Genomic DNA, 144,179 nt, shown 5'->3' on the forward strand with positions numbered 1-144,179 from the left:
TTTTACTAAAGTATATTTTAACAATTACTTTTACTCTCGATACTGAAATATATTTCAAACCAAATACTTTTAGACTTCTACTCAAGTAGTATTTTACTGGGTGACTTTCACTTTTGCTTGAGTCAATTTATGTTAAACTATCTTTACTTTTACTTTAGTCTCGTATGACAATTGGGTAACTTTTCCCACCGTTGATATTTTATGGGCGTAGCCCAGTCGCATGTTTTCGCAGCAAATTGATATGACGTTGCCGTTTCCATGTTTTTGTCAAGCTTGGACAGCGCATTCCTTGAAACTGTGGACCATAAACGGTATGTAAGGGCCCAAAATATCGAGATACCAACGATGCAGCTTGAATTTTAAAACAAGCTATAGAAATATTTGACACATTCTAAACAATCAATAAAATGTATAATACTGGTCATCTTTGTTATCGCGAACTGTCATTTGGAGTGGAAAACAGCGAGCCGATTAGCGCGCTAGCTAGCTAGCGTTACTGCTGCTTGAGGTCGCGACATTTAGTTAAGCTAAATTGTGTTTTGGTTAGCAACTGCAATTATGGATAAGAATTTTGCTAGATAGCTTAGCTTTATTGTTTATATATCGGTAACTTAGCTAATGCAAGTAAGTTAGCTAACTAGTAGTTGGCCATTAAGTAGCCAGCATTAGCTGCTAGTTGACGTGTTGCAACAGCTGGTTAAAAGGCTAGCTAGCTAACGTTACCCTTTAACCTAACAAGCTAAATTGCAAAGTTTATATTTTTTGCCAAATGATGCACAGGTAAAACTAAAAACACTTTTTCTAGGTTGGGAAATGATAACTGTCGTGTACAGAGTAGTAGCCATTCAGTTTGTGTGGGCGGGTGTCAAAAGAGAGTTGTTATTATTTGATGCACATAATGTCAGTCAACGTTACATTTACAAATTCACCAGAGGGGGATTGCCATGCACGTAATTGATCTCCTAGAATATATATAGTAGACCTAGCTAAAAACAAGCATGTCTCTCCAAAGTGAACACCTGTAATTCTTTACCATAATAATACCAACACTGTGTTTTCTTTCAGATCTTTAACTCCAACTTGGCCAGCCAGGTGTTGTAGACAGTGTGGTGTGGCGTCAGTGCACCCCAGCCTGGGTGCAATGTTCCTCAGCTCCACATGAGCTCTACTATGTGGTACATCATGCAATCTATTCAAAGTAAATATTCCCTGTCCGAGCGGCTCATCCGCACCATTGCTGCCATACGCTCTTTCCCACACGACAATGTGGAGGATCTTATTCGAAGGGTAGGTTGGCTGGTTGGCTTATCTTTGAACTGTAGAGATGAAATGTTAACACGAACACCACTGTACTTATCTAATTTGTTGTGTCCCAGAGTTGACTTCTTTGTAGTAAAATAACTCCCTCAACCTCACATTCTCTCTGCACGTTTTTAATTGTGTCAATGTTTTGTAGTTTCATAGCTATCTTTTAACTATGCCACAATTTTGAGTGCCTGATGTTATTCAGTTGAATATGACTTGTGTCTGGTATCGGTATCTATTCATCTTTTGCATACGGTTGAAAATGACATAATTGCATGTCTACCTTCAGGGAGCTGACGTGAACCGTATGCACGGCACTCTAAAGCCCTTGCACTGTGCCTGTATGGTGGCGGATTCCGACTGTGTCGAGTTGTTGTTGGAGAAAGGAGCAGAGGTATGTATGGTAGCATGGTTTTAACCCTCACTCATCCAACTTTAACTTTGTTTGAAAAGATTTAGCTACTTGCTTAGCCTGTGTTGTTATGTTGTAATGTAAAAAAAAAACATCCTGAGGAAATATATATTTTTTGTTTTTATACTGTACGTGCTGCAGGCATCGATACATCTAACCTGCTCTTGATTACTCCCACTTGAATCCCCTTCACCTGAATCTCAGAAAATAACAGTGGATCTCTTATCTTTGAACTTAGGTCTATAATAGCCGCTATTTGTTACTATGTAATGCCTCCAATTGTAAAATATACCATGCTCTCTCTCCCTTTCTCAAATGGACTAACAAAGTTTTATTGTATTCTGTGAATCCCCTGCCTGTCTTCTCAGGTGAATGCCCTGGACGGCTACAACCGCACAGCGCTGCACTACGCAGCAGAGAAGGACGAGGGCTGTGTGGAACTCCTCCTAGAGTACGGGGCCCAGCCCAATGCATTGGACGGCAACAAGGACACCCCGCTACACTGGGCGGCCTTCAAGGACAACCCTGAGTGCGTCAGGGCTCTGCTGGAGAGCAGTGCCTGCCCCAACGCACGGGACTACAACAATGACACTCCGTTAAGCTGGGCCGCCATGAAAGGCAACCTAGAGAGTGTGAGGGTTCTGTTAGAATACGGAGGCCAAGTCCATGTTACTAACCTAAAAGGCCAGACACCCATCTCTCGCCTGGTGGCCCTACTTGCCAGGGGCCTGGGGGCAGAGCAGGAGGAGGAGTGTCTGGAGCTGCTGTATAAGGCAGCGGGGAGGTTTGAGATCCGCCGGGCAGATGGTACCTTACCCAGGGAGCTCAGTAAGGATCCCCAGCTCCTGGCCAAGCTGACCAGTATGGTGGCTGAAGTACCGACGCTACGCGCGCTGTCACGGTGTGCTGTCAGACAGAGCCTGGGGGTGAGATTCCTCCCCACTGCAGTCAAAGAGCTGCCTTTACCAGAGTCGGTCAAAGAGTACTTACTGCTGAGAGACTGAACTTACAGGGGGTGGGACTAGAGGTGACAGGATGTTTAATCACTATCAATCGTATTCAGACTGGAAATCTGTGCTTAGCTCAGAGTTGCACGCACCTATCTCACCTATTTAACAGTTTATGATGCATATATTCTGACAACATTTCTCCATAATGAGGAATGATGTTGATTCTAGATAGTATGAGGTGTTGTAGGCAGTCCAAAGGGTCACAGTGAGAAGAGGAAGTACTTAGTTCTTATGTGGTTGTGTGTGTAAAATTTGAGTGATTTGCTTTTTCTCAGTGCTTCCCTCTCCGTCAGTGGGTCTGCAGAATCAGCCTTGCAATCCCAAAAAACATAGTGTAAAATATGGAATTGCATTTCATTCAATGTTGCATTTCATAATAACTGAGTATAATCACTTCATGTTACAAAATAATAAAAAATTGTAGATTACAATTAAAATCACTAATATATTATAGAGATCAGTGTGCCGGGTAATGTTGTTACATAATGTTGATTAACAGATATGTGACTGTTATACAAAATCATCTGTATCATATAGCACTTCCTGGCAGGATTGGGGTCAATTCTGAATAAAGTTGCGAATTGGTGTTTAATTCCATTCTTGAATTTGAATTGGCCACACCCCACAGGAAGCAGCATTTGAATTACATTAAGTATAATTAAATTAAATTAATTGAAATTCAAATGGATAATTTATTGCATACATCATTCTGCACATGTTTATTTTTGACATGTATGGTTACCAATACTATATTTAAAACTCATTATCCTTCAAAAGAGTTTACTATAATTACAGTGGTTTGGAATATTGTAAGATCATTTTGAAGGTTGTCTATAATAATTCAAATTCACTTACATGTTATTAGATAAAATAAAAATGTTTTCCAGAATGCATTAGCTCAACCACTCAGAACATCTCATGACAAAAATACAAACATCTGTGAGTTATAATAAAGCAAATATTTGAAATGGTATCTGTATTCTTCAGTAAGAGGTGGCAGATGCTTCTGGCAAAATATTTGTCAAAGGAATGAAACTTGATGTTTCATATCTAAGTTTGAATTGGTTTTTAATTTTAATTTTTTAATTTTTTAATTTTACCTTTATTTAACCAGGCAAGTCAGTTAAGAACAAATTCTTATTTTCAATGACGGCCTGGGAACAGTGGGTTAACTGCCTGTTCAGGGGCAGAACGACAGATTTGTACCTTGTCAGCTCGGGGGTTTGAACTCACAACCTTCCGGTTACTAGTCCGACGCTCTAACCACTAGGCTACCCTGCCGCCCCAATTGAATTCTACTTTTAATTCAAATTCAATTCAAATTCTGCTTCCTGTCGAGTGTGGCGAATTCGAATTTCAATTCGTGTGGCAAATTCGAATTTCAATTCAGAAATTCTGTATTGACCCCAACCCTGCATCCTGGACTAAATATATGGGTATGCCAGCCGGTCAAATATCTGTGTCAAAATGTGATTTGCTATTTGTGTTAGCTATACACTGTACCTTTCCCATTCAAAAACGTGTATGTTGGCTTATTTTAGTTGAAGTATGCTGATGTACAGCCAACTATAGATATTTTTTCTATAGAATCTAGGTAAACTTTTATTTTATAATTTTTACATCAGGATTTTCCATGTTGCTTTTTTTGGTCCAAAACTTTGTGCACCACAGATTTAAATGTGACCATAAACAATGTAACCAGCAAACCATATAAAGGTATTTTTCAAAATTGTTAATTTTAGGCAAAAGCTTTCAGTAATTGTAGAAATTGTCATAGTGGCATGAATTTGGATGTTTTTTAAAATTGTATTTAAAATATATAAACTATAGAAGCTTTGACCAATGTACTTTAGTTTGTAGTGAAACTCAAGTGACACATTTTTGACAGTTGTTTAATGTGTTTGTTTCTGTTTGCTTGTTTGCCAGGTGTGTACATGCATAACATTGATAGTTCATTTGGTTCTCTTAGACACCAATGTAAACCTACAAAGTGCATTTTTCTGTTAAATAATGAAAAAAATAAGTAAACGCCTTCCCTTATACTATGTACCGCCTTGCTGTTGTTTTTATGTTATTTTAGTTTAGACACCAAAAACTCCTGTAGGGATATTGGCAACAACTTATCATGTGTATGTGGTTTCATCACATGCAATTTTGAATTTGTCCAGCAGGAGTCTTTAGTCTGCAACAGTGCCTTCAGAAAGTATTCATACCCTTTGACTTATTCCACATTTTGTTGTGCCTGAAATCCAAATTTGTAAAAAAAATAAAATAAATGATTCTCACCCATCTACGCAATAACCCATAATCACAAAGTGAAAACATGTTTTTAGAAATGTTTGCTAATTTATTGCTAATAAAAATACATGTCTCATATACATAAGTATTCACACCCCTGAGTCAATACATGTTAGAATCAAATTTGGCAGTGATTACAGCTGTGAGTCTTTCTGGGTAACGCTCTAAGAACTTTGCATACCTGGATTGTACAATATTTGCACATTATTCTTTTAATATATTTTTAAGCTCTGTCAAGTTGCTAAACTACCATTTTCAAGTCTTCCCATAGATTTTCAAGCCAATTTAAGTACACATGGTAACTAGGCCACTCAGGAACATTCAATGTTATCTTGTTAAGCAACTCCAGTGTATATTTGGCCTTGTGTTTTAGGTTATTGTCCTGCTGAAAGGTTAATTTGTCTCCCAGTGTCTGTTGGAAAGCAGAATGAACTAGGTTTTCCTCTGTGCTTAACTCTATTTAGTTTATTTTTATCATAAAAAAACGTCCTAGTCTTTGCCAATGACAAGCATACACAACATGATGCAGTCACCACTATGCTTGAAAATATAGAGAGTGGTACTCAGTGATGTGTTGTGTTGGATTTGCCCCAAACATAACGATTTATATTCAGGACATTTTTTTGTCAATTTTTTTGCAGTCTTACTTTAGTTCCTTATTGCAAACAGGATACATGTTTTGAAGTATTTGGATATTGTACAAGCTTCCCTTTCTCTCTGTCATTTATGTTAGTATTTTGTTAATCCATCCTCAATTTTCTCGCCTGTATATTTGTGACTGCGTGGATTGATACACCATCCAAAGTGTAATTAATTACTTCACCGTGCTCAATGTCAGCTTTTTGTAAAATGTAATTTTGTATCTTTCAATAGGTGCCCTTCTTTGCGAGGCATTGGAAAACCTCCCTGGTCTTTGTGATTGAATCTGTGTTTGAAATGCACTGCTTGACAGAGGGACCTTACAGATAATTGTATGTGTGGGGTACAGAGATGAGGTAGTCATTCTAAAATCATGTTGAACACTATTATTGCACACAGAATGAGTCTATTTTAATTTTTACTCCTGAACTTATTTAGGCTTGTCATAACAAAGGGGTTGAATACTTATTGACTCAAGACATTTCAGCTTTATATTTTTAATTAATTTGTAAACATGTCTAAAAACAATTCAATTTTGACATTATGGGTTATTGTGTGTTGGCCAGTGACACAAGATCTCAATTTAATCTATTTAAAATTTAGGCTGTAACACAACAGAATGTGGAAAATGTCAAGGGGTGTGAATACTTTCTAAAGGCATTGAATCAATCTGTATTTGGTTCAATAGCAGGAGATCTAAGTATAGCATTGAAAAACGTGTTAATAATCTTCAGTGATGTTGTGTTATTGGGAAAATATGACAAGAAAGAAAGATTGGTTTAACAACATCTTGAGAAGTATATACTCTACTCAAAATTATTGTATACATCTTGTGCCAAAATAACATCCTATTTACAGGATAATACAGTGTACTCTTGTATGCCATTGTTGGTGTGGCACCACTGAAGACGTGACAGTTGAATTGTTGTAAACAACATATATTTCACTGTTTATCTGTATTTACAGTGGCTGCCACTCTAATTTGGAACTTTATCGTCACTGTGTAAAAACACAAAGCAATTGGACAAATTTCAAATCCCGCCTTTGTTTTAATTGGCTGCTTCCCCTTTGATGACATATGAGCAGGTTCAAAAGTACAGCTCAATAATAATCCTTTGTTGAGTTACTTCGGTATTGTCTCTCGATATTTCCAATGCTATATTTTGGCCCCATATCCCAACACAGACAGGACGTTTGTTTCCCAGCGAGAGAAAAAAGGTTTGTCACTAGCTTCTATAGCCACAAATTCATAAACCCTGCCCATTTCTACAATTGATCATCTTACATTATTATTTTTACTTTTACCTTAATCCTAACCTTAACCACACCGCTAACCTTATGCCTAACCATAAATTAAGACCAAAAATATCATGCATCTTTCTAATTTTGACTTGGTGGCTTTGGAATCTGACGTGGTGGCTATAGAAGCTAGTGGAAACCAGAAAAGAAGGGGGAGAATTTCTGGAAGGAAACTAAAGCAACACAGAGAGGAAGAAGGCCCCCTCTCAGCACTCTCTCACACTACCTTCCTTAAAAACAGGACAATACAGTAGATATCATTCACTCACATCTGTTCAATGTCTGGATTTTCTTCACATTAGTGCTACTGTAAATGTTCAATACTAATGCACATTTCTACTACAGTAAGAATCAAAAGTTTGGACACCTACTCATTTCAGGGTTTTTCTTATTTTTAAATCTATTTTCTACATTGTAGAATAATAGTGAAGACATCAGAACTATGAAAAAACACATGGAATCATGTAATAACCAAAAATGTGTTAAACAAATCAAATTATATGCTGTATTTGAGTTTCTTCAAAGTAGCCACCCTTTGTCTTGATGACAGCTTTGCACACTCTTGGCTTTCTCTTCATGAGTTAATCACCTGGTGTGCCTCGTTAAAAGTTAATTTGTGGAATTTCTTTCCTTAATGCAGTTGTGTTGTGACAAAGTAGGGGTGGTATACAGAAGATAGCCCTATTTGATAAAAGACCAAGTCCATATTATGGCAAGAACAGATCAAACGACAGTCCATCATTACTTTAAGACATGAAGGTCAGTCAATCTTGAACATTTCTTCAAATGCAGTCACAAAAACCATCAAGCGCTATGATGAAACTGGCTCTCATGAGGACCGCCACAGGAAAGGAAGACCCAGTGTTACCTCTGCTGCAGAGGATAAGTTCATGAGAGTTACCAGCCTCAGAAATTTAAGCCCAAATAAATGCTTCACAGAGTTCAAGTAACAGACACATTTCTACATCAACTGTTCAGAGGAGACTGCGTGAATCAGGTCTTCATGGTCGAATTGCTGTAAAGAAACCACTACTAAAGACACCAATAATAAGAAGATACTTGCTGTGGCCAAGAAACATGAGCAATGGACATTAGACCGGTTGAAATCTGTCCTTTGGTCTGATGAGTCCAAATTTGAGATTTTTGGTTCCAACCGCCATGTCTTTGTGAGACGCAGAGTAGGTGAACGGATGATCTCTGCATGTGCAGTTCCCACCATAAAGCATGGAGCAGGAGATGTGATGGTGTAGGGGTGCTTTGCTGGTGACACTGTCAGTGATTTATTTAGAATTCAAGGCACACTTAACCAGCATGGCTACCACAGCATTCTGCAGCGATACACCATCCCATCTGGTTTGTGCTTAGTGGGACTATAATTTGTTTTTCAACAGGACAATGACCTAACACACCTTCAGTCTGTGTAAGGGCTATTTGACCAAGGAGAGTGATGGAGTGCTGCATCAGATGATCTGGCTTCCAATAAAATGCAAATTAAAAATCATACAATGTGACTTTCATACAATGTGACTTTCTGGAATGTGACTTTCTGGAATTTTGTTTTAGATTCTCTCACAGTTGAAGTGTACCTATGATAGAAAATTACAGACCTCTACATGCTTTGTAAGTAGGAAAACCTGCAAAATCGGCAGTGTATCAAATACTTGTTCTCCCCACTGTATATCAATCAGGCTTGGAAATGTAAAACAGAAAGAAAAAAATGTTAAGAGAAAATGAAATTAAAAACGATATGAGAAAATGTGACATTTTAAATGTGACAGAGCATTGTTGTAACTGCCCTCACCAGAGATGGTATATATTGTTGTAACAATCCCTTACAGCAGTGCTCCTTCTACACATAGCAATATAATAAACTGGGGTCATTCTAGTTCTGGAATCATTCTAGTTATGTGGCTCCACATGCCAGGCCAGTGGTTGTTATGCAAACTGTGATCTTAGGGACTGGATACATAATTCATTACATAGTCTGAGTTCGAAAGGCACCCTTTTCCCTTTTTTTTCAACTTTTGACCAGGGCCAATAGTGCTCTAGTTAAAAGTAGTGCCCTATATAGGAGATAGGGTGCCATTCGGGATGAAGACATGGTTTTCTTGTCCACAGACTCCTGGCTCAGTCAGGATACAGAATATTGGAACAACACAGTTGGCAAACAAAGCAAATGAGCTGAAAATGTTATGTTAGCAATAATTATGAGCAACACTCATTGCTGGGTGGTGTCCTTGGGGAGAGAGTACAGTGTACTGGTAGTGTACAGTGTACTGTTTAACCAGTTTCCTATGTTGCATCTTGAATTGAATACCTGCTTCATGTGAACGGTTCTAAGCTATGAATTTAGAACCGGGCAGCTTATAAAGCGACCAGCTTCTATTATAGCTTTAACAACTTTAGATTGATTGCAAACAAAGCTTTACACTGTGCACATTCCCTTTCTCAGAAACAGACAGTATCTATTATTCTATATAGAAGGAGATAGATAGACAAACTTCATGCATTTCATCGCCACATTCCAGAAACAGGTTATTGAGGTAACCAAAACAGCTGCAAAAACAAAGGTGCCTGTTTTTTTGTTGTAAGTATGAGCTTTGTGAGTATGAAATTCAGTGTTGTGTTCAGTCATAAATATGGTAGGCTTATGACACCCCACTACAAACATCCGCTACACAGGGTGAATAGAATAGAATATGTTGCCCCTGGGAAAAAATATTATACCATTTTGTATGCACCCCCTACTACATCTTAAAATAATTCATGTAGGCGTATGTAAAATAAAAAATACATAAAAAGCTTTGAAATAGGCCTAGTGTACTGTATTTAAAAAAAAAAAGTAAATTCCGTACACTGTTTTTTATTTGAGTAAAATTGACTACGAAGACCTCGACGTAGAACCTCGCGATGATTCAAGGAGGAGGGGAGTGTCAAATTCCAAGACTAGAGAAGAGGAGAGAGGGAGAGAGAGAGGGGCGCAACGGTGAGTTTGTAAACAGTATATCATTGTCAAAATGTACAATCCACGCGTAATTCCGATGGAAATGTGACATAGAAGTATTGAAAGTCGTTACAGTTAGTGTGTACGTTTCTATCGTTGCCCTGTCGGCCATGAAATATGAGTGGGCAATTAACGTTAGTTGACAGAACTGTTGTGGTCTGTCTTCTCGCTCGCACTCGAGTGCATATTTTAGCTAACAAGTTGGTTAGTATTTAGCTAACTAAAGTGTCAACTAATTATTTATCAGCAAAACTACACGACTATATGACATGCTCATGTTGTCATGCATGAAGTTCGTTGTTGTTGATGAGGTTTTAGTCCTGCACTGCTTTTCCCTGGCTGTGGTATCGGCCTGTTCGAAGTTAGCACTGGGGAAAGTTATAGCTAGCGAAAACTCCCATCTTTTGAGTGGAATCTTCATGAACCAATCACATTCTTCTGTCTGAATTGATTGACAGCCCAATGAGCGATAAGGGTACGAGATCACGGTGATTGACATGTCGGTAGCCAATCCTTGAAAAGAAAGGGCGGTCTCATGCGGGAAAAGGCAGGTCTTGTGTGTGTTAAGGGTATTCGGGTCTCAGCTAGCATGCTAACTTGGCTAGACATCTAATTTAGCCAGAAGTCTGATGGTTTCAACTTTTAGCAGAAGTTAAGTCATTGCGATTCTGCTTCTTGAGAAGATGATTTCGATTCTGCTTATTGAGAAGAGAATTTCATAACTTTAGCTAACAATAAGTTTTCTCCATCATCGTAAGCGATCCACACACCATGTGTAGCTGAAAGAATAACCTGCAATAAATTACAGTATAGTTTGATTCTTTAAAAACTGGGAGATTCAAATTCCTCAACATATACAATCCTCCATTCTATTGCCAGTTGTGACTTTAACTTCAGCCATATATTTATACACTGTTATAATAACTCTACCTCATCCTAGTCTAAGATTATGATACTATTGTTATCTGTATTGATATCTATACTGAACAAAAATATAAACGCAACATGTTAAGTGTTGGTCACATGTTTCATAAACTGAAATAAAAAATCCCAGAAATGTTCCTTAAGCACTAAATGCTTATTTATCTCAGATTTTGACCACACATTTGTTTACATCCCTGTTAGTGAGCATTTCTCCTTTGCCAAGATAGACCACACCTGTCAGGGGGATGGATTATCAAGAAGTTGATTAAACAGCATGGTCATTACACAGGTGCACTTTGTGCTGGGCACAATTAAAGGACACTCTAAAATGTGCAGTTTTGTCACAACACAATGCCACAGATGTCTCAGGTTTTGAGAGAGCGTACAGTTGGCATGCTGACTGCAGGAAAGTCCACCAGAGCTGCTGCCAGATAATTTAATGTTAATTTCTCTACCATAAGCCTCGTCAATGTCGTTTTAGAGAATTTGGCAGTAGGTCCAACCGGCCTCACAACCGCACACCACGTGTAACCACGCCTGCCCATGACCTCCACATCCAACTTCTTCACTTGTGGCATCGTCTGAGATCAGCCACCCGGACAGCTGATAAAATTTTCTGAAACTGTCTCAGGAAAGCTCATCTGCATGCTCGTTGTCCTCACCAAGGTCTTGACTTGACTGAAGTTCGGTAGCGTAACCTACTTCAGTGGGCAAATGCTTACCTTTGATGGCCACTGGCATGCTGGAAAAGTATGATCTTCAAGGAAGAATCCCGGTTTCAGCTGTATTGGGCAGATGGCAGACAGCATTATGGCGTTGTGGGCGAGCGGGTTGCTGACGTCAACATTGTGAACAGAGTGCCCCAGGTGGCGGTGGGGTTATTGTATGGGCAGGTATACGGACAACGAACACAATTGCATTTTATCGATGGCAATATGAGTATGAGATACTGTGACAAGATCCTGAGGACCATTGTCATGCTATTTATCAGCCACCATCACCTCATGTTTCATCATGATAATGCACTGCCCCATGTCACAAGGATCTGTACACAATTCCTGCAAGCTGAAAATGTCCCAGTTCTTCCATTGCCTGCATATTCAACAGACGTCACCCGTTGGGCATGTTTGGGATGCTCTGGATCGACGTGTACGACAGTGTGTTCCAGTTCCTTCCAATATCCAGCAACTTCGCATAGCCATTCAAGAGGAGTGGGACAATATTCCACAGGCCACAATCAACAGCCTGATCAACTTTATGTGAAGGATATGTGTTGCTCTGTGTAAATTCATTAGGCCCTAATCTAAGGATTTCACGACTGGGGATACAGAAATGCATCTGTTGGTCACAGATTACTTTAAAAATAAAAAAAGTAGGGGGTGGATCAGAAAACCGGTAAGTGTCTGGTAGATTAGGGCCTAATGAATTTATTTGACAAGGCTCCCGAGTGGCTTGGTGGTCTAAGATTATTATTATTATTATTATTATTATTATTAGTAGAGTGCAGTGAGTGTGCATTGGAGCCAGTACAAGAATGTCAGTACAACAAAAAAGGGGGTCAATGCAAATATTCCAGGTAGCCATTTAATTAACTGTTCAGCAATCTTATGGCATGGGGGAAGAAGCTGTTCAGGAGCCTTTTGGTCTCAGACTTGCTGTGCAGAACAGCCTATGACTTGAGTGGGTGGAGTCTTTGACCATTTTTGGCTTTCCTCTGGCACCGCTTGGTAGAGAGGACCTGGATGGCACAGAGTTCGGCCCCAGTGATGTCGGTCGACCGATTAATCAGAATGGCCGATTAATTAGGGCCGATTTCAAGTTTTCAGAACAATCGGAAATCGTTTTTTTTTATTTTTTATACCTTTTTATTTAACTAGGCAAGTCAGTTAAGAACACATTCTTATTTTCAATGACGGCCTAGGAATGGTGCGTTAACTGCCTCGTTCAGGGACAGAACGACAGATTTTCACCTTGTCAGCTCGGGGGATCCAATCTTGCAACCTTATAGTTAACGAGTCCAACACAATAACGACCTGCCTCTCTCTCGTTGCACTCCACAAGGAGACTGACTGCCTGTTACGCAAATGCAGTAAACCAAGGTAAGTTGCTAGCTAGCATTAAACTTATCTTATAAAAAACAATCAATCATAATCACTAGTTAACTACACATGGTTGATATTACCTAGCGTGTCCTGTGTTGCATATAATCTGACTGAGCACACAAGTATCTGACTGAGCGGTGGTAGGCAGAAGCAGGCGCGTAAACATTCATTCAAACAGCACTTTCGTGCGTTTTGCCAGCAGCTCATCGTTGTGCGTCAAGCATTGCGATGTTTATGACTTCAAGCCTATCAACTCCCGAGATGAGGCTGGTGTGACCGAAGTGAAATGGCTAGCTGGTTAGCGCGCACTAACTAGAGGGACAGAAGCTATACTGTTACACTGGCAATACTAAAGTGCCTGTAAGAACATCCAATAGTCAAAGGTTAATGAAATACAAATGGTATAGAGGGAAATAGTCCTATAATTCCTATAATAACTACAACCTAAAACTTCTTACCTGGGAATATTGAAGAATCATGTTAAAAGGAACCACCAGCTTTCATATGTTCTCATGTTCTGAGCAAGGAACTGAAACGTTAGCTTTCTTACATAGCACATATTGCACTTTTACTTTCTTCTCCAACACTTTTGTTTTTGCATAATTTAAACCAAATTTAACATGTTTCATTATTTACTTGAGGCTAAATTGATTTTATTGATGTATTTTATTAAGTTAAATAAGTGTTCATTCAGTATTGTTGTAATTGTCATTATTTTTAAAAAAAAATTAAAAAAAATCGGCCGATTTAATCGGTATCGGCTTTTTTTTGGTTCTCCAATAATCGGTATCGGCGTTGAAAAATCATAATTGGTCGACCTCTAGTGCAGTGTCTAACTATTTGAGGGTCCATGTCTGGGACTTTGTCTGGTTCTGTGATGTGTCCATATTCACAAGTATTTGTTTAGTTGTCTGCTAAGTCAATAAAGATATCAAATCGAAGTGTGGTGTTATATCTGTGGTGCTGCATAAGGCAATGCATCTCAGTGCTTGAGGCGTCACTACAGACACCCTGGTTTGAATTCAGGCTGTTTCACAACTGGTCGTGATTGGGAGTCCCATAGGACGGCGCACAATTGGCCCAGCGTCTCCCTGGTTTGGCCGGTGTAGGCCGTAATTGTAAATAAGAATTTGTTCTTAACTGACTTGCATATATTTTTAATTTAACTAGACATCTCCAAGACTAGCTCATCACCAAGATTATGTTCAGGGGGAATCATCTGGGAGATGTATGAAGTTAGCACTGGGAGTTTTCGCTAGCTTTCCCCATGACTTTTTCTAATATTTTTTAGTTTACAGCCTTATTCTAAAATGTATTTAAATTCCCCCCCCCCCCCCCCCCCCCCCCCCTCCACACAATACCCCATAATGACAAAGCAAAAACAGGTTTTTATACATTTTTGCAAATGTATTAAATAAAAAGAACACATTTACGTAAGTATTCATACCCTTTACTCAGTACTTTGTTGAAGCACCTTCGGCAGCGATTACAGCCTCGAGTCTTCTTTGGTATGACGCTACAAGCTTGGCACACCTGTATTTGAGGAGTTTCTCCCATTTCTTCTCTTCAGATCCTCTCAAGCTCTGTCAGGTTGGATGGGGAGCGTCGCTGCACAGCCATTTTCAGGTCTCTCCAGGGATGTTAGATGGGTTCAAGTCTGGGCTCTGGCTGGGCCATTCAACGGAATTCAGAGACTTGTCCCGAAGCCACTCCTGCATTGTATTGGCTATGTGCTTAGGGTCGTTGTTCTGTTAGAAGGTAAACCTTCTGGCGCAGTGGTTAAGGGCGCTGTACTGCAGCGCCAGTTGTGCCATCAGAAACTCTGGGTTCGCACCCAGGCTCTGTCGTAACCGGCCGCGACCGGGAGGTCCGTGGGGCGACGCACAATTGGCCTAGCGTCGCCCGGGTTAGGGAGGGGTTGGCCGGTAGGGATGTCCTTGTCTCATCGCGCACCAGCGACTCCTGTGGCGGGCCGCGCTAACCAAGGTTGCCAGGTGCACGGTGTTTCCTCCGACACATTGGTGCGACTGGCTTCCGGGTTGGATCCGCGCTGTGTTAAAGAAGCAGTGCGGCTTGGTTGGGTTGTATATCGGAGGACGCGTGACTTTCAACCTTCGTCTCTCCCGAGCCCATACGGGAGTTGTAGCGATGAGAGAAGCTAGTAGCTACTAAAAACAATTGGATACCACGAAATTGGGGAGAAAACGGGGTAAAAAAATAAAAAATAATAAAGAAGGTGAACTTTTGACCCAGTCTGAGGTCCTGAGCGCTCTAGGGCAGGTTTTCATCAAGGATCTCTCTGTACTTTGCTCCGTTCATATTTCCCTCGATCCTGACTTTTCTCCCAGTCCCTGACGCTGAAAAACATCCTTCACCGTAGGGATGGTATTGGCCAGATGATAAGCAGTGCCTGGTTTCCTCCAGATGTGACACTTTGCATTCAGGCCAAAGAGCCTATTCTTGGTTTCACCAGACCAGAGAATCTTGTTTCTCATGGTCTGAGAGTCCTTTCGGTGCCTTTTGGCAAACTCCAAGCGGGCTGTCATGTGGCTTTAACTGAGGAGTGGCTTACGTCTAACAACTCTACCATAAAGGCCTGATTGTTGGAGTGTTGCAGAAATGGGAGAACATTCCAGAAGGACAACCATCTCCACAGAGGAACTCTGGAGCTCTGTCAGAGTAACCAGCTCTGGTCACCTCCCTGACCAAGGCCCTTCTACCCCAATTGCTCAGTTTGGCCGGGATGCCAGCTCTAGAATGTTTCTTGGTGGTTCCAAACTTCCTCCGTTAAAGAATGATGGAGGCCACAGCCACCATGCCTCCATCTTGGCAGTCCCCCACGATTGTAAAAAAATATATATTTGGAAGCTATAGAAATTAATTTATGAATGTCTACATTTTTGTTTTTGCCATATTTATTATATTACAGACACCGTAAAGCTGCAATATGCAACTTTTTTAACAACCCCTGACCAAATTCACATAGAAATCTCAGTTATGCATCTGTCATTCTTATTGAAAGCAAGTCTAGGTTCAAGGTGTGATAGGTTCGTCCGTCAGACTGTCAGATGTTGAAGCGTGATTCATAACTCCAGAGAACAAGTTTCCACTGCTCCAGAGTCCAATGGCGGCGAGCTTTACATCACTCAAGACGTCGCTTGATATTGTGCATGGTGATCTTAGGCTTGTGTGCGGCTGCTCCGCCATGGAAACCCATTTCATCAAGCTCCCGATGAATAGTTATTGTGCTGACGTTGCTTCCAGAGGCAGTTTGGAATAATTGCACTTAAGACCAGGGCACCTCTAACAAGGGCAGACCTTTTACGTACTAACTTATTGGAAAGGTGGCACCGCCCTAATACCGTGCCACGTTGAAAGTCACTGAGCTTTTCAGTAAGGCCATTCCACTGCCAATGTTTTTCTATGGAGATTGCATGGGTGTGTGCTCGATTTTATACACCTGTCAGCAATGGGTGTGGCTGAAATGGCCGACTTCGCTAATTTGAATCTGTGTACACACACTATATATAATGTACTTTAAAAAAAAGTAGGGGCGTGGTTTAGAAAACCAGTTAGTATCTGGTGTGACCACCATTTCCTCATTCAGCGCGACACATTTCCTTTGCATAGAATTCATCAGGCTGTTGATTGGGGTCTGCGGTTGTGGTGCCGGTTGGACGTACTGACAAATTCTCTAAAACAACGTTGGTGGCGGCTTATGGTAGAGTAATGAACATTAAATTCTCTGGCAACAGCTCTGGTGGACATTCCTGCAATCAGCATGCCAATTGTACTCTCCCTCTAAATTTGAGACATCAGTGGCATTGTGTTGTGACAACACGGCACATTTTAGAGTGGCCTTTTACTGTCCCCAGCACAAGGACCACCTGTTTTAATCAGCTTCTTGATATGCCACACTTGTCAGGTGGATGGATTGTCTTGGCAAAGGAGAAATGTGCGCACAATTTTTGAGAAATAAGCTTTTTGTGAGGATGGAAAATTTCAGGGATCTTTCATTTCATCTTATAAAACATGGGGACACTTTGCATGTTTTTTTTGTTCAGTATATATTAAAACGTTTTCCTTTTTAAAGTATACTTTTTTAGATTACTAATGATACTGACACCGCTACAACAAATACTTTTTGTGCACGAAACATCTCATTTAAATACCGTGGAATTCCATTCATTCCTTTGGAAGACTGGTCCTACTGGGGAGTGCCAATATGGCTGACCTGTGGCTTCAAAGCCTCTCAATGGCCAATACAAAGGATCAGCAATCCAGGGTTTATATACATCACTGGTCATGTCCTGTTTAAGCTACCAAATACCCTTTAATCTCACAGTAAAGTCCGAGTCAACTAATTTTTTTCTTTCTCTCTTTCTTTCTCTCTTTCTCTCTCTCTCTATGTGTGTATGTTTGTTTTTTTTTGTTTTTTTTTGGTCTCCCATACCCTCTAACCCTGGCAACTCTAGCCCTGTAGATTCCTGAGTCATTTGGCTCCCTGGCTGCAGGCAGAGAGAACTATTAATACAGTTTGTTTAGCTAGTTACCTAGCAGGCTGCATCAAACACTGCAGGCCTGTAGCTGATTATAGACAGAGAACCGCTCGACCTGCTCGCTCCCCTGGCCATTTGGGATTTGGGACGCAGACCAAGTTAACAGCGACGGGGACATTGCCGGCAGGCTCCGAGAGAGCAATTGGAATAGGGCCCACTGGCTGCGCTGACTTCTTTTGATGTTTCCATGTCACCTTGGATGAATGGAAGCTTAAATAGATGGGTGGACTGACTCTGAGTCTGACTCATATGTAGGCTATCGCATGTCTGAAATGGATATAATGAAAAGGATTTATGTGGAGGCGTTTTTACCTCAAAAAGCACAAGAAGGAAGATTTAGACACCCTCAATCTTTGCTTCTTCTGAAATTGTTTCTGTTGTAGAAACACAGATACAATTAGTCTTTCTGCAACATTTATTTTGTTGAAATATAATTTCTTATTTATCGCAAACAAATTGGTTATTATAATTTATAGAAATAATGTAATATTCAAGAAATATAGTACCCAACATCTGTTTGGACCAAACCTTTTTTTTACATCTATGAGTTAGACACGAGGAATCCAAAGAAATCGTCAAAAGCTACCCACGGCCTTCCTGCCACACCCCACGTCAATCACATCCTACATCCTGATATTACCAGGTTATGACCACTAGATGGTGCTGTTCCAGGGGATTTTTATAAAAAAAATGATCTCCAAGAAATTGTAAAAAGGGAGAATTCACCCAAATTACATATTGGTTTCTTTACCCTGTAAGCAGTCTATGGAAAAGGCATGACAGTAATCCATGCTTTGGTTTTGTTGTCCACTGTTTCAAAGGCAAACCTTTTAGCATTTGTGGCACAAATACAACGCAAGTCAATGGTACCTATATTAGCATTTTCATGCTTCATGTCTAAATCACATGAACTATCTAATCTATTAATGTAACTCAATTAAGTGGGAAAATGCTCATATAGGTACCATTCACAGGAGGCTACTGAGGGGAGGATGGCTCATAATAATGGCCGGAACGGAGAGAATGGAATGGCATCACGAGCTCGTCCTCACCAATTGAGGTGCAAACCAACCTCCTGTGGTACCATTTGCCACAAATGCAAAAAAGTAAGCATTTGAAACCCTGGCCAGGTATACATAACCAAAGCATGGGTTGCTGTCATATTTTGTCCATAGACAGCTTACACGGTAAGGAGACGAATATGTAATTTTGTGAACTATTCCGTTTCCATTAAGGGGGAAGGGGTTCTTAACAACAATCTCTTGGAATAACACCTAGTGATAACATCTAGTGGTCAAAACCTGGTAATATCAGGATGTACGACTGGACTAGGGCTGTGATGATAATTGAATAACTGTGTAACTAACGGTTATGGATGAAGACTGTCATGAAAATAAAATAACTGTCAAAACCGTTTAAATTAGGGCTGCACCGATATGACATTTTTGGCTGATACCGATATCCCAATTTTTTTTTCTCTTTCCCTTGCCAAAAAAACAAACTTATGCCGATAACCGATATTTAACATTTTAGCTGCATTTTAGGCATCCTAGTACAGCTAAATATTTAACACACACACATGGACGCAGTGGTCTAAGGCACTGCATCTCGGTGCAAGTCCCTGGTTCGAATCCAGGCTGAATCACATCCTGCCGTGATTGGGAGTCCCATTTGTCCCAGCGTCGTTCGGGTGTGTCCGGCATTGTAACTAAGAACTTGTTATTTACTGACTTGCCTAGTTAAATGAAGGTTACACAAACCACACTTACCAAAACATTATTTTGTTGGCATTTACACATGTCCCCATTACCAATAAAACCAAATCAAAACCTATTTCTTTCACTTACTTGCTGTGCTGTTTCGTTGTTCATTTGTTCAGTCATTTCAGTCTCAACCAGGATTCATCACACATGTCAAGCAGTGAAGTGTCAGCTCTGTCTGTCTGTCGCCGCTCTTCCTCAGTGTACACTGTCACTGTGTCCGTTTCCATCTTGTCCAGCTGTGTCTGTAACATTTCATGTAAACCCAGTTTCTTGTCTGCATCGAAGTAGAGGCCCTTGTACCTAGCATCGACAATGGTGGCAACACAGTAAAGAGGCTCAGAGAATTCCACCGCATCACTTGTTCACAGCCTCTTGTAGAGTACTTTTGCAAGTGTTAACCCCACTGTCTGTCGGCAGATTTGTTGAGTAGGTATTTCGGAATGGCTGATTTAATTAGGGCCAATTTCAAGTTGTCATAACAATCTGTAATCGGCTTTTTTGGACACCAATCATGGGCGATTATACATTGCACTCCACGAGGAGACTGCGTGGCAGGCTTGACTACCTGTTATGCGAGTGCAGCAAGGAGCCAAGGTAAGGTGCTAGCTAGCATAAACTTATCTTTATAAAAAACAATCAATCTTAACATAATCACTAGTTAACTACACATGGTTGGTGATATTACTAGTTTATCTAACTTGTCCTGCGTTCCATATAATCGATACGGTGCCTGTTAATTTGTCATTGAATCACAGCCTACTTCGCCAAACGGGTGATTTTACAAGCGCATTTGTGAAAAAAGCACTGTCGTTGCACCAATGTGTACCTAACCATAAACATCAATGCCTTTCTTAAAATCAATACACAAGTATATATATTTAAACCTGCATATTTAGTTTAATATTGCCTGCTAACATGAATTTCTTTTAACTAGGGAAATTGTGTTACTTTTCTTACTTCCTGACTTGCAGAGTCAGGGTACGTGCAGCAGTTTGGGCCGCCTGGCTCATTGCGAACTGTGTTAGGAAGACCATTTCTTCCTAACAAAGACCGAAATTAATTTGCCATAATTTTACATAATTATAACATAACATTGAAGGTTGTGCAATGTAACAGCAATATTTACACTTATGGATGCCACCCGTTAGATAAAATACGGAACGGTTCCGTATTTCAGTGAAAGAATAAACGTTTAGTTTTTTCGAAATTATAGTTTCCGGATTTGACCGTATTAATGACCTAAGGCTCGTATTTCTGTGTTTTATTAAGTCTATGAATTGATAGAGCAGTCTGACTGAGCAGTGGTAGGCAGCAGCAGGCTCGTAAGCATTCATTCAAACAGCACGTTCGTGCACTTGCCAGCAGCTCTTCGCTGTGCTTCAAGCATTGTGCTATTTATGACTTCAAGCCTATCAACTCCCGAGATTAGGCTGGCAATACTGAAGTGCCTATAAGAACGTCCAATAGTCAAAGGTATATGAAATACAAATGGTATAGAGAGAAATAGTCCTATAATTCATATAATAACTACAAACTAATTCTCTTACCTGGGAATATTGAAGACTCATGTTAAAAGAAACCACCAGCTTTCATATTTTCCCATGTTCTGAGCAAGGAACTTAAGCCTTAGCTTTTTTACATGGCACATATTGCACTTTTACTTTTTTCTCCAACACTTTGTTTTTGCATTATTTAAAACAAATTGAACATGTTTCATTATTTACTTGAGACTAAATTGATTTTATTGATGTATTCTATTAAGTTAAAATAAGTGTTCATTCAGTATTGTTGTAATTGTCATTATTACAAATATATATATATATATATATACACAAATCTGTATCGGCTTTTATTGGTCCTCCAATAATCGGTATTGACGTTGAAAAATCATAATTGGTCGACCTCTAGTTTCGATGTCATGACAGAGGGTATCACGTCTGCTGCAGACAGTTGATTAGCTTATTTATCGAGTCAGTTGTTCGAATGGCGCTAGGAGTGTGTTCATGTTTCAAACATGTTCTCAAATGCCATTGAAATGGCAGCAGCGGTATGAGAACCCGCACATTCTTGAGAATGCAATACGGCTTTCCTCTGTGCGAAATCGTCGTCGACCCCCTGTGCTGTCAGACTCCGCATGCTCATGGGGCTGACATCGCTGGTCCAAATGTCACTCAATCGTGAAGCTAATAGCAGTGACGCCCATAGCAAGTAGCTCATAGATGTGCATTTCAACGATACTGTTTAACTCCGGTAGGGCAACACCTGAAAAATAAAATAATGTGTGCCGGGGCTCGAGGTGCTAGACCAGTCGGCGAAAGCCACCATCATCCACGACAGGTTGATTGTCAAGGGCTATTCAAAGATTTTACCGAAATGTCTTTTGTAGACCCTAGTCTGAGAATGTATCTGTTGGTCACAGATACCTTAAAAAAAGGTTGGGCGTGGATCAGAAAACCAGTTGGTACTTGGTGTGGCCACCTTTTGCCTCATGCAGCGCGACACATTTCCATTGCGTAGAGTTGATCAGGCTGTTCGTTGTGGAATGTTGTCCCACCCTCCTTCAATGGCTGTGCAAAGTTGCTGGATATTGGCGGGAACTGGAACACACTGCCGTACACGTTGATCCACAGGATCCCAAACATGCCCAATGGGTGACATGTCTGAGTATACAGGCCATGGAAGAACTGGGACATTTTCAGCTTCCAGGAATTGTGTACAGATCCTTGCGACATGGGTCCGTGCATTTAAAGGTTAAAAACATATTTTTTTATTTAACTAGGCATGCTGAAACGTGGTAATGGCGGCAGATGAATAGCATGACAACGGGCCTCAGGATCTCGTCACGGTATCTATGTGCATTCAAATTGCCATTGATAAAATGCAATTGTGTTGGTTGTCTCGAGCTTATGCCTGCCCATACCATAACCCCACCACCACCATGGGGCACTCTGTTCACAAAGTTGACATCAGCAAACCACTCACCCACACGACAACATCTGCTGTTGTGAGGCTGGTTGGATGTACTGCCAAATTCCCTAAAATGACGTTGGAGGCGGCTTATGGTAGATTAATGAAAATTCAATTCTCTGGGAATTGTTCTGGTGGACATTCCTGCAGTCAGCATGCCAATTTGCACTCTCCCTCAACTTGAGACATCTGTGGCATTGTGTTGTGACAAAATTGCACATTTTTAGTGGCCTTTTATTGCCCCCAGAACAAGGTACATCTGTGTAATGATCATGCTGTTTAATCAGCTTCTTGATATGCCACAAATGTCATGTGGATGGATTATCTTGGCAAATGAGAAATGCTCACTAACAGGGATGTGAACAAATTTGTGCACAATTCTTGAGAAATTAGCTTTTTGTGTGTGTTGCACATTTCTGGGATCTTTTATTTCAGCTCACGAAACATGGGATCAACACTTTACATGTTGGGTTTATATTTTTGTTCAGTGTAGATAAAGTTGACACAATAGCGGGAGTGTTTACTAATGATTATAAGCAATTGTTTTGCTGACTTAGTCTGTCAAACTTTATACATCTCCTTCTCTTTCCAACTGTGCTTTGATGCTCGAGCAGCAGCTAAAACGCTAGATACACAGGGGTGTAGAGTGCTATAGGATGTGTGAACTTTCATGCAATGCACATTTTCATTGCTTGCTAGTAAATAAATACATCGGTCTTCCTTTAAAAAAGGTTGGACATGTCTGACTATTCATGACTCATTAAACAGCAGTAGACAAGGTTGTCCTATAATGCGCTAATGTTGTGTCAAATGGACAGTGCGCCAATCCTATCCAACCTGTTATGGTATAATTTGATGCGGAATATTTTCTTGCTTTAAATGTATAGACTAATCAACGCTGATCAGGCCGGGTCCGATATTCCACCATAGGCGAATAATGCCGGACCCACCAATCCCCGCAAAGTAGAATAGTAGGCTAGGCTATACAGTGTCGGCTCGCAATGCACTTTAATGAATGCTCATGTGGTAGCCTACCGTTTCTGAAACAGGCAATTTACTGTTAATCCCTGTCATTTGGTTATATTCATTTCTGTTAATGCATGTATTAATTACAGTAATTTACTGTTCTCCTTCTCTGAGTGGAAACGTTGTTTGCAGAGTTCACATCCTGCTACACTTGTGAGAAACACGTTTTGGTTTATTTCATACCATCATTTACACGCTCCATGTGAGCAATGAGCAAGTGACTGGTCTCTCTGTCCTGTTAATGTTGACGGAGCGCGCATAGAAGTATCTGGCCTGCTTCTAACAAATGTCAAATGTAGGAAAGAGCCCAGCTGGGCTTCTCAGTAATGTTTTCTTCACCTCACACAGTAAGTCAACAAAGTCCTTTTAAATATACAGTACCAGTCAAAAGTTTGGACACCTCAAGGGTTTTTATTTTTTACTATTTTCTACATTGTAGAATAATAGTGAAGACATCAAAACTATGAAATAACACATGGAATCGTGTAGTAACCAAAAAAGTGTTAAACAAATCAAAATATATTTTTGATTTTAGATTCTTCAAAGTAGCCATCCTTTGCCTTGATGACAGCTTTGCACACTCTTGGCATTCTCTCAACCAGCTTCATGAGGAATGCTTTTCCAACAGTCTTGAAGGAGTTTCCACATATGCTGAGCACTTGTTGGCTGCTTTTCTTTCACTCTGCGGTCCAACTCATCCCAAACCATCTCAATTGGGTTGGGACCAGGTGATTGTGGAGGCCAGGTCATCTGATGCAGCACTCCATCACTCTCCTTCTTGGTCAAATAGCCCTTACACAGCCTGGAGGTGTGTTTTGGGTCATTGTCCTGTTGTAAAAACAAATTATAATCCTACTAAGTGCAAACCAGATGGGATGGTGTATCGCTGCAGAATGCTGTGGTAATCATGCTTGTTAAGTGTGCCTTGAATTCTAAATAAATCAATAACCGTGTCACCAGCAAAACACCACCACCTCCATGCTTCACGGTGGAAACCACACAGAAATATTAGGTTGTGCCTGACATGCTGGTGACTTTTATGGGGGTGTGTGAGTTCTGATTCTCTCTAGGCCAAGGCCTATACAGTGCATTCAGAAAGTATTCAGACCCTTTCCCCTTTTCCAAATTGTGTTACGTTACAGCCTTATTCTAAAATTGATTAAATTAAATTGTTTCTTCATCAATCATCAAATTCTTATCGGCAGACTCAATAGCCTTGGCTTCTCAAATGACTGCCTCGCCTGGTTCACCGACTACTTCTCAGAGTTCAGTTGTCCGGACCTCTGGGCCTGTCAGGGCCTGTTGTCTGGACCTCTGGCAGTCTATGGGGGTGCCACAGGGTTCAATTCTCAGGCCGACTCTTTTCTCTGTATATATCAATGATGTCGCTCTTGCTGCTGGTGATTCTCTGATCCACCTCTACGCAGACGACACCATTCTGTATACATCTGGCCCTTCTTTGGACACTGTGCTAACAAACCCCCAAACGAGCTTCAATGCCATACAACACTCCTTCCGTGGCCTCCAACTGCTTTTAAATGCTAGTAAAACTAAGTGCATGCTCTAAAACCGATTGCTGCCCACACCCTCCTTCCCGACTAGCATCACTACTGGACGGTTCTGACCTAGAATATGTGGACAACTACAAAAACCTAGGTGTCTGGTTAGACTGTAAACTCTCCATCCAGACTCACATTAAGCATCTCCAATCCAAAATGAAATCTAGAATTGGCTTCCTATTTTGCAACAAAGCCTCCTTCACTCATTCTGCCAAACATACCATTGTAAAAATGACTATTCTACCGATCCTTGGCTTCGGTGATGTCATTTACAAAATAACCTCCAACACTCTACTCAGCAAACTGGTTAAGGGCGCTGTACTGCAGCGCCAGCTGTGCCATCAGAGACTCTGGGTTTGCGCCCAGGCTCTGTCGTAACCGGCCGCAACCGGGAGGTCCGTGGGGCGACGCACAATTGGCCTAGTGTCGTCCGGGTTAGGGAGGGCTTGGCCGGTAAGGATGTCCTTGTCTCATCGCGCACCAGTGACTCCTGTGGCGGGCTGGGCGCAGTGCGCGCTAACCAAGGTTGCCACGTGCACGGTGTTTCCTCCGACACATTGGTGCGGCTGGCTTCCGGGTTGGATGCGCGCTGTGTTAAGAAGCAGTGCGGCTTGGTTGGGTTGTGTATCGGAGGACGCATGGCTTTCAACCTTCGTCTCTCCCGAGCCCGTACGGGAGTTGTAGCGATGAGACAAGATAGTAGCTACTAAACAATTGGATACCACGAAATTGGGGAGAAAAGTAATACAAAAATAAATAAAAAGTAATTAAAAATACTAAAAATAAAAAACCAAACTGGATGTAGTCTATCATGGTGCCTTCCGTTTTGTCACCAAAGCAACACTGCGACCTGTATGCTCTCGTTGGCTGGCCCTCGCTTCATATTTGTCACCAAACCCGTTTGTTTATGTGTAACTCTGTGTTGTTTGTGTCGCACTGCTTTGCTTTATCTTGGCCAGGTCACAGTTGTAAATGATAACTTATTCTCAACTGGCCAACCTGATTAATTAAATAAAGGTGAAATAATTAAAATTAAAAAAAAATCTACACATCCCCATAATGACAATGTGAAAACAGGTTTTTAGATTTTTTTGCAAATCATCCTTCAGATGTTTCTTCAACTTGATTGGAGTCCACCTGTGGTAAATTCAATTGTTTTGTCATGATTTGGAAAGGCATACACCTGTTTATATAAGGCCCCACAGTTGACAGTGCATGTCAGAGCAAAAACCAAGCCATGAGGTCGAAGGAATTGTGTGTAAAAAGGGAAAGCAAAGGGGGATACCTAGTCAGTTGTACAACTGAATGCCTTCAACTGAAATGTGTCTTCCGCATTTCAGAGTCAGAGAGGTGCGGGGGTCGGGCTGCAACATTGAAGGTCCCCAAGAACTGTGGCCTCCATCATTCTTAAATTGAAGGAGTTTGGAACCACCTAGATTCTTCTTAGAGCTGGCCGCTCAGCTAAATTGAGCAATCACGGGAGAAGGGCCTTGGTCAGGGAAGTGACCAAGAACCCGATGGTCATTCTGACAGAGCTCCTCTGTGGAGATCATCGTTCAAACAAATGTATTTATAAAGCCCTTCTTACATCAGCCGATGTCACAAAGTGCTGTACAGAAACCCAGCCTAAAACCCCAAACAGCAAGCAATGCAGGTGTAGAAGCACGGTGACTCGGAAGAACTCCCTAGAAAGGTCAGAACCTAGGAAGTAGCCTAGAAAGGAACCAGGCTATGAGGGGTGGCCAGTCCTCTTCTGGCTGTGCCAGGTGGAGATTATAACAGAACATGGCCAAGATGTTAAAATGTTCATAGATGACTAGCAGGGTCTAATAATAATAATAATAATAATAATAATAATAATAATTATTATTATTATTATTATTATTATAATCACAGTGGTTGTCGAGGGTGCAACAGGTCAGCACCTCATGAGTAAATGTCAGTTGGCTTTTCATAGCTGATCATTCAGAGTATCTCTACCGCTCCTGCTGTCTCTAGAGCGTTGAACAGGTAGCACCCACAGGTAGTCCAGTGAACAGGTCAGGGTTCCATAGCCGCAGGCAGAACAGTTGAAACTGGAGCAGCAGCACGGCCAGGTGGACTGGGGACAGCAAGGAGTCATCAGGCCAGGTAGTCCTGAGGCATGGTCCTAGGGCTCAGGTCCTACGAGAGAAAGAAAGAGAGAATTAGAGAGAGCATACTTAAATTCACACAGGACACCAGATGAGACAAGAGAAGTACTCCAGATATAACAGACAGCCCCCCCCCCCCCCCCCCGACACACAAATGACTTCAGCATAAATACTGGAGGCTGAGACAGGAGGGGTCGGGAGACACTGTGGCCCCATCCGACGATACCCCCCCAGACAGGGCCAAACAGGCAGGATATAACCCCATCCACTTTGCCAAAGTACAAACCCCAGACCACTAGAACCTTCCAGATGGACAACCATCTCAGCAGCACTCCAATCAGTCCAGCACCCTGGAGTCGGCTCTTTACTGTTGACGTTGAGACTAGAGGTCGACCGATTAATCAGAATGGCCGATTAATTAGGGCCAATTTCAAGTTTTCATAACAATCGGAAATCTGTATTTTTGGGCGCCGATTTGCCCATTTAAAAAAAATGATTCTTCTTATTATTTATTTTTTTATACCTTTTTATTTAACTAGGCAAGTCAGTTAAGAACACATTCTTATTTTCAGTGACGGCCTATGAACGGTGGGTTAACTGCCTCGTTCAGGGACAGAACGACAGATTTTCACCTTGTCAGCTCGGGGGATCCAATCTTGCAACCTTACAGTTAACTAGTCCAACGCAATAACGACCTGCCTCTCTCTCGTTGCACTCCACAAGGAGACTGCCTGTTACGCGAATGCAGTAAGCCAAGGTAAGTTGCTAGCTAGCATTAAACTTATCTTATAAAAAACAATCAATCATAATCACTAGTTAACTACACATGGTTGATGATATTACTAGATATTATCTAGCGTGTCCTGTGTTGCATATAATATAATATAAAGACTGAGCATACAAGCATACAAGTATCTGACTGAGCGGTGGTAGGCAGAAGCAGGCGCGTAAACATTCATTCAAACAGCACTTTCGTGCGTTTTGCCAGCAGCTCTTCATTGTGTGTCAAGCATTGCGCTGTTTATGACTTCAATCCTATCAACTCCTGAGATGAGGCTGGTGTAACCGAAGTGAAATGGCTAGCTAGTTAGCGCGCTAACTAGCGTTTCAAACGTCACTCGCTCTGAGCCTTCTAGTAGTTGTTCCCCTTGCTCTGCATGGGTAACGCTGCTTCGATGGTGGCTGTTGTCGTTGTGTTGCTGGTTCGAGCCCAGGGAGGAGCGAGGAGAGGGACGGAAGCTATATTGTTACACTGGCAATACTAAAGTGCCTGTAAGAACATCCAATAGTCAAAGGTTAATGAAATACAAATGGTATAGAGGGAAATAGTCCTATAATTCCTATAATAACTACAACCTAAAACTTCTTACCTGGGAATATTGAAGATTCATGTTAAAAGGAACCACCAGCTTTCATATGTTCTCATGTTCTGAGCAAGGAACTGAAACGTTAGCGTTCTTACATAGCACATATTGCACTTTTACTTTCTTCTCCAACACTTTGTTTTTGCATTATTTAAACCAAATTGAACATGTTTCATTATTTACTTGAGGCTAAATTGATTTTATTGATGTATTTTATTAAGTTAAATAAGTGTTCATTCAGTATTGTTGTAATTGTCATTATTACAAAAAACAATTGGCTGAGTTATCGGTATCGGCGTTGAAAAATCATAATCGGTCGACCTCTAGTTGAGACTGCTGTTTTGCGGGTACTATTTAATGAAACTGCCAGTTGAGGACTTGTGAGACGTCTGTTTCTCAAACTAGACACTCTAATGTACTTGTCCTCTTGTTCAGTTGTGGACCGGGGCCTCCCAGTCCTCTTTCTATTCTGGTTAGAGACAGTTTGCGCTGTTCTGTGAAGGGAGTACTACACAGCGGTGTACAAGATCTTTAGTTTAATAGCAATTCTCGCATGGAAGAGCCTTCATTTCTCAAACAAGAAAAGACTGACGAGTTTCAGAAAAAAGGTCTTTGTTTCTGACCATTTTGAGCCTGTAATCGATCCCACAAATGCTGATGCTCCAGATACTCAACTAGTCTAAAGAAAGACAGTTTTATTGCTTCATTAATCAGGACCACAGTTTCAGCTGTGCTAACATAATTGCAAAAATGTTTTCTAATGGTCAATTAGCCTTTTAAAATTATAAACTTGGATTAGCTAACAATGTGCCATTGGAACACAGGAGTGATGGTTGCTGATAATGGACCTCTTTACGCCTATTTAGATATTCCATAAAAAATCTACCGTTTCCAGCTTAAATATTCATTTACATCATTAACGATGTCTACACTGTATTTCTGATCAATTTGATGTTATTTTAATGGACATTAAATGTGCTTTTCTTTCAATAACGAGGTCATTTCTAACTGACCCCAAACTTTTGAACGGTAGTGTATATCCTACCAACGGGACATTAATAACTGTAATATATTATGTTTCACCGAGTCGTGGCTGAACAACGACATGATTAACATACATCTGGCAAGTTTTAAGCTTTTTCGCCAGTGTAGAACAGCGGCCTCTGGTAAGACAAGGGGAGGCGGCCCTTGTCAGGACTAAGATCGAATCGTACTACACCAACTCCGATGTTCGTTGGCTGTGGCAGGGCTTGCAAACTATTACAGACTACAAAGGGAAGCACAGCCACGAGCTCCCCAGTGACACGAACCTACCAGACGAGCTAAATTACTTCTATGCAAGTAACACTGAAACATGCATGACAGCACCAGCCGTTCCGGACGACTGTGTGATCACGCTCTCTATTGCCGATGTGATTAAGACCTTTATACAGGTCAACATTCACAAGGCCGCAGGGCCAGATGGATTACCAGGACGTGTACTCCGAGCATGGACTGACCAACTGGCAAGTGTCTTCACTGACATTTTCAACTTGTCTCTGACTGAGTCTGTAATACCAACATGTTTCAAGCAGACCACCATAGTCCCCGTGCACAAGAACACTAAGGTAACCTGCCTAAATGACTGCCGACTTGTAGCACTCACGTGGCTCACATCAACACCATTATCCCAGAAACCCTAGACCAACTCCAATTTGCATACCGCCTCAACAGATCCACAGATGATGCAATCTCTATTGCAGACAACACTGCCCTTTCCCACCTGGACAAAAGGAACACCTATGTGAGAATGCAATTAATTGACTACATCTCAGCTTTCAACACCATCGTGACACCCTGGGATTAAACACCTCCCTCTGCAACTGGATCTTGGACTTCCTGATGGGCCACCCCCAGGTGGTAAGGGTAGGTAAGTAAGGTAGGTAACAACACATCCGCCACGCTGATCCTCAAGACGAAGGCAGTCCCTCCTGTACTCCCTGTTCACTCATGACTGCACGGCCAGGCACGACTCCAACACCATCAAGTTTGCTGATGACACGAGTGGTAGGTCTGATCACTGACAACGATGTCAGAGACCTGGTTGTGTGTGTGCCAGGACAACAACCTCTCCCTCAACATGATCAAGACAAAGGAGATGATTGTGGACTACAGGAAAAGGAGGACCGAGCACGCCCCCATTCTCATTGACAGGGCTGTAGTGGAACAGGTTGAGCGCTTCAAGTTCCTTGGTGTCCACATCACCAACAAACTGTCATGGTCCAAACACACTAAGAGGGCACTGCAAAGCCTATTCCACATCAGGAGACTGAAAATATTTGGCATGGGTCCTCAGATCCTCAAAAGGTTCTACAGCTGCACAACCAAGAGCATCCTAATGGGTTGCGTCACAGCCTGGGATGGCAACTGCTCGGCCTCCCACCGTAAGGCGCTACAGAGGGTAGTGCGTACGGCCCAGTACGTCACTGGGGCCAAACTTCCTGCCATTCAGGACCTCTATACCAGGTGGTGACAGAGGAAGGCCCTAAAAATTATCAAAAACTCCAGCCACCCTGGTCGTAGACTGTTCTCTCTGCTACCACACGGCAAACGGTACCGGAGCACCAAGTCGAGGTCCAAAAGGCTTCTTAACAGCTTCTACCCCCAAGCCATAAGACACCTGAACATCTAATCAAAGGGCTACCAAGACCCCTGCTGCTACTCTCTGTTTATAATCTATGTGTTGTCACTTTAACTCTACCTACTAGTACATATTACCCCCGCACATTGACTCTGTACCGGTACCCCTTGTATATAGCCTCGCTTGTTATTTCACTGCTGCTGTTTAGTTATTTGTACTATTTTCTATTTAACACTTTTTTTCTTAACTTAACTTCTTAAAGCATTGTTGGTTAAGGTCTTGTAAGTAAGCATTTCACTGTAAGGTCCTACACCTGTTGTATTCGGCCCAATTTCATTTCATTTGAAGTCTCTGAATGTCCTTGAGTGGCCCAGCCAGAATCCGGACTTGAACTCAATCTAACATATTTCGAGAGACCTGAAAATAGCTGTGCAGTGACGCTCCCCATCCAACCCGAGAGCACTTGAGAGGATCTGCAGAGAACAATGGGAGAAACTCCCCAAATACAGGTGTGCCAAGCTTATGGTGTCATGGCTGTTATCGCTGCCAAAGGCGCTTCAACAAAGTACTGAGTAAAGGGTCTGAGTACTTATGTAAATGTGATATTTCAGTTAAAAAAACGTTTTTATACATTTTGCAAACATTTAAAAACCTGTTTTTGCTTTGCCATTATGGGCTTTAGATTGAGGGGGGGGAGTATTTAATCCATTTTAGAATAAGGCTGTAACGTAACGAAGTGGGAAAAGTCAAGGGGTCTGAACACTTTCCCAATGCACTGGACTTCCATTAAGAAAGTTTCCTAAAATATCTATCTCTTTAAGAAGACTCAAACGCTCCTTTTTATGATTTAATCTAGTAAAAGGCCTATTTTCAGTAGCTTAAGCTACATCATTTCTCTCACGACGGCCTTCTCTCTTTGAAGAACTTATGCCATTGCCATCAAATGACCGCAGCTGCAAGGTCTGTGACGTAATGTGAATATTTTGGGATAAGTGGGGTAAGAAATCCATCCGACTTTGAGTGGTTTTATGCGTCGAGATAGAATCTGTATTATAAAAAAACGTTTGTGCAGAAAAGCCAACAGACAAGGACAAGTTATTTTGACTCTGTTAATGTTGTCAATACAAAAATGCGACAGATCCTGTCCAACCTGGCATTTCATAATTTGTTGATTTTAATATTTAGAAGTAATTACCTGAATAATATTGAAATGCCATGATAATTAAGAAGTGTAATAGCTTGTTTCAAGAAGCATATCCATGCAATCAAGTGTACAAGTAAAAGTCTGTCCCCCACCCCGCCTTCTGCTCCGTCCAGTTTTTGTCCTTGATGTTAGTGCACACCATGAGTGTAAAGAGTGTGTATTGTCGTGTGTAGACCGTCTGAACTCACACATCTCTGCCCAAATGTACTCTAATTGTGTTTTAGTGTGGGCAGTGTAAGAGGCCTAACACCAGCCTGCCGTATTGGCTTGCTGCGCTCCGCTCCACACACAAGGCTGCATCCCAAATGTCATCATATTACTGAATTTGGGGACCGCTTTTGACGAGGGCCCAAAGGGTCAAAGGAAGTGCACTAAATATGGAATAGGGTGCCATTTGGGACGCTGACCCAGCCTGTGAGGTCTGTTAGGAATCAAGCCCTCTGCTCCTCTGCCTTGTATGTGTTCCGTTTCCTCCTTTTGATCACACTGGGGAAGGATAGGCCAGCCTGCTTTTTATAGGCAAATAAGATGCAGCCTTTGTATTTTTCGAGAGAGACGAGAGATTGAACAGTGGAAACATGATAAGTGCTACTAAAACTAGTGGTCTATAAAAGGTTGTAAGTCAAGTATGTAAATGTACAGTTACAATAGGGTTACACAGTAGGCCTACCTGTCAATGTAATTACCATGTAAAAAGGCCTATAACAGGTTGTAATTACTTCGTTTCTTACAGATATTTACATGGTTACCGATCTACATGGCATCTTCAGTGGATGTTATTGGAGGAGAACGTGATGCTGTTGTATAATCTGTTGTGTGTGTGTGTGTGTTGTGGGACTAGCGTTGTGTAATAGTTGTTGCCAGACGTCATCTAGAGGTTTGTGTTGGGACGTTAGAACAGAGTGCTGCTGAAAAATGTATGCCATAACGCCCCCCCCCCTCCCGCCCCCAAGTATCATCTCTTCTCATCCTTGCCTCTCCTGTCTCTCCATCCCTCTCTTCTCCCATGCTCCACTTGAAGTCAGGTTGGGAAGTTTAGGAAAGATAACTTGGTCATTCAATGTTAATGTCCTATCCCCAACATTACATCACATCCCATGATAAACATTTCATGACCCAAGTTATCTTTACTAAACTTCCGAACCTGTCTTCACTGTGGGGGAGAGAGGGAAGAGAGGAAAATATAGAGGGTGGGATAGAAGAGAGGGTGGGATAGAAGAGAGGGTGAGCAGAAGAGGGAGGAAGAGGTGAGGAGAAGAGCGAGCAAGGGAGGGGAGACAAAGTTGAACCCAGGCCTGTAACCGCGAAACAAGCTTTTAGGTCATGTCAGTTCAACTGTACTCGCACACGGTCTGGGAGGAGAAACTTAATGGTGTCGTATGTGTGTTATGTCACATTTGTCAATCGTAGAGTATAGGCCTATGCAAGGAAATGTGAGTTGAGAGAGGTGAGTGAAATCAACTGAAATTGCAGATTAGAGAGGAGGTGGGTGGGCCTAGAGGAAATGTCCTGAAACCGGAAGGGAATTTGTCCAATACAATCTGGTTTTGTCCAATGTTTGTTTTCTTTGTCCGTTGCATAATGTTTTGCTACGTTGTGCACTAATGAGTACGACCCAGAGCAGCATAGGCCTAAATCGAATTTACAGTGTTGTACCTTATTGGCAACAAGTTTTGACGAGCGAGTTTCAAACTCTTGACAATTCACACCTTCCAACACCTGCTGAGAGTAGTGTGTCTCCCATTCATCAACTGTAGTGCCCTTCCCTTCTCAGCTATGAGCTTGGTCTCTTCTCGTTAGACTAGGGGTTCTTGGTACGGCATTCTGAACGTGCTTGGTTTCTGTTTTGCTTATGGCAGTAAAGTCACTGAGAAAGTGGGGGGACAGCAGCAGACAAGAACAGGCAAATGAGATCATACGATAAGGGGCTACGTCCAAAATGGCACCCTATTCCCTATGTAGTGCACTACTTTTGACCCGGGCCCATGGGGTTGAGGTCAAAAGTAGTGCACTATGCAGTGAAACAGGGTGCCATTTGGGATGTATCCGAGGTGAGGTAAAAGACGGTTGTTGAGGGTCACTAGGGGGGTATTATGGCGCACAGATATTTAAGCTGTGGAATTAGAGATGACATCCTTCAAAAAGTAGGTGAAGGAGAGGGGGCATTGACGTGTAGGCTACAGGACTATGGAGTGGTAGTTGAATCTGAAAGATTAAGGGAGTTGGCAAAAAGAGGGAGAGCGAGAGAGCCTACAGAAAAAAAGAGCGAGAGACGGAGTCAAGAATGGGTGCTTGGAGACTAGTGGTGGGTGTGATGGAGAAGTCTATGTATTAACCAAATGCTAGCTTCCTTCTCCCCTGTAAGCTTCTCCTCATTCATTGGCCAGCTGAAAGCCCCTTGTATGAAGGAAACACCACCAGGGAGACCTGATCTCGCTGCCTAGCTTTGTGTGTGTGTGTGTGTGTGTGTGTTTTCCTCCCTGCTTGGGTAGGTTATTTTTAAATCCATTCTGCTTCCTGGCTGCCCTGACTACAGCTAGCCTACCAGCAGGACAGGAGTATTCCTGCTTTGTTGTTTTCTGGACTAGTCTACTGGAGGACCAACTGAACCGCTTTGAGGAAATTAAGAAAAGAAAAGACAACCATGTTCTCTTCTCCTTTCCCACAGTTACATTGCAAACTCTTTGCAAAGATGGGGGACGACCGACCTTTTGTGTGCAATGCTCCGGGCTGTGGACAGGTAAGCCGTCAACTACCTCTGTCTTGTCTCGGGTTTCAGGTGTGTGTGTGTATGTGTGTGTGTGTATGGTTGTACTTGGTATTTGTGTGTGTGTGTGTGTGTGTGCTTGTATGGTTGTACTTGGTATTTGTGTGTGTTAGTACAATAGTGTGTGTGCTTGTATGGTTGTACTTGGTATTTGTGTGTGTGTGGCTTTGTGTTTAGTGTGTGTTGTCTATAGCAGTTGACTCTGGAATAACTCGAAGTGAGCATCCTCCTCAATCAGTTGATTGGGAAGTTGAAACTGACGATATTCGTTCATACTGTACATGGCCTAGTTCTGTAGTGAAATTAATGGAATTTCCCACTGCTGTCAGTGGAATAGAACATGGGTAGAGAGTAGACTATGTTTTAGTAAGCCATCAACCGGCTTATGTTTCTGGTTGAGTGTCCACATGTACAACACGTTCCTATTGCCAGTCTGTTTCTGTCACTGACTGAGTGTCCACATGGACAACACGTTCCTATTGCCAGTCTGTTTCTGTCACTGACTGAGTGTCCACATGGACAACACAACACGTTCCTATTGCCAGTCTGCTTCTGTCACTGACTGAGTGTCCACATGGACAACACAACACGTTCCTATTGCCAGTCTGCTTCTGTCACTGACTGAGTGTCCACATGGACAACACAACACGTTCCTATTGCCAGTCTGTTTCTGTCACTGACTGAGTGTCCACATGGACAACACAACACGTTCCTATTGCCAGTCTGCTTCTGTCACTGACTGAGTGTCCACATGGACAACACAACACGTTCCTATTGCCAGTCTGCTTCTGTCACTGACTGAGTGTCCACATGGACAACACAACACGTTCCTATTGCCAGTCTGCTTCTGTCACTGACTGAGTGTCCACATGGACAACACAACACGTTCCTATTGCCAGTCTGCTTCTGTCACTGACTGAGTGTCCACATGGACAACACAACACGTTCCTATTGCCAGTCTGCTTCTGTCACTGACTGAGTGTCCACATGGACAACACGTTCCTATTGCCAGTCTGCTTCTGTCACTGACTGAGTGTCCACATGGACAACACAACACGTTCCTATTGCCAGTCTGTTTCTGTTCTCTCGCCAACTCCTTATTGGCTTGACAATGACTCGCTAGAATTGCGAAACAATTTTAATGTAGGATATTTAATGGATTAGCTCTTCTGTTTCTCTGGAAGAGCCCTCATGGACCACACACACACACACACTGATCGCACTGTTAATGATAGCTAGCTAGTCGAACATGGCTTGGCTACTTCTTTTTCTCAGTGAGAGCCCACATGGACAATACACTGATCACTGACATAGACAGCTAGCCTAGCGGTGTTGCGATACATTGCTAACAAGGATGTGTCTCCTCCCATTCAGCCAGCCAGTGAGTCACAGGCAGCAGGCAGTACAGATGAGTAATCTAGGTGCCGTTATTGTTTCAACCCGTCTCTGTCTCATTTCTACTGCCCTGCAGACACAGAGGTTGAAGACCCATATAGTGACTCGGCTGGGCACTAAATGTCTGTGGCTGACGGCATCCCAAATGGCACCCTAGTCCCATAGGGCTGTGATCAAAAGTAGCGCACTGTATATGGAATAGGGTGCCATTTGGGACGAAGCTGTACTGGATGTTAGCGACGTGCAACACGAGTGACTGCTTTGGCAGTTATGTATGTCTACGACTACACAAGCCACAATATTGTCTAATGTAATGTTGGTTTTGGCCAGCAGAACATGATGAATAGCAGTCATAACAAGACGGGTGTTGTTATACTCTGTCCTAAGGTGCTAGATTTCACCTATAGGCTAGTTGTTTTAAAGCCTAGTACAACATTACAATACAATCCTAGTGAAGATGTTAAGAAATATGTATTTTCAACACCTCGAGCTCTCTGGTTCTTCCCTCCTTGACTATTGATGCCTTGTTATTAGGAAACATTATAAAGGCTCCCTCATGCTTCTAAAAGTGTTACCACATATTTTACTGTGGACAGCTTGCAGGCAACAGACGACTGCATTGTTAAGAGAGCGGAGATGGAATTATTGATGTTATTACTTTGTCTCTTTTTGTTATAGAAGAAATCATTAGTGTTGTAGTCTGTGTTGTCCTCTGCATTTTAGTGTTTAGACACTGTGCCGCGCACACACACACACACACACACAACGTAACATGCGTCTGGAATGAATAATTGATTGCTTGTTGGCTCCTTTTCCCTCTCGGAACCTTCAGGACACCAAGGGACTCAATTGAAGTTACCACAACACTGAGTTTAGCTTCCACTTGACTTGCTTCTGTAAGGACAACAATGTTGTAACATATTTAATTTATTGACATGATTCATTTATTAATCAGTTACAGAAAGGCTACAGTGGATGCTAAAATAAAAGGTACAGGATGTTCTTTGAGATTTGGTTGAATCAACACTGATGTCTGTCTGTAGCTGACTTGCCTGTGTGTGTGTGCGCGTGTGTGTGTGGTGTGTGTGTGTGTTAAGAGTTGGGCGATATTATGATAGTATCGTCGATGGTTGACGATGATTGGCAGCCATCGTCGATGGTGACGACATCGTGATGTGACGGAAAATGCTTTAGCCTATTTGAACTTGGCTGTCTCGGAGTGCACAACACGGCAGCACAAGTGACATTCTGGGTAATTCCTATTTGCTTAAACCTATTTCAATAAGTGTGTTGCATACAGAACGCAAGCGAGGAATATAGGCCAGACGGAGCCGAGAATTCCACCGACGCGGCGTAAAATGACACTACTCAACTATCTGTGTGGAGCTGTTTTTAAAAAACGTAGGCTATATACAATATAGCCTTCTCTCTCCATTCGATAGGTTATGAATATAACTTTGGGCTATAGGCTACACATTGATCGTTTTATGCATGGCAAACAATAAACGTAACGCAGTTCCATCTTAAAAAGTTGTTTGAACAGCCTAAAAACCTAAGGTAGCCAGAGGACTGCAATTCATACACCCACTTAATGTAAGTCGCTCTGGATAAGAGCATCTGCTAAATGACTCAAATGTAAAAATGACTAATAATAACCTGTCTTAAAAAAAAAATGTAAGACAAGTTAGTCACAGTCACTTATTTGCCAAGTATTCTAGCCTGGTGTTGTCCTAAAGTTGCTGCTTTCAAAAATCGCAAGAATGGAAGTCTAATAGCCTAGGCATAGGCTCTTCTCAATCAAAGCTTTACGAGAGATAGAAGAAACAAATACTATTAATTTATTATTTTATGCGGCGAATTAAGCTATTTATTTTCCAGTTCTGAAGAACCTAGAGTGCTCTCTTACTTACTCACTACGGTAAGACCGTTCCTCATCAGACCGTCACTGTTCCATCATGTGGGCGCCACACACACCACACACACACACACACCTGTTCTATGCTGCAGCTCCTCCATCAGAAATAAATATTAGAAAAGATTTGCCTGCAGTTAGTCTCTACCCGGGCTTTCAACATTATCTTTTGTCATGATTTGTCCTGTTGAAGCATTCGATTTCACGCTATAGCCTAACTGTAATTTTAGCTGAGTACAAATAATATGGGGTTGGCCAATAGGGGGCAATACCCTCGTATATCACAATGTGGGGTTTTATGGCTACATAATCACGATAGGATGAAGATTGACATCGCCCAACCCTAATGTGTGTGTGTGTGTGTGTGTGTGTCAACACGTTGTGAATCATCATAGCATAGTGTGTTGATGCTCCTTGGGTGTGTTTTGACACCTTCACACTCAAACTCTTGGCTGCCCTTTTTGTGTGTGTTATTTATTCCGAACAGAAGTATGATTTTATTCAGGTCATGTCCAGACCTTGTCTTGCTGTGCACTATGCACATATTCATACGGGGAAACCTTGTCCTGGTGTTAGTCTGGCCTTTCCAAGAATCCTTCTGTAGAATTTGAGTTTACAGCGACAGGGTCTCCATTTTGACCTGTTTGCTATTTATTGTTAGGTATGATAATCCTTACTTCCAGTATCTCCTACGTACGTACAGGTCAGAGTGGCTAATTTTAGATGGTTTCCCCCAGCCCGACCCAGTTGTCTTGGTCACAGGAAAGATACTGTCAGTCTGTGAGACGTATGAGTGTATTGGTGACGCTACCGCTAGCTGGTACTGACTAAAAATATGCTCCTGACACTTGACAGTGTTTCCACTTGGCGCTCTCTCTCTTTGTCTCCCTCTCTCTCCCCCCTCTCTCACAACTGAACTTGTTACTGTGACACTCACGCAGCCAGAAATAGCCTTCATTTCAGAAGACGACGGAGGAGAAACTAAAGTCTGCGTCACAAGTAGCACCCTATCCCCTATGTAGTGCACCACTTTGGGCCGTGGTCAAAGTCGTGCATTAAATAGGAAATAGGGTAACGTTTGGGCCTCAGCCTAAATGCTAAAGCCATGATGATTCAAATTCCACCTACTGCATCCCCTCCTGATTCACCTCCACGGTCGCATTCATCAGGGTAAAATGTATTAAAAAGTTTTGTAACAGCAAACTTAATTGTTTTTCTTATTGGACATAGTGACACGTAGTCCATCCCGGTTTCAGCGCGTTTCCTTCCGTTTGGTGCCTAATGAACACCATCTAGTTCTGTAAACTAAAACTAAACCAAAGCAACTCCAAAAGGGAAGAGAACAAATACAGAAAGACTGACAGAGGAAGACTATTGTAGCACTAGAGAAGAACACATACCTTAAAAGAACACATACTTGTGCTCTAGGCTACTTGTTTAGTGGACAATATGTCTTACAAATGCAGTAGTAGAACAAGTGCACAGCAGATGCTAGATCAATTATTTTACTTTTTTTTTAAATTTTACTAGGCAAGTCAGTTAAGAACAAATGATGTACAGTAAGCCAACACGCAGGCCTAGCATTCCACTTCCCTGCTGAGCAAACTGTTGAGTCAATGTGTTTTCAGTGTCCAAGACATGTTGTCTAGTTTGAAAGGGCTGCGGTACAAAAACCAGAGTGTATTGTACATCACAGATATTCTTTGTGGTGCAACCCAAAGTGATACAGTATGAATGTGTTCCAAAAGATAGCAAGTCAAATGTATATGATTCTGTGACTTGACATCTGATATTTGAGGTGCTTTCTTGCACCTAACCGACTGAGCATCAGGCCTAATAGATTATCATCTCTCTCTCGCTCTTTCTCTCCTTCTCTCTGTCTCGCTCTCTTTGTTTGTTTTTTTCACGGATCTACCCCAACCCGATTACCCGGGATCCGACCAGGTCAGATGAAAACATTTTGTAGTTAACCCTCAGATTATGAAAACGAGCCAGTGTGCACTGCACGTGACGCATGGTAAAATAGTCTACTTGTAGGAGAGGACGACGACGCAGCGGAAATCGGGGGATAGCCCATAGGTTAAATGAAGTGAGTTTCTGAGACATGGAGTCGTTCTTTGCTGACGTGAAGAAGAAACTGAATGAAAGAGTAGCCTACAGGCCAGGGATGGAAAAACCGACAGCCAAATCGTCTGTACGGGCCTCATTTATGCACATTGTATATAAGGAGGGGAGAAAGGTTGCCCATATTTTACAGACCGTAGCTATTGCATTTTAGTTTTATTTAGTCAATTTACTAGTTTATTTAATTTATTTGTTTAGGCTTGGCCTATTTAGTAGGCTATTTTGCTATCTTAATAAAAAAATCTAAGTAAGTAATGTTGAATGACTCGAGTGATAGGCTATTTGTAGGCATAAAGCTGGGGACTCACTCATACGCTAGTTTCGTGGCTTTCGTTCAAAATAAATAAGTTATATAATTGAATGCAGAGTTACCGACACATTCTTTCAGATCGTCTTTAACTTGGTCAATAATGTTGTTTTATTAATCTGCTCATGTTGTGTTTGTACAGTAGACTGATATTGTAGAAAATATTGTCTCCTACATGTTCGCTTTAAATCCCAAATGTTGCAAATGAATGCAGCAGGCTCCATCCTTCCATAGACTATTTAAGGTTTATTTTTCATTTGAAGCTTGCTGGTCAAACAGGCTATAGCCTACCTTTTTAGTCTAAATCAATTATTATCAAAACTGTTAAATAGACTAGATTTCTAGTTGTGTATGTGTGTGCGTGCGTTTAATCATCTTCATAAACTCTCTCCCCCCCCCCCTTTCTTCAGAGGTTTACCAACGAGGACCACCTGGCTGTACACAAACACAAACATGAGATGAGTCTGAAGTTTGCCCCTGCCAGGACTGACTCTGTCATTATCCAAGGTACTGGTTCTCCTAGTGAGTCTGGTCTATTCAACTTTATTACTCTACTGTCACCTTTGGTACTCTTGTCACTTGTTGTGGTCACCGAAACATTTTAGTCAGAAATGGCATCTCTGTCACCACCTGTCCTGTCTTGTTTTATTTCCCTGAAGACCTTTAGTTGAATATTGGATTGTTTTGTTTATCTTTAAAGCTACAATCCTTAGTTGAAGAATAACAAAGGGTCACCCTGCCTTTGTTATTTTTTTGGGGGGGGGGGGGGGGGCTGAGGGAAGGGCCTGGAGAAATGTAACCTTTCTCAAATCCATAGAGCTAGGGATGCAATAAATGACCTTCCATGATATCAAAATGATAGTTTTAGCTATTGTTTACAAACATTGGAGTAAAACGAGGAGGGAGTTCTGTTATCCTGAGCCGTGGTGCCCCGGTGTATGGTCCGTGATGTGAAAGGTCAAAAGTGGTGAGGGAGGAGCGTCCTCCTGCACCGCACTGTCAGGCTGTCAACAAGGCAGCGTGGTGAACATCCAGAAACATACAACCTTTTCCTAAAATAATATATAGTCTTGAGAACCCGACCCCAGGCAACACTGATGGACTCTTTTGGCATAGAGGAACTACGCCACTGCCTACGTCGATAAAGGGGAAAAAACACATTCTGGGGACTCTCCCAACGATTCACGAGGCAGACATGCCAGATCTCCGCAATTCAAAACCCAAGTTTGCAGGCATAACCTTTGTAGTGGTTGTTGATGCAAACTAGCCACTTGTGAAATACACTCATAAAAAAAGAACCTCTGTGATCTCCATCTTACTAGCTACTATTTTATTCAAGCGGATATTGTAATCGAGCAGATAAAGTAGTGATGTAGGCAGAGATGTCGTTCCTCTATGCCAAAAGAGTCCATAATTGAAACAAAACCTTGGACACTTGCCTAGGGTTGGTTTTTGAGACTATAAAATATGTTCAAATGTTCAAACTTGTTTTCATTGGGAAGGCAGATAGTTTTTATTTTATCAAAAACAATCACTTTTGCATGTGAAAACACAGAATCCTCACGCCCGGGAGGCAGTCCGATTCCAAAACGAATGCAGTCACTTTTCCAGTGCAAACTCCTTCCACTGGGGTAACCCGGGCCAGATAATCGAATGCCCTCAAGTTTATATTTTGGGTTCCGATGGGGTATGGTAGTTGATATAAGCTCATGAGCCGTTTCTAAGTTATATTATTCAGTAATCAATGGGTGTATATATAACTAATTTATATGTCCAAAAATGTATGTAGCAACTAAGGATTCTAGCTTTAAATCTACACGACAAAGTGTTTCAGAATAAAACATCCATCCGTTGGCTGTTTTTTTTTTTGCACGGTAAGTATGGAAAAAAAGGTGAGAGATTTTCTAAAATAGACGTTTCTCTGTGTCTCATTTCCTCCTGTTCCAGACCAGACCCCTACTCCCACTCGCTTCCTGAAGAACTGCGAGGAAGTGGGGCTGTTCAACGAGCTGGCTAGCTCCTTCGCTGAGGAGTTCAGGAAGGCCCAGGAGGATGACGACAAGCGGGCCAAGAACCCTGTGAGTAGAACCCAGGTGGTTCCATGGACCACGTTTGCCTAACGAGTTACTCCATCTGAGACCTGAAGACTTGCGTAAGCTCTTGGCTTTAGGTCAGTGGACTAATGGTCTTGTTGCGTGCAGAATACCAGGATCGGAACCCAGTCAGTCACATGAGCAATGGGGTGGAATGGGATTGGAGTCGTGGATCTTCTGAAGGGATTTCTCTCCTGTGCTTTGTAGTGTCTCACAGTCTCCCTCTCTCCCCCCCTCTCCTCCAGCTCCCTGCCCCGAACAGGGAGGTGGCCCTGGACATGAGCCTGCAGACGCCTTCAGCAGACGCCGTGAAGGTGAAAGAGGAGACGCCTGTTGAGGTTGACTCCTCCCCACCAGGAAGTCCAGATTCCTTTTCCAGCATGTCAGACAGTAGCAGGGACACCATGGTGAGAAGAGGAAAGGTAGGGGTCAAAACTAATGGGACATGACTGACCAGCAAACCCATGTTGAATGACCTAATTGGTTAGGATTTGAGTTCTGGGTTGGCATGCCAGTCACGTTCCTTCAGTCACACCCAAAGGTAGGGGACAGGGGAGGGCCAGAGGAACACGTAGTAAGTAGGTGTGAGAGACCAGGATGGGCACTGTGGTTTTTTAATGGGGATCGAATGGATGACAGGATAGAGGAACAACATGCCTGCTGGACTCCTCCTTTACTATGTCTATGTGCTATCAAGGAACAATCCAGAATGCATTGGAAACAAGTCATTATTGACCTCATGCGGACCTTATACTCACCCGGTGTTGAACGGAGCATCTCTCCTGTCTTCTCCTCAGGACACTCCCCCGAGGCCAGCGCTGAGTTCGGCCCCCACCCCCACAATCATGAGGCCAGGCGCCCTCCCGGTGCGGCCCAGACCAGGCTCTCTGCCCCTCCACCTGGGCTTCGACGCCCTGCAGCCCACCATGCCTTCACCCACCTCTGTCATCACACCCACCCCACCATCCAACCGCACCGTATTGGGGTGAGTGACTGGTCTTCTCGCCACAAACCTGGTTCCAGATCTGAAGATGGCATAAGCAGTTCTGGAACCAAGCTAGTCCTCCGTGGGGCCTGGCTGTTAAATGCCGAATCCCACTTCAACCCTTTTTTTTTTTTTTACAATCCCTACCCCCTAGGCCATTTATGTAGAACTGAAAGTATTGGGAAAGTGTATCCTATATGGTGTAAATTCCACCTAGCCTATCAGAGGGCAAGATGAAGATTTCCAAATGGATTTTTTTCCCCCATCAGTAACCCTCTACCTCTCTCTTCTAGCTCTCCCACAGGCCACTACCCCATGATGATGCACCTTCCCAACGGGCTCCTCCCTGGACCCATGCAAATAGCCTCTGTCATATCTGTAAGTAACCTGCCTTCATCGCTCTGCCCTTCTCTGGTTTGTTGAATTGGTTGTTGCCAATTCTGATTCAAGTGGAAGCTGACCATTACCTGGAAGCTGGTCCCCCGTAGCTCAGTTGGTAGAGCATGACGCTTGCAACGCCAGTATAGTGGGTTCGATTCTCGGCGTGCCCGAATGTAAAATGTTTGCACAGATGACTGGCATTTATTCTAATTATTATTACATTAGTAACAGAGTAATAACATATCAGTCAGGGAGTCATATAATAATTAAATTGTACGCTTGCACTAGTTGTCTATAATGTGTATTAATTCACATGGAGAATAGATGAAGCACTTTGAAACACTGTATGATCCCCAACCTTGGTTGTTAAAATGTGTGTGTGTGTGCATCCTGTCTCTAGCTGGCCCGGCCCATGCACATGGTGCCCAACATTCCCGGTATCCCTGGTCCTCCTCTGGGAGGTGGCAGCAGCGGCTCCAACTCTCCCTCGGGGTACACCACACACTCGGAGGCCAAAATGGTTAGGAACAGATCTGTCTCTCTGTGTGTCTCTCTCTCTGTGTCTCTCTCTGTGTGTGTGTCTGTCTCTCTGTGTCTTTCTATCTTTCTCTATTAGGGATGCACATTCCTGTCAATTTTGCTGCCATCTAACTGACCCTCATTAACCGCTTAACAAACGCTTACATTTGTTCCAAACAGTAAAAATGATGTGACCAACAGAAAATACTATGCGTTCATACAAACAGACATTTTTTTTAACTATTCAAACAATAGCAAGCAGGGTTTTCCATTAGCGCCGGCTGCGGCTACAGACACATTTTCCACTTCAAATTAAGTAGGCTACTTTCATTTTGCTTGTCCGTCAAGCCCTCTCTCGCTAGAATGAACGATATGCATCTTCTAGTGATCTATTGATAGGATAGGCACCTGTTGTCTGTCCCACCTCCCCGGTATAATTTGTGTGCGCTAGGGTTGGTTGCAGTCAAATTTCTTTGCACGGAGGAGGGAGAGAGCATGATGCTCGTGAATTTGCACCTCCCATGTAATGTAAGTGGTAACGATGAGTCAAAATCCTAATTATTGTTTTCTGGTATCATTCATATTTCCTAGGCTTCCTTTCCTAGGATTTTGGGGCTTGCCAGACAGTGACGGTAAAGTGAGTGACTCGTCTCGTCAGCCTACCGAATCGCATCGATGAGAGAGCCGTTCATTTGACTCCCTAATTTGCATAGGCTACTTTTTGGCGATTTATCTGCAGATAATTTATGAAAAGATGAAGATGGTGAATCATCACTACAGGAACAATAGGTAGTATAGGTAGCCTCATTCTGGTCCAAATATCATAATTAGGTCCCTCACGTAATCCAGGTATTAAAACGGATTTCAACAATATTCTAAAATCTATTTACCTTTTAGTAGGGAATCAACTAAATGTATTGAACAATTTATTAATTTGCCCAAGTTTATCATAAGACATGAACAGAATGCATCAGCGATTCGTATTTCCTGCAACTTTCTGAAGAGGCAATGGGAATGTCTGTGTGTAGATGGAAATGTTTCTCAAAAGCCTTCTCAATGAAATGCTAACTAAAAATTAGCCTATGCTTACCTGACAGAATCCTGTCATGATTATTTTCATCAATCCAGCAGATACCTGTTTTGCAAACCAAAAACAAATAAGGGAGTTGCAAAGTGCCCTACAAAAACACCGCTAAACAACATCCTCTTGCTAGGTGCACACTTGAATGAAAGGGTAACTACACCCCAAAATAAAAATGGATCCTGATGGGGATTAAGCTTTGTTGTTTGCCCTTACCTAAGGAAATATTTGTGGAGCTCGATGCAACGCCCTTAAACAATTCCCTTAGGTAAGGGGAAAAGTATTCCCTAAGGTAAGTAAACCCATAAGGGAAACACTTAAGATGTTTTATGCAACCGGGGCCCTCCAATGTGAACATTTTCACTTAATTTAAAGGGGATATTCGCCTTAAAGTTGTTTGCGACTGACTTTAAGTTTAAGGAAACTGTAATGGAAAAGATGAGGGGAATATTTATTTCAATGTTTTATCCAACCGGGCCCTGCAGCTCTCGGTGTCTGGCGGGTGATTGTCCGCTCAAACTAGGCTTTTTAATGCGCGTGTGGTGCCCGTGTGATAATTAAGACGCATGACAAACTAATGAAAATACACACGTGCCAATTTAATTACACTCAGTTAAGCAAATTATCCTGTAGACCTATAGGCTCTCTGTCCCCCTTGGTCTACCCCTTCGGGTGCACCACACACTTTGAAACCAAAATGGTGAGATCTATTTATGGTGCTCTCTTGCTCTTTCTCACCCACCTTCTCTCTCTCTGGTTTTTCACAATTACCAACATTTAATCCTAGTAAAAATTCACTGTCTTAGGTCAGTTAGGATCACCACTTTATTTTAAGAATGTGAAATGCCAGAATAATAGTAGTGAGAATGATTGATTTATTTCAGCTTTTATTTCTTTCATCACATTCCCAGTGGGTCAGAAGTTTACATACTGTACACTCAATTAGTAATTGGGAGCATTGCCTTTAAATTGTTTAACTTGGGTCAAATGTTTTGGGTAGCCTTCCACAAGCTTCCCACAATAAGTTGGCTGAATTTTGGCCAATTCCTCCTGACAGAGCTGGCATAACTGAGTCAGGTTTGTAGGCCTCCTTGCTCGCACATGCTTTTTCAGTTCTGCCCAGAGATTTTCTATAGGATTGAGGTCAGGGATTTGTGATGGCCACTCCAATACCTTGACTTTGTTGTCCTTAAGCCATTTTGCCACAACTTTGGAAGAGTGCTTGTGGTCATTGTCCATTTGGAAGACCCATTTGCGACCAAGCTTTTACTTCTTGACTGATGTCTTGAGATGTTGCTTCAATATATCCACATCATTTTCCTCACTCATGATGCCATCTATTTTGTGAAGTGCACCAGTCCCTCCTGCAGCAAAGCACCCCCACAACATGATGCTGCCACCCCCGTGCTTCACGGTTGGGATGGTGTTCTTCGGCTTGCAAGCCTCCCCCTTTTTCCTCCTAACATAACAATGGTCATTTTGGCCAAACAGTTCTATTTTTGTTTCATCAGACCAGAGGACATTTCTCCAAAAAGTACAGTCTTTGTCCCCATGTGCAGTTGCAAACCGTAGTCTGGCTTTTTCATGGCGGTTTTGGAGCAGTGGCTTCTTCCTTGCTGAGCGGCCTTTCAGGTTATGTCGATGTAGGACTCGTTTTACTGTGGATATAGATACTTTTGTACATACTTTTGTTGTTTCCTCCAGCATCTTCACAAGGTCCTTTGCTGTGGTTCTGGGATTGATTTGCAGTTTTCGCACCAATGTACGTTCATCTCTAGGAGACAGAATGCGTCTCCTTCCTGAGCAGTATGACGGCTGCGTGGTCCCATGGTGTTTATACTTGCGTACTATTGTTTGTACAGATGACCGTGGTACTTTCAGGTGTTTGGAAATTGCTCCCAATGATGAGCCAGACTTGTGGAGGTCTACAATTTGTTTTTCTGTGGTCTTGGCTGATTTTTTGATTTCCCCATGATGTCAAGCAAAGAGGCACTGAGTTTGAAGTTAGGCCTTGAAATACATCCACAGGTACATCTCCAATTGACTCAAATGATGTCAATTAGCCTATCAGAAGCTTCTAACGCCATGTCATAATTTTCTGGAATTTTTCAAGCTGTTTAAAGGCACATTCAACTTAGTGTATGTTAACTTCTGACCCACTGGAATTGGGATACAGTGAATTATAAGTGAAATAATCTGTCTGTAAACAATTGTTTGAAAAATGACTTGTCATGCACAAAGTAGATGTCAGTTAGTGGTTGAAAAGTGAGTTTTAATGACTCCAACCTAAGTGTATGTAAACTTCCGACTTAAACTGTATCTATGTATCTATCTCCCTTCGTTGCCCTTTACCCTTCGATCCCTCCTTCTATCTTGGTTTGTTTGTCACGTGACTGAGATGGCATAGTCCAGAAGCAATTGTGATAACATAAAGGAGTGTATTTTGTCCATGTGTTTTTTTAATGTTAAAATGATCCTGGTTGTCCTGTCTCCTGTAGAGGCTGAAGGCAGCGCTGGCCCAGCAGAGTTCAGGAGGTCATGGTATGGGAGGTATGGCCGGCAGCCCCATGCACCCCCAGAGGATGGAACAGAGCCAGTTACTGGTGCAGCACCCGGACGCACCCTCCCCAGCACAGCCACAGGTAGGACGACGTGGAGACATGGACACACTCTTACTCCCTCAAGCACTCACTCACTCACACACACATGCATGTTCATTGTAAAGAATACACATGAAGGCTTTACTCTCTGGCAATCAGGGTAGGGGTCAATCCATTTCAATTCCAGTCAATTCTGAAAGTAAATAGAAATTTCAGTGTACTTCCTGAATTGAAATGGAATTGACCCCAACCCTGGTGGCAGTAGAATATTATCAAAATCCTCTTGACTTGGATCTTCATGACCTGTCGTTCGTTGACATCAGTAGAAGGGCAGGGGCATTATAATTTAGGCACTGAAAGACAATTTTGTATCAGTCTTGTTTTAGGTGTTGACAATCTGACTCAAACCCTCACTCTCTCTCCCACCTCACTCTCTCTCCATTTCCACCACGCCCTCTCCCCCCTTCCCTCCAGGTGTCTCCGGCCCAGCCTACTGGTGGTCGGCGGCGGCGTGCGGCGGAGGACGACCCGGATGACCGTCGACAGCGTTTCCTGGAGAGGAACCGGGCGGCCGCCTCGCGCTGCCGACAGAAACGCAAAGTCTGGGTCAACTCCCTGGAGAAGAAGGCAGAGGAGCTCGTCTCCATGAACGTCTCGCTGGCGGTGTGTGTGATGGTTTTCAAAGCCGCACTGTACTTCGGTCTCATCTCCTTTTCTCCGAACCACTTACTCATTGAAACATTTCAACCAGTTTGAAAATAGAAGATATTCGGTCCTCTTCTGGCTGTACTGGGTAGAGACAGAGTATTGACTCATTGTGTTACACAACAGCATTGACTCATTGTGTTACTGTGTTTATTCAGAATGAAGTGTCTCTCCTGAGGAATGAGGTGGCTCATCTCAAACAGCTACTGCTGGCTCACAAGGACTGCCCTGTCACCACTCTACAGAAGAAGATTGCCTACATGGGTGAGCCTGCTAGCTAGCAGCAGCTAGAAAACACATGGAAAACTCTATGTACTTTTGTAATATTATCTTATGTTGTTCTTGTCTATAACTGTTCTGTTGGATGGGGAGCGTCGTTGCACAGCTAGTTTCAGGTCTCTCGAGAGATGTTCGATCCGGTTCAAGTCTGGACTCTGGCTGGGCCACTCAAGGACATTCAGAGACTTGTCCTGAAGCCCCTCTTGCGTTGTTTTGGCTGTGTGCTTAGGGTCGTTGTCCTGTTGGAAGGTGAACCTTCGCCCCCAGGCTGAGGTCCTGAGCACTCTGGAGCAGGTTTTCATCAAGGATCTCTCTATACTTTGCTCCGTTCATCTTTCCCTTGATCCTGACTAGTCTCCCAGTCCCTGCCACTGAAAAGCATCTCCACAGCATGATGCTGCCACCACCATGCTTCATCGTAGGGATGGTGCCAGATTTCCTCCAGATGTGACGCTTGGTATTCAGGCCAAAGAGTTAAATCTTGGTTTCATCAGACCAGAGAATATTGTTTCTCATGGTCTGAAAGTCCTTTAGGTGCCTTTTGGCAAATCCAAGCGGGCTGTCATGTGTCTTTTACAGAGGAGTGGCTTCCGTCTGGCCACTCTACCATAAAAGCCTGTTTGGTGGAGTGCTGCAGAAGATGGCTGTCCTTCTGGAATGTTCTCCCATCTCTGCAGAAGAACTCTGGAGCTCTGTCAGAGTAAATTTTGGGTTATTGGTCACCTCCCTGACCAAGGCCCTTCTCCCCCGATTGCTTAGTTTGGCCCGTGGCCAGCTCTAGGAAGAGTCCTGGTGGTTCCAAACTTCTTCCATTTAAGAATGACGGAGGCCACTGAGTTCTTGGGGACCTTCAATGCTGCAGCAATTTTTTAGTACCCTTCCCCAGATCTGTGCCTCGACACAATCCTGTCTTGGAGCTCTACAGACAATCCCTGGTCTTTGCTGTGACATGCACTGTCAACTGTTGGACCTTATATAAACAGGTGTGTGCCTTTCCAAATCATGTAAAATCAATTGAATTTACCACAAGTGGACTCCAATCAAGTTGTAGAAACTTCTCAAGGATGATCAATGGAAGCAGGATACACCTAAGCTCAATTTCGAGTCTCATGGCAAAGGGTCGTGAATACTTAAGTAGATAAAAAATCATCTAAAATCCTGTTTTCGTTTTATCATTATGGGGTATTGTGTGTAGATTAATGAGGAAACAAATGTATTTGATCCATTTTAGAGGCTGTAACAACAAAATGTGGGAAAAGGGAAGGAGTCTTAATGCACTGACGTCATCCTGACCAACTGGCCCTCCAAATACACCTCCACTGTCTTCAACCAGGATCTCAGCGATCACTGCCTCATTGCCTGTATCCGCTACAGATCCGCAGTCAAACGACCACCCCTCATCACTGTCAAACGCTCCCTAAAACACTTCTGCGAGCAGGCCTTTCTAATCGACCTGGCCCGGGTATCCTGGAAGAATATTGACCTCATCCCGTCAGTTGAGAATGCCTGGTCATTCTTTAAAAGTAACTTCCTCACCATTTTAGATAAGCATGCTCCGTTCAAAAAATGCAGAACTAAGAACAGATATAGCCCTTGGTTCACTCCAGACCTGACTGCCCTCGACCAGAACAAAAACATCCTGTGGTGGACTGCAATAGCATCGAATAGTCCCCACGGTATGCAACTGTTCAGGGAAGGCAGGAACCAATACACGCAGTCAGTCAGGAAAGCCAAGGCCAGCTTCTTCAGGCAGAAATTTGCATCCTGTAGCTCTAACTTCAAAAAGTTCTGGGACACTGTAAAGTCCATGGAGAACAAGAGCACCTCCTCCCAGCTGCCCACTGCACTGAGGCTAGGTAACACGGTCACCACCGATAAATCCATGATTATCGAAAACTTCAACAAGCATTTCTCAACGGCTGGCCATATGCCTTCCTCCTGGCTACTCCAACCTCGGCCAACAGCTCCGCCCCCCCCGCAGCTACTCGCCCAAGCCTCTCCAGGTTCTCCTTTACCCAAATCCAGATAGCAGATGTTCTGAAAGAGCTGCAAAACCTGGACCCGTACAAATCAGCTGGGCTTGACAATCTGGACCCTCTATTTCTGAAACTATCCGCCGCCATTGTCCTAACCCCTATTACCAGCCTATTCAACCTCTCTATCATATCGTCTGAGATCCCCAAGGATTGGAAAGCTGCCGCAGTTATCCCCCTCTTCAAAGGGGGAGACACCCTGGACCCAAACTGCTACAGACCTATATCCATCCTGCCCTGCCTATCTAAGGTCTTCGAAAGCCAAGCCAGATCACTGACCATCTCGAATCCCACCGTACCTTTTCCGCTGTGCAATCTGGTTTCCGAGCCGGTCACGGGGGCACCTCAGCCACACTCAAGGTACTAAACGATATCATAACCGCCATCGATTAAAAGACAGTACTGTGCAGCCGTCTTCATCGACCTGGCCAAGGCTTTCGACTCTGTCAATCACCATATTCTTAGCGGCAGAGTCAGTAGCCTCGGCTTTTCTAATGACTGCCTTGCCTGGTTCACCAACTACTTTGCAGACAGAGTTTAGTGTGTCAAATCGGAGGGCATGTTGTCCGGTCCTCTGGCAGTCTCTATGGGGGTGCCACAGGGTTCAATTCTCGGGCCGACTCTTTTCTCTGTATATATCAATGATGTTGCTCTTGCTGCGGGCGATTCCCTGATCCACCTCTACGCAGATGACACCATTCTGTATACTTCCGGCCCTTCCTTGGACACTGTGCTATCTAACCTCCAAACGAGCTTCAACGCCATACAACACTCCTTCTGTGGCCTCCACAGCTGCTCTTAAACGCCAGTAAAACCAAATGCATGCTTTTCAACCGTTCGCTGCCTGCACCCGCACGCCCGACTAGCATCACCACCCTGGATGATTCCGACCTAGAATATATGGACATCTATAAGTACCTAGGTGTCTGGCTAGACTGTAAACTCTCCTTCCAGACTCATATCAAACGTCTCTAATCTAAAATCAAATCTAGAGTCGGCTTTCTATTCCGCAATAAAGCCTCCTTCACTCACGCTGCCAAACTTACCCTAGTAAAACTGACTATCCTACCGATCCTCGACTTCGGCGATGTCATCTACAAAATAGCTTCCAATACCCTACTCAGCAAACTGGATGCAGTTTATCACAGTACCATCCGTTTTGTTACTAAAGCACCTTATACCACCCACCACTGCGACCTGTATGCTCTAGTCGGCTGGCCCTCGCTACATAATCGTCGCCAGACCCACTGGCTCCAGGTCATCTACAAGTCCATGCTAGGTAAAGCTCACCCTTATCTAAGTTCACTGGTCACGATGGCAACACCCACCCGTAGCACGCGCTCCAGCAGGTGTATCTCACTGATCATCCCTAAAGCCAACACCTAATTTGGCCGCCTTTCGTTCCAGTTCTCTGCTGCCTGTGACTGGAACGAATTGCAAAAATCGCTGAAGTTGGAGACTTATCTCCCTCACCAACTTTAAACATCTGCTATCTGAGCAGCTAACCAATTGCTGCAGCTGTACATAGTCCATCGGTAATAGCCCACCCAATTTACCCACCTCATCCCCATACTGTTTTTATTTATTTACTTTTCTGCTCTTTTGCACACCAATATCTCTACCTGTACATGACCATCTGATAATTTATCACTCCAGTGTTAATCTGCTAAATTGTAATTATTCGCCTACCTCCTCATGCCTTTTGCACACAATGTATATAGACTCTTTTTTTTCTCTTTTTTTTCCTACTGTGTTGTTGACTTGTTTATTGTTTACTCCATGTGTAACTCTGTGTTGTTGTCTGTTCACACTGCTATGCTTTATCTTGGCCAGGTCACAGTTGTAAATGAGAACTTGTTCTCAACTTGCCTACCTGGTTAAATAAAGGTGAAATAAAAAAATAAATAAAAAATACTAAATCTCTTAATTTATAGGGGATAGTGGTTGAAATAGCTGATTGTGGTTTCTTGTAGCTCGATTCCTTCTACCCTGTAGAGCAGGGACGGGCAACTGGTGGCCCGCGGATCAATTCTCTCTTTTTCAGGGGGAACTCATTTGGGGTCTCAATTTACTCTAGAATAGTAGAATACATAAGGTGTATTTCAAAATTTGGTTGTGCATCAGCAGTTTTTCTCTTATTTTGTCAGTCACTCAAGTAGCCCATAGCAGCTAAAATGTGTTAGATTGGTAAGTCTAGTGGCCAGCTATCTAAACTTTTAGTAATCAAGGTCGAATTGCCGACCGTGGGGCCCCCATTGATTTTGATAGTCACTCACTCCGATATCATATTAAAAACGGCAAACATTTCAATCCACCCTGTGGCAAAATCTATAGTATTGCAAGAAATTAGCTCTAAAACTGCACATTACAATTGCATAAAATGTGTTAGAAAATTGCTAGGTTTTCTCTCTGCCGAATGGCAAAATGTGTAGAATTGCAGCAAACCAAAAATGATTTTGCTTAGGGCCCCCAAAAGGCTAGGGCCGGCTGTGGGTACGGATGTGGGTACGCAGATGAGTTTTTTTTTTTTTTGTGTGGCCTCCACCAAAGCTGCCCATCTCTGATGAAGAGTCACTCTGGTAAGCCCATCCCTGTAACACACACTGTTCTTGTGTCTTCGTCTTACAGGAGAGGACAGTCCTATGAGAGACATGTCGGAGCCCACCGGCTCCCCAGCCCCTGTCATCCAACACAGCTCCCTGCCCAGCCCCTCTCCCTCCTCGGGCCCCAACGGCATGGGCGCCCGGGCGGCTGCCGAGGCCATGGCCATGTCCGTGCTGGCTGGGATGGGTCAACACCAGCAGAGGAGAGGAGAAAGGGATGGAGGGAGAGATGAGAGGGATGGAGGGAGAGACGGGAGGGATGGTCCCTCCTCCCACGTCATCATGGCCACACAGTCGCACCACTCTGCCAGATGATGAGCGTATCACACATCACGGCCCGGGACTCTACGGCGACACCACCCCACACGGGCAGGAGGAGAGTGGAGGAGAAAAAAAAAATATATATACATATAAAAAATAACTCCTCTCTTCTCAGGTGACCAGATGAGTAGGAAGGAAACATTGTCTTACATCAGATAGCGTGACAATTCCGCCTCCGAGCGTTGTGAAGGAGTGACGCGACCTGACGTAAGACAATGGGAGGAGGAGGGACACCCGAAGAAATAAACTCTATTCCTACTAAAATGAAACAAACTCCTCCTCCTCTTTTCCCCTGCTGTGGTTGCCATTTTGTGTCAGCCATTTTGTCTCAGGCCTGGAGCCTTGCTGGAGCTCAGCAACAACAGCCTTCTGGGAATGGACTGGGACAATAAGAGAGAAAGAGAGCTTCATGTTCTGTTCACTATGCCATAGACAACATACAGGGGCTGGACTCCACCCCCCCCCCCCCCCCCCCCCCCAAAATCACCCTACAACCCACTCGCCTCACCCTCAAGCACTTATGAACTTCACTGAACTGTAGGACTGCATAGCATCTTCCTGAGGGTGGTAATGGTCGTTGTGATAAACTCATCACTCAGACTTTAATTAACAAATACAGGTAACACACGGTCAAACTCACACAACGCACGTGCACATACTAGACATGCATATACACTCAACGTAAACATTGCATTGATTCACATTTGTTGTTGATCACGTGAGATACCAAAACACTGAGCACTGCAGGGGTCCATATTATTGTAAGAAGGGATTGTGGCCTTGCTCTCCGGCACATGTTGACATGTTTTATTCACACACACCAAGATGATTGACGCTCCGAATCCAAAGATGCATTGTTTTTTTTATGCTTCCATTGTCAAGATGGTCGGATCCAATATTTTAAAGTTGGTCTGTTTTCCTGAATCCCTAGTAGTTTGTAAGTGGTTTCATTTTGAGCATCTGTGTCAGTTGTTCACAAAAGTGGACCTCATTTATAGCCTTTTATGATACGTTTTAATAAACCGTGTGTGTTTTTATGTACAGCAGAAAATAGCAATTTGTTCTTTCAATATGTGATACACTAAGATCCGGTTTGGTAGCATGTGACATATTTTTTTTATTAGCATTTTAGTTGTGTTCATGTGCAGCTTTCTTTACGTTAACGGCACATTTATTTGCAGCTTGGTCCATAGCGAACCAAATTGTGTCTTTGGTTGTCACTGAAGCCGTGCGACAGAAACAGAAAGCTAAAAGTAATAGATTCACTGTACACCGTCATTTCTAAATGACTTATACACGTATAATACACAGACATTTTTTCCGGACTACTTCCCCTCCTCTGTAACCATTTCCTCTTTCCCATGCAATGTTTGTATGTATTAGTTTCTAAACGTTTACCATCTTTTATGACATCTTAGCTGGCAGAAAGCTTTTCTTCTAATGGTTGTCTGGCTTGTCTATCTGGCCTTTCTCTTGTCTTTTTGTGGTACTGTAGCAGTTCATCCTTGCTGCTTTCTGGAGTGGAATGTGCTGCGCTTTAGTCTCTCTAGGTCGTGTTCATTAGACACCAAACGGAACAAAAATGGACTGAAACTATGAACTACCTGGATCTGTCCAATATGAAATGCTTATTTTTGTTTGCCATTACAAAACGTTCTGGAATGTTTTTTTTTTGTTGGGCGCCCTAATGAACAGGACCGTTGCTGCTCTTATGAATATCCAAAACAAAGCCGTGTTCCCCTGTAACGTTTGTGTGTCTACAAACGGCACTGACACATGAACAAACGTGTAACCGAACTGTTATACTGTGGATCAGCACTCACTCAGTGACAGCTCCATCTCTGCTCAACACACACACACACACACACACACAATGTGTTCGAAAACAATTTTGCCTTAAAGAATCACTTTCGTGCCTCCAAAATACCCCTCAAAGACAATTGAGTTGCATGATAAAACCAAATTCTTCTTTCTGCCTTAGGAAGAAAAAAATTAATAATTGTTTCAGAAGTTAAAAGCCATTCACAAGGAGTAACAATAGATTCATTTATTTTATATGCTGATTGTATAGAAGATGCCTTCAAAAAAATCAGGAGTAAAATGGCACCACACTTCACCACTGCAGTCACCACACTTCACTGTTGGGTGATAATAATGCTGCCATCTAGTGGAGTATGAGGAACTTCACCTTCTCACAAGGATGGGAATTGGACATGGACCTTGAGGGAAATTCTTTCAGAACTCCTGTGGCAGTCTGGGAACAGTTTCAATTCTTCAGGGATCCCCTTTTTTGAACAAAGTTTTAGACATTTTGTTTTAGAAAAACAACTCCTAAACAAGGGATAATCTTGTTGTTTTGCATTTGTATGTAACTTCCCCCACAATCCATCTGAAAATGTATGTAACAAATTGCAGGGTGTATTACTGCAGAAGTAACTAGAGTATCAGTCAAAAAAACATAAGGACATGTCTAAAGGCACTTAAATATGCAGGTTTATCATTCATTATGTGTTTTGTTTGTGTTTGTATATACTTTGGTTTAATTTGAATACTTTCAGTGACATCAAAAGTTGGCTATTTTGTCTTGATAATGTATATTATACATACATAATGGGCTTGTTTCTAGCATCCAGATTTAGCCTGGTTCTAAACTTTAAAGCATGTTCAACAGACATTCGCAATTGAAAGTACTTAGTCCAATAAGGATTGCTACTCAGTAACTACTTGACACATCTCACAAATGACTGAACTTCTTTGTTCTACGCCTACAATCCCAATAGTAACCAGGGCTCTGGTCAAAGTACTGCACTATATTGGGGATAGGGTGTGATTTGGGATGCTACCCAACAATGACAATCCCATTGGTGACCCTGTATGGCATTGTGTAGTACTCTGAGCCCGACGCTATAGTTGGCTAGCTGTCCCTTATTAATAGACGATTGTTCATATGAAATGGTAAAAAAACAAAAAAAACTTTATTTAGCTTTCATGTTAGTTGATCTTGTCATTGGCACTTTGTTTCTTATTTTTGTCTTTGGTATTTTCTTTATTGCGTGCTATTGTTTGTCATCAGGACTATATACAAATACGCTGGCATAATAAACGCTTCTATTATATATTTTTGTGTTGTAATGATGAGATATAGAAATTAATTTGTATTAGAACATTGATTTCTTTCATGTAACCCAACTGTTTGTATCAGCCGGACTGTGCCGGAACCAGAGAGTTAAAATCATGATTCTAATTCGATGGCTGGAACTCTGCTCTGTCTGGACTGCCCATAACTCACAAACCAACTAAGTTATTGTTGCATTGGTTTCATGGAAATCAATGTTTTTTTAATTATAAATATTTCAAAATATTAACCGTTGTTGTGAACAAGTAACAGAATTGTATAAGAAAAATGAACAATTTTATGTATGAGAATACATTGTGACAGTTGCTATTAGTTATTTGAATTGTTCATTCGCACAGAATTGAACTAATCATTTCTGAAATTGTCCTTTATTGTACTGTACATCTGTACTATATGACTATATTTACTTTCCCATGCATGTCCAAGTGGAACTACTATGAACACTTACAGTGCTGCGGATTTAATTCAACAAAAGGACCTAATGGATATCAACCGTTTCTCAATCATTTGATTCAGACAATTTCACACAATAGATCTGTCTGTTTGTTTTACATGGTCACTTCATAGGTCAATGCAGAATTCAGCAATCAATCTCTGTACTAAAGATTTTAGTTCAACTAATAATGTGCAATCTGTGCTGTATCTTCTTGTGATCACCCTAGATACATACATGCATGCCAGTGTTGCCACCTGTAACAGCATCAGTTATTTACTGAGGAAAATAATGATAGAGCCAATAGTCAACATCAGGGATAAGTGAAAAATGGGGGGACACGGTACCAGTTGAAAGTTTGGACACACTTACTCATTCAAGAGTTATTTTTACTATTTTCTACATTGTAGAATAATAGTGAAGACAACTGTGAATTAACACATATGGAATCATGTAGTAACCAAAAAAGTGTTAAACAAATCAAAATATATTTTATATTCTTCAAAGTAGCCACCCCACGCATTCTCTCAATTAGCTTCATTAGGAATGCTTTTCCGACAGTCTTGAAATAGTTGTCACTTATGCTGAGCACTTAGCTGCTTTTCCTTCACTCTGCAGTCCAACTCATCCCAAACCATCTAATTTGGGTTGAGGTCAGGTGATTGTGGAGGCCAGGTCATCTGATGCAGCACTCCATCACTGTCTTTATTGGTCAAATAGACCTTTTACACAGCCTGGAGGTGTGTTTTGGGTCATTGTCCTGTTGGAAAAACAAATGATTGTCCCACTAAGCAAAAACCAGATGGGATGGCATATCGCTGCAACATGGTGTGGTAGCCATGCTGGTTAAGTGTGCCATGAATTCTAAATAAATCAGACAGTATCACCAGCAAAGCACTATCACAACTCCATGCTTCAGTGTGGGAACCACAAATGCAGAGATTATAACAGAACATGGCCAAGATGTTCAAATGTTCATAGATGACCAGCAGGGTCAAATAATAATCACAGTGGATGTCGAGGGTGCAACAGGTCAGCACCTCAGGAGTAAATGTCAGTTGGCTTTTCATAGCTGATCATTCAGAGTATCTCTACCGCTCCTGCTCTCTCTAGAGAGTTGAAAACAGGTCTGGGACTGGTAGCACGTCCGGTGAACAGGTCAGGGTTCCATAGCCGCAGGCAGAACAGTTGAAACTGGAGCAGCAGCATGGCCAGGTGGACTGGGGACAGCAAGGGGTCATCAGGCCAGGTAGTCCTGAGGCATAGTCCTAGGGCTCAGGTCCTCCGAGAGAGAGAAAGAAAGAGAGAGCATACTTAAATTCACACAGGACACCGGATAAGACAGGAGAAATACTCCAGATATAACAGACTGACCCTAGCCCCCCGACACAAACTACTGCAGCATAAATACTGGAGGCTGAGACAGGAGGGGTCGGGAGACACTGTGGCCCCATCCGACGGACAGGGCCAAACAGGCAGGATATAACCCCACCGACTTTGCCCAAGCACAGCCCCTACACCACAAGAGGGATATCTTCAACCACCAACTTACCATCCTGAGACAAGGCCGAGTATAGCCCACAAAGATCTCCGCCACGGCACAACCCAAGGGGGGGTGCCAACCCAGACAGGAAGATCATGTCAGTGACTCAACCCACTCAAGTGACGCACCCCTCCTATGGACGGCATGGAAGAGCACCAGTAAGCCAGTGTCTCAGCCCCTGTAATTGGGTTAGAGGCAGAGAATCACAGTGGAGAGAGAGGAACGGGCCAGGCAGAGACAGCAAGGGTGGTTCGTTGCTCCAGTGCCTTTCCGTTCACCTTCACACTCCTGGGCCAGACTACACTCAATCATAGGAGATGAGTCTTCAATAAAGACTTAAAGGTTGAGACCGAGTCTGCGTCTCTCACACACTGTAGGTAGGCAGACCATTCCATAAAAATGGAGCTCTATAGGAGAAAGTCCTGCCTCCAGCTGTTTGCTTAGAAATTCTAGGGACAGTTAGGCCTGCTTCTTGTGATGTGTAGGTATGCACTGCAGGACCAAATCTGAAAGATAGGTAGTAGCAAGCCCATGTAATTATTTGTAAGTTAGAGGTAAAACCTTGAAATCAGCCATTGCCTTAACAGGAAGCCAGTGTAGAGGCTAGCTTGTTATGGCTGCAATCCCGGTAACGGGATCGATATGACAACTACTAGTGAAAATAGAGGGCGCCAAATTCAAACCACAGAAATCTCATAATTACAATTCCTAAAACATACATGTGTCTAATATCATTTTAAAGTTAATCTTGTTGTTAATCCAACCAAAGTGTCTGATTTCAAATAGGCTTTTCAGCGAAAGCACAACAAACGATTATGTTAGGTCTCCACCAAACCACAATAAGCACAGCCATTTTCCAGCGAAATATAGCATTCACAAAAAGCAGAAATAGAGATAAAATTAATCACTAACCTTGAATTATCTTCATCAGATGACACTCATAGGACTTCATGTTCCACAATACATGCATGTTTTGTTTGATAAAGTTCATATTTATAGCAAAAAATCTGAGTTTACATTGGCGTATTAGATTCACTAGTTCCAAAAACATCAAGTGATTTTGCATAGCCACACCGTTTCAACTGAAATACTCATCATAAATGTAGATGATAATACAAGTTTTACACATGGAATTATAGATATACCTCTGCTTAATGCAACCGCTGTGTCAGATTTCAAAAAAAGTTTATGGAAAAAGCTACCCATGCAATAATCTTAGACGGAGCTCAGAACAGTAGCCAAATTAGCCACCATGTTGGAGTCAACAGAAACCAGAAAATACATGATAAATGTTTCCTTACCTTTGATGAACTTCATCAGAATGCAGTCCTAGGAATCCCAGGTCCACAATAAATGCTTGATTTGTTCGAAAATGTCCTTTATTTAAGTCCAATTAGCTACTTTGGTTAGCGCGTTTGGTAAACAATTCCAAAGTCACAAAGCGAGTCCACTATAATGTGACGAAATGTCCAAAAGTTCCGTAACAGTCAGTAGAAACATGTCAAACGATGTACTGAATCAATCTTTAGAATGTTGTTTACATATATCTTGAATAATGTTCGAACCGGAGGATTAGAATGACTTCAGATGACCGGTGGAACGCAGGTCTTTCCCCTGTGAACGCGCATGGTGAAAGAATGGTCAACTCGTGGCACTGGTGACTATTTCCTGTCTCATTCCACTCCCCTTCACATTAGAGTCATCAGACAAAGTTCTATTGACTGTTGACATCTAGTGGAAGGCGTAGGAAGTGAAAACGCATCCATATCTCGCTGTAATTTCAATGAGAGCTTGGTTGAAAATCTGCCACCCCCAGAAAAAAGACAAACAGAAAGTGGAATTTCTCAGGTTGTTGCCTGCAATATGAGTTCTGTTATACTCACAGACATAATTCAAACAGTTTTGAAACGTCAGAGTGCTTTCTATCCAATGCTAATAATAATATGCATATATTAGCAACTGAGACTGAGGAGCTAGCCGTTTACAATGGGCACCTTTTCATCCAAGCTACTCAATACTGCCCCTGCAGCCATAAAAAGCTAGCACTGGAGTAATATGATACATTTTTGGGGTTCTAGTCAAAATTCTAGCAGCCATGTTTAGCACTAACTGAAGTTAGTAGTCTAACCTAGAAGTATTCTAACCTAGAAGTGACAAAAGCATGGATACATTTTTCTGCATCAATTTTTAACAGAAAGTTTCTGATTTTTTAAATGTTACGTAGATGGAAAAAAGCTGTCCTTGAAAGAGTCTTGATATGTTCCTCAGAAGAGAGATCAGGGTCCAGAGTAATGCTGAGGTCCTTCACAGTTTTATTTGAGAGGACTGTACAACCATCAAGATTAATTGTCAGATTCAACAGAAGATCTCGTTGTTTCTTGGGACCTAGAACAAGCATCTCTGTTTTGTCCGAGTTTAAAAGTAGAACTTTTGCAGCCATCCACTTCCTTACGTCTGAAACACAGGCTTCCAACGAGGGAAATTTTGGGGCTTCACCAAGTTTCATTGAAATGTACAGCTGTGTGTCATCCGCATAGCAGTGAAAATTATTATTTTTCTGAATGACATCACCAAGAGGTAAAATATATAGTGAAAACAATAGTGGTCCTAAAACGGAACCTTGAGGAACACCAAAATGTACAGTTGATTTATCAGAGGACAAACCATCCACAGAGACAAACTGATATCTTTCCAGGGCCTGCCAGGTGGCGCAGTGGTCTAAGGCACTGCATTGCAATGCTAGCTGTGCTTCCTGGTCGCAGCCGGGAGGCCCATGGGGCGGCGCACAATTGGCCCAGCGCCCAGGTGTACAGTGTTTTCTCCGACACATTAGAGCGGCTGGCTTCTGGGTTGGATGGGCATTGTGTCAAGAAGCAATGCGGCTTGGTTGGGTTGTGTTTTGGAGGACGCATGGCTCTCGACCTTTGCCTCTCCCGAGTCCGTATGGGAGTTGCAGTGATGAGACAAGACTGTAACTACTACCAATTGGATACCACGAAAAGAAAAAAGGGGTAAAAAAAAATAATGCTAAAAAAATAAAAAACTGATATCTTTCCGACCGCTAAGATCTAAACCAGGCCAGAACTTGTCCGTGTAGACCAATTTGGGTTTCCAATTCCTCCAAAAGAATGTGGTGATCGATAGTATCAAAAGCAGCACTAAGGTCTAGGAGCACGAGAACAGACGCAGAGCCTCGGTCTGACACCATTAAAAGGTCATTTACTACCTTCACAAGTGCAGTCTCAGTGCTATGAGCCGTCAGTCAGCCAAAATATAAACTGTAATTAAAAAGTATCATCATTGCGGTTGATGGTTTTTGCGACCGCACAAGTTCTTTAAATGTTCTGGATTGACTGACCTTCATGTCTTAAAGTAATGATGGACTGTCGTTTCTCTTGGCTTATTTGAGCTGTTCTTGCCATATTATGGACTTGGTATTTTACCAAATAGGGCTATCTTCTGTATACCAACCCTACATTGTCACTGATTGGCTCAAACGCATTAATTAAGATGGAAAGAAATTCCACAAATTAACTTAAGGCACACCTGTTAATTGAAATGCATTCCAGGTGACTACTTCATGAAGCTGGTTGGTTTTGGTTACTACATTATTCCATATGTGTTATGTCATAGTATGATGTCTTCATTATTATTCTACAGTGTAGAAAATAGTACAAATAAAGAAACCCCGGAATGAGTAAGTGTATCCAAACTTTTGAATGGCAGTGCATATCAGGGGTTTTCCTGGCTCAAAAACAGGCTAAGGTGGTAACTTGCGTGGTCCGTCATTGTGCCATTCAGCCTTCACAGCTACCTGACTCTGACCCTCCCAAATTAAGCTCAATGTAGTACATTTTTGCCAAATTTTGGGTGGCTCTGGAAATCAACAACATGGCCACCTTAAAATGTTATTTATATTCTGGTTAGAGCCGGTTTGCGCTGTTCTGTTCTGTGAGTAGTACACAGCGTTGTATGAGATATTCAGTTTCTTGGCAATTTATCGCAATAGCCTTCATTTCTCAGAACAATAATATACTGACGAGTTTCAGAAGAAAGTTCTTTGTTTCTGGCCATTTTGAGACTGTAATCGAACCCATAACCGCTGATGCTCCAGATACTCAACTAATCTAAAGAAGGACAGTTTTATTGCTTCTTTAATCAGGACCACAGTTTACACACAGCTAACATAATTGCAAAATGGTCCTCTAATAATCAATTGGCCTTTTAAAATTATAAACTTGGATTAGCTTGGAAACTTGGAAATCTTTTTGTATCCAAATCCGGCTTTAAACTTCTTCACAACAGTATCTCTGACCTGCCTGGTGTGTTCCTTGTTCTTCATGATGCTCTCTGCGCTTTTAACGGACCTCTGAGACTATCACAGTGCAGGTGCATTTATACGAAGACTTGATTACACACAGGTGGATTGTATTTATCATCATTAGTCATTTAGGTCAACATTGGATCATTCAGAGATCCTCACTGAACTTCTGGAGAGAGTTTGCTGCACTGAAAGTAAAGGGGCTGAATAATTTTGCACACCCAATTTTTCAGTTTTTGATTTGTTAAAAAAGTTTGAAATATCCAATAAATGTCGTTCCACTTCATGATTGCGTCCCACTTGTTGTTGATTCTTCACAAAAAAATACAGTTTTATATCTTTATGTTTGAAGCCTGAAATGTGGCAAAAGGTCGCAAAGTTCAAGGGGGCCGAATACTTTCGCAAGGCACTGTATATACAGTGGGGCAAAAAAGTATTTAGTCAGCCACCAATTGTGCAAGTTCTACCACTTAAAGGCCTGTAATTTTCATCATAGATACACATCAACTATGACAGACAAAATGAGAAGAAAAAAAATCCAGAAAATCACATTGTAGGATTTTTTATGAATTTATTTGCAAATTATGGTGGACAATACGCAATTGGTCACCTACAAACAAGCAAGATTTCTGGATCTCACAGACCTGTAACTTCTTCTTTAAGAGGCTCCTCTGTCCTCCACTCGTTACGTGTATTAATGGCACCTGTTTGAACTTGTTATCAGTATAAAAGACACCTGTCCACAACCTCAAACAGTCACACTCCAATCTCCACTATGGCCAAGACCAAAGAGCTGTCAAAGGACACCAGAAACAAAATTGTAGACCTGCACCAGGCTGGGAAGACTGAATCTGCAATAGGTAAGCAGCTTGGTTTGAAGAAATCAACTGTGGGAGCAATTATTAGGAAATGGAAGACATACAAGACCACTGATAATCTCCCTCGATCTGGGGCTCCACGCAAGACCTCACCCCGTGGGGTCAAAATGATCACAAGGACGGTGAGCAAAAATCCCAGAACCACACGAGGGGACCTAGTGAACGACCTGCAGAGAGCTGGGACCAAAGTAACAAAGCCTACCATCAGTAACACACTACGCCACCAGGGACTCAAATCCTGCAGTGCCAGATGTGTCCCCCTGCTTAAGCCAGTAAATGTCCAGGCCTGTCTGAAGTTTGCTAGAGAGCATTTGGCTGATCCAGAAGAAGATTGGGAGAATGTCATATGGTCAGATGAAACCAAAATATAACTTTTTGGTAAAAACTCAACTCGTCGTGTTTGGAGGACAAAGAATGCTGAGTTGCATCCAAAGAACACCATACCTACTGTGAAGCATGGGGGTGGAAACATCATGCTTTGGGGCTGTTTTTCTGCAAAGGGACCAGGACGACTGATCCATGTAAAGGAAAGAATGAATGGGGCCATGTATCGTGAGATTTTGAGTGAAAACCTCCTTCCATCAGCAAGGGCATTGAAAATGAAACGTGGCTGGGTCTTTCAGCATGACAATGATCCCAAACACACCGCCCGGGCAACGAAGGAGTGGCTTCGAAAGAAGCATTTCAAGGTCCTGGAGTGGCCTAGCCAGTCTCCAGATCTCAACCCCATAGAAAACCTTTGGAGGGAGTTGAAAGTCTGTGTTGCCCAGCAACAGCCCCAAAACATCACTGCTCTAGAGGAGATCTGCATGGAGGAATGGGCCAAAATACCAACAACAGTGTGTGAAAACCTTGTGAAGACTTACAGAAAACGTTTGACCTCTGTCATTGCCAACAAAGGGTATATAACAAAGTATTGAGATAAACTTTTGTTATTGACCAAATACTTATTTTCCACCATTATTGGCAAAGAAATTCATTAAAAATCCTACAATGTGATTTTCTGGATTTTTATTTCTCATTTTGTCTGTCATAGTTGAAGTGTACCTATGATGAAAATTACAGGCCTCTCTCATCTTTTTAAGTGGGAGATCTTGCACAATTGGTGGCTGACTAAATACTTTTTTGCCCCACTGTACATAATATGACATTTGTAATGTCTTTATTGTTTTGAAACCTCTGTATGTGTAATGTTTACTTTTCATTTTTATTGTTTATTTCACTTTTGTATATTATCTACCTCACTTGCTTTGGCAATGTTAACACATGTTTCCCATGCCAATAAAGCCCCTTGAATTGAATATTCCATTAAAAATCTGCCGTTTCCAGCTACAATAGTCATTTACAACATTAACAATGTCTACACTGTATTTCTGATCAATTTGATGTTATTTTAATGGACTTTTTTTTGTTGCTTTTCTTTCAAAAACAAGAACATTTCTAAGTGACCACAAACTTTTGAACGGTAGTGTATATAATAGGTGGTGTCAGAGGAAAGCCCATAAAATTGTCAGAGACTCCAGTCACCCAAGTCATAAACTGTTTTCTTTGCTACCGTATTGCAAGCGTTACCAGAGCGCCACGTCTAGGACCAAAAGGCTTATACCAACCAAGCCATAAAACTGCTGAACAACTAATCTAAAGGCCACCGGACTATTTACATTGAACCCCCCCCCCCCCCCCGTACTCGCTGTTTATCTATGCACAGTCACTTCACCTATCTACATGTACAAATTACCTCAACTAACCTGTACCCTCGCACACTGACTCAGTAGCGGTACCCCCTGTATATAGCCCCATTATTGTTATGTTATTGTGTTACTTTTTTATTATTTTTTACTTTTCGTTTATTTGGTAAATATTTTCTTAACTCTTCTTGAACTGCACTGTTGGGGGCTTGTAAGTAAGCATTTCACAGTCATGTCTACACTTGTTGTATTTGGTGCATGTGACAAATAAAGTTTGATTTGATTTGCAAATCTTATACAGTCTATGATTCACACAGATAATTATTTGAGATGGTAGGCCACATGTCAGGTTATCTGGTGTCATACAAATTAAGTCAAGTTTAACTGTACATTTACAATTCTACCTTAATGCTAATTTGGGACTCACTATCAAATTATTATATAGTAATCCATTGTACACAGTTGTACTATCTCTAGAGCACCACAAGAGGGAGCACAAGCTGTACGACTCGATCCATACACCCTGTTTTGGGTGCAGCCTGGCCGCTTGTATGTGAGAGATCACGTGACGGCTCATTGCCATTGGTGAGCTCTCCCCATTATGGCGGAGAATGGATTGTCTCTTCTTTTCAAATTCATGTTTTGTGTCTTGATGCTGGTATTTTAACCCAGAATAGATTTCGTTTTTACTTAAAGCACACTTCGTTTTACTTCAACCACACTTCGTTTTAAGTCATGGCAGACCGTGGCGTGGATTTCTCTGGTATACCGAAAGAGCTTCGAGACCATTTGGCAGAGTTGGAATTGGAGCTATCGGAAGGTAAGGAGGGCGACGAGGGGATGAGGCCAGCAAGCTAGAGTAGTGAATTCAAATTCACCTCATGTAGTTACGCTAGATAGATAGACACCAGTTGCGGCTATCAAATTAGCGCCATGTATTATGTATCTCTTTGAGTATACAAGGCAAATTGCAACATTTGAGTGTATTATAGCCATACACAATCGTGTTCTGCCAATGTCTGGCCAGCTAGCAACCCTTTTCTGCTAGCATTGCATTGACAGACAGCAGAAAGAGAATGGCTCAACCCCTGTGGCCATGGGCTCTCTAGTCTGTGACCGTCTCGCACTTGTCTACGTTCAATCTAGGTTCAATCGTTTCATAGCTATTTTATATGTAAAGCCATTGATTCATCTGTAAATAACTATACAGATAAATACTAATACTATTTCGGTTGTGATTTAATGTCAAAGCCAAACTTGTCAGAGTCATCTGGCTATGACAGCTTGGTTTTAGCCAAAGCCTTTGTCTTTAGCAATCATGGATCTTCTTGACCATCAGTTCAGGGTTGGCGTCAATAACCAGTAAGTCAGTGGATTTCGTAGTGTAATGTTGGGTTTTCAGTTGGTTAATTCTGCATTGCACAACCTGCGACTCAATGTGTGGGTTTGTGATTGGAAGAATTGGAGATGACTAACGACAACATCATTGAAATGAAACATGAGTACTGATAGTCATCACATATCATAAATGCACCTGTAGCCAGTCTAGACTATATTATGTTGGTATGACAACCTCATAGCACATGACAGGATGTGACATCATACGGTCCTCTGCATGGCTTGACCAGATAGGGTAACCTTTGGACACCAATGACATTTAGGCTCCATTGTTTGCTGAGGCACACTCAATATTAACTTGAGCTGTGTGTTTGTTGGGGTGGGGATGTGTGTTTGTGTGCACATGTGGCACATACCCACCCCCTTCCCTCCCATCTCAAACAGCTGCAACACAGGGTATGACAGAATGGTGTTAAACATTTAATTCAACGGAATCGGTACTGTACTAAACAACCAGTTGATTGAAGAAGGGCCTGATTATGGTGGTGTGCTGCAACTTCTAATGGTCACACCCATATTGATCAGGCCACATCGCATGCACCAAACGGGAGGAAGAATGGCTCGCACCGTTTTAGAGTAATGTGTCATTCAGTACAAACTGCCACGCAACATAGGAAACGTTGAACCGAACTGAACGCAGCCCTGGTCTCCTCCTCCCTGACACCAGGGCAACGTTCAGAAGTCAGATGTTGTGGAACGTTACCAATAGAAATGTCATGAATATAGTTGGCATGATTCCTTATTCTACATGTCAGAGAAACAAGTTTGTTCTACGTAACATTCTATCTGCACGTTACACAATGCTGTGCCCTGGGGTCTGTTCAGGATGGTGCAACGTTTCAGAATGTTTACATATAAAATATAAGCCATTGAGTAGTACAACAGATATGAATGTCGGCCAGGTAGAGGGTTTGAAGCGTGTCAGCTCTAGCCTATCTGCAACATTCAATCTTGACCGTTACACTTCACTGAAAACATCCCTGGGCTGAATGCATTCAGCTGGAGAAGCTTGCTCGCTCCATCACCTAACCAACTGATTTATGGATTGTGATTGATCATTAGAAAGATAGACCTTCAGATCGTGTAATAAAGGAGTGATAACATGGTCACAAAGTAGAGACTCATTCCATCCAGACTCTTTTTAGATGCAGCCCCTTGAATGACCACCCTAGCCCAGATTCAGTAGGCTAGCCCGTGTGACACACACCACCCCTGTGACAGTAGCTAATCTATGCTGTAGTGTGCTTCAAGGGACAAGCGTCTAAAAAAGAGTGACATACACAACCATATTTTGTCCCCTGCCTGCCCGGCTCATAACAAACACCACCACAGAACCGAGTCAGAGCGGAAATGCCTGTTGTTGGGTTGCTTAGATGAGAACAGAGGCAAGCCAAGTGGCCTCTTAAATAACAATCCAGTTCTGTGTGTGTGTGTGTGTGTGTGTGTGTGTGTGTGTGTGTGTGTGTGTGTGTGTGTGTGTGTGTGTGAGAGCAAAGCCCCCAGTGACCAGTGAGGACACAATGCGCCTCATTCAGCTGGTCACGGCCATGGTGGCATTTAGTAGGCCATTCAACTAAACTCTTTATCTGTATCCCAATTGACACCCTATTCCCTTTATAGTGCACTACTTTTGACCTGGGTAGTGCACTGTATAGGGAATAGGGTTCCATTTGGGATGCAGATTTTGCGTGCTGGCTGCAGTAGAAATGAGCTGCTCTTATACAAAAAGGAGGGGAGGGGTTGGACATAGTTCGGAGGATGATGTGTGTTACTGTGTGTGTTCAAAGCCCCCCGTGTTGTTGTGTTAGCGTTCAGCCAGGAGTGACTAGACGTGACTCACCTTTCCTAGGTAACTAACGGCTGTTTCTCCTCATTGAGAGTTGAGAAATGTCCTTCCGTCCTTAAAGTTTACAGAAGCATTTTGCTAATTTCTGCTTTCAGAGGTATTTGCTTTCGTCAGCAAGGGTTCACTGAGTTTACTTATGAATGATCGATTATTCGGGGTGTTTTTGATATTTGAATTTTTTTGTCGGTTGCTGCTTTCATATTGTTCGATAGGAAACCGTTTTTATTTTTTTTTATTTTTAAATTTCCTCTCTTGAGTGTTTTCTGGAACATAATGTGGCATGAGTGTGTGGGTGTGTGCATCGGCGTGTATACAATACAGTATGATGAGGTCCTGCCCTCCGTACTTACTGACTTTGCCTGCTGCTGTGGCCAGTGTGTGATTGGGAGTCCAGATTATTGCCAGTTGCCTCCTATCTAGGCCAGCCAGCCATTTGTGCCCTATCTGAGTCATTTATCCAGTGGGTCAGGCAGCACAGCAGAGGAACAGCATCTAAAAAGGCCCAGTCTGAGAAATAAGGGCATCCGCAGCAGCACAATGCCGTGCTACGCTATTATCCAGCCGTTAGTGGCAGCCCAGCAGACCTATAGGTTCAAGTAAGTAGGCCTATTTGCTTTTCTTTCAAAAGCTTTGAGCTGTGTTCGATTTGAGCTCGCCCTGGCGCAAGGTAACCAACAGAATAGTCCCAAAAGTGCAAAGCAAACCTCGCCCAAAGCTTAAAGTATTTGAAAGAATTTGAATCCTATTTGAACCCCAGTGATATCTGATGCTATCATCCACCAACTGCACCCATTAGTGACAGCACTGTAGATAGGAGATGATGGAGAACAAGAATAAGGCAGGTCCTTCAAGGTCCAATCCAGCCATTTTTATCTCCATGTCAAATAATTTCTGGGTAACAATTGTTTTCAGTTAAAGTGGTCAAAAAGAAACAAAAATAGCTTCTTAGCAAAGAGCAATTTCTCAAGCAAGGATTTTGATGGACTCTCTGGGAGTGTTCTGAGTGGGGAGGGAAAAACTGAACTAGCTGTTATTGGCAGAGAGGTTTGGATCTCATTCTTATTGGTCTAAAAAGGGAAATTCCACAGTAACAGAATTGTGCTGAGACTCAGAATGTTCCCTTAAAATGTATGCCAAACAAAAACCATTGATCTCAAAGTTTAACAACCCAATGCAGAAGGACTACTTTTAGGAATTTGCTGGTTGTGATTGTGTCCACTTTTTCCAATAACTCTGTGCTCTGAATTGATATTCAAAGATGTCTGCAGAGACAATGGGGTGTTATCTATGACATGGCACCTTGACCTTGAAAATGTATTTTGGTTATTGAAGTGAAGTGGATTTACATTGTGGGTCCCTGATCTGTACTACACAGAAATGCATAATTATGGAAATGAATGTCATTGTCTTCATGGTGATGTATCCTAAATAGGTATGCAACATCCACCTTGCATATTTGGATATGCTTCACACTGGCTATTATTTTAATGACCTCTGCTCCCAAACACGACCAAATTAGGTTTGTCCTGACCGGACTACATCTGAACCAATCATAGACGTCTATGTTTCACAAGTTTGGACAGCAGAGTAGAGTTCAGTACATCAGAGTAGAGTATAGTACAATACAGTATATTATAGTGTACTCCACTCTAGTGTGCTCTGTGTACTTTTCTGTACTTTACTATACTCTACTGTGCTGTCCAAACTTGTCAACCCAACTGTTGTGTGTGACTACTATGATTTCCCATTGTAGCCAATTGATTTGATAGTGGAATTTCCAGTTTTAATCACTTAATAACTCATGAATAAAACTGATTTCAGTAAAAACACCGCCGTAGACCGCTGCGCCACTTGGGAACCCCACTCAGGAGTGTTTAACATTATTTTTTAATGACTACCCTCACGTATACAGTTATCTGTAAGGTCCTTCAGTCGAGCAGTGAATTTCAAACACAGATTCGACCACAAAGACCAGGGAGGTTTTCCAAAGCCTCTCAAAGAAGGGCACCTATTGGTAGATGTGTAAAAATAAAAAAGCAGACATTGAATATCCCTTTGAGCATGGTGAAGTTATTCATTACACTTTGGATGGTGTATCAATACTCCCATTCACTACAAAGATACTGGCGTCCTTCCTAACTCAGTTGCCGGAGAGGAAGGAAACAAACAGCTCAGAGATTTCACCATGAGGCCAATGGTGACATTAAGGAGAAACTGAGGATGGATCAACTACAGAATTAAAAGAAGGAAGCCTGCACAGAATAAAAAATATTCAAAAACATGCATCCTGTTTGCAACAAGGTACTAAAGTAATACTGCAAAAATGTGGCAAAGCAATTACCTTTTTGTCCTGAATACAAAGTGTTATGTTTTGGGCAAATACAACACATTGATGAGTATCACTCCATATTGTCAAGCATAGTGGTGGCTGCCTCATGTTATGGGTATGCTTGTAATCATTAAGGACTGGGGAGTGTTTCTGAATTAAAAAAGAAACGGAATGGAGCTAAGCACAGGCAAAATACTAGAGGATAACCTGGTTGTCTGCTTTCCACCAGACACTGGGAGTTAAATTCAACTTTCAGGAAGACAATAACCTAAAACACAAGGCCAAATTTACACTGGAGTTGCTTACTAAGACGACATTGAATGTTCCTGATTGGCCGAGTTAGTTGTGACTTAAATTTGCTTGAAAATCTATGAGAAGCCCTGAAAATGGTTGTTTAGCAATGATCAACAACCAATTTTACAGGGCTTGAAGAATTTAAAAAAGAATAATGTGCAAATGTTGCACAATCCAGGTGTGGAAAGCTCTTAGAGTCTTGCCGAGAAAGACTCACACAGCTGTAATCGCTGCCAAAGGTGATTCTAACATGTATTGACTCAGGGGTGTGAATCCTTATATTATTATTTATTTATTTAACCTTTATTTGTCAAGTCAGTTAATAACAAATTCTTATTTAGAATGACGGCCACACCCGGACAACGCCTGGCCAATTGTGCGCCGCCCTATGGGACTCCCAATCACGGCCGCTTGTGATACAGCCTGGATTCGAACCAGGGTGTCTGTAGTGACGCCTCTAGCACTGATCTAATCAAGATATATATTTATTTTTATTTGTTACAATTTTTCTTCCACTCTGAGATTAGAGTATTTTGTGTAGACAATTAAATCAATTTAGAATCCCACTTTGTTACACAACAAAATGTGGAAAAGGTGAAGTGGTGTGAATACTTTCTGAAGGCACTGTATCTTAAAGATATTTGGGGTGAATGGTATTTTTAGGCACAAGGCAATGTTTCTTACAGAAGGCGAAGAAAATTCTTCCAAACAAAATATGTGTTGCTATTATTTGGGAGGGGCCCTGTATTTCTAATACCCTTTTCTGACCTTTTTCTGGTAGGTGTTTTCTAACACCATCTTTTCCATCTGTTTGAACAGAAATCATTTTCACCACTTCACAGTGTTATTCCAACCTCATAGTGTGGAAATATATATAAAACGCAGAAAAATCCCATTTGACTGCATAGGGCCTTTAATGTCCCCTTCCTTCTCGTTGTTGCCGCATTCACACCAGTGGAACATGGTAGGGGTGAAAATGAGGTGCAACTCCATATGATATGTGCCTCTGTTCATGCCAGGGGAACTGAGCAGCAGTTAACGACTTCGGTGAACCCCCCCCTACCACCCCCCCAATATTATTGCGTTTTCGTGTGTTGCACTTGCGTCTGAGTCACATGATATTGAACCAAAGACACAGATGGTTCCTGCCCTCCTGAGATTCTCTCTGCTGTTTACAGAACAACCGGTGCTGTGAGATTAGGATATCAGGACCTGCTTAGACAAAGCAATTGTAGCAGTAGAGCAAGGGATAGCAATATATGGGGAAATTAATGACTACAGTGTTGCTGTTATGAGTACACGATGCATGGAATGCAAATGCATAAATGTATGAAAGCGTGCATTTCTCATTTTAAATGTACAGTGCCTTGCGAAAGTATTCGGCCCCCTTGAACTTTGCGACCTTTTGCCACATTTCAGGCTTCAAACATAAAGATATAAAGCTGTATTTTTTTGTGAAGAATCAACAACAAGTGGGACACAATCATGAAGTGGAACGACATTTATTGGATATTTCAAACTTTTTGAACAAATCAAAAACGGAAAAAAATTGGGCGTGCAAAATTATTCAGCCCCTTTACTTTCAGTGCAGCAAACTCTCTCCAGAAGTTCAGCGAGGATCTCTGAATGATCCAATGTTGACCTAAATGACTAATGATGATAAATACAATCCACCTGTGTGTAATCAAGTCTCAGTATAAATGCACCTGCACTGTGATAGTCTCAGAGGTCCGTCAAAAGCGCAGAGAGTATCATGAAGAACAAGGAACACACCAGGCAGGTCCGAGATACTGTTGTGAAGAAGTTTAAAGCCGGATTTGGATACAAAAAGATTTCCTAAGCTTTAAACATCCCAAGGAGCACTGTGCAAGCGATAATATTGAAATGGAAGGAGTATCAGACCACTGCAAATCTACCAAGACCTGGCCGTCCCTCTAAACTTTCAGCTCATACAAGGAGAAGACTGATCAGAGATGCAGCCAAGAGGCCCATGATCACTCTGGATGAACTGCAGAGATCTACAGCTGAGGTGGGAGACTCTGTCCATAGGACAACAATCAGTCGTATATTGCACAAATCTGGCCTTTATGGAAGAGTGGCAAGAAGAAAGCCATTTCTTAAAGATATCCATAAAAAGTGTTGTTTAAAGTTTGCCACAAGCCACCTGGGAGACACACCAAACATGTGGAAGAAGGTGCTCTGGTCAGATGAAACCAAAATTGAACTTTTTGGCAACAAAAAATTATCAGCAACCATCACTCCTGTGTTCCAATGGCACGTTGTGTTAGCTAATCCAAGTTTATAATTTTAAAAGGCCAATTGATTATTAGAGGACCATTTTGCAATTATGTTAGTTGTGTGTAAACTGTGTGCAAATCTACCAAGACCTGGCCGTCCCTCTAAACTTTCAGCTCATACAAGGAGAAGACTGATCAGAGATGCAGCCAAGAGGCCCATGATCACTCTGGATGAACTGCAGAGATCTACAGCTGAGGTGGGAGACTCTGTCCATAGGACAACAATTCTTCAGTTTTTGATTTGTTAAAAAAGTTTGAAATAGCCAATAAATGTCGTTCCACTTCATGATTGTGTCCCACTTGTTGTTGATTCTTCACAAAAAAATACAGTTTTATATCTTTATGTTTGAAGCCTGAAATGTGGCAAAAGGTTGCAAAGTTCAAGGGGGCCGAATACTTTCGCAAGGCGCTGTATGTAGTTCTGCCCTTGTGCTATGCTTGCCTATTAATGTAATGTTTTACGTGGACCCCAGGAAGAGTAGCTGCTGTTTTCCTAAGAAATACTAAGTTGTCTGAACTGAACTGTGGACGACGTGGATGGGATTGAGCCTACAGTAAAGTAGCATGCTGTTCTGTGTGCATGCCTGCCAGGGCCTAGAGCGATTCAGTTGAGAGAGATGACAAGCTTGTGACTGACAGACACTTCCTTCCGCTTGTTTTAGAACAGCTGATGAGCCTTTGTGTTGTGTTGCACGTATGGTGGAGAAGGGAGAGTTTGAGTCCAGCCAGGAACGGGAACATGGGCTTTAAAGCTGAGCCATGTACATCTAGCTTGAATCTCAGCCAATCATCCCTCTCCTCTCTAGGGGCTTTAGAATCCACTGGCCATGATACACTGAGCCTTCTTGTACCAGATGTTTGTTTGGAACAAGCACTTGCTGTCAGTCTACTTTTACAGTAGAGCTTTTTGGACCAAGCACTTGTTGTGAGTACATAGGCAATGCAGTAAAGCTTTCTCTTCCAATTCATACCATATTGAAATGGGCTAGCCTATATCAAATTGACAGCCAGTTGTTGTATTCAGGCTGCATCTGTGACTTCTGTTTTGTGCCAAGTCTAATGGAGAATAGAGCGCAGGGCAGCATCTCCTTAACTCATTATTTGTTAGGCTAGGCTATATAACGATTTAGTCCAAACAGCTTGTGGGCTGTGAATAGTTAATGATGTCTCCCATCCCATGGTTCTCCTTTAGGATGGACCAAGGGCTGTGTTCCCTTCACTCCTTCAGGGCTGAATGAATAATTCACATGCTCTCATTAAACACCAGGAGACAAGGCTGTCACCACTCGGCCTCTGTCCCAGGAGGTAGGTGTGTGTGTGTCTGTCAGCCTACTTCACAGTTAAGAGTTGAGGCGTATGTGGCAACGACCTGTGTCGTGTTCAGTTGGCATGAAAGGAGAGAGGGTAGGAGGATAGAGGGTAGAGGATTGAGTATTACCTGAATGAATCCCATAAGAAATGTTTTTTTTTACGACCCTGTAGAACAGTGCTCGCATCCCAATATCGTTACTAACTTGTATTATAAGTCACCATTTTAACCTAATGGTGAACGCGCATGAGTGGTGAGTGCATGGGGGCCGTCATCTTTATGCACCTTCGCTATTGTACACTGGCATGTTGTCTTCTGAGTTGAGGGTGAAAATGTACAGAATATGAGGCCTGCTCCAGATGCTGACTCAGACAGGAGATATTGTCTCTTGGCTTAAATCATACCGACAAAAGCATGACTTTTGACATGTTTACAGACATGGTCAGGGCTCTAAAGTGTGACCAATTTGGTCGCATATGCAACTAAATAATTTGCTGTGCAACCAGGAGTTTTATTTTGGGAGCACCGCGACTATGAACAAAAATTCTCCCAGATAATAATTGTATCCATAAGTTTTTGCGCTGTACCGTTGTTTCCGAGTGCCCTAAAGAAACAAGTGGTTGCACCATTACTACAGCGAAAAAGGCCCAACCAAGGCAAAAGTTCTGACCCATATGACCGGCACCATAGCGGAAGGCCGGGACCACATTTTATAAACCATGTTGTGGGCAGTTCTAAAACTACTCGCATCTCAAAGTCGTCAACCATTTGTTTACATTGTCCAATTATGTTCCCTCATTGGCTAGCTAGCTAACAACCTGCTAATGTAACCAATGTGAAATGGCTAGCTAGTTAGCGGTGGTGCGCGCTTAATAGCGGTTCAATCGGTGACGTCACTTGCACTGAGATTTTGAAGTAGTTGTGATGGGTAACGATGCTTCGTGGGTGTCAGTTGTCTATGTGTGCAGAGGGTTCCTGGTTGAAGCCCAGGTAGTGGCGAGGAGAGGGACGGAAGCTTATACTGTTACACTAACTTGACCAGTAATATGCAAACATTTGGGGGCACATGAAGAAAGTAAAAGGGAGATCAATGATCATCATAAATCTAAAGAGACTGTGTACAATTTGCATTGTATTGCATCTCAATAGGAATATAGTGCTTTTGCACAATGTCGAAACCTGATATTCCAAAAATGACTTTGTAAGTTCAATGATGGGTATTTTGTATCAACATTTTAGCTTTTATAATAAAGTGGGGCACAACATGTGCTTTGAAAGTAGCTCGAATTAATTCAGGTCCAATATAGGCTGTATCTCAATCAATTTAATGTCTTATTTTCTGGTGCTCCTAAATTTCATGTGGTGCTCCTAACTTTTAAAGGTAGGAGCACCAGTGCTATCAATGAAAAATTATCATTTAGAGCCCCGGACATGATCTATATATATTCTCACTGTCAAACCATGCATGAAGTTAGCATTAGGGGCATTACTCAATGCAATTAAGATCAGCGTCCTCCCCTTCAGGGCAACGCTGTCAGTCACAGCATAGCAGAGCGAGAGAACCTGTTCAGTGCTCCAGTCACCGTAGGGCTGTTTATGTGTTACTGTGAGTGGGATGCACCTCTTTCACATTAAAGCTATGATTCATAGAGCTATGACGGGTGGTTATAGGGGGCCTTGAGAAGTTGGGTGATTCACTCAAGTTCATTTCTCAAGGACAGACACACGTAACATAAATTGGATGTGATGACTGACAAGGACATTTTTTTTTTCTTCTCTGGTGCCCTTATTTTTCAGCACTGGTCATTTGGACAAATCACGACTTCGCAGGTGATCGCATCTTTCGGAAGGGGAGGCAACAGTTGGCCCATCAGAGAGAGCGGGGTGGAGCTACAGTCCTGCTTCAGCTCCTCGTTCTAGTATCTTTTCTAACACGTCTGCCCACAGAACTTAATGGAGCATCTGATGCAACTCCGAAAGATTTTAGTTCTGGGTTTCCAAGATTACTCTCAAGTCACAACAACAAGCCAAGGCACTTGTAGTTCATGTCACCGGACAAACCTGAAATCGAGGATACGTGGTGGTGTTGTGCTGCTGAAGCAGCTCTGTTGCACAGGATGGGTTGCACAGAGCTGCTTTACTAAACTGCCTGGGAGTCAGTCAGCCAGCCTTTGTCAGAGGCCCACCAGGTTCTCATAGACATGTGCTAACACCTACCACCACTATAACCACCACATGCCAGTCACTCACTCACACCCAGTCGTTACAAGTTACAACTCTATCATCACACTGAAGCAGCAGAGAAGATGGGCGTTGGTACTAAAATACAACTGTCACTTTCTCTGATTTAGAGCTCTGAGATAGGAGGATCAGTGTGACAATGTCTCCATAGACTAGAGCAGTATTCCTCACGCTTGGTCCTTGAGCGCTACAGGGTGTGCAGGGTTTTATTCCAACCCAGTATTTAGCCTACACAACTAACTTACATTGAACTGATCAAGATTATGATCAGTTGAATCAGGTGTTTTAGTGCTAGGCTAGAGTAAAAGCCTGCACACCTTGTGACTCTCAAGGGCCTAGAGACAGGAACACTGCTCTACAGCCTTGGTGTCTTTGCCTGGGTCGTGTTCATTATGACACACTAACGAAACGTGCAACGGACCCTGAAAACCAGTGCTTCTTCTTACTCCAGTTAGTCCCTCCCTGATCCAGTCTGTTTTGTTCCAATTGGTGCCGAATGAACACAATCCTGTTGTCAGAATGTGCTAACCGATAATGTTCTTGTTCTGGAGTCTGGAATCTTCCCCTCCAGCCCCATGTTATCCATGGCAACCATGTGACTGTTGGTGATGTTAGAGAATGCTGTTCTCACTAAATATAGGACCAAATAAACCTGGCGAGACAAATTCACTTTCATGGCTGAGCAGGGGGAAAACAAGCCACTCTTTGACACCACTTCACAAAAGCTATGCTGAAGTAGGGCCCCCTTAGAGGCTCCATGTAGGACTCAGTAAGGCAGGCATATTTGTGTTTGTCCGTTCTCTTTCTCTTCTCTTCTCCTGTGCCCTGCTTGCACAGCCAAAGCAGAATGGTTTGTTGACACTGTTTCACACTGTCAGTCTAACTAACCGCTTGGCTTGGCTGCCATATGCGAGTCACTGTTACACACACACATGGCCTACCGACATTGGCCTACCGACATTGGCCTACCGACATTGGCCTACCGACATTGGCCTACTGACATTGGCCTACCGACATTGGCCTACCGACATTGGCCTACCGACATTGGCCTACCGACATTGGCCTACTGACTGACTTTTTGCTACAGGGACATATTATCTCTCTCTCATCTCTTATCAACTCATTGACTGTGGTATTTGACCTACACTCGTGAGATCAAGTTGGAGTGTTATGATAAAAATAAAGAACTTGATTAATGGTGTCAATTTGATGAAAAAGACCAGATTCTGTCGGTCTGCCTGTGTATGATTATGAACTGAGAAGCAACTTCAAACAAGCTGTTTGACTTTGGATAAATCTATATTTAGTCTATCAGTAACGTTTTAGCATTCTAATCTTGTCCTCATTCTCCCAGTGTCCTCTCTCTTCAATCTCTCTTCATCTCTCCCTCCCTCCCTCTTTCTTCACCCCCCCATCTCGGCCCCCCCTGTCTCTCGGTCTCTCTTTATAACAGTGGGCTAGGCTCTCTGGATGTGGTCGTTAGACTGTGGATTGTTTGGACAGGGTGTGGAGAGCACTGAACATTTTCTAAGCAGTTGGTCACTTTCTAAATATAAAACAAGCTCATGGGTTTAGCCAGAGCTGATTTTTGATAGTGGGCAACATAGTTTGATACGGTACTGGACTGTGTGGTGGATGGTATGTGTAAAGGAATCCCATGGTGCTTGATATCTTTCTAAATCCCTGTGGACGTATGGTCTGTTACTGGGTTTATTCAATTTCATGGATATGTCATGGGATTTAGGGCTGATTTTGATAGGGGGCATAGTTTTGTACAGTATCAGTACTGTCTCTGATATGTGTAGCCTATGTCCCTGGGGGAAATCTTTAGGAATCTAGTTGTTGGTGGTCATTTCAACAATTGTTTATATCTTGCTAGTGCAGGCTATGTCGCTGCCTTGGGGATAGTTTTCAGGAATCCAGTGGTTGATTTCAACAAAGTTGTGTCTGTCTAAATCCCTATGGACTGATTTTCCGTTACTTTGTTTGTGAGAATTCACAGTCCTCAGGAAACCCTCCCACCCTCCCACTGATCCTTATAATTTGTGTTTGTCTCAGAGCTGTGTGTGTGTGTGTGTGTGTGTGTGTGTGTGGACCCCTTAATTCAACTCTCTAGAGAAAAGCCAGAACAAAGGGTATGAAAACACTGAATGGGTGTGGTTTAAAAGGTAAAGAAAAGTTCAGTTGGCTGTAATAAGCTCTACATCAAGGTCTGTTAGACATTTATTAGTTTGAGGCTATCATTTCATAGGCTTAAACCAACTGTAGCCTATAGCAACTGTGTAACAACAACTGAATAACATTGAACTATACCTTAGAGCAGTGGTTCCGGACCCCTTCAGACATTCAACCTCCAGCTGCGTACCCCCTCTAGCACCAGGGTCAGCACACTCTCAAATGTTGTTTTTTGCCATCATTGTAAGCCTGCCACACACACACTATACGATACATTTATTAAACATAAGAATGAGTGAGTTTTTGTCACAACCCGGCTCGTGGGAAGTGACAGAGCTCTTATAGGACCAGGGCACAAATAATAATATAATAATAAATAATTTTGCTCTTTATTTAGCCATCTTACATATAAAACCTTATTTGTTCATCAAAAATTGTGAATAACTCACCACAGGTTAATGAGAAGGGTGTGCTTGAGAGGATGCTCATAACTCTGCAATTTTGGGTTGTATTGGAGAGAGGCTCAGTCTTAAATAATTTTCCACACACAGTCTGTGCCTGTATTTAGTTTTAATGCTAGTGAGGGCCGAGAATCCACTCTCACATAGGTACATGGTTGCAAAGGGCATCAGTGTCTTAACAGCGAGATATGGCAAGAAACTCTGAGCGCAGCCCTATCCAGAAATCTGTCAGTGGCTTCTGATTAAATTCAATTTTCACAGAACCGCTTGCTGCAATATCATTGAGGCTCTCTTGTTGAGATATTGGTAAGTGGACTGGAGGCAGGACATGAAAGGGATAACGAATCCAGTTGTTTGTGTTGTCCGTTTCGGGAAAGTACCTGCGTAATGGCACACCCAGCTCACTCATAGCAAAGCGCCTAATACATTTCACATTGTCTGCAAGCTTGAGTTAATTTGCACACAAAAAATCATACAATGATGGAAAGACCTGTGTGTTGTCCTTGTTAATACAAACCAAAAAGAGCTCCAACTTCTTAATCATAGCCTCAATTTTGTCCTGCACATTGAATCTAGTTGCGGAGAGTCCCTGTAATCCTAGATTCAGATCATTCAGGTGAGGAAAAAACATTACCCACATAGGCCAGTCGTGTGAGAAACTTGTCGTCATGCAAGCAGTCAGACAAGTGAAAATTATGGCCAGTAAAGACAACTTTAAGCTCGTCTCTCTATTAAAAAATGTGATCGTACTTTGCTCCTTGATAACCAGTGCACTGGTATGTTGTAAAAACCGTTACATGGTCGCTGCCCATATCATTGCATAATGCCGAAAATGCACGAGAGTTCAGGGGCCTTGCTTTAACAAAGTGAACCATTTTCACTGTAGTGTCCAAAACATCTTTCAAGCTGTCAGGCATTCCCTTGGCAGCAAGAGCCTCTCGTGGATGCTGCAGTGTATTCGTGGCGTCGGGAGCAAATGCTTTCACGTGCGTTACCACTCCACTATGTCTCCCTGTCATGGCTTTTGCGCCATCAGTACAGAAACCAACACATCTTGACCACCAAAGTCCATTTGATGTCACAAAGCTGTCCAGTACGTAAAAAATATCCTCTCCTGTTGTCCTGGTTTGCAGAAGAGGATGTCTTCCTTAATTGACACCCCCATAAACGTAATGAGTCTGTTGACTCATCCAGCTGTAACGCATATAATTCACTGGCTTGTATGCGAACCAGTAGTTGTTTCAAAACATCTCCAGCCATGTCACTAATGCGTCGTGAAACAGTGTTGTTTGATGAAGGCATTGTCTATATGGTTTGTTTGGCCTTTTCCCCCAGCATTGTCCTAGTTCTATCCTCTGCAGCAGGAAGAATTAAGTCCTCCACAATAGTATGGGGCTTGTCTGTCCTAGCCACTTGGTAGCTCACCATATAAGATGCTTCTAGACCCTTCTTATTAATTATATCTGTTGCTTTTATACATGTCTTACTACTCGAAAATAATCTTAATTCTCGCTCCAAAAACTCCAGTGGCTTATTTTTCAAATTGGCGTGTTTCGTTTCTAAATGTCTGCGCAAGACTGAAGGTTTTCCGCGAGAGAGTAACGGTTAATGTGATCGAATGTTAATTATTTGACTCGGCTACCTGTATTTGACATTGTTGTTATTTCTCTGAACACTAGATTGTTTCATTTTATTTTTGGCAGTGAAACGAGGCTACTCAGGCGAGTCAAAAATGTATAGCCCTGTTGGAAAATCTAAATGTACTGTTTGAAAATGTGGGAGGAATAAAATTGAGTTCAAAATGATTATTTTTATGTGAATCACATTTTTATTGGGCGTATCCCAGTTTGGGAATACCTGCCGTAGAGGAGATGTTATTATAACCATTACAATCCATTAGTGAAAATTAGTCCAGTCTTAGTCACTTCCTGAATATGAGCTAAAACATGTCATGTTATGGTCAGCTAGAGACGTCTTATTGCTGTAGTAGTGGGTTATGTTATGCAGTAGCCTGTGTCAGTGAATGGTGTCATTGACGACTAAGGGGGTAATGGGTTGGCCTAATGAGGTAATCCGTCTGTCACTGTGATGACTAATGGGAGGTAAGGAAGCAGGTCTAGCAGTATCTGTTACACAAACTCATCTCTGTGTGTGTTCATCTGTATCTTCTCCCACACAGACTCCAATGACACACTGATGACTGTGGTGGTCTGGATAGTATCAAAGACGGAGGTCCTCTGTTCACCTCTAGCTACTCCTGCCCTGTCCCTCCTCAAAGAGACCTGGCATGCTCCTCCTCTGTCTTGACCCACTACAACGAGCTCTAAAGAATGCAGTTAGTTTAAACCCTGCCTGAATCCAGACCCGAATAATCCTTTCTTTAAATCAAGACTTCCTCTACCAGTTCAAAACAGTACTACTCTATTGGTGTGGGAATTAGCTAATACGATTGATTACAAGATGTAGCCTACCTAGCCCAGTATGTCGTAATAGTAAATAAGAATTTGTTTTTAACTGACTTTCCTAGTTAAATCAAATACAAAAATACATACAGTGAACTAAGCTTGGTTTGAGAATGTGATTATCAATAATACATATAGGCCTATTCTATCTTGCACCTCTTCTTGTCTTTTACATTTAGCTTATATTTTAGTATCGGCCAACAACATACTATGTAGTGTTTCAGACAGCACTCTTCCTTGGCCAGCTCGACTGTGTGAGTGTGTTGACCTTAGTGAGTCAGTGTGACATAGTATAGTTCAGTAGGGGAGAGTAGGCTAAAGCGGCAAACATACATTTACCGCTGTGAACTATCATCATACTTCCACGTCTGGATAAGAGCCAATTAAACAAGGCTTGTAAATATGTCATCGTGGCCAGCGGCTCTGAACCAAGATTTCATCTTTACTGAGTCCATCCCAGATTAGGCTGCAGTTTATGAACAGCAGACCCCAAGGGGGAGTTACTACCCCCAGCTATGGTGGGGGCGTGGGAGAGAGGAGACGGCGGCTCTGTTCTGTGCCAGACTCCAGGCTACATTTAGCCAAGCTATACGCAGGGAGAAATCCCTCCTCTTCTCCAATCTCCACTACCCACTCCATCCTCCACCCCTGCAGTGCAGCGCAGCAGCCTCCCAGGCTCCCACTTCAGCAAATTCCACTCATCCTCCAGCTCAAGACCAATCCTCCATTCCCCCTGCACCTTTCTTCCCAACATCCATAACTCCATTTGAATAGGAGTTTCCCATCTTACTTTACCCTCCCGTCCCACTTTCCCACACTGTCTGATCCAGGCCAACACTTTTTCTCCACACAAAAACTGTCTATCATCGTTCTCGCTCAGATTCTCACGACTAGCCTATAAGCCTTCTTATAGATAATCCACAGTTTGTTACTTCATTCCTCAAAATGAAAGAGTTCAACATTTGTAGCTCTTGTAAATTGCTGAGTCAGTCAGTGAAGGTTTAGATGGTACCTAAACACACCTATTTTGTTGCTGCTATACAGTTGTCTGACTGTTAGCATACTGGCTAGGTTAATAATGGTGAATACTGTTGGGACCTTAGCCTACATTGATGCTAGCTCTCTAGTCTACAGTATTCTTGCACATCCAGACATTCCACCGTATTCCTAGAACGGCTGGAGTCGAGGCTAGCTTCATGGTCATGTGAGAGACTTCCCTGTGGTGTGGAGTCCGACCTAGTGTGACTTCGCTAACCTCTCCCAGGCAGGTACTGTCTGCCTCCTTCCCACCCACTCATCAGTAGCCTACATGATGGCTCATGGCCCTGCTGTCTGGACTATTGAACCTGCTTACTAAGGGGACGTTTCATATGATTTCAGTCAGTTTCTGACTGCACCCCTTTTTGATTTGAACAAAACCTTGCCCATGGTAGGAGTGTTCGGGAAGTAACTTTTTGGACCCGAATGCCAAAACAATCAGGAGCTAGAGGTGCATAAATTGACCAATTTTGCATACGCCACCATACCATGGGACATCCATGTTTCAATCACAAAAACAATAGAGGTTTTAGTTTAGCTAATATACAGGTAAACTAAACTCGAGCTCTAACACCCTCCTCTCTCACTTTAGAAAGACAAAGGGCCGTTATGTAGGGAGTGCTGCCTGACTGCATGGCAGACTAGTGTTTCAACATAGCTCTGTGTGACACCACCAGGGAAAGTGAAGTATCATGTTTCACTGCAGTAATGTTGTAGTATTAATGTAAAGTGATACAGGCCAGGGCTGACGGCTACTTTAATTAGAACAACTCATTTCAACACTCACGATAACCTCAAATAGGAAAAATATTCAATCCACCACAACCATCCAAGGCTCTGATCTGTAAACATATTGAAGCTAATCTATAACAAACCAGTTAAAGGTGAGGTGATACAAGTTAATCTACAGGCACGGACAGACTGGCCAAGGGCGGAGAGACATGATTATGATAAAGTGACAGTAGTCAGCCCTAGTTATCCCCCTTGTCAGATTTTGCATAAAATAATCTGATTATAGAGGGAGTTGTGGATTACGGCAGGCATGAGATGGGAGTGTGTTTGGAATGGAGATAATAGATGATAGAGAGGTCTCAGCGGGAATGTCCCACTCCCTCTGACTGTACTGTACGCACTACTCAGCTAATGGAAGAGAGATGGTATTAGCTATAATGATGAACTGAGTCAATGTAGATTTGTATTGCCTTCTGATCTATTAAACAGGACCTCAGGTTAAATTCTGAGTTTGTTTTTCAGCCCAACAGCAGCCCCTCAACTTGGTTTGGTGGTAAGAGCGATCTGGCTGGAAAAATTGAACCATTCTCAAATTCATAGACCGTTATTGATGCAAGGACCTTTATGGATGCCAGAGTTGTGTTGGCTCTCCTCTCTTACCAGTCTTTCTGGTTAAGACAGTGGGAGTGTCTCGTGTTGTAGTGTTCCTAGTTCAGGCCGAGGGGAACTGATAGTGTGCCTGTGGAAAGAGGAAGTGGGAGATAAAGATGTTGCTTCCTCCCAGAGCTGCATGGGACCAGCCACCAGTCCGATCCGTCCATTCAACCATAATTAGACCTGTCGATCTGCATACGTTCAGGAGGGGGCTGACTGATCACAGAGGGGTCATTTACCGACATGTTGAGAGACATTTCTAGAGAGCAAGAGGTTGTGTGTACGTTATATGAGCATGTGTTTTCGCTGTGTTCTTCACGCTCCGCTGTGGTACACGTATGTGGGGGGTGGGTCGACACAGATCAGTTTAGAATTGATTGACATCCGTTGCCACTTTCAGCCACAACCTCAAGAATAACAATGAGAATGATGTTGAGTTTATCACTTTACATTTTCTGTTTCAAGTTAAATGGATGTCAGTGTGCTGCTAACATTAAAGCTTCCTCCACTGCCCCTGTCATCATACCCGAATCGAACCAGTGATCCTCTGCTCACAAACACACGTAACCGTGCACACGTAACCGCCCTCCTTGACAACATACCAGCCGTTTGAGTCAAAAAAAGATCTAATTCGATAGCTCCACCGGCGATATTCCAAGCTGCTGTGGAGTGGGTTTACGGTACGCTCTTAACTCCGTTACACAAGCTCTAAAATGGATAAAGATGCATTGTTACTAAAGATGTTGTTTACTCACGCCATTTCACAATGAATTCAACTGTTTCAGGAAGGGCTTAGTGTCCCTGAGCCAGGATTCCCAAAGCCCCCTAGTCTCAAATGCTTAGTTTAGCGTATTTACAGTGACTGTAGTCTAATCTGATTTTGTGTGTGTGTGTTAGTTGGGGGTGTGCGGGCGTTAATCAGCGCATTACCACACCAACCCAGTCCTCCTGTCTGCTAGCATCAACCATTAGCTCATCCCAGGCTCATCCAAGTCTCTTAGAATAGAAACTACTACAGTTCTCTCTCTCCTTACTTATCACTGACCATGACCATATTCCTAATCTACCAATACTGCTGTGGAAGCTATAAATGGTAGACTATTTTATATTTAGGCCTAAAGTACATATTAAATACCATTTTAGTTACAGCATTTACTCTGGTTGAGTTATACATGAAGAAGTGTCGGTTAGTAGTTGAATGAAATACGGTAGCTAGACTGCTACCCTAGAATGGCAAGACATCTCTTTGGTGCCAGTTACTAGTCTGTATATTAGAACATACAGCATTTACAGTGCTGACCTCAACCCCACCAAGGTCAAAGTTTAACATGAAGAAACATAATCACCAGTGAAGGGGTTGAGCTGAAAGGATGAGCTGTCCGAGGGTGTTGAGTGGCTGAATGATTATATAATGGAACATCAGACTAATTCCTTGATAAAATGGCATAATATCCATCCTGGCCTCCCTATGGGTTAAATGTAAAAAGGGGTCAGTAATGACAGAATGGCTTTAACATTAAAGCCAAACAACTAGTTAAGGTAAACTGTGCGTTTTTGTATTTCTATAAACTGGTCTGGGAACAGTGACAAGTGAGGGAGAGGAGGCGGGTCAATGACCTCAAGCTGACCCTTGTGCTTCAGCTGTCTGTCAGAGATCAGACCTTAAGGCGTCAGCATGCTTCAGTTCGGCTGACGCCTAGCCGAACTCAGCTAACCGAACAAGTGTCCTCGCATACTCCCTTAAAAGACCTTCTTTTAAGTAAAGGGAGAAGATGGTAATGTTATGAGGGCAGTGTATGATAAGTGTGTAACTTAATCATGTTTAGGGAGTCAGAGATCTCTCAGCCCTGCTGACGGGAGCTGTGCGACGGTGCCATGACGTGCACCGCACACACGCTTCCTCTCCGTACTCTGGGTCCTTTCCCCTCCCCACCAAGAACAGAGAGTCCAGGAAGCTCCCAAAACCTCTCATATCCGACTGATAAACACACACACACACACACACACACACACACACACACACTGACTGATACACACTCACTGAGACAGAAACAGATATGAAGTGTAAACACATACTGGTGCTGGGTGATATGGCTTACAAAAAAAATATAATTTATGGGATTCACGATATACTGTATATCTCAATTTTTGGGGGGGGTTTCCTCTAAATAAGCATTGTTGTATAATTAAAGGTCAAATACACTGCATTTCAAACAGTTAGCCATAATCTAATAAATTGTGAAGTTATATCTAGATTAAATAAAAGCCTTCCATAACCATAAGTACCTAATAATTGAATCCAAATAGTTCAACCTGCTTTTTTGTTGTTGCAATAATCACTGATATGGCTTTCACGTCTGTCTATTAAAATGCCCTTTTTTGTAACAAACTTAACTAGATCCATGCATAATGCACATCCACTAATAATGTCTAACTTCTTGTAGCAGGCATTAGACTATAGAACATTAAGAGGTCTCATCAACAATCGCTAAAGCCCACGAGCTAGTGATTAGCCAGCTAATCTTTATATTTCAGGTTTAGCCAACTTGGATCTATTTGCTAGCTAACAAGGTCGAATTGTTATGAACACACCCTTCTGTCTGTCTTCAACTGTTTGAAAAGCATGTTAGCCTGTCCACTTTGTTCAGATGCTGAAATCAAGTGGCCTACCTTATTTCTCAGTACCTGAGACCAGTCCGGTCTTGAGACCACATTGATTGTCTCTTCTTGTCTCGGTGGGCATTGCGTATACTCACTTCTTAATTCCCACTGATGCGTATCAAAGCAGTGTAGTGAAGGTATACGACTTATCAATTATGTAGTACAATAGGGAAATCATGGACAAAGTAGCCTACACAATCGCGAAGCACGCAAAATATATTCACATGCACCCCTAGTTTCAGCGGAATATCATCTGCAGGCAGCAAGAGTGCAGCTCTGAACTGGTTTTGGCATGGAGCTGTTCACAGAAGAATGACATTGGTAGCCAGTTGGGTAGGAAAGATGTTTGAATTTATATACCAGCTAACTGCTAACCAACAATGGGTATGCAAACCAGGTATTCAAAAGGTTTAGTCCGAAGTGTTGGTTAGTAGACTATTTGTGATGCGCAATTTTCATCATGTGTAGTTTGCATCGGGGGGCGTAGACATGGATGGGCCTGGGTGGACAGAGGCCCACTGGGGAGCCAGGCCCTGACTGGCCCACCCAATCAGATTGATGTGGTTTAAGCATTGTTGTTGACTTTAACCATCATGTTTGTATTTTTTATATTAAAAAAGTTTGATTTTTTAGAGTGAAAACTCTTTAAGGTACACAGGGTGCATTTCCTTCACTGGGCAAAATTAGAGTATAGCAAATTCTCCAGGCCCCACTACTCCACTGCATAGGGTGATGGAAAGAGCAGTCACACAGCATAATACTAAGGGATAAGCAGTCCATAAACTCTGACATAATAAGCCATTAGGTCCCAATCGTAAGAATACAAAACACAACCATTAAGCATTTCCCAATCGAAATGTACAACTATTACTTCCCATTACAAAAAAAACATTTCACGTTTAGCACACAAAGTTCAGCACACAAAGTAACTGGTGACCTATAGTTTCAAGTGGAACTGACAGCGTTTTGACTACTTTGCAGATATGAAACAAACAATCATAATATTAGTCAAAAGTTTGAGGTTTTAAAAATAGGTTGTATTTGACTCAATGTATAATTCACCAATACATTTCTTGGTAGTCCTAGATCAGGTTGTAAATCACAGCTGGCCTGGTACATTGTTTTCTGCCTCCCATTCGGGATGCACTGTTTCAGTTTAAATGACTCAATATTCTGGACAAAAAGGGACGAATGTAACAAAAGGCTGGGAATGTCAATACAATCAAACTAGCAAGGGCAATGATCACAAGTCAGTCATACCATGGCTAATAGGCAAGCGTATATATTTATGTAGCAAGCTAAAAACACAAAGCTTAATGTTAGCTAGCTAGCTGCTAGCAGGATGTCATGACATTGGAGGAGTGGGTGAGTCACTGACTTTTTCCCCTCATTGTTTTTTGGTGGATATACACAGCTAGAGATACAGGTGTCATTTGGTTAGCTAGCAAGAACTTGAACGACTGTTATCTAGTTAGCATATCTCTTGTGTTTTGAAAATTCACTCTGGCTATCTACTCTGATTTCAGAGCACTCTCGTCAGAGCGCAGAACAACTGATGAATTTACGAACGCGCAACATCCGCTGAATATGACGGGTGTCCGTTAACATAGGCAATAAAAGTAATAATTAGTCAAGAACGCTCTAGATAACATTCAAACAGCCTAGCCAGGTCTGTTAGAGTGAATAAAATGGTCTGAGTGAAGTGTTCTTTCATTTGTGTCTGGAAGTAGCAAGCTAGCCAACTTTAGCCAGTTAGCATGGGTGCTTGGTTGGAACAAGCATGCATTGGCAGGCAAGCTGCAGAAGGAAGTGGAGGCTACAATTCCCCATTGCAATTTTGACAGCCAACTAGCTGAAAAAGTTTGAGAGGGTTTATCTAATGTTCCTCTGTTCGATTTTAGCTCTGGCTAGCATTAGTTGTTGATCGTGTTGTTGATGTGCATAACTGAGGGAGATAGAGCCTACCTTTTCATGGTGGTTTGATCAATAGGACTGTAAAGTTCCCAAATGTAAGGGGACTCCCATGGTGTTTACATATTTGCAGAAATCCATTCCGGTGTATTTTGTGGCTTTTTTTGGGCAAATTCATTCTAATGACCTAAATTCGTGCGGTTGCAACTGCTTGTAAACATACAGTCCAGTTCAAAGGGAATGATGGCAGGCCTGTGTGGCAAATGGCTTGTTTGTATAAAGGCGTACTGTTATACTCTCTAGTGCACCAGTCTGTGTAGACTCCGGTCCTGGACAAGACAGGTGTTTTTATTTGGTTTAATTTACTATTATTTTATTTATCTATTAATTGTCCAAACGCACGGCCGCTTTCCCGCTCTACATTGCTATTGAATTTTCACAAATGCCTTAGTATATGTAATTCCTAAACATTCTAAGAATTTATGAAATGTCCATATCGAAGTGGTCGCTTTTCAGAGTCATTCTTCCTGGGGGTGTATATGAACAGATTTTTATAAGATTTAATTTAGCTAAAATGCTGTTAGTTCCACTTTAAATGCAATAATGTTTCACACACACAGAAGTTATTTTCAAAGAGATGGCTAACAGCAGCAAGCGCGCTGCAATAAACAACACAGCTCCCCTCACCAGATGATCATTTGCAACCTTACTTCTTGTTGAAAGTTATTCTTGAAAAGGGTGAAGCTAACAAATTAGCAACAACATCCTCTTTGATAAAATCTGCTGTAGCTGCGGCCGCTGCAAACTAGCCGACAACAAAAGCTAGCTAGCTAGACCATGGGATAACTACTGCTCACTATTACACAGTGACCTGTTGTTCTTCAAGAAGGCAGAAGTTTCCATACGTTTTTGTAAAAAATGTCCCACCCATTAACTCGATGTGATTGGTTGATTCCAATGTCACTCACAAATTTTGCCCTAATACAGTTGAATGACAGATGCCTTCATCTAGCTTCTCATGGCCTAGCCAATGGCTGACTTGGCTAGACTTATCTCCCCGGTGTCAACCCTTTAATTTCTAACAAAAACTGACGAGATTAAATCAGAACATCCTTGAAAATAATAATATACAGTGCCTTCGAAAAGTTTTCAGACCCCTTGACTTTTTCCACATTTTGATACTTTGCAGCCTTATTCTAAAATTAAATAAAAACATATCCTCAGCCATCTACACACAATACCGAAGAAAAAAACAGGTTTTTAGAACTTTTTGCAAATGTATAAAAAATAAAAATAAAATATTTACATAAGTATTCAGAACCTTTTCTATGAAACTCAGTTGCATCCTGTTTCCATTGATTTATCCTTGATGTTTCAACAACTTGTTTGGAGTCCACCTGTGGTACATTTAAATTGACTGGACATGATTTGGAAAAGCACAACACACCTGTCTATATAAGGTCCCACAATTGACAATGCATGCAAGAGCAAAAACATGAGGTCGAAGGAATTGTCCGTAGAGCTCCGACACAGGATTGTGTTGAGGCACAGATCTGGGGAAGGGTACCAAAACATTTCTGCAGCATTGAAGAACACAGTGGCCTCCATTCTTAAATGGAAGATCTTTCTTCACCACCAAGACTCTTCCTAGACTCTTCCCAGGAACCCAATAGTCACTGACAGAGCTCTAGAGTTCCTCTGTGGAGATGGGAGAAACTTGCAGAAGCACAACCATCTCTGCAGCACTCCATCAATCAGGCCTTTATGGTAGAGTGGCCGGACAGAAGACACTCCTCAGTAAAAGGCACATGACAGCCCGCTTGGAGTTTGCCAAAAAGGTACCTAAAACTCTGACCATGAGAAACAAGATTCTCTGGTCTGATGAAATCAAGTTTGAACTCTTTGGCCTCAGTGCCAAGTGTCACGTCTGGAGGAAACCTGGCACCATCCCTATAGTGAAGCATGGGGTGGCAGCATCATGCTGTGGGGATGTGTTTCAGCGGCAGGGACTGGGAGACTAGTCAGGATTGAGGCAAAGATGAACGGAGCAAAGTACAGAAAGATCCTTGATGAAAACCTGCTCCAGAGCACTCAGGACCTCAGACTGAGGCGACGGTTCACCTTCCAACCGAACAACAACCCTTAGCACACAGCCTAGACAAAGCAGGAGTGGCTCTGGGACAAGTCTCTGAATGTCCTTGAGTGAACCAGCCAGACCACGGAATTGAAACCCATCGAACATCTCTGGAGAGACTTGAAAATAGCTGTGCAGCAACGCTCCCCATCCAGCTTGACAGAGCTTGAGAGGATCTGCAGAGAGGAATAGGAGAAACTCCATAAAAATACAGGTATGCCAAGCTTATAGCGTCATACCCAAGAAGACTCAAGGCTATAATCGCTGCCAAAGGTGCTTCAACAAAGTACTGATTTAAAGGGTCTGAATACCTACAGTACTTCTTATTAGTGACCTTTAGTGATGGAGTGCCATGTGATGACCTGGTCTCCACAATCACCCGACCTCAACCCAATTGAGATGGTTTGGGATGAGTTGGACCACAAAGTGAAGGAAAAGCAGCCAACAACTACTCAGCATATGTGGGAACACCTTCAAGACTGTTAGAAAAGCATTCCAGGTAAAGCTAGTTGAGAGAATGCCAAGAGTGTGCAAAACGGTCAAGGGAAAGGGTGGCCGCTTTTTAAAAAAAAGAGCATACTTTGTTTTTATTGTAGGAACACAAAGAAAGTACAAAAAGTAAAATAAAAGAACAACAAAAAAGATCTGGCAGTTACAGTGCACGTCATACCTTCATTATATTAGTTACATTGACATCTTTGAATTAAACCTTTTTCAAGTATGAAACCTGTTTTTAAAGTATTCCTGATTACTGAGTATTCCTGAGTATGATCTCTTGTGTTCTTAAAGCAAAGGTCATACGCTCCATGTGGTGTATTTCTTCTACAATGTCTATCCATTGTGTCACTGTGGGAGGGTCTTTTTGTAGCCATTTCCTAGTGACATCCTTTTTACTGGCTGCAAGTAGGACCTTCAAGAGGTACTTTTCTCCAAGTACAAAGAAATGAATGTTTGTTCTATATCAAATCCCATTATTTTTCCAATGTTAGATCTTATTTCTCCCCAGTAAGTTTCGATTGCGGGGCAAGTCCAAAAGATATGAGAGTGTTAGGGTGGCTGCTTTTGAAGAATCTAAAATATATTTAATTTGTTCAACACTATTTGGGGGGTTACTACATGATTCCATATGTGTTATTTCATAGTTTTGATGTCTTCTGCAATGTATAATATAGTCAAAATAAATAAACTAAATTAATTTTTGCTTCGGAACTTTTGACCTGTACTGTATGTAAATGTAATATTTCATTTTTAAAATATAATTATACATTTGTAAAAATGTCTTATCCTGTTTTTGCTTTGTCATTTAAATCGAATCACATTTTGTCACATGCACCGAATACAATCAGTGTAGAGACCAAGGGCATCATATGTGTTGAAATGCTTACTTACAAACCCTGTGGGGGTATTGTGTGTAGATGGTTGAGAACCCCCCCCCCCCCCCCCCCCATTTAATCAATTTTAGAATAATGCTGTAACTTAACATTTGAAAACTGAAATACTTTCTGAATGCACTGTAATTTATATTAATATTATAATCCTTATTTTAGAAATCCTTAGCCCTTCTCTGAAGGCGTAGAAGGCCCATTGTTCCCCACTGTGTTTGGGTTAGTAATAATTTGTAGAGTGGCTCTATTTTCTCTCAGCATGCAATTTTTCACTGTTCAGAATGTATAAAGAATCCATATGTTGTTCTGAAATATGAACACAGAAATACTGAACATTTTGAACTCTTATTATAGTGGTGATTTGAGAAAATTACAAGAAAGGCTTGGAATTGAACATTTTTCTGTGCTCGGACCCCTTGTCCCCCTCCCGGACTCGGTCATGACTCGGTCTCGCTCCCCCTCCCGGTCATGACTCGCTCCCGCTCCCCCTCCCGGTCATGACTCTGTCTCGCTCCCCCTCCCGGTCATGACTCTGTCTCGCTCCCCCTCCTGGTCATGACTCGGTCTCGCTCCCCCTCCCGGTCATGACTCGGTCTCGCTCCCCCTCCCGGTCTCGGTCATGACTCGGTCTCGCTCCCCCTCCTGGTCTCGGTCATGACTCGGTTCCCCTCCCGGTCTCGGTCATGACTCGGTCTCGCTCCCCCTCCCGGTCTCGGTCATGACTCACTCCCCCTCCCGGTCTCGGTCATGACTTGCTCCCCCTCCCGGTCTCGGTCATGTCTCGCTCCCCCTCCCGGTCATGACTCGGTCTCGCTTCCGGTCATGACTCGGTCTCGCTCCCGGTCATGACTCGGTCTCGCTCCCGGTCATGACTCGGTCTCGGTCATGACTCGCTCCCCCTCCCGGTCTCGGTCATGACTCGCTCTCGCTCCCCCTCCCGGTCTCGGTCATGACTCGCTCTCGCTCCCCCTCCCGGTCTCGGTCATGACTCGGTCTCGCTCCCCCTCCCGGTCTCGGTCATGACTCGGTTCCCCTCCCGGTCTCGGTCATGACTCGCTCCCCCTCCCGGTCTCGGTCATGACTCACTCCCCCTCCCGGTCTCGGTCATGACTCGCTCCCCCTCCCGGTCTCGGTCATGTCTCGCTCCCCCTCCCGGTCATGACTCGGTCTCGCTCCCGGTCATGACTCGCTCTCGCTCCCCCTCCCGGTCTCGGTCATGACTCGGTCTCGCTCCCCCTCCCGGTCTCGGTCATGACTCGCTCTCGCTCCCCCTCCCGGTCTCGGTCATGACTCGGTCTCGCTCCCCCTCCCGGTCTCGGTCATGACTCGCTCTCGCTCCCCCTCCCGGTCTCGGTCATGACTCGCTCCCCCTCCCGGTCTCGGTCATGACTCGCTCTCGCTCCCCCTCCCGGTCTCGGTCATGACTCGCTCTCGCTCCCCCTCCCGGTCTCGGTCATGACTCGCTCTCGCTCCCCCTCCCGGTCTCGGTCATGACTCGCTCCCGGTCTCGGTCATGACTCGCTCTCGCTCCCGATCTCGGTCATGACTCGCTCTCGCTCCCGGTCTCGGTCATGACTCGCTCCCGGTCTCGGTCATGACTCGCTCTCGCTCCCCCTCCCGGTCTCGGTCATGACTCGCTCTCGCTCCCCCTCCCGGTCTCGGTCATGACTCGCTCTCGCTCCCCCTCCCGGTCTCGGTCATGACTCGCTCTCGCTCCCCCTCCCGGTCTCGGTCATGACTCGCTCTCGCTCCCCCTCCCGGTCTCGGTCATGACTCGCTCTCGCTCCCCCTCCCGGTCTCGGTCATGACTCGCTCTCGCTCCCCCTCCCGGTCTCGGTCATGACTCGCTCTCGCTCCCCCTCCCGGTTTCGGTCATGACTCGCTCTCGCTCCCCCTCCCGGTCTCGGTCATGACTCGCTCTCGCTCCCCCTCCCGGTCTCGGTCATGACTCAAACTCGATTTGCTCTGGTCTTGAGTCGGTCTCGTTTTAGGTGGTCTCGAACACAACACTGCTTATTACACATTTAGTCTTTGGCTAAAATGCTGCTAGCGGTACGGTACGTGGTACCCCAATGCCACGCGGAACAAACTGAGCATACATTTTCCAGAATCAATGTTCATTGATACTCTCGTTTTAGTAGTGTCTGCTCTGAATGCAATTATAGTAGTTGAGACATAAAAAGAGTATCGTTAGAAAAGATCACTTCTCCTTTATTACAGTAAAATAAAGTCAACAATGTGTTTGTGTCCATATGACCAATTCTGTTGCACCAAACCTCAAATGCAAATGTCGAGTTGAAACCGCTTGTCAGAGAGGAAGATGTGATCTCTCAACGTTGTTGGCGTGAGAGGCAGGGGGAGGGGCTTGGTGTTTGTAAACCAGAAGAAGAGGCGAAGCGAGAGGTTTCACTTTCTAAAATATGTTCAAAATAAGGCCAATGCATTTCTATGGGCTTATTTGGGACCTAAGCTTGACGCCTGCCTTCCCGCCTTTGGTACAACAGCTCCCATTGTTAGGGCGGAGATGCATCTCGTCATTATACACCGATCTCTGGTGTAAATGGGAAGGTGAACACGGCACAGGAGCGAAGGAGACGAGACCAAAAATACAACATGAAAACAAGCGGACATAAATGCCCATAAAAAGAACAAAGCCTTGATTCTTGCGATACATGCGTTTGGAATATCACGCAAAAACATACATTCATATGAATTCGATATATTTCAGCCCTAACTGGTGCTGCTGTGCTGACACATATGGATCTGGTGGCCCACCGTGCCACTGCATCGCTAGCTAATTCAGCACTCATTCTTCTAAACACTGTAACCCCCCCCCACCCTGCATTAACCTGCTCCAGCGTTACACACACTCACACACTCCGCAGAATAGCATCACCCACACACCACAGAAAAGCACTGTGCACGCACGCGCATACACACACACTATCAGAATAGCATCTCACACACACAGTTTGTCCAGTGAGCCAGTTGGCCCAGTCAGTTAGGAGACTGTTCTCCCATCAGCACATTCCTTTAGGTGGTGTCCCAAATGGCACATTATTCCCTATATAGTGCACCACTTTTGTCCAGAGCACTATGTGCCCTAGTCAAAAGTGGTGCACTATTTCAGGAATGGGGTGCCATTTGGTGCACATTCCTGTAGTCTCAATAAACTGCGAACTGCTTTTGGCAAGGGAGACGGGGTGGGGTAACGCTCATATCCTGCCCTTAGACCTCTCGCACACGCACACACGCACGCACACGCACACACACACACAAACATTTCTCAAAACATGCAACAGTTTTTCCAAAAGCATTATTTCTATCTCTCTCTAATACACAAACTGTAGCAAGTGTTGCTCACAAGCTGTTGGTGAGTGCAGACTTGACCAGGTCACAGCCCACTCTGTCTGCCCAGCTCCAACTCCAGGTCTGGATGTCTGCTGCTGTCTATGGTGGTGCTGTGTGGTAGTGCCAGTCTGTGCCTGTTGTTGTGTCCCACCCCATCACCAATACAGGCACCCCTCTGTCCCTCTGTGTTAATGACCCAACATCAGTCACAGTTCAGAGCTCATGCTTGGAGTAGGCCAGAATTCTCTCTCACACAATGGAGCTCCAGTCCACTACTCCTCACTAACATCAATCTACCACTTACTGTGGCAGAGCGTGGGGCCAACTCCCTCTCTGTGTGTTTGTGTGTGAAAGACGGAAAGAGTGTGTTTGTCTGTAATGTAGGCCTTTGCGCACGTTTGTGTGTGGGTGTGTGTGTGTGTCCCTGTTTGTGTGTGTCTTGTAGTTGCTGTTTCCGTGCCAGATTTTCAGGCAGCGGTAACAATGTGTGTATCCAGGCATGAACACATTGCTGAATACTGGGAGCCCCTACAGCACTCTGACACAGAATGAAAAAGCACTCAGAACTCTCTCTCTCTCTCTCTCCTCTCACTTTGTTGGTTTCTCTACCTATCACTCTGTTACTCTCCTTCTCTCTGTCACTCTTTCTATTTTTCCCACTAGGTCTCTCTTTTTGTTACTCTTTCTCACCCCTGCAGTCACTCTTACTTTCTCTCTCTCTCTCTCGCTCTTGTGGCCCCTGCCCCTTTTCTCTGATTGACGTTGCAAATAATACTGTCCCCAAAAACAACCCACAGCAGTAGTTCTCTCATGTTCAATAGTTGTTGTTCTACTCAGTAATATCAAGCGCAGAGAGAGAGAGAGAGAGATGCCGGTGCCTTCAAGATAAAACACACACCACCCCAGGCCCAGCAGCTTATCAAACGCCTCCATCGGTCTCTCTCTCTCGCTCCCTCGCGTTATTTGTTCCTTCTCACTTCCCCAACCAGTTTCTCTCATTGTACGTTTATCTTCCTCTAGTCTGGGCTGCAGCACACACCACCCCTGTCCCTCCACAAGTCAGTGGGAGTTAGGAGGAGGTAGGAGGTGGTGTAGGGGTATAAAGCCGTCCCAGACAGGTTCGGCTGGCGCCTAGTAGAACCTGGCTAAGCAAACTGAACGAGCGTGCTCGCTCGCATACTCCCTTTAAAGACGTTTGCTTGAAAAGGGGAAGAGTGGAAATAGTGCTGGTAATACTCAACTAAGGCCAAACAAGGAAGTGACAACGACACCCAAGCAAGGAAGAGGCGCGCTGTAGAAATAATATGGTGTTCAGAGAGACACTTGACTGGCGAGAAAATGGAAAATGGCCCGGTATCTACTAAATTCACTTTACCTAGCAACACATATAAAAGGAGAGTGAAGGGAGAAGATAGTCAGTGCGACCACTCAACAGAGAAGGAACAACGGAGGGGGGGGGGGTGTATGCCATGCTGGTTCAACAAATGCGCCCAATTGATGAGGAACAACATTTTGTGTACTTCAGGATGAATTGGCCTTTACATGCTAGTCTTTATATGATGCAAGGGCTGGAATCGTAGAGGTGCAGGTACTTCTGTACCTCCTCGACCAAGCAACGCTGCAAGTTGTTGTCGTTCGCCATTTTGAATCCACACTGAGTTTCAGGCTGAATCGAGAAGAAGAAGAGCCTCGCTTTACCCTTACATTTGACGAATCACAAATGAAGGGGCGTAAGACTTCGGCTCCCGAAGTTCGACTTTGCTCAAGAATAAATGACGTGTGCACGAACAGACAGAAAAAAAAAAACCTTGCCCGAAGACCAAAACCGTACATAATTCATGCACAAGCTGTGTCGCACTGTTTCGGATGGAAGCATGCGGATGCCTTAAAGGTAACTCTCAACCCCAATTTCAGCCTTTGCCCATTATTACGATGGATGTAGCTATGAGTATAAGCGTGTAATCCTCATAGCCTATACGTTTTCTTTCTTGGTAAAAGCACGGTAAGCAGAAACTTTGAATTTGGTCATACGCGGAAATGTGCCTTACTGCTTTTAAAAACAAATGTTGTGATACGTCAGTCGTCTAAGTCAAGGAAGCGTCATATGCAAAATATTTTGGCACACCCCACTTATCACGACCATTGCCAAATAAGGCGCGGCGCCGTCACTTGCTTTTATAGTTAGCTTTGAGGTGGTACCACCCAGCACATCTAGAAGGGAGTGTATTTCATGCCGACCCCCCCCCCCCCCCCCCCCCCCCCCTCTCTTGAGATGACTGAGAGGCTCTACATCATGATTTCAATGGTAGAGTTGAACCATTAGGGGCAAAAAGAGTTAGATGTCCTACTAATATATCAAAATACATCACTTTTGCAACAAACTGTCAAAATGAAGACCAGAATTGACATGTTTCACTATAACTAAGCCTAAAACATCTGAGTTTCTATTAAAAAAAAGTTTTTCAAATCATCACAGTTTTAAGGGAGGTTTAGGAGGAATGGGATGCGGAGATACAGACCCCCAGGCCTCCTCTCTACTCCACTTAGACTGACTCTTATCTCTCCCTGTGACGCTATCGCTGGTCACAGATAAGGGGATGTGTGTGAGTGTGTACGCACCCGTGCCTGCCTGCGTGCCCGTGCGTGTGTGTGTTTTGGGGGAGCCTAGGGAGTGTTTGGACTTTGCGGTTGTGGGAGGGCTGGGCGTTTGGCTCTCCCCCTTCCCCTCTACCCCCACACCCCCCCTAGAGAATGAAGAATAGGGGAAAAGAGGAGAGGGGGGAGTTGGGTTCCATGTGAAACTACCTCCCATTGCTTCCACTTTACTTTTTTTTGCCATGGCTACAATCCCAAATGGTACCCGAGGGGCCATAAGTAGTGTCCTATATATAGTAGGGAATAGGGTGCCATTTGAGATGCAAGCCATGTCCATGTTTACTATTCTGTGGCTCGATTAGCTACTTTGGTATTGTTCTCTGGTGGGAGACTATAACCGTAGCTGTAATAACTTTTGTTAGTTGCTTGTCCTGCCCTGGGGTTTGTGTGCTCTTGTCATATTTGTCCACTGAGGAGGGGAAACGATAATCTTACCTGATCCTTTTTTACTCATTATTATTATTATTCATTATTCACTGTGTGTTTATTCCTCGTGTCACTATTTCAATATTTGTTCTTTTTTTCTACTGTGCATTATTGGATAAGGACCCTGAAGTAAGCATTTCACTGTTAGCCTACACCTGTTGTTTTACGACGCATGTGACAAATGAACATTAGTTTCTGTTTGCAGTGAGCCACAGGACATGTGAAGCTGTACCCGAAGCTAACGGAATCTCCCCTGGAAGGTTTTTTGACGTGTGTTAGGATGCCTGAGAGTGGTTGAGCGGTTAAGGTTGCCGCCCTCGGCACCTAGGCAATCCCCTGACCGCATGGGATCGAAACCCAGTCCCAACACACTTCTCTGTCCTCTATCGGTCTCCCTCCTTATTTCATGTTTCTCCCTGGTAATAAAACTGGAAAAATACAGGGGGGGGGGGGGGGGGGTGACCAGCGTGTGCATGTCTATAATCAGAGACTTTAGAGTTAGTGTTCTCTCAATCTTGATGCCCTATATCTTAATTGATTGTAATAGTGTTTATCAATCAATCAAGGCCTAATACTCAAACCCCAGACAGTCTGTGTGTGTGTGTGTATTGATTTGTTGATTGATTGATGGTAGTGTGTGTTGACTGACTGGTGACTAATGCATCTCCCCCTCTTATCTTTTATCCTGTTCTCTTCTCTGCTAGGTGACATCACACAGAAGGGCTATGAGAAGAAACGAGCCAGGCTGCTGGCCCCTTTCCTCCCTCAGATCACCAGTAAGTACAGGCCTTTCTCTTCTCTCCTTCTCCTCCTTCTCTTTTCACCTTCCTCAGTAAGACGCATCTCCCCCTCTTATCTTTTTCTTTCTGTCCCTTTAGTCGTTGTCCTTTTATAAATTCTTCATACGACATCTCCTCTCTCATCTTTTCAGTCCCTCCTCCTCCTCCTCCTCCTCCTCCTCCTCCTCCACTATTGTCTTCATCCTCATTGCTCTCTTCTTCTGACCTCCCTTGATATTTGTCATCCACGCACAGATGATATAGTAGCAGAGAGAACAAGACATGACTATCTGTTTTCAGCCTAACCCCAGACTCAAACAAATGCCTTTTCAATCCAACTGACAGCAATGACCAAACTCATCAACTAAGTCAGTTTTGTACCAACAAGTTATTTTTATGGGGAAAGAATGCACAGATAGACCAAAACTGTTCCATAAATAGTGGGTTACTGAACGGACTTCTCCATGATTGTTTTTCCACTATATCTGTTTTTGACCTCCCTCTGTTTGTTCCTATGGCGATGGGAGAGTTTATGGCTCTCTGCTGCACTCTAGTGGTGGATGACGGAACAGCTGCATTGCTGCTCACACGAAGTACAATGGTGGATGCTTAGTGAAATCCTTCAGACGACCCTACCCTAAACCCTTACTCTAAACATTAGCCGGTACCTAACCTTTACCGTTTTACATTTCAAACGAGGACATGGTTAATATAAATCTAGCTGTTTTTTCTATACATTGGCAGGACCGAACGGCAGCGTCTCATAAACCCAAGGGCTGGGTATGTGTCTCTTTGTTAACAGCTAGTGGGCAATCTCTAATATTAAGTAAGTCTCGAGGTTCTGCTCGCCTGAGTTAGAATGCCTCATGATAAACTGTAGACCATACTATTTACAAGAGATCTATATTTTTCATACCTGTCTGCTTACCACCACAAACTGATGCTGGCACTAAGACCGCACTCAACAAGCTGTGTAGGGCCATAGGTAAACAAGAAAATGCTCACACAGAAGCGAAGCTCCTAGTGGCCAGTGATTTAATGCAGAAAAAATGAAATCCATTCTGTCTCCTAGAGATGAACGTACTTTGTTGTGAAAAGTGCAAATCAATCCCAGAACAACAACAAAGGACCTTGTGAAGATGCTGGAGGAAAGAGGTACAAAAGTACTATATCCACAGTAAAACGAGACCTATATCGACATAACCTGAAAGGCCGCTCAGCAAGGAAGAAGCCACTGCTCCAAAACCGCCATAAAAAATCCAGACTACGGTTTGCAACTGCACATGGGGACAAAGATTGTACTTTTTGGAGAAATGTCCTCTGGTTGGATGAAACAAAAATAGAACTGTTTGGCCATAATGATCAGCAAGGAAGGAGGCTTGCAAGCCGAAGAACACCATCCCAACCGTGAAGCACGGGGGTGGCAGCATTATGTTGTGGGGGTGCTTTGCTGCAGAAGGGACTGGTGCACTTCACAAAATAGATGGCATCATGAGACAGGAAAATTATGTGGCTATATTTAAGCAACATCTCAAGACATCAGTCAGTAAGTTCAAGTTTGGTCGCAAATGGGTCTTCCAAATGGACAATGACCCCAAGCATACTTCCAAAGTTGTGGCAAAATGGCTTAAGGACAACACAGTCAAGTTTCGACTCTGTCAATCACCGTATTCTTATCGGCAGACTCAGTAGCCTCGGTTTTTCGGATGACTGCCTTGCCTGGTTCACCAATTACTTTGCAGACAGAGTTCAGTGTGTCAAATCGGAGGGCATGCTGTCCGGTCCTCTCGCAGTCTCTATGGGGGTGCCACAGGGTTCAATTCTCGGGACGACTCTTTTCTCTGTATATATCAATGATGTTTCTCATGCTGCGGGCGATTCCCTGATCCACCTCTACGCAGACGACACCATTCTATATACTTCCGGCCCGTCCTTGGACACTGTGCTATCTAACCTCCAAACAAGCTTCAATGCCATACAGCACTCCTTCCGTGGCCTCCAACTGCTCTTAAACGCTAGTAAAACCAAATGCATGCTTTTCAACCGTTCGCTGCCTGCACCCGCACGCCTGACCAGCATCACCACCCTGGATGGTTCCGACCTTGAATATGTGGACATCTATAAGTACCTAGGTGTCTGGCTAGACTCTAAACTCTCCTTCCAGACCCATATCAAACATCTCCAATCGAAAATCAAATCAAGAGTCGGCTTTCTATTCCGCAACAAAGCCTCCTTCATTCACGCCGCCAAACTTACCCTAGTAAAACTGACTATCCTACCGATCCTCGACTTCGGCGATGTCATCTACAAAATTGCTTCCAACACTCTACTCAGCAAACTGGATGCAGTTTATCACAGTGCCATCCGTTTTGTCACTAAAGCACCTTATACCACCCACCACTGCGACTTGTATGCTCTAGTCGGCTGGCCCTCGCTACATATTCGTCGCCAGACCCACTGGCTCCAGGTCATCTACAAGTCCATGCTAGGTAAAGCTCCGCCTTATCTCAGTTCACTGGTTACGATGGCAACACCCATCCGTAGCACGCGCTCCAGCAGGTGTATCTCACTGATCATCCCTAAAGCCAACACCTCATTTGGCCGCCTTTCGTTCCAGTTCTCTGCTGCCTGTGACTGGAACGAATTGCAAAAATCGCTGAAGTTGGAGACTTTTATCTCCCTCACCAACTTCAAACATCTGCTATCTGAGCAGCTAACCGATCGCTGCAGCTGTACATAGTCTATTGGTAAATAGCCCACCCATTTTCACCTACCTCATCCCCATACTGTTTTTATTTATTTATTTTTCTGCTCTTTTGCACACCAATATCTCTACCTGTACATAACCATCTGATCATTTAACACTCCAGTGTTAATCTGCATAATTGTAATTATTTGCCTACCTTCTCATGCCTTTTGCACACAATGTATATATAAACTCCCCTTTTTTCTACTGTGTTATTGACTTGTTAATTGTTTACTCCATGTGTAACTCTGTGTTGTCTGTTCACACTGCTATGCCTTATCTTGGCCAGGTCGCAGTTGCAAATGAGAACTTGTTCTCAACTAGCCTACCTGGTTAAATAAAGGTGAAATAAAAAAAAATATTAAAAAATAAAAGTATTGGAGTGGCCATCACAAAGCCCTGACCTCAATCCTATAGAAGATTTGTGGGCAGAACTGAAAAAGCGTGTGTGAGCAAGGAGGCCTACAAACCTGATTCAGTTACACCAGCTCTGTCAGGAGAAATGGGCCAACATTCAGCCAACTTATTGTGGGAAGCTTGTGGAAGGCTACCCGTAACATTTGACCCAAGTTAAACAATTTAAAGGCAATGCTACCAAATACTAATTGAGTGTACAGTATGTAAACTTCTGACACACTGAGAATGTGATGAAAGAAAGAAAAGCTGAAATAAATCATTCTCTCTACTATTATTCTGACATTTCACATTCTTAAAATAAAGTGGTGATCCTAACTGACCTAAGACAGGGAATTTTTTACTAGGATCAAATGTCAGCAATTGTGAGTTTAAATCTATTTTACTAAGGTGTATGTAAACTTCCAACTTCAAATTTATCATTACGTTCCCCCCATTCAACTGTGTCCACAGAAAACACAGAACCGCAATGTGACATAGCTAAGGTAAACTGGGGAGAACAACCAACCAATTGAACAGAGAGCTGTGGTCAACTGGGGAGTAGAAACAACTAAAGACCCAAGAGGTCCCTCTGGGCCACTGGTTCGAGATGACAAACAAACTAAAAACTGTGAGCTACTTCCCTCAAAGCCTGTTAGGCCATATCTGCTTTCTTCTGCTTTTTTTCTGAGCAGTACAGGGATGGTCACACCACAAACTTGACATGGACATCATTCAGTGGTACTCTGTTGGCTGACTAGCTGACTACCTGCCATCGTGAGTTTAGAGCTAGATGAATCAATTCTACAGTATCTACAATATTCAGACCCCTTCCCCTTTTCCACATTTTGTTACGTTATTCTAAAATGGATTAAATAAATAAAAAATCCTCATCAATCTACACACAATAACCCATAATGAGAAAGCGAAAACAGCTTTTTAGATATGCATGTTCATTAATAAAAATGAGAAACAGAAATACCTTATTTACATAGGTATTCAGACCCTATGCTATGATACTAGAAATTGAGCTCAGGTACAACCTGTTTCCACTGATCATCCTTAATTAGAGTCCACCTGTGGTAAATTCAAATAGTTGGAGATGATTTGGAAAGGCACACACCTGTCTATATAAAGGTCCAACAGTTGACAGTGAACGTCTGAGCTAAAACCAAGCCATGAGGTCGAAGGAATTGTCCGTAGAGCTCTGTGACAGGAAGGTGTTGAAGCACAGATCTGGGGAAGAGTACCAAAACATTTCTGCAGCATTGAAGGTCCCCAAGAACATCACCACTGCACGATGCTGTCACCACGCCTTACCATTAGGGATGGTATTGGCCAGGTGATGAGCGGTGCCTGTTTTCCTCCAGATGTTATGCTTGGCGTTCAGGCCAATTCAGGTTCAATCTTAGTTTCATCAGACCAGAGAATCTTGTTTCTCATGGTCTGAGAGTCTTTAGGTACCTTTTGGCACATTCCAAGCAGGCTGTCATGTGAATTTTAATGAGTTGCTTCTGTCTTGCCATAAAGGCCTGAACCTCCTGAGGTTTTGGCTGATTTCTTTTGATTTTCCCATGATGTCAAGCAAAGAGGCACTGAGTTTGAAGGTAGACCCTGAAATACATCCAAAGGTACACCTCCAATTGACTCAAATGATGTCAATTAACCTATCAGAAGCGTCTAAAGCCACAACATAATTTTCTGGAATTTTCCAAGCTGTTTAAAGACACAGTCAATTATGTATATGTAAACTTCTGACCCACTGGAATTGTGGTACAGTGAATTATAAGTGAAATAATCTGTCTGTAAACAATTGTTTGAAAAATGACTTGTGTCATGCACAAAGTAGATGTCCTAACCGACTTGCCAAACCTATAGTTTGTTAACAATACATTTGTGGAGTGGTTGAAACACTTAGGTTGGAGTCATTAAAACTACTTTATGTAAACTTCCGACTTCAACTGTAAGTGGTCTGTTAGTTAGTAGTAAGGTTATATCAAATTAAATATTGTTTCAAGAGTTACCTGACCAATGCAAAATTGTGTGTCTGCGTGTGCAACGTGCGTGTCAGCGAATGTTTGTGTGGGTGTGTTAGTGCTGGGCGGTATATTACAGTGCCTTGCGAAAGTATTCGGCCCCCTTGAACTTTGCGACCTTTTGCCACATTTCAGGCTTCAAACATAAAGATATAAAACTGTATTTTTTTGTGAAGTGGACCTCTGAGACTATCACAGTGCAGGTGCATTTATACGGACACTTGATTACACACAGGTGGATTGTATTTATCATCATTAGTCATTTAGGTCAACATTGGATCATTCAGAGATCCTCACTGAACTTCTGGAGAGAGTTTGCTGCACTGAAAGTAAAGGGGCTGAATAATTTTGCACGCCCAATTTTACATTTTTTGATTTGTTAAAAAAGTTTGAAATATCCAATAAATGTCGTTCCACTCCATGATTGTGTCCCACTTGTTGTTGATTTTTCACAAAAAAATACAGTTTTATATCTTTATGTTTGAAGCCTGAAATGTGGCAAAGGGTCGCAAAGTTCAAGGGGGCCGAATACTTTCGCAAGGCACTGTAAATACATTAATTTGAATGTATTTTTTGCTCGATATTGCAAATGCCTGTATTGCAGAATCAAGGTTTATTTTTCATTTTTTATGAGCGTTTATGTACGCTTGTTCTCATGCTGTATTTTTGGTCTCGTCTCCTTCGGTCCTCTGTGCGCCTTTCCATTTTTAACAGAGATCTTTATATGATGACGAGATGCACGTCTCAGCCCTAACAATGGGAGTTGTTGTCCCAAAGGCAGGAAAACAGACGACAAGCTTAGGTGTAAAATAAGCCCAAAGAAAAGCATTGGTCTTATTTTGGGCAGATTTTAGAAAGTGAAACCTCTCACGCCAACAACGTTGAGATATCACATCTTCCTCCCTGACAAGTGGTTTTGACTCGCTATTTGCATTTGAGGTTTGGTCCAACAGAATTGGTCATATGGACTCAAACACATTGGGACTTTAGTTTACTGTAATAGAGGAGAAGTGGTCTTTTCTAACGATACCCATTTTATGTCTCCACTACTTTAATTGCGCTTAGAGCAGACACTACTAAAACGAGAGTGTCATTGAACATTGATTCTGGAAAATGAATGCTGTTTGTCGTGTGCAGCATTATTGGGGTACCATGTACCGCTAGCAGCATTTTAGCCGAAGACTGTTATACTAGCTGTTTAATCTATAAGGAATTGGCAACTCGTTTTCATTTTGAGAAATAAGGTCGGCCACTTGATTTCAACATCTGGACAGGCTAACGTGTTTTTCAAACAGTTGGAGACAGACAGAAGGGTGTGTTCAAAGCAATCCAACTGTTCAACCTTGTTAGCTAGCAAATAGATCCAAGTTGGCTAAACCTGAAATATGAAGATTAGCTGGCTAATCACTAGCTCGTGGGCTTGAGAGATTGTTGATTAGACCTCTTAATGTTCTATAGTCTAATGCCTGCTACAAGAAGTTAGACATTATTAGTGGATGTGCATTATGCATTGTTCTAGTTAAGTTTGTAACAAAAAATTGCATTTTCATAGACTGACTTGAAAGCCAGATCAGTGATTATTGCAACAACAAAAAAAGCAGGTTGAACTATTTGGCAAAAATAATTAAATGCAGTCTATTAGACCTTTAATTGTACAATGGCGCTTATTTAAATTAAACCCCAAAAAATGGAGATGTAGCAGATAGCTGCTAGCCATCATGAAAATGGATCAGGCTAATGCTTGCTGTGCTAGCCCACCAGTGTTTTTATCCACAGCTGGACATGTGCGTCAGGTGTGAGATGTTTCCACACAATCACAGAAGGAAGATACGGTGTAACAGTAAAATGGACAAGGGATTTGTCTGCCCTAAATGCACCACCATCAAGCAGTTTAGGGAAGAGATCCTCCGTCTGTTAGCTCGGTTGCAAGAAAAGGATAACCTGCTTTCTAAGTTCACCGACCTAGCTGTAACCCAGGCAAACCAAATCTCAGTTTAAATGCCTCCTGTAGTAAAGCTGTCAATGAGTCGGGTGGCGTTGATGTGTCCCAATCCAACGGGCAAATGTTAAGCTCAACTCCGAAGCCCAGTGGCACCCCCCTCCCCCACGGCTACCACAGTTCAGCAGGTTGCTTCCCCATCGGATTCCATCACATCCACCATCATTGTGGGAAGATCGATGGTGAGAGATTTTGGACTGACCAAGGTCCACTGTCACTCAGGAGTCCGTGCCCATGACATCAACTCCCTAGTGCCCACGGTTCTGGCCAACTACTACAATATTGCCACCATTGTCACTCACGTAGGTTTTAACGACTTTCGTTTTAAGCACTGTCGCTAGCACAGGGAAGAGAATAGTTACCTCTGGCCTACTCCCGTGCTACCGAAAGGGTTCGGAACATTTCAACCGATTCATTGCCCTGGATGAGTATTAGAAGAAACTTAACGACAGGAATGTCTCTTTTTGTGACAAACTTTGATTTGCTGTGGGAGCAACCAGCACTTTTTAAAAAAAAGAGACTGGATTCACCCTAACCGCAGGGCTTCCAGTATTATTTCTCGCAACATCGCAAACTGTTTTAGGGATGGACGTACCTGGTCTGTTAGTGATCCAGTTCTCCCTTTCAAAATAAGCAAGGCAGGTTTTGGAAAGCATGTAAACTCCTGTAGAAATGGCGCTATGAGTAACTTAACTTATTTTCCTTTAACTCGGGCCTTCTAACGAGTTTCTACAAACTGTTATCTCCTACCATTCTGATACATTGGAGGGTGTCAGAAAACGTGGTTGTTATTCCATTGCTTACCTCGAGGCAGATGCCCCGGGGGCAGTGGCCCACACCAATTAGACATGGCTCTTTTTAAATGTTAGAGCAATCACAATTTTTTTTTAATATATTTTTTATTTAACCTTTAGTTGACTAGGCGAGTCAGTTAAGAACAAATTCTTATTTACAATGACAGCCTAGGAACAGTGGGTTAACTACCTTGTTCAGGGGCAGAACGACATATTTTTACCTTGTCAGCTCGGGGTAACCTTTCGGTCACTGGTCCAATGCTCTAACCACTAGGCTACCTGCCGCCCAATACTCTATCAGAAAATAGAAAAGGGGTGCCAGCCTCTATTTTTACAAATGCTTTCATTAGTAAATTTCATTTGGCAACTTTGGGTCTTTTGAGCATCATGATATACTGTTTATAACCCTGTATAGGCCACCAAAGCACTGCCCCACTTTCTTCACTGATTTATCTGAGCTATTGTCTATACTCCTTCAGAACTATGAAAAAATCAATGTGTCGGGCGATTTTAATATTCATAAGACTGCTGGCTCACAGCTTCCTCCAGCTAAATCAAGACAATGCCGACGTACTTATTGTTGGAGTCAAAGCACAGAGAGAGAATCAGGCCGCACATTTTAATTCACGGGCAATAAAGATAAAACACCAGGTTAAAAAGCTAGGTGTTATTTTAGATTCTGAACTAAATTTTGAATCGCACATTAGGAATGAAACCAAAAATGTTTTTTTTTAAACACCTGAGGAACATTGCCAAGCTGTGGCCGTTTCTCTCTCCGGCTGATACAGATAGACTAATCCATGCTTTTATTACAAGCAGGCTTGAATACTGTAATGCTCTCCTGTCTGGTCTATCCAAGAAAGCCATTGTTCAACTGTAAAGCATACAGAATGCTGCAGCGTGGGTACTGACCAAGACCACTTGGAGAGCACACATTACACAGGTTTTAAGGTCTCTGTACTGGCTGCATGTGAGTTTACATTTTTTTTTAAAGTTCATTTTAAGATTCTTATATTGTTTTTTTGTAAATCAATCCACGACTGTGCACCTCAATGCATGTCAGACATGCTTTTAAGTTAAGCACCCAGTTGGTCCCTCAGGTCCTCTGGCACTAGCCTTTTAACTATCCCAAAGCCTAGGACCAAGAGGCATGGAGAGGCAGCCTTTAATTATTGTGCCCACAGCCTCTGGAATAGCCTGCCAGAGAGCCTGAGGAGGCTGAAACTGAACATTTTTAAGAGGAGATCTTAACTTTTCTTTAGGGTGCTTTTTAGTAGTTCAGTTTGTCATTCTTTCGTTTTTTTAATCTTATGTTTGTTGTATAGTAAATGTTTCAGCTTTTATTTTCTTGTAAAGCACATTGAGTTCCATTCCATGTCTGAAATGTGCTGTATAAATAAAGCTTGATAAAGCTATAACAGCCTCCACTCTTCTGGGAAGGCTTTCCATTACTGATGGAACATTACTGCAGGGACTTGCTTCCATTCAGCCACAAGAGCATTAGTGAGGGTTGGGCACTGATGTTGGGCGATTAGGCCTGGCTCACAGTCGGCGTTCCAATTCATCCCAAAGGTGTTTGATGGAGTTAAGGTCAGGGCTCTGTGCGAGCCAGTCAAGTTCTTCCACACTGATCTCGACAAACTATTTCTTTATGAACCTCGCTTTGTGCACGGGGCCATTGTCATGCTGAAACAGGAAGTGTCCTTACCCAAACTGTTGCCACATAGTTGGAAGCACAGAATCATCTAGAATGTCATTGTATGCTGTCCTGTTAACCAGTGTCGAGCAAACCCGTATCCGGGAGCATAATCATAGCCTCAAATGCATTAGCATAACGCAACGGACATAAATACCCCTAGAAACTTTTCCTATTCATGAAAATCGCAAATGAAATTAAATAAATATAATCAAACACAAGCTTAGCCTTTTGTTAACAACACTGTCATCTCAGATTTTCAAAATACGCTAGACAAGCATTTGTGTAAGTTTATCATGGCATAATGCTATGCTAGGCTCTGCTGGCAGCAGGCAACATTTTCACAAAAATAAGAAAAGCAACCAAATTAAATAATTTACCTTTGAAGAACTTTGGATTCTTTCACTCAGGAGACTCCAGTTATACAATATCTTTGCAGTTTAGGAAACGTCAGAGTGTCTTCTTTCCAAAGCTGTCAATTATATGCATAGTCGAGCATCTTTTCGTGACAAAATATCTTGTTTAAAACGGGAACGTTTTTCATCCAAAAATTAAAATAGCACCCCCTAAATCCAACTGGTTAAGATTTCTCTTCACTTGAACTAAGGGGCCTAACCCGAACCATGAAAAACAGCCCTAGACCATTATTCTTCCCCCACCAAACTTTACAGTTGGCACTATGCATTGGGGAAAATAGTGTTCTCCTGGCATCTGCCAAACCCAGATTAGTCCGTCGGACTGCCAGATGGTGAAGCGTGATTCATCACTTCAGAGAACCCATTTCCATTGCTCCTGAGTCCAATGGCGGCGAGTTTTACACCACTCCAGACAACGCTTGATATTGGGCATGGTGATCTTAAGCTTGTGTGCCACTGCTCGGCCATGGAAACCCATTTCATGAAGCTCCCGATGATCAGTTCTTGTGCTGATTTACCTTCCAGAGGCAGTTTGGAACTCGGCAGTGAGTGCTGCAACCGAGGACAGACCTTTTTTTACGCACTACACACTTCAGAACTTGGCGGTCCTGTTCTGTAAACTTGTGTTGCCTACCACTTTGTGGCTGAGCCGTTGTTGCTCGTAGACTTTTCCACTTCACAATAACAGAACGTACAGTCGACCGGGACAGCTCTAGCAGGGCAGAAATTTGACAAACTGGACTTGTTGGAAAGGTGGCATCCTATGACAGTGCCACGTTGAAAGTCACTGAGCTCTTCAGTAAGGCCATTCTACTGCTAATGTTTGTCTATGGTTGTGAGCTTAATTTTATACACCTGTCAGCAACGTGTGTGGCTGAAATAGGCGAATCCACTAATTTGAAGGGGTGTCCAGATACTTTTTTGTATATATAGTGTATTTTGTGAATCGCCCTTAAGTTTGAAAAAAAAATGTATATGATTTTTGGACATATTGCCCAGCCCTAGTGTGTGTGTGTGTGTGTGTGTGTGTGTTAGAGCTAGGTGCTGAGTTTCTCCTCGTTCCTCTCTGTCCAGGTGTGGATCTGCCTCTCCCAGACGTCCAGCAGCAGTCGTCCTCCGGCCCTACCAGTGGTGAGCCCAGCCCTGCCAGCTCTGACCGTAGCCCTGCCAGTCCTGAGGCCTCTGGCCCCTCTTCTTCCTCTGGGGGCCGCAGAAACCGCAGCGGGGGGGCAAGGGATGACCGCTACAGATCAGGTACAGACAGACACATACTGTACATTCATACGTCACAGATTTAGATTCCGAAAACGTTAATGTCCTCAATGAGGCCATTCATTTAGCAGAAAACACAGTGCATTCAGAGGAAATTACAGATTTAAAAGCAACAACATAGCAAAGGATATTTACATGGGAAGTAGACTTAAGTGCAATTTCATAAAAATGGCACAGACCTCTAACATGCATGGCACCATAGTAGGAGTGGGATGTGTGGGAGCTGCTGCCTTGCTTAGGGATAGTGGTTGGTTCTGATTGTGACAGAGGAGGAACACAGTTGATGCAGTGACTGACCTACTTTTTCCATTCCTCATCCCTGTTTTTTGGTCTGTCCTGATCTTGTTCTCATTCTTTCTCACCGTCTCTGTCAGATATCCACACGGAGGCGGTACAGGCAGCGTTGGCCAAACACAAGGAGGAGAAGATGGCACTGCCCATGCCCACCAAGCGCCGCTCAGCCTTCGTCCAGTCACCCGTAGACAACTGCACCCCTCCAGGTCACTACCATAGAGATCAAACTATGTTCTATGTTTGAGGGTTGGGGACAATTCCAATTCCCTTCAATGCTTTTCAATGAGGAGATTTTAGAATTGGAATTTGGTTTACTTTATGAATTAAAATGAAATTGACCCCAACCCTGCCATGTTTGAGTAGTACACTGTAATGTTCAATAACTAACCCTGGTCCCAGAGAGCTAAAATACAGGGTGCGCGCTGTGCAGGCTTTTAGTTCCATGCCCAGCACTAACACACCTGATTTAGCATATTCAAAGTCTAGATGTTCAGTGACTGGACAACCTTTGATGAGTCGATTCAGGTGTGGGTTGGGACAAAATCCTGCATACCCTGTAGCTCATCATCAGGACCAGGGATGGTTGGTTAGGTTATCACTGCTTCTGCCCCAATAAGAGAAGGTGTATTGGGTGTCCACAAACACTGTATATAACCCACCTGGGGTGCTGCAAAGGCAGCCATTTTGTGCTACAAAGCTCACCACGCGTCATCTACTAAATACATCTCGTTCTGTCTCCCTGTCAGACACATCGTCAGCGTCTGAGGACGAAGGCTCTCTGCGTCGCCAGGCGACTCTGAGTGCAGCGCTGGCCCAGAGTCTCCAGAGCCCAGACTACTGGATCAACCGCTCAGTGCAGAGCTCCTCCACCTCCTCCTCCGCCTCCTCCACCCTGTCCCACGGGGAAAATAAGACTCAGACTCAACCGCAGCCACAGCCCACCTCAGCACTGGCCGACATACTGGCAAGCACACGCATAGGTAACACACACACACACACACACACTCTGTAAACACACACACCCCACACATAGGTAAGACAAACACACCCTGCACACATTTAATCCAACGCACACGCATTGGGAGAACTGACTCGCACACGCACAAGGGTGGGCGCGCACACACATAACAGCCCTTCTTCGTACCCTCAGAGACACTTTCTTAATGAGCATGTATTGTCTGTAGCTCCACAGCTTTAGGTAAGTTTACCTCAGAGTATTAAACCTTGTCCCTTCTCCAGAGAACAGTGTCCCCCCAGATGTGACGTCCTACACCCCTGAGAGGGGTTCAAGGGTGGACTCCAGGGTGGACCTGCCCCCCAATGCTATGACCAGGGGGATGCCCCGAGGACAAAGCCGCACCAGCATGCTGGATACCACCGCTGACGGTATGCACACACACACACTGCAGAACACACTGTAGAGCAACAACCACACACTGTAGTGCAACAACCACACACTGCAGAACACACTGTAGAGCACACTGTAGAGCAACAACCACACACCGCAGAACACACTGTAGAGCAACAACCACACAACGCAGAACACACTGTAGAGCAACGACCACACACTGCAGAACACACTGTAGAGCAACGACCACACACTGCAGAACACACTGTAGAGCAACGACCACACACTGCAGAACACACTTTAGAGCAACGACCACACACCGCAGAACACACTGTAGAGCAACGACCACACACTGCAGAACACACTGTAGAGCAAGGACCACACACTGCAGAACACACTGTAGAGCAACAACCACACACTGCAGAACACACTGTAGAGCAACAACCACACACTGTAGAACACACTGTAGATCAACTACCACACACTGCAGAACACACTGTAAAACAACAGCCACACACTGTAGAGCAACGACCACACACTGCAGAACACACTGTAAAACAACAGCCACACACTATAGAACGCACTGTAGAACAACAACCACACACTGTAGAGCAACAACCACACACTTCAGAATGTACGATCTCACACACACACGGCAGCAGACTGGTAACACCCCGCAGAAAACCACCACACTGCGATCACTCACGGTTTTAACCATAATCTCTAGTCTGTAACATCCTTAATCTGGTGATGGTTTGGCTAACTGACAAAGCACTGTTGTACTGCGTTTGCAGTAATCATGAATGTAGCTGGCAATTCAGTGTGTTTACCCTACCGTGTTTGAAATGGCTATGTCAGCATCCCAAATGATACCCTATTTCCTACATAGTGTACTACTTTTAACCATTTTTATTCAGACATAATGACACCCTGACAAGACATAATAACATTGAATGAATCTCACTCACTCTCATCCCCATTCCAGGCGTTGTGTTGGGAAAGCTGCTAACATACTATATTTTGTTCTTTTTTGGGGTGATCCCTTTTTCGGCTGTACGTGTCGTGTCTTTCATTAAAAAAAGGAAAGCGAAAAGGTAATATGAATCGAAATGGGACGGGGCCGGGGAGGGGCGACGGAGGGATCAATTCCAATCAGCTTGCTTTTTCACCTCTTCTGTCGTCTGTTTGCCCTGTCTCTCCATCTACTCTCCACAGATAGAAATATCCTTCTGTTTTTGACCAAGAATAAAGTTGCATCTACCTGTTGTGTGTGTCCGTTTGTGAGCATTTGTGTCCGTTTGTGCGTGCTTGCCTATTTAATGTCTGAGTGTATGAGTGTGTGTGTTTTTGTGCGTGATTGTGACTATTAGTGAGTGTGTGTTTGTGTCTATGGTCATGTCTGTGATTGTCTGCCTCTACCTCTGTGCTCTCCAGGTGTGCCAGTGAACAGCCGTGTTTCCACTAAGATCCAGCAGCTGCTGAACACTCTGAAGCGGCCCAAGAGACAAGCGCTCAGTGAGTTCTTCCTGGATGACTCCGAGGAGATCGTAGAGGGTAAGAAGCACAGAGGACCTGCTCCAAGACTTAGGCTCCATAAAATACAATACTTCTATTCTGATACTTACACCACCTTCAGAAAGTATTCACACCGCTTGACTTTTTCACATTTTGCTGTGTTACAACCTGAATTTAAAATGGATTAAGAGATTTTGTGTCAATGTCCTACACACAATACCCCATAATGTTAAAGTGGAATTATGTTTTACAAATTAATAAAAAATTAAAAGCTGAAGTGTCTTGAGTCAGTAAGTATTCAACCCCTTTGTTATGGCAAGCCTTAGTAAGTTCAGGTGTAGAGTTGCTTAACAAGTCACATACTAAGTTGCATGGACTCACTCTGTGTGCAATAATAGTGTTTAACAAGATCTTTGAATGACTACCTCATCTCTGTATCCCAAACATACAATTATCTGTAAGGTCCCTCAGTCCAGCAGTGAATTTTGAACACAGATTCAACCACAAAGACCAGGGAGGTTTTCTAATGCCTCACAAAGAAGGGCACCTATTGGTACATTTAAAAAAAAAAAGCAGACATTAAATATCCCTTTGAGCAAGGTGGAGTAATTCATTACCCTTTGGAGGGTGTATTAAGACACCCCGTCACTACAAAGATACAGGCGTCCTTCCTAACTCAGTTGCCGGAGAGGAAGGAAACCGCTCAGGGATTTCACAATGAGGCCAATGGTGACTTTTAAACAGTTACAGAGTTTAATGGCTGTGATAGGAGAAAACTGGGGATGGATCAACAAAATTGTAGTAACTCCACAATACTATCTTAATTGACAAGAAGGAACCCTGTACACATTTTTTTTTATATCCAAACATGCATCCTGTTTGCAGTAAGGCACTAAGGTAATACAGCAAAAAAAGTGTCAAAGCAATTGACTTTTTTTCCTAAATACAAGTGTTATGTTTGGGGCAAATACAACACATTACAGAGTACCACTCTCTATTTTCAAGCAAGTGGTGGCTGCATCATGTTATGGGTATGCTTGTAATTGTTAAGGACTGGGGAGTTTTTCAAGATAAAATGGAATGGAGCTAAGCACAGGCCAAATCCTGAGCACAGGAAAACCTGGTCCAGTCTGCTTTCCACCAGACAGTGGGAGATTATTTGACCTTTCAGCAGGACAATAACCTAAGTTCAAATCTACACTAGAGTTGCTTAACAAGAAGACCGTGAATGTTCCTGAGTGGCCAAGTTAGTTTTGACTTAAATTGCTTGAAATTCTATGGCAAGACCTGAAAAAGTATGTTTAGCAATGATCAACAACCAATTTTACAGAGCTTGAAGAATTTTGAAAAGAGTAATGGGAAAAGGTTGTACAATCCAGGTGCGGAAAGCTCCTAACAAGTATTGACCTGGTGTGAATATTTATGTAAATTAGCTGTTTCTGTATTTCATTTGAAATACATTTGGAACAATTTATCAAAACATGTTTTCACAATGTGTTATTGTGTGTAAATGGATGAGGAAAAATATTAATGTAATCCATTTTGAATTCAGGCTGTAACACAACAACAACAAAAAGTCAAGGGGTGTGAATACTTTCTGAAGGCACTGTACATTCCAATACTTACATTCCATTGAATACAATGCATTCTTCCTTCCTTGAAAGAAACAGTACACATTTAACTCACTATACCCCACTTTATTTTTATCTTCCTCTTCACCCTCATCCCTGTCTCCTCCCCTGTCCGTAGTGCCCCAGCCGGACCCCAACACCCCCAGGCCAGAGGGCCGTCAGATCATCCCAGTGAAGGGGGAGCCCCTGGGGGTGGTCAGTAACTGGCCCCCGGCCCTTCAGGCAGCCCTGGCACGCTGGGGAGCCACACAGGCCAAGAGTCCCGCTCTCACCGCCCTGGACGTTACCGGGAAACCCCTCTACACGCTGACATACGGTTGGTCTCACCGTCTTAAATGGCACTCGACTCCCTATTCCCTGCTATATAGGGAGTAATTTCCAGCTAACTCACTTAATTTTTTTATTTCGCTTTTTTATTTAACTAGGCAAGTCAGTTAAGAAAACATTCGTATTTACAATGACGGCCTACCAATAGGAAAAAGGCCTGCTGCGTGGATTCAAATAAAACATGTACATATATCACATTGCGGTAGCAACACAACATGACAGCAACACGGTAGCAACACAACATGACAGCAACATAAAATGGTAGCAACACAACATGGTAGCAACAAAACATGGTAGCAACAAAACATGACAGCAGCACAACATGGCAGCAGCACAAACATTGTTGGGCACAGACAACAGCGCAAAGGGCAAAAAGGTATAGATAACAATACATCACGCGAAGCAGACACAAGTGTCAGTAAGAGTGTCCATGATTGAGTCTTTGAATCTAGAGATGGAGATAAAACGGTCCAGAAATCTTGTTGGACACTAAGAAAGCATTGTTGTAGAGTGTTAAACACAACATCTGGGGAGGGACCAGCTAAGTATTAGACTGTATCTTCTGCATATAAGTGGATTAGAGAGCTTGCTACTGCCTGAGCTATGTTGTTGATAGTTAGCAAACCAGGCCAAAGACCCCTCAGAGACACCAATACTCCTTTTCCGTTCTACAAGAATTGAATGTTCTACCGTATTAAAAGCTTTGACCAAGTCAATAAAAATACAAACATTGCTTAGAATCAAGCGCAATGGTGACATCATTTAGGACCTTTTTAAGGTTGCAGTGACACATCCATAACCTGAGCAGAAACCAGATTGCATACCTGAGAGAATACTATAGACCTCAAGAAAGCCAGTCTGTTGATTTTTGACAAGTTTTTCCAACACATTTGATAAACAGGTCAAGATAGAAATTGGTCTATAACAGTTAGGATCAGCTTGTTCTGCCTTCCAAGCAATGGGAACCTCCCCAGAGAGGAGAGACAGGTAAAAAAAAAGAAGTTCAGAAATAGGCTCTGCGATGATAGGGGCTGCAACCTTAAAGAAGAAAGGATCTAAACTATCTGACCCAGCTCTTTTTTGGGGTCATGTTTAAGGAGCTACTTTGTACCTCAGGGAGAAGTGGTGTAGCGGGGCAGGTAGAAAATAGGGATGAGCATTGGGGCTAGTCGCATTGAAGGGCTGGGAGATGAGGAAATGTTGGACGGGCAAGGAGGCAAATAGGAATCCCGACTTAATGAAGTGATGATTAAAGAGCTCAGTCATGCGCTCCATGTCAGGAACAACCACATCATCAACATTTGGGGCGGCAGGTAGCCTAGTGGTTAGAGCATTGGGCCAGTAGCCGAAAGTTTGCTAGATTGAATCCTCGTGCTGACAAGGTAAAAATATGTTGTACTGCTCCTGAACAAGGCAGTTAACCCACTGTTCCTAGGCTGTCATTGTAAATAACAATTAGTTCTTAACTGACGTGCCTAGTTAAATAATAATTACTTTTTTAAATAAAAACATTAAGGGCCATGGGCAGCTGTAAGGAGGAGGGTTTATTCTCCAGGTCTTTCACTGATTTCCAGAACTTCTTGTGGTTAGACCCACAGAGGGAAAACTGCTCCTTAAAGTAACTAACTAAGGCCTTCTAGATAGCCTGAGTGCACTTATTTCTCATTTGCCTGAACGACAGCCAGTCAGCCTGAGTATTTGTGTGCAGAGCCTTTCGCCGAATGGTGTTCTTGAGGTGGAGTAACTCTGCCAGATCACGGTCAAAAACAGGGGCTTAACCTTTTTTTAATTGTAATTTCTCTTTATGGGGGCATGTTTGTTAATGTTACCACTGAAAATATTAAAAAAGAAGGTCCAAGCGTCTTCGACAGAGGGGATCAAGCTGATTCTATACCAATTTACAGAGACCAGGTCATGAAGGAAGGCTTGCTCATTAAAGTTTTTCAGCAAGCGTCTGACAAATCAGGACAGGTTGTTTCACTGAGCAGCCATTACGAACACAGGCTGTAAACAGTGATCATGAAGGTCATTACAGAAAACAGATTATTAGATTATTACAGATTATTTGTGAGGATAACATCAAGGAGAGTAGCCTTTTCTGGGTATTTGGAGTCATACATTGTGGGATTGGTAATAATCTGAGAGAGATTTAGGGAGTCCCAGTTTAAGTCACCTAGCAGGACAAATTCAGACTTAGTGTAAGAGGCCAGGAGAGAGCTTAGGGTACACGGCGGTGCTATTGGTGGAAGATAACACCCAGCAACAGTCAAGAAAGAGCTATTTGAAAGTGTAATGCTTAAACCCATCAGATCAAATTGTTTGGGGACAGACTTGGTGGAGACAACAGAGCAATGAAGGGGTTCCTTGGTAAAGATTGCCCCTCAACCACCATTTGGAAAATCTGTCTTGCAGAAAAAGGTTATAACCAGAAAGGTTAGAATCAAGTGTTCAAAACACGCTTTCTTAACCACGTCTCAGTAATGACCAACACATCTGGATTGGAGCTATGAACCCACACTTTCAATTGATCCATTTTAGGTAATAAGCTTCTAGTGTTAACATGCAGAAAACCCAGGCTTTTACGAGAGCAGAAATCTGTGAAACAGATGTCAGAGTATAAATCAGAATTGGGGCTAGCAACAGTAGATGGCCCAGGGTGTACATGCACATTTCCAGATATCATCAGCAGTAATACAATCAGGGCACGGCAGAGGACAGGGAGAGCTCTGCAGTGTCGATTCTCTATGACATTTGAATGTGCATCAGATGGTAACAAGATCGTATTGTACAGCAAATTCATCAGGTAACACAAATACAAACCCGGCGAGAGGTGGTTAGAATAGGATGGGAGGCCAAGAGTCCGAAGTAACCAGTAGAGAGTCAAGAGTCGCGAGTGTGGGAACAAACATTGTCTGTTCCACGGTCGGGTAAACAAGCAAGTTCGTAGTCAACAAAGCATGCAAGAGTCATAGGGCAAGTAACGTAAAGCACATTAAAATAATACAAATGACTTGGGCTAGCCATTGTAAGTTCAAAGAGTCACTCACTCACTCAAATTAACTTGAGAGAGTAGCTCTCTGAGTCCAGTAGGCTATAAAAGTCAATATAGTAGGAGATAAAAATCAATAAATAGTAGTCCTATACTTGTTAATTAAAGTGTTTGAGTAAGTTCATGTAATAAGCTTCACAAGTTAATTAGCCTACATAAAATTCAGATCAGTCCAAAGTCTGCGGTGTGTGCGTTTGTGCTGGAGAGTGTGCCGGGGTTAGGGAGACAGACCAGGGCAGACGGGGAACAGATCAATGGGTGGGTCCAAAACAGCAGTGCAGCAGGCAACGGGAGTAGGTGTCACACCAGCTTTTTTCGGGAGGCTGAGTAGGAGAGGAGGCGTTCAACCTTACCAGACAGGTGCGCGTTAGAGAAGATAAAAACATCCAAAGCGAAAAGCTTGGTGAAAAAAAACGTGGTCAAGTTGGCTTGAGTTTCGATATTCGCCAGACATTTGGGCTATCAAACAATCAATAGCTTGCAAATGATTTCCTGAAACGTGGGTGTTCTACACGCAAGATGGTAGGGGGCTTCCCAGTCATTACAAGTGCAACATGAAACCCACAGACCTGGAGGACGCTGTTGCCGAGGTGGGAGGAGGATTGTGGGTGTCTCAGATCTGACCTTTTTAGTTTATGACTTGTGCTACCGCACCAAAGATCACACTCCTCTCAGTCAATCTATGGAGAACTCAAGTCATTTTAAACTCCTCTAAGAAATTGCTCTTGTGACAACGGTGTATGTATCTCTCTCTCTCTCCCTCAGGTAAACTGTGGAGCCGCAGTCTGAAGCTGGCCTACACTCTGTTGAACAAACTGGGCACCAAGAACGAGCCTGTTCTGAGACCTGGAGATAGGGTACGTGGTCAAAACACACAGTCGTTCAGACGGGATATTCCTCTTCTTCCCACTTGACCACTTTGATTGATTGATCTTTATTAAAAAACGTGAAACGTGGGCCTCCCGGGTGGCGCAGTGGTTAAGGGCGCTGTACTGCAGTGCCAGCTGTGCCATCAGAGTCCCTGGGTTCGCGCCCAGGCTCTGTCGTAACCGGCCGCGACCGGGAGGTCCGTGGGGCGACGCACAATTGGCCTAGCGTCGCCCGGGTTAGGGAGGGCTTGGTCGGTAGGGGTGTCCTTGTCTCATCGCGCACCAGCGACTCCTGTGGCGGGCTGGGCGCAGTGTGCGCTAACCAAGGTGGCCAGGTGCACGGTGTTTCCTCCGGCGCATTGGTGCGGCTGGCTTCCGGGTTGGATGCGTGCTGTGTTAAGAAGCAGTGGTTTGGTTGGGTTGTGTATCGGAGGACGCGTGACTTTCAACCTTCGTCTCTCCTGAGCCCGTACGGGAGTTGTAGCGATGAGACAAGATAGTAGCTACTACAACAATTGGATACCACGAAATTGGGGAGAAAAAGGGGTAAAATTCCAAACAAAAATAAAAAATACAAAAAATAAATAAACGTGAAACGTGTCTTCTAGATGCATTGCACATGCACAGACGACACAATACACAATGTAAGATGTTCCCGTTGTGACGTGTGGTGCTCTTTCTGAAACTGTACTGCGTGTCTATGCCCCCTAGGTGGCGCTGGTGTACCCCAACAGTGACCCTGCTATGTTCTGGGTGGCCTTCTATGGCTGTCTCCTAGCAGAGGTCATCCCTGTACCCATAGAGGTGCCACTGTCTAGACAGGTAAGGGACAAGGATGTTGAGTGTTTTATAGTGACATCATTAGTTAGCTATGTAGCTCAATCTCATGGAATATTTGGTTCCTGACAAATAACCAAATAAAATCAGAGTAGCATAAATCCAGCTTTCAGTCACTATGCAGTAGACATGGGCCAGTTCTTACCAGCTATATCAGCACAAACAACATCCAAGTGGTCACCTGACTCATTACAGACCAATAGTGGCAGTATAGATTTTCTGTCAATTTGTAATGGTTACCTTTGTGTTTCACATCCCAGGATGCAGGCAGTCTTCAGATTGGCTTCCTATTGGGCAGCTGTGGGGTAGGCCTGGCCCTGACTAGTGAGATCTGTCTCAAAGGACTGCCCAAGACACCCCAGGGAGAGATCATGCAGTTCAAAGGTCAGCACACACCACAAAATGCTCCACTGCAGTTGTCACCCCACTCACTTTCTCTCTGGGACTCATTAGCTAGGCACATTAGGAGGAGCCCGTTGCTCATTATACTGTTTATCTGTGGGTAGATGTACATTTGTACATCCATTGTCCCATATGAACGAAACGAGGCCTACACACTAATGGTCCTAATACCACCTTTTTGAAAGCTACAAGGTTTCGATCCACGGTGGATCTTTGTCCAGTCGTCAAACTGACTTCTAGTATTGTCCTGTGTCCGCTGATGATGATGTTCTGCCCCCCAGGTTGGCCCCGTATGAAGTGGGTTGTGACAGACACCAAGTACCTGACCAAGCCCTCTAAAGACTGGCAGCCCCACATCCCCACCGCCAACACAGACACGGCTTACATCGAGGTGAGACCAGCGTCCTTGTGGGAAGTATACAGACCATTTATGCGTGTATTTGACAGATTTGAAAAAATAAATACAAAAATAAGAATAATTATGCTCGTTTGTCTTTCTGTTTATGCTGTGTATCGCAGATTTATTTTGTGAATTAATTTAACTCTATGACTGACTGTGTGTGTTCTGCTCTTCCAGTACAAGGCCAGTAAAGAGGGCACAGTGATGGGAGTAGCCGTGTCTAAGATAGCCTTGCTGACACACTGCCAGGCCCTGACACAGGCCTGCAACTACTGTGAAGGTCAGTACATGAAAAACACACACCGACACATATTGTTTTAGTGACAATATATCTACTCAAGCCCTCTTAGTAACCTAGATACACAGAGATGACCCAAAACTAGTTTGTGAATTATGCAAGGAGGAGCATGAAGAAGCTAAAGGAACTGGAACCTTTGGAGGAGGTTAGGGTGATGTTGTTACTCTTGTCTTCACCACGAATACTCACGCTCAGGTTAAATAATTGATCAGGCCTGAGGTCTCTTCCCCTGTACTCTCTCTCTTCTCTCCTCTCTCTACTCAGATCATCTGTTAGACAAAGGGAACTTTAGCCTCTGTGTCTCAGAGAACATTAGATCCTGTGAGGGGAATCCACAGAGGCAGGCAGCAAGACTGTTCCTGGAACATGGTGTTTCCCTGTCCATAATTAGTTAACTTTTATTGTAGCCTACAGACTTATCATGTGATATAACGCTATTATCAAATGCCCTGTGGCAGCCTAGCTATATGGAGAAGCTGCTTTCGCTATCCTTAAGTGTCCGAGTATCTGTAACTTGAAATGTTGGAATCCTTCGTGGCTGTAATGTAATTTGTGGATTGACATCAAGTATTTCAATTGAGTGTGTGTGTCCTCTCTCAGGAGAAACGTTGGTCAACGTGCTAGATTGTAAGAAGGACATGGGTTTGTGGCACGGGGTGTTAACCAGTGTGATGAACAGGATCCACACTATCACTGTACCCTACGCTGTCATGAAGGCCTGTCCCATGTCCTGGGTGCAGAGGGTCCACATACACAAAGGTAAGGCTACAGTTAGCATTTGTATTGTAAACTGCATAGAGACTAGCATCCTAAACTGCATACTATGGATTAAGGTAATTCGGTTCGGGTTCATTAGGAGACATTGTAGCAAAATGTTTTAAGATGTTGTCTGCTGGGAAATGAAAACAAGCGTTTCTTATTGAGCAAATTCAGATATTACCTCTCGGTTTCACTCTGTTTTGGAACGTTTCTTCCATTTTGTGCCTTAATGAACACAACCTAAATGTGTGGAATTGGCATTCGCGCCTGTGTCATTAACTACTATGTGTGAGAGGCTGAGCTGTCCCTACTGTTCCTCCGTCCCTGCAGCACGTGTCGCCTTGGTGAAGTGTCGTGACCTCCACTGGGCTATGATGGCTCACAGGGACCAGAGAGACACCAACCTGTCCTCCATACGCATGCTCATAGTAGCCGATGGAGCCAACCCCTGTGAGTAACACACACATGCGCGGGCTACAGACACATGGACTCTTTGGATACACACACACACACACACACACACACACACACACACACACACACACACACACACACAGGGACCAGAGAGACACCAACCTCTCCTTAACCTTTCCTGTGAGTCGCATATACATGGCAGCCATGAAGCGTGCTTGCTTTATTTATCTATTCCCAAGACTATTATTTGTCCTTACAAAGGTACACTGTGATTTAGTATTTGTAAGCTACAGTGCATCTGCCTGTCAACAATCATACAGTGGCTTGCGAAAGTATTCACCCCCCCCTTGGCATTTTTCCTGTTTTGTTGCCTTACAATTAAAAAATGTTTTGGAGGGGGGGTTGTAATCATTTGATTTACACAACATGCCTACCACTTTGAAGATGCAAAATATATTTTTATTGTGAAACAAACAACACAAAAAAAACAGAACTTGAGCATGCATAACTATTCACCCCCCCCCCCGAGGTCAATACTTTGTAGAACCATCTTTTGCAGCAATTATAGCTGCAAGTCTCTTTGGGCGTGTCTCTATAAGCTTGGCACATCTAGCCACAGGGATTTTTGCCCATTCTTCAAGGAAAAACTGCTCCAGCTCCTTCAAGTTGGATGGGTTCCGCTGGTGTACAGCAATCTTTAAGTCATACCACAGATTCTCAATTGGATTACAGGTTGCAATGCAAGAAAATAGGAAAAACACCAAGGGGGATGAATACTTTTTCAAGGCACCGTATCTAACCTTAATCAAAGTACATTGGAAGTATAGTCAAGTTTGCATTGTGTGTGTGAATATTGACACACACTCACTGTATTTGGGATGTCCGTCAGGGTCCGTGTCGTCGTGCGACGCCTTCCTCAACGTGTTCCAGTCTCACGGGTTAAAGCCGGAGGTCATCTGCCCCTGTGCCTCCTCTCCTGAAGCCCTCACTGTGGCTATCCGCAGGTACTACACTGCACCAGTTCACAGCTACTGATGCACTACATATATATATATATATATATATATATATATATATATATATATATATATATATATATATATATATATATATATATATATATATACACAACCTCTAAGGAAACGTACACACAACCCATTTCCAGTGCTTATGTAGTATATGAACAATAAAGTAACCTTCTTTACATCAATTGAGAAAACGTGTGTCTCATGTCTCCATAGCCCTCTCACACTCCCGTATTTTCTTTGCCCTTACTCTCCCTCTCTCTCCCTCCCTCCCCTTCCAGGCCTGGTGCCCGTGGTGCAGCCCTCCCAGCCAGAGCCATCCTGTCCATGGGCGGTCTGAGTCACGGGGTCATCAGGGTCAACACAGAGGATAAAAACTCTGCCCTCACTGTACAGGACGTGGGCCATGTCATGCCTGGAGGTCAGCGAACTGACTTCACCGTGCACCACACTACAGTACACGCGTTTACATTCTGTTTGTGTACTGTTACGGTTCAATTCCTTTAACAGTTGTTCCTCACTGACTTACTTTAACAGTGGGGCTTTTACTGTCATGTCAATGTCTCTTCCCTGGTGTTAAGTCTACTTGGCTCAGCGTTCGAGTCATTGCTTCAATAATACATAGATTTTATATTGCGCTTATCTTGGACCCAAAGACGCTTCGGAAGTTAGTTTCTTACGTGTGTGTGCTTTTCGTGTTTTAGCCCTAATGTCATTGTCCTCTCGTGTTTCAGCTCTGATGTGTATTGTGAAGCCAGACGGCCCTCCGCAGCTCTGTAAGACAGATGAGATCGGAGAGATAGTGTTGAACTCCAGGGCTGGCGGAACCATGTACTACGGCCTACCTGGAGTCACCAAGAACACCTTCGAGGTGAGGAGAGGACTGTTTACCGTACTCTCTCATCAAGCCTCTGCGTCTCTGGCCGCCGTGTGGTGTACTGGCACTGTCGTGTAGCCATCAACCTTAAAAAAAAACAATACTCCTCTGTCAGAGCATTACACTTCTAAAAGCTCTACCCCACCTTTATTCTTTACTGGGCATGGTTGCCTATGGACTCTCTACTCTTTAAACTGAGTTGAGGAGTTGTGTTGACAGTTAAAAGTGTTGTTAATGTGATGTTTTTGAAACAATGGTCACGATGAAATATATTTAATACAGGCCCCTTCCGTAAACCCCATAACTGAACGTGTGTCCCTCTGTCTTCCATGCAGGTGATTCCCGTGAACCAGGCTGGAGCTCCGTTAGGAGAGATCCTCTTCACTAGGACTGGCCTGCTGGGCTTCGTAGGGCCGGTAAGACCACGTTGAGTCCCCCTTGGACTTGCCTCCAAATTGTAGGACTTGCCAATGCCTAGCTAGCCTGGGTGCCAGTCCTTTCTCTTGCCAACTCCTTATGGAATTGTCCTGCCGTACAGTCTGGCTGAATGATAAAAAGTTCACGCTGCTAGTTTGCAGTGAGGCCAGACAGTTTGGCTTGACACCTATGGAGTTGACAAGAGCACAAACAGATCTGGGACCAGGCTCTCTACTGATCTGGAGGAATAGAAAAAAACCTGTCCATCTAGAATTTGCTTCTTTAGTCTGTTGATGTGCAGTAGGTGAAGATCTTCTCCCTCTCTCCACAGGGCAGTCTGGTCTTTGTAGTGGGAAAGAACGAGGGGCTCCTGACGGTCAGTGGTAGACGACACAATGCTGATGACCTGGTGGCCACCGCCCTGGCCGTGGAGCCTGTTAAAACTGTCTACAGGGGGAGGTGGGTGTCAGAGGGCTCAGGTTTCTCGTGTGAATGTACACATGCTGTGTTCAAGTGTGCCTTTTGTAGAATTGTGGTTTGAGGAGGGAGGTGAGATATACAGAAGCCTCTGGGTCCTGTTTAGTAGGCACGACACTGGAGATAACGTTTTGGATCCGTTTCAAATGTAGTCTCCGTGTGGTGCTGACCTTAAGAGGGCGGCGTGAGGGCGTGGTATGAAAGTGTGCCGTGCTGTGTGAGGTCGCGCTGTCCTTCCTCTCTGCACCGGGGCCAGGATCACTGTGTTCTCTGTGGCGGTGTTCCCTGATGTACTGTGTGTTGTGTTGTCAGAGTACGTTGTTTTTGGTGTGGGTGTGTGTTATGGTAGTTCACAGGGTTGTGTGTTATTGCCGACTGACCCTCCCTCTCGCTAATCTCTCTCTCCCCTGGTGTAGGATCGCTGTGTTCTCAGTGACCGTGTTCTATGATGAGAGGATAGTGATCGTAGCAGAGCAGAGGCCTGATGCCAGTGAAGAGGACAGCTTCCAGTGGATGAGCCGAGTACTACAGGTACCCTGTCACATCACCTGGCATGTCACCTAAGCATTCATCTAGGATAGCATCGGTCTTTCAGTTACAGTTAGATGGACGTATAGCTGGGTACACTATCTTCTATCGATATGTACACTGTTAGTTAGCACACCTAGCTGAACATGACCATTATGCTGTGTTTTCCTCGGCAGGCCATAGACAGTATTCATCAGGTGGGTTTGTACTGTCTGGCCCTGGTTCCAGCCAACACGTTACCCAAGACCCCGCTGGGAGGGATCCACATCTCTGAGACCAAACAGAACTTCCTAGAAGGGAACCTGCACCCCTGTAACATCCTCCTCTGTCCACACACCTGCGTCACCAACCTGCCCAAACCACGACAGAAACAGCCAGGTAAAGACGATGGGCTGTCCTGAATGTTGGGGGGAGGTTCAGTTCCCCATGAACTGGCGCGATTTGGGATTGTGTCTCGCACCTTGAACTCTTGTGTGTTTGTATACAGAACAGGGTGATAACGATTGGCTCGCCTAATGTCTCAGTCTTTGTGTATCTCTGACTCACTCACCCATCCTCCTATCCTGTATAGTTGGTGTCGGCCCGGCCTCTATCATGGTTGGTAACCTGGTAGCGGGGAAGAGGATGGCCCAGGCTGCAGGCAGGGAGCTGGGAGTGCTGGAGGAAGAGGGCCTGGTCAGGAAGGTAAGACCTTAACGTACCTGGTGAGGCTGGCCCCTACTGTCTGTCTTCTCTCCTAAACAGACTGACGCCTGGAAGAAACCACATCACAACTGATTATACCAGCATTGACTTAACCTTATTATTGTACGAAAGAGGTTGGCCACGCAGGATCCTTATATCTGGTATGGAGTCAGAGGGGGGGTGACTATTGCTGATTTCCTGTCCTAAGGTTGTGTTGTGTTCTGTCTCTACTGTCGGTGGCGCTGGTAGCTCTGTTCTTGGCCCACCATGATGGTAAGTCTACCACTAGCTGAGCTGGGTGTTGCTTCGGCTCCTGTTGCCTCTGTCAGATGTGCTGCTTTGCAGTGATAGTCATTTGAGTGTACACCTCTGCTGCTGGCTGTGGTTGAGAAGGGAATCAAGCTCAGCATGCTACCGTCCAGGGAGCAACTGAGAACTCACTATGTCAGTGTGTGTTTTTACTGTGGCTGCTTGCCTGCTACTGTAACTGTTCTCCCTCCCCAGTTACAGTGACCCTTACTGTCCTGTTCTTGTACCCTGGTCTTTGGTTGTGTGATTGGCCCTGAAAAGTCCTGAACTGAAATCGTAATATCAGTATTGAATGATCCTGACTGCTCTCACAGCTCACCCCCTCTCTCGGCTTTCTCTCTCTTCTTTCTCTCCTCTTCCTCTTTCTCCTCTCTCGTGCTCTCTCTCTCTCAGCACCAGTTTCTGTCTGAAGCCTTACAGTGGAGAGCCCAGACCGACCCTGACCACGTCCTCTATGTGCTGCTCAACGCTAAGGTACGACACACATTCATGTTCACACATTTTCTTTATGAGCTTCAAAGCATTAACATGGTCGTGTTAGGCAGGTAGTTTGGAACCGCGCTCGCTTGACGAGTAACAGCGTCTGGAAGATTTGCGGTGCCTTCAGCTCAGTGGGCTGATTAGTCAGGCACCATGCAGGAGATCAGGGTCACAATTGCTAGACTTTCCTGGGAATTTTGAGCTGCAGCCGTTCTGTTGTGTATATGGTATCTGTTTTCCCACCTCCATCCTGCAGGGGGTAGCGGTGTGCACGGCCACATGTAGTCAGCTGCATAAGAGAGCAGAGAAGATAACCTCAGCCCTGATGGAGAGAGGAGGCCTCAACACTGGAGACAACGTAGTGCTGCTATACCCTCCTGGTGAGGAGCTACGCACACACACATACACACCTGACTGCTGCGACTGGCCTTCCTCACCTCAATTAAATCTAGTCCTTAGAATAGTCAGTTATATGCTATTGTTAAACCCCCCCCCCCCCCCTCCCCATCTCTCTCCCTCCCTCTCCCCAGGCATTGATCTGATAGCTGCCTTCTATGGCTGTCTGTACGCGGGGGTGATCCCTGTAACAGTGCGGCCCCCTCACCCCCAGAACCTGGCTGCTACCCTGCCCACCGTCCGCATGATCATCGACGTGAGTCAACTACAGCCACATAACAGCTTTAGAAAAGATGCTTGGCCTCAATGATCAACATAAAATGTAGACATGCATATAGTTGTACAATGAAAACTTTGGTAAGAGCTGAAATGTTCTTGAAAAATGAGTCCCCATCTACTCTTAACGTCCCTGTCTCTGTCTGTGTTAAAGGTGAGTAAAGCAGCCTGTATCCTAACCACCCAGCCCCTTATGAGGATCCTCCGGTCCAGAGAGGCTGCTGCCAGCGTCAACGTCAAGACCTGGCCCACTATCATAGACACGGGTACTGATCTGAGATATTTGGTGGTAACCTATTCAAAGCTCACCGCAAGGAGAGAAGTGAAGTGAAATGAACCCGCTGTTAATTGTGAGAGTCGTACCTTTTGAGACGGTCGTATCTTTTCCTAAGTTCAATCTCCCACTCCCTTTCTAGACGACCTCCCCAGGAGGCGGCCCCCCCAGCTCTACAAGCCCCCCACAGCAGAGATGCTGGCCTACCTGGACTTCAGTGTGTCCACCACAGGCATGCTGACCGGGGTCAAGGTAAGGGCTCTGCAGTAACATGAACAGACAAAAAGTATATTTGCTCAATGTCTATGTACACTTAAATACTGTAGCCACTCGGAACACACCATAGTAATTGTTTTGCATATTCTATATTGAAATGCATCTCTCTCTTTTCTTTCTCTGTCTTCTGTCTCTCTCTCGCTCTCCCTTTTTTGTCTCTGTCTGTGGTGTGTATGCGTGTGTCAGATGTCCCACTCGGCGGTCAGTACTCTGTGTCGCTCCATCAAGCTACAGTGTGAGCTCTACTCCTCACGCCAAATAGCCATCTGTCTGGACCCCTACTGCGGCCTGGGCTTTGTACAGTGGTGCCTCTCCAGGTAAGTCCTGGCTTCAAATAGTGTGTATGTATACATACAGTTGAAGTCGGAAGTTTACATACACCTTAGCCAAATACATTTAAACTCAGTTTTTCACAATTTAATCCTAGTAAAAATTCCCTGTCTTAGGTCAGTTAGGATCACCACTTTATTTTAAGAATGTGAAATGCCAGAATAATAGTAGAGAGAATGATTTATTTCAGCTTTTATTTCTTTCATCACATTCCCAGTGGGTCACAAGTTTACATGCACTCAATTAGTATTTGGTAGAATTGCTTTTAAATTGTTTAACATGGGTCAAACGTTTCGGGTAGCCTTCCACAAGCTTCCCACAATAAATTGAGTGAATTTTTTCAATTCCTCCTGACAGAGCTGGTGTAACTGAGTCAGGTTTGTAGGCCTCCTTGCGCGCACACGCTTTTTCAGTTCTGCCCACAAACTTTCTTTAGGATTGAGGTCTGGGCTATGTGATGGCCACTCAAATACCTTGACTTTGTAGTCCTTAAGCCATTTTGCCACAACTTTGGAAGTATGTTTGGGGTCATTGTCCATTTGGAAGACCCATTTGCAACCAAGCTTTAACTTCCTGACTGATGTCTTGAGATGTTGCTTCCAATATATCCACATAATTTTCCATCCTCCTGATGCCATCTATTTTGTGAAGTGCACCAGTCCCTCCTGCAGCAAAGCACCCCCACAACATAATGCTGCCACCCCCGTGCTTCACAGTTGGGATGGTGTTCTTCGACTTGCAAGCCTTCCCCCTTTTCCTCCAAACATAACGATGGTCATTATGGCCAAACAGTTCTATTTGTTTCACCAGACCAGAGGATATTTCTCCAAAAAGTACAATCTTTGTCCCCATGTGCAGTTGCAAACCGTAGTCTGGATTTTTTTATGGCGGTTTTGGAGCAGTGGCTTCTTCCTTGCTGAGCGGCCTTTCAGGTTATGTCGATATAGGACTCGTTTTACTGTGGATATAGATACTTTTGTACCTGTTTCCTCCAGCATCTTTACAAGGTCCTTTGCTGCTGTTCTGGGATTGATTTGCACTTTTCGCCACAAAGTACATTCATCTCTAGGAGACAGAACACATTTCCTTCCTGAGCAGTATGACGGCTGCGTGGTCCAATGGTGTTTATACTTGTGTACTATTGTTTGTACAGATGAACGTGGTACCTTCAAGCGTTTGGAAATTGTTCCCAAGGATGAACCAGACTTGTGGAGGTCTACAATATTTTTTCTGAGGTCTTGGCTGATATCTTTTCATTTTCCGATGCTGTCAAGCAAAGAGGCACTGAGTTTGAAGTAAGGCCTTGAATTACATCCACAGGTACACCTCCAACTGACTCAAATGATGTCAATTAGCCTATCAGAAGCTTCTAAAGCCATGACATAATTTTCTGGAATTTTCCAAGCTGTTTAAAGGCACAGTCAACTTAGTGTATGTAAACCTCTGACCCACTGCAATTGTGATACAGTGAATTATAAGTGAAATAATCTGCCGGTAAACAATTGTTGGAAAAATGACTTGTGTCATTCAACTGTAAATATATATATATTTACAGTTGAAGTCAGAAGTTTACATACACTTAGGTTGGAGTCATTAAAACTCATTTTTCAACCACTCCACAAATGTCTTGTTCACAAACTATAGTTTTGGCAAGTTGGTTAGGACATCTACTTTGTGCATGACACAAGTCATTTTTCCAACAACATACAGTGCCTTGCGAAAGTATTCGGCCCCCTTGAACTTTGCGACCTTTTGCCACATTTCAGGCTTCAAACATAAAGATATAAAACTGTATTTTTTTGTGAAGAATCAACAACAAGTGGGACACAATCATAAAGTGGAACGACATTTATTGGATATTTCAAACTTTTTTAACAAATCAAAAACTGAAAAATTGGGCGTGCAAAATTATTTAGCCCCCTTAAGTTAATACTTTGTAGCGCCACCTTTTGCTGCGATTACAGCTGTAAGTCGCTTGGGGTATGTCTCTATCAGTTTTGCACATCGAGAGACTGAATTTTTTTCCCATTCCTCCTTGCAAAACAGCTCGAGCTCAGTGAGGTTGGATGGAGAGCATTTGTGAACAGCAGTTTTCAGTTCTTTCCACAGATTCTCGATTGGATTCAGGTCTGGACTTTGACTTGGCCATTCTAACACCTGGATATGTTTATTTTTGAACCATTCCATTGTAGATTTTGCTTTATGTTTTGGATCATTGTCTTGTTGGAAGACAAATCTTCGTCCCAGTCTCGGGTCTTTTGCAGACTCCATCAGGTTTTCTTCCAGAATGGTCCTGTATTTGGCTCCATCCATCTTCCCATCAATTTTAACCATCTTCCCTGTCCCTGCTGAAGAAAAGCAGGCCCAAACCATGATGCTGCCACCACCATGTTTGACAGTGGGGATGGTGTGTTCAGCTGTGTTGCTTTTACGCCAAACATAACGTTTTGCATTGTTGCCAAAAAGTTCCATTTTGGTTTCATCTGACCAGAGCACCTTCTTCCACATGTTTGGTGTGTCTTCCAGGTGGCTTGTGGCAAACTTTAAACAACACTTTTTATGGATATCTTTAAGAAATGGCTTTCTTCTTGCCACTCTTCCATAAAGGCCAGATTTGTGCAATATACGACTGATTGTTGTCCTATGGACAGAGTCTCCCACCTCAGCTGTAGATCTCTGCAGTTAATCCAGAGTGATCATGGGCCTCTTGGCTGCATCTCTGATCAGTCTTCTCCTTGTATGAGCTGAAAGTTTAGAGGGACGGCCAGGTCTTGGTAGATTTGCAGTGGTCTGATACTCCTTCCATTTCAATATTATCGCTTGCACAGTGCTCCTTGGGATGTTTAAAGCTTGGGAAATCTTTTTGTATCCAAATCCGGCTTTAAACTTCACAACAGTATCTCGGACCTGCCTGGTGTGTTCCTTGTTCTTCATGATGCTCTCTGCGCTTTTAACGGACCTCTGAGACTATCACAGTGCAGGTGCATTTATACGGAGACTTGATTACACACAGGTGGATTGTATTTATCATCATTAGTCATTTAGGTCAACATTGGATCATTCAGAGATCCTCACTGAACTTCTGGAGAGAGTTTGCTGCGCTGAAAGTAAAGGGGCTGAATAATTTTGCACGCCCAATTTTTCAGTTTTTGATTTGTTAAAAAAGTTTGAAATATCAAATAAATGTCGTTCCACTTCATGATTGTGTCCCACTTGTTGTTGATTCTTCACAAAAAAATACAGTTTTATATCTTTATGTTTGAAGCCTGAAATGTGGCAAAAGGTCGCAAAGTTCAAGGGGGCCGAATACTTTCGCAAGGCACTGTATATAGATTTGGAAAGGTCCCACCATGAGAAACAAAATGTTCTGGTCGGGTGAAACCAAGATTGAACTCTTTGGCCTGAATGCCAAGCGTCACATATGGAGGAAACCTGCCACCATCCCTTCGGTGAAGCATGGTGGTGGCAGCGTCATGCTGTGGGGATGTTTTTCAGCGACAGGGACTGGGAAACTACTACGTTCATCTTTCCCTTGATTCTGACTGAAGTACAGAGAGATCCTTGATGAAAACCTGCTGGCAAGAACAGCTCAAATAACCAAAGAGAAACGACAGTCCGTCATTACTTTAAGACATCAGTCAATCCGGAAAATGTAAAGAACTTTGAAAGTTACTTCAAGTGCAGTCGCAAAAATACATCAAGCGCTATGATGAAACTGCCTCTCATGAGGACCGCCACAGGAAAGGAAGACCCAGAGTTACCTCTGCTGCAGAGGATAAGTTCATTAGAGTTACCAGCCTCAGAAACTGCAGCCCCAATTAATGCTTCACAGAGTTCAAGTAACAGACATCTCAACATCAACTGTTCAGAGGAGACGCTGTATATCAGGCCTTCATGGTCGAATTGCGGCAAAGAAACCACTAAAGGACTCCAATAAGAAGCAGAGACTTGATTGGGCCAAGGAACACAAGCAATGGACATTAGACCAGTGGAAAGCTGTCCTTTGGTCTGATGAGTCCAAATTTGAGATTTTTGGTTCCAACCTCCGTGACTTTGTGAATTACAGAGTAGATGAACGGATGATCTCTGCATGTGCAGTTCCCACCATAAAGCATGGAGCAGGAGATGTGATGGTGTAGGGGTGCTTTGCTGGTGACACTGTCAGTGATTTATTTAGAATTCAAGGCACACTTAACCAGCATGGCTACCACAGCATTCTGCAGCGATACGCCATCCCATCTGGTTTGTGCTTAGTGGGACTATTGTTTTTCAACACAACAATGACACAACACACCTCCAGGCTGTGTAAGGGCTATTTGACCAAAAAGCAGAGTGATGGAGTGCTCCGCAATCACCCAACCTTAACCCAGTTGAGATGGTTTGGGATGTGTTGTACCGCAGAGTGAAGGAAAAGCAGCCAACATGCGCTCAGCATATGTGGGAACTCTTTCAAGACTATTGGAAATAGCATTGCCGGTTAAGCTTGTTGAGAGAATGGCAAGAGTGTGCAAAGCTGTCATCAAGGCAAAGAGTGGCTAATTTGAAGAATCTCAAATATAAAATATATTGTGATTTGTTTAACACTTTTTTTGGTTACTACATGATTCCATATGTGTTATTTCATTGTTTTGATGTCTTCACTATTATTCTACAATGTAGAAAAGGGAAAAAATAATGAAACACCCTGGAATGTCCAAACCTGTGTGTGTGTTAGATATATGTATATGTTTTATTATTATTTGAGGGGTGGATCAGCTTTAATATTGCAGATAGATTGTGGCATTTATCAATGTAATTGTCTGCATCATTTCCGATCCCCCATATATTTTTGGGTAAATATATATTTTTTCCTTATTATTTTCCAGTAACCCCATCCTCCCTCCCCTAATTGGAGTAAACTAATGGACAACAATACTTAGGCTTCTACTTCCGACTTATACATACTATATACATTTTACGGACACAGTATATTTTACATGAGTTATCTTGTTGTTTTTAGCCCCACCCTTCAGCTCCACTCAGCTCCTCCCATCTATCTCTGAAGACCATCCAGTTTTTTTATATTTTTCAAATGTGCTGTGAAGTTTCACAAAGGTGAACTGAACCTGAACCTTTTTTAAATTTATTTTTAAATTTATTTTTGGACATTTTTACCCCTTTTTCTCCACAATTTCGTGGTATCCAATTGTTGTAGTAGCTACTATCTTGTCTCATCGCTACAACTCCCGTACGGGCTCGGGAGAGACAAAGGTTGAATGTCATGCGTCCTCCGATACACAACCCAACCAGCCGCACTGCTTCTTAACACAGCGCGCATCCAACCCGGAAGCCAGCCGCACCAATGTGTCGGAGGCTACACCGTGCACCTGGCAACCTTGGTTAGCGCGCACTGCGCCCGGCCCGCCACAGGAGTCGCTGGTGCGCGATGAGACAAGGACATCCCTACCGACCAAGCCCTCCCTAACCCGGACGACGCTAGGCCAATTGTGCGTCGCCCCACGGACCTCCCGGTCGCGGCCGGTTACGACAGAGCTTGGGCGCGAACCCAGGGACTCTGATGGCACAGCTGGCGCTGCAGTACAGCGCCCTTAACCACTGCGCCATCCGGGAGGCCCGGTTCTGAACCTTTCTGTTCTCATTGTTTCTACAAATTGTAAATTAAAGATGAAATGTTTTGCTAAGAGTATTATTATATTAATGATTGATTGACTATGACTTTTCAAATCACCCAGCAGTGCTATTTGGAGAGTTAGCTCCAGGTAAATGTTGTAATTCTTCAGCCGTTCCTGAACCTGCAAGTGATCTAATGATTCTGTCTCTTCGCAGCAAAATCTGCAGAGCTGGGATGGTTGTATGTATATGTATACACAACATTCTATTGGTGGCAAGAATTTGGTATGATCGTTTAAATAGAAAACTCTTAAGTTTTGAATCTGGCGTCGTTGTGCCTTGGTATCGGTACATTGGAAATCTCTTCCCAGCTATTTGCATCCTGTATGGCACAGCTGTCAATTATTTGGTCGTTAAATGAAATATAGTTCAAATAGTATTGGTTTTCTTTAAAATACTTGATCTGTGCTTGATTGAGCTTGTCTGGCTAGCTCAATGTAACCAATGGAATAGTGCAAACCCCGCCCATCCAGCTCTTCAGACAAGCTCAATCAAACGATCCAAGTATTTGAAAGACCGGCTGCTTCCATCCCAGTGAGTGTCTGTGTGTATGTAAGGTTGGCCATTGTAATAGCAAGATGATCAATTTCAGTATATATTGTAATGAAATACTCTACCGTTGGTGTGTCTAGTGTCTACTCAGGTCACCAGTCCATCCTGATCCCTCCTATGGAGTTGGAGCTGTCCTTGCCTCTGTGGCTGAGCACCCTGAGCCAGTACAAGATCAGAGACACCTTCTGTTCCTACTCCGTCATGGAGCTCTGCACCAAGGGCCTGGGAACGCAGACTGACGCACTCAAGGTGAGGGACACACACACTTACCCTTTTCACACTACCGAGCCGAGCCAAGTTGAGCTGTACTGATGATGTCCTGGGTTACAAATCCACCATAGTTGTTGAAACCGTGCTGGAAAGGACAATATGAAAAATAAAACAACCTGAGCCAGAATATTACAGTTTGGGTCATGAAAGGATACTTCTTAACCACCGCATGCATCAGTAGCTGAATGTGTGTTTTGTCTGTTTCCAACCTGTGTGTATTTTCGTATCGCTAGCTTTAAGCACCAACTGTCAGAGCAGCTCACAGATTACTGCACATAGCCCACCTATAATTTAGCCCAAACAACTACCTCTTTCCCTACTGTATTTATTTATTTTGCTCCTTTGCACCCCATTATTTTTATTTCTACTTTGCACATTCGTCCACTGCAAATCTACCATTCCAGTGTTTTACTTGCTATATTGTATTTACTTTGCCACCATGGCCTTTTTTTGCCTTTACCTCCCTTATCTCACCTCATTTGCTCACATCGTATATAGACTTGTTTCTACTGTATTATTGACTGTATGTTTGTTTTACTCCATGTGTAACTCTGTGTCGTTATATGTGTCGAACTGCTTTGCTTTATCTTGGCCAGGTCGCAATTGTAAATGAGAACTTGTTCTCAACTTGCCTACCTGGTTAAATAAAGGTGAAATAAATAAATAAAAATACATTTTTGTATTGCAATGTGACAAATAAAATTTTATTTGACCAGTATGTGTTTATATTTCCAGGCACGGGGTGTGAATCTGTCGTGTGTGAGGAGCTGTGTGGTGATAGCAGAGGAGCGTCCCCGGCTGGCACTGACCCAGTCCTTCTCCAAGCTGTTTAAAGACCTGGGTCTCTCCCCCCGCGCGGTCAGCACAGCCTTCGGATCTAGGGTCAACCTAGCCATCTGCCTACAGGTGGGCCCCGGCACACACACTTTCTCTCTCTCTGGCTCTCCCCAGCTTTTGATGTCTAACCCTCTCTTTCTAGTGCTCTCTATCTTTCATTTTCTCTCTTTCTCTCCCTCCCCCTCTCTTTCTTTGAACTTCACCCCTGTCTCACACAACCACTCATTAGACTAAATATATAACCCCACACCTACTAATTTACTGCGTCATTAGGTCTAGTTACAGGGGTTAACCTCAGGTAAACATGAAGCTTAAAATCCTCAAATCCTCTCTGTTTCTGTGCTAGGGAACTGCTGGACCAGACCCCTCCACCGTCTATGTAGACATGAAGTCCCTCCGCCATGACAGGTAAGACGAGGCATAGCTGACATTTACTAGAGCTCAGATGTTTTAACTGGTCAGGTCACGTTGACAGGAAAAACATGTGGCCTACACTGCAGAGCCAGAGACCCCAGTAGAATGCAATTTACTAGTGTTGTATTTCACTTTGCGTCGTAGACATTGTTAGTCTCATTCCCTGTCTGTCTTGTCCGTGTCTCTTCCAGGGTGAGGTTGGTGGAGCGAGGTGCCCCCCAGAGTCTTTCACTCATGGAGTCAGGCACTGTAAGTATCCCCGGGGTTTCTGACAGTATCACTGTTGATCAGGGTAGCTAAGTGGTCAGGTTACACACGCTGTCCTGTCATCATGTTCAGTCATGGAGCTGCTGTACTGAAGAACCAGTGGACTTGTTCAAAAACGTTGTTGAGATTGATGAAACTGTGGAGTTGTCTGTTAACCCTAACCCAAACCTTGTGTCTACAGATTCTTCCAGGGGTGAGGGTGATCATCGTGAACCCGGAGACCAGGGGACCGTTGGGGGATTCCCATCTTGGAGAGGTGAGTTGGCAGACAGACACTAGAGTTGAGGAATGGCTGAAAAGGGTGTTATCGCACAGAGTTATTGCACAGAGGATTCCACTCAGTTTCTTGTCCTTTTTTAAACAAATCCACTATCCGTTCAAATCCCATCCCCCATTTCCTTGCCTTTTACTTAGCTTTCTTTTTTCTACCTCCTTTGCATATTTCCCTCACCCTCTCTCTGTTTAGATCTGGGTTCAGAGTCCCCACAGTTCCAGTGGCTACTACACCATCTATGGAGAGGAGAGCTTGCAGGCGGACCACTTCAACACGCGGCTGAGCTTCGGGGAGCCCCACACCCTGTGGGCCAGGACGGGATACCTGGGCTTTGTCAAGAGGACCGAGCTACTGGGGTCCACCGGAGGTTAAGGACCCTTCTAATGTAACCATCCTAGCATTGAGCATGTTATGGACTCTGCCAAGTCAGATGTCTTTCTTGGGGTTGTGGCGATTCTCACCCTGGGCGTCGGTTGCTACACTAAACCAATCTGAGAAGTTCCATTTAGTCATTCAAGGCCTGATTTTAGTCAGTTGATTGATCATTCAGTTATGCAGATGAAAGGATTATAGCGCTTTCCAACCAGAACAATCTTTTTTCCCCCCCCTTCTTAGATCGGCATGACGCCCTGTTTGTGGTGGGCCAGTTGGATGAGACGTTGGAGCTCAGGGGGCTTCGCTACCACCCCATCGACATCGAGACCTCTGTGTCCCGGGCACACCGCAGCATCGCTGAGAGGTACGATGCACACCGGTCTATTCTGTTGTCTGCTCAGACACACACGGTAAATGCAGGCTGACGGGTGTTGTCACACACAGTGCCTACATGCTTCACTGAGTGTGTATACTGTGTATATACACACCGCAGAATCACTGAGATGTAAGATGGGTGCACACATACATGCATGTGCACAGTGTGCAGCACTATGAATATAGACACATGTATAGCTGCTGTCTCTGGGTGGCACCAATGCACCAATAGCACACACAGTTCAAATTGAATGAATGGGCTGAATGTGATTGTTGTGACTGTTTGTGGCTGTCTCTTGTCTGAGTACGAGTTACACCGATTGGATTATGCACACAGATGAAAGTTAGGATCCCGAAGCTGTCTGTTGTACCTGTTGTGTGAATGTTGGCCGTCTCTCTTGTCTCCCAGAGCTGTGTTTGACGGTGACGTATATTTTTGCTTTAAACCCACAATACCATGCTCCAAGCCAGTGGTTCTCAAAGCGGGCGTCGCAACCCCCCTCAAGGAGGATTTGGGGGGTCACGAGTGTGAATACATATTTTTCATACATACATACACTACCGTTCAAAAGTTTGCGGTCACTTAGAAATGTCCTTGTTTTTGAAAGAAAAGCACATATTTGTTGATTAAAATAACCTAAAATTGATCAGAAATACAGTGTAGACATTGTTAATGTTGAAAATGACAATTGCAGCTGGAAACGGCAGATTTTTTATGGAACTAGTTGAGTATCTGGAGCATCAACATTTGTGGGTTCGATTACAGGCTCAAAATGGGCAGAGACAAAGCACTTTCTTCTGAAACTCGTCTGTCTATTCTTGTTCTGAGAAATGAAGGTATGCAAGAAATTGCCAAGAAACTGAAGATCTCGTACAACGCTGTGTACTACCTTCACAGAACAGCGCAAACTGGCTCTAACCAGAATAGAAAGAGGAGTGTGAGGCCCCGGTGCACAACTGAGCAAGAGGACAGATACTCAACTAGTCTAAAGAAGGCCAGTTTTATTGCTTTAATCAGAACAACAGCTTTCAGCTGTGCTAACATAATTGCAAAAGGGTTTTCTAATGATCAGTTAGCCTTCTAAAATTATAAATTTGGATTAGCCAACACAACAGTGATGGTTGCTGATAATCAGCGTCTTCCATTAAATATCAGCTGTTTCCTGCTACAATAGTCATTTACAACATTAACAATGTCTACACTGTATTTCTGATCAATTTGATGTTATTTTAATGGACATAAAATGTGCTTTTCTTTCAAAAACAAGGACATTTCTAAGTGACCCCAAACTTTTGAATGGTAGTATATGTTAATAGGAAACATATAGCCTACCATTTGTATTTTATCTACCTTTGCCTGTATGATCTGGTTTCTAATATGTGCCTATGTTATTGTACTAAATGATTGTCTCAAAAACATCTCATCTGTGCTTCAGAACCAAAAAGTTGCTCATATTAATTGTTGACCAATGACAGACATCAGCATTGGTGTGTACATGGGTGTAAAGTACTAAAGTAAAAATACGTGAAAGTACTACTTTTAAGTAGTTTTTTGGGGTACCTTTACTATTTTTATTTTGGCCAACTTTTACTTCACTACATTCCTAAATAAAATAATGTAATTTTTTACTCCATACATTTTCCCTGACACCCAAAAGTACTCATTACATTTTGAATGGCTAGCAGGACAGGAAAATTGCCAAATTCATGCACTTAAGAGAACATCCCTGGTCATCCCTATTGCCTCTGATCTGGCGGACTCACTAAACACAAATGCTTTGTTTGTAAGTTCTGTCTGAGTGTTGAAGTGTGCCCCAGGCTATCCGTTAATAAAAATAAAAATGGTGCTGTCTGGGTCGCTTAATATAAGGAATTTGAAATTATTTATACTTTTACTTTCAATGCTTAAGTATATTTTACTTTTAATACTTAAATATATTTAAATCCAAATACTTTTAGACTTTTACTCAAGTAGTATTTTACTGGGTGACTTTCACTTTTGCTTGAGTCATTTTATGTTTATTAACCTATCTTTACTTTTACTCAAGTATGACAATTGGGTACTTTTTCCACCACTGGTCGCGCAAATGCGGGTTTATATCCAGATTAGCTTACTTAATTTTCATTGCCAGACAAAAACATAGTAGACCTACATTGATATTATCCATATAAAACACAGTTTAGAATTCTACAACGGAGGCATCTTTGCCAGAGCAGTAATAGGCTACCTGATTTTCATTGAGAATTTTCATGTTTCAGATAGGCCTAGTTTTGGGTGGCTACTGGCTATATGTCTAAAGATAGCTGTGCCATCGCACTGCCTTCAATATTATGGGATGAAGATCTAAAATATTCTAGCGAGTTTTATTACGGTACTGACTATCCTACCGATCCTCGACTTCAGTGATGTCATTTACCAAATAGCCTCCAACACGCTACTCAGCAAACTGGATGCAGTCTATCACAGTGCCATCCGGTTTGTCACCTAAGCCCCATATACCACCCACCACTGCGACCTGTATGCTCTCGTCGCCAGACCCACTGGCTCCAGTACATCTATAAGTCTTTGCTAGGTAAAGCTCCACCTTATCTCAGCTCATTGGTCACCATAACAACACCCACCCGTAGCACGCGCTCCAGCAGGTATATTTCACTGGTCATCCCCAAAGCCAACACCTCTTTGACCACCTTTCCTTCCAGTTCTCTGCTGCAAATGACTGGAGCGAATTGCAAAAATCGCTGAAGCTGGAGACATATCTCCCTCACTAACTTATAACATCAGCTATCTGAGCAGCTAACTGATCTCTGCAGTTGTACACAGCCCATCTATAAATAGCCCATCCAATCTGCCTACCTCATCCCCATATTGTTTTTATTTTTTTGCTCTTTTGCACACCAGTAATTCTACTTGCACATCATCATCTGCACACATATCACTACAGTGTTAATTTGCTGAATTGTAGTGCCTTGCGAAAGTATTCGGCCCCCTTGAACTTTGCGACCTTTTGCCATATTTCAGGCTTCAAACATAAAGATATAAAACTGTATTTTTTTGTGAAGAATCAACAACAAGTGGGACACAATCATGAAGTGGAACGACATTTATTGGATATTTCAAACTTTTTTAACAAATCAAAAACTGAAAAATTGGGCGTGCAAAATTATTCAGCCCCCTTAAGTTAATACTTTGTAGCGCCACCTTTTGCTGCGATTACAGCTGTAAGTCGCTTGGGGTATGTCTCTATCAGTTTTGCACATCGAGAGACTGACATTTTTTCCCATTCCTCCTTGCAAAACAGCTCAAAGCTCAGTGAGGTTGGATGGAGAGCATTTGTAAACAGCAGTTTTCAGTTCTTTCCACAGATTCTCGCTTGGATTCAGGTCTGGACTTTGACTTGGCCATTCTAACACCTGGATATGTTTATTTTTGAACCATTCCATTGTAGATTTTGCTTTATGTTTTGGATCATTGTCTTGTTGGAAGACAAATCTCCGTCCCAGTCTCAGGTCTTTTGCAGACTCCATCAGGTTTTCTTCCAGAATGATCCTGTATTTGGCTCCATCCATCTTCCCATCAATTTTAACCATCTTCCCTGTCCCTGCTGAAGAAAAGCAGGCCCAAACCATGATGCTGCCACCACCATGTTTGACAGTGGGGATGGTGTGTTCAGGGTGATGAGCTGTGTTGCTTTTACGCCAAACATAACGTTTTGCATTGTTGCCAAAAAGTTCAATTTTGGTTTCATCTGACCAGAGCACCTTCTTCCACATGTTTGGTGTGTCTCCCAGGTGGCTTGTGGCAAACTTTAAACAACACTTTTTATGGATATCTTTAGAGATGGCTTTCTTCTTGCCACTCTTCCATAAAGGCCAGATTTGTGCAATATACGACTGATTGTTGTCCTATGGACAGAGTCTCCCACCTCAGCTGTAGATCTCTGCAGTTCATCCAGAGTGATCATGGGCCTCTTGGCTGCATCTCTGATCAGTCTTCTCCTTGTATGAGCTGAAAGTTTAGAGGGACGGCCAGGTCTTGGTAGATTTGCAGTGGTCTGATACTCCTTCCATTTCAATATTATCGCTTGCACAGTGCTCCTTGGGATGTTTAAAGCTTGGGAAATCTTTTTGTATCCAAATCCGGCTTTAAACTTCTTCACAACAGTATCTCGGACCTGCCTGGTGTGTTCCTTGTTCTTCATGATGCTCTCTGCGCTTTTAACGGACCTCTGAGACTATCACAGTGCAGGTGCATTTATACGGAGACTTGATTACACACAGGTGGATTGTATTTATCATCATTAGTCATTTAGGTCAACATTGGATCATTCAGAGATCCTCACTGAACTTCTGGAGAGAGTTTGCTGCACTGAAAGTAAAGGGGCTGAATAATTTTGCACGCCCAATTTTTCAGTTTTTGATTTGTTAAAAAAGTTTGAAATATCCAATAAATATCGTTCCACTTCATGATTGTG

General features: G+C 43.2%; 3 protein-coding genes across 10 annotated transcripts in view; all 3 read left to right on the forward strand.

The window, feature by feature from the left end:
- The first annotated feature begins 223 nt into the window (after positions 1 to 223).
- On the forward strand, positions 224 to 3,695 carry LOC139368378 (ankyrin repeat and SOCS box containing 8). The gene is made up of 4 exons (XM_071107166.1): positions 224 to 311; positions 1,066 to 1,287; positions 1,595 to 1,699; positions 2,086 to 3,695. The coding sequence occupies exons 2-4, from the start codon at positions 1,159 to 1,161 to the stop codon at positions 2,719 to 2,721; spliced, it is 870 nt and encodes a 289-aa protein (XP_070963267.1). The 5' UTR covers positions 224 to 311; positions 1,066 to 1,158; the 3' UTR covers positions 2,722 to 3,695.
- Positions 3,696 to 9,892: 6,197 nt separating this feature from the next.
- On the forward strand, positions 9,893 to 57,783 carry LOC139368379 (activating transcription factor 7a). Of its 7 annotated transcripts, none has more exons than XM_071107173.1 (12): positions 9,893 to 9,949; positions 34,856 to 34,927; positions 41,103 to 41,199; positions 42,640 to 42,770; positions 43,031 to 43,192; positions 43,583 to 43,770; positions 44,064 to 44,148; positions 44,552 to 44,671; positions 48,250 to 48,393; positions 48,826 to 49,014; positions 49,215 to 49,320; positions 53,997 to 57,783. In XM_071107173.1, exons 2-12 carry the CDS (start codon positions 34,880 to 34,882, stop codon positions 54,284 to 54,286), a joined length of 1,560 nt encoding a protein of 519 aa, XP_070963274.1. In that variant the 5' UTR covers positions 9,893 to 9,949; positions 34,856 to 34,879; the 3' UTR covers positions 54,287 to 57,783. The 7 variants fall into 7 exon arrangements, with proteins under 7 accessions (XP_070963274.1, XP_070963272.1, XP_070963273.1 ...); XM_071107171.1 differs by having other exon boundaries at positions 41,103 to 41,214; positions 43,031 to 43,207; positions 53,997 to 57,408; XM_071107172.1 differs by having other exon boundaries at positions 9,905 to 9,949; positions 43,031 to 43,207; positions 53,997 to 54,376.
- A 9,083-nt stretch (positions 57,784 to 66,866) lies between these two features.
- Positions 66,867 to 144,179, forward strand: part of LOC139368381 (disco-interacting protein 2 homolog B-A) — an 81,335-nt gene continuing 4,022 nt past the window's right edge. Inside the window, exons 1-36 of one of the 2 annotated variants that reach the window (XM_071107175.1) lie at positions 66,867 to 67,111; positions 100,755 to 100,826; positions 111,984 to 112,163; positions 112,556 to 112,681; positions 113,222 to 113,455; positions 113,715 to 113,861; positions 115,258 to 115,377; positions 117,088 to 117,285; positions 121,111 to 121,202; positions 121,926 to 122,036; positions 122,312 to 122,435; positions 122,735 to 122,844; positions 123,031 to 123,133; positions 123,752 to 123,910; positions 124,241 to 124,360; positions 125,214 to 125,328; positions 125,631 to 125,770; positions 126,084 to 126,220; positions 126,562 to 126,642; positions 126,975 to 127,102; positions 127,537 to 127,651; positions 127,825 to 128,026; positions 128,220 to 128,332; positions 129,035 to 129,115; positions 129,378 to 129,501; positions 129,652 to 129,773; positions 129,948 to 130,059; positions 130,210 to 130,319; positions 130,530 to 130,660; positions 136,976 to 137,144; positions 137,901 to 138,071; positions 138,349 to 138,410; positions 138,608 to 138,665; positions 138,865 to 138,939; positions 139,150 to 139,324; positions 139,573 to 139,696. In XM_071107175.1, coding sequence (XP_070963276.1) covers positions 67,027 to 67,111; positions 100,755 to 100,826; positions 111,984 to 112,163; positions 112,556 to 112,681; positions 113,222 to 113,455; positions 113,715 to 113,861; positions 115,258 to 115,377; positions 117,088 to 117,285; positions 121,111 to 121,202; positions 121,926 to 122,036; positions 122,312 to 122,435; positions 122,735 to 122,844; positions 123,031 to 123,133; positions 123,752 to 123,910; positions 124,241 to 124,360; positions 125,214 to 125,328; positions 125,631 to 125,770; positions 126,084 to 126,220; positions 126,562 to 126,642; positions 126,975 to 127,102; positions 127,537 to 127,651; positions 127,825 to 128,026; positions 128,220 to 128,332; positions 129,035 to 129,115; positions 129,378 to 129,501; positions 129,652 to 129,773; positions 129,948 to 130,059; positions 130,210 to 130,319; positions 130,530 to 130,660; positions 136,976 to 137,144; positions 137,901 to 138,071; positions 138,349 to 138,410; positions 138,608 to 138,665; positions 138,865 to 138,939; positions 139,150 to 139,324; positions 139,573 to 139,696 — 4,526 coding nt within the window. In that variant the 5' untranslated portion in view covers positions 66,867 to 67,026. Of the gene's footprint in view, positions 67,112 to 100,754; positions 100,827 to 111,983; positions 112,164 to 112,555; positions 112,682 to 113,221; positions 113,456 to 113,714; positions 113,862 to 115,257; positions 115,378 to 117,087; positions 117,286 to 121,110; positions 121,203 to 121,925; positions 122,037 to 122,311; positions 122,436 to 122,734; positions 122,845 to 123,030; positions 123,134 to 123,751; positions 123,911 to 124,240; positions 124,361 to 125,213; positions 125,329 to 125,630; positions 125,771 to 126,083; positions 126,221 to 126,561; positions 126,643 to 126,974; positions 127,103 to 127,536; positions 127,652 to 127,824; positions 128,027 to 128,219; positions 128,333 to 129,034; positions 129,116 to 129,377; positions 129,502 to 129,651; positions 129,774 to 129,947; positions 130,060 to 130,209; positions 130,320 to 130,529; positions 130,661 to 136,975; positions 137,145 to 137,900; positions 138,072 to 138,348; positions 138,411 to 138,607; positions 138,666 to 138,864; positions 138,940 to 139,149; positions 139,343 to 139,572; positions 139,697 to 144,179 lie in introns of those variants that run through there. The other variant, XM_071107177.1, reaches the window with a different exon arrangement.

Source organism: Oncorhynchus clarkii, chromosome 16 (assembly GCF_045791955.1).
Source record: "Oncorhynchus clarkii lewisi isolate Uvic-CL-2024 chromosome 16, UVic_Ocla_1.0, whole genome shotgun sequence".
In the NCBI taxonomy this organism is placed as follows: domain Eukaryota; kingdom Metazoa; phylum Chordata; class Actinopteri; order Salmoniformes; family Salmonidae; genus Oncorhynchus; species Oncorhynchus clarkii.

What these genes read in the sequence shown, in the direction of transcription:
- LOC139368379 (XM_071107167.1), top strand. Translation starts at nt 34,832, where the DNA reads ATGTTCTCTTCTCCTTTCCCACAGTTACATTGCAAACTCTTTGCAAAG. An exon ending in ATGCTCCGGGCTGTGGACAG is followed by an intron (nt 34,928 to 41,102) that starts GTAAGCCGTCAA and finishes CCCTTTCTTCAG; the next exon opens with AGGTTTACCAACGAGGACCA. An exon ending in GAAGAAGATTGCCTACATGG is followed by an intron (nt 49,321 to 53,996) that starts GTGAGCCTGCTA and finishes TTCGTCTTACAG; the next exon opens with GAGAGGACAGTCCTATGAGA.
- LOC139368378 (XM_071107166.1), top strand. Translation starts at nt 1,159, where the DNA reads ATGAGCTCTACTATGTGGTACATCATGCAATCTATTCAAAGTAAATAT. An exon ending in TGGAGGATCTTATTCGAAGG is followed by an intron (nt 1,288 to 1,594) that starts GTAGGTTGGCTG and finishes GTCTACCTTCAG; the next exon opens with GGAGCTGACGTGAACCGTAT. An exon ending in TGTTGGAGAAAGGAGCAGAG is followed by an intron (nt 1,700 to 2,085) that starts GTATGTATGGTA and finishes CTGTCTTCTCAG; the next exon opens with GTGAATGCCCTGGACGGCTA.